The following is a 144,179-nucleotide window of genomic DNA, read 5'->3' as shown; positions in this document are numbered from 1 at the left end:
GGGGTTGCAAGCTTCCAAAAATTACTAGTCTTCAGAAATCTCAGCAAATATTTTTTCACCCAAACTAGATGATACTTTCAGGTAATGATCAGTACACTAAGCCCTCTTGGTTCCCCAAATTTCGTTCTTCTATGTTGAAGCGTTCGTTTACACTAACAGTTTCCACTCTGGCATTTCACTCTGTTTTCTCCTATATTGATAGATGTATTTGGAACTCTAAATCAAACACGGTTTGTGCTAGCTTCTTGAAACTTGACACAGTAAAGCAGTATCACATTCTAACTCTATGTTTTGTTTCCTTTTCATGTAGCTTTAAGCAGTGACTGGCGAGAAACACTTTCATTGAAAGGGGTTGCAAGCTTCCAAAAATTACGAGTCTCCAGAAATCTCAGCAAATATTTTTTCACCCAAACTGGATGATACTTTCAGGTAATGATCAGTACACTAAGCCCACTTGGTTCTCCAAATTTCATTCTTCTATGTTGAAGCGTTCGTTTACACTAACAGTTTCCACTCTGGCATTTCACTCTGTTTTCTCCTATATTGATAGATGTATTTGGAACTCTAAATCAAACACGGTTTGTGCTAGCTTCTTGAAACTTGACACAGTAAAGCAGTTTCACATTCTAACTCTATGTTTTGTTTCCTTTTCTTGTAGCCCTAAGCAGAGACTGGCGAGAAACACTTTCATTGAAAGGGGTTGCAAGCTTCCAAAAATTACGAGTCTCCAGAAATCTCAGCAAATATTTTTTCACCCAAACTGGATGATACTTTCAGGTAATGATCAGTACACTAAGCCCACTTGGTTCCCCAAATTTCGTTCTTCTATGTTGAAGCGTTCGTTTCCAGTAACAGTTTGAATTTTGTCGTTTCACTCTGTTTTCTCCTATATTGATAGATGTATTTGGAACACTAAATCAAACACGGTTTGTGCTAGCTTCTTGAAACTTGACACAGTAAAGCAGTTTCACATTCTAACTCTATGTTTTGTTTCCTTTTCATGTAGCTTTAAGCAGTGACTGGCGAGAAACACCTTCATTGAAAGGGGTTGCAAGCTTCCAAAAATCACGAGTCTCCAGAAATCTCAGCAAATATTTTTTCACCCAAACTGGATGATACTTTCAGGTAATGATCAGTACACTTGGCCCACTTGGTTCTCCATATTTCGTTCTTCTATGTTGAAGCGTTCGTTTACACTAACAGTTTCCACTCTGGCATTTCACTCTGTTTTCTCCTATATTGATAGATGTATTTGGAACTCTAAATCAAACACGGTTTGTGCTAGCTTCTTGAAACTTGACACAGTAAAGCAGTTTCACATTCTAACTCTATGTTTTGTTTCCTTTTCATGTAGCCCTAAGCAGTGACTGGCGAGAAACACTTTCATTGAAAGGGGTTGCAAGCTTCCAAAAATTACGAGTCTTCAGAAATCTCAGCAAATATTTTTTCACCCAAACTAGATGATACTTTCAGGTAATGATCAGTACACTAAGCCCTCTTGGTTCCCCAAATTTCGTTCTTCTATGTTGAAGCGTTCGTTTACACTAACAGTTTCCACTCTGGCATTTCACTCTGTTTTCTCCTATATTGATAGATGTATTTGGAACTCTAAATCAAACACGGTTTGTGCTAGCTTCTTGAAACTTGACACAGTAAAGCAGTTTCACATTCTAACTCTATGTTTTGTTTCCTTTTCATGTAGCCCTAAGCAGTGACTGGCGAGAAACACTTTCATTGAAAGGGGTTGCAAGCTTCCAAAAATTACGAGTCTTCAGAAATCTCAGCAAATATTTTTTCACCCAAACTAGATGATACTTTCAGGTAATGATCAGTACACTAAGCCCTCTTGGTTCCCCAAATTTCGTTCTTCTATGTTGAAGCGTTCGTTTACACTAACAGTTTCCACTCTGGCATTTCACTCTGTTTTCTCCTATATTGATAGATGTATTTGGAACTCTAAATCAAACACGGTTTGTGCTAGCTTCTTGAAACTTGACACAGTAAAGCAGTTTCACATTGTAACTCTATGTTTTGTTTCCTTTTCATGTAGCTTTAAGCAGTGACTGGCGAGAAACACTTTCATTGAAAGGGGTTGCAAGCTTCCAAAAATTACGAGTCTCCAGAAATCTCAGCAAATATTTTTTCACCCAAACTGGATGATACTTTCAGGTAATGATCAGTACACTAAGCCCACTTGGTTCTCCAAATTTCATTCTTCTATGTTGAAGCGTTCGTTTCCAGTAACAGTTTCCATTCTGGCATTTCACTCTGTTTTCTCCTATATTGATAGATGTATTTGGAACTCTAAATCAAACACGGTTTGTGCTAGCTTCTTGAAACTTGACACAGTAAAGCAGTTTCACATTCTAACTCTATGTTTTGTTTCCTTTTCATGTAGCCCTAAGCAGTGACTGGCGAGAAACACTTTCATTGAAAGGGGTTGCAAGCTTCCAAAAATTACTAGTCTTCAGAAATCTCAGCAAATATTTTTTCACCCAAACTAGATGATACTTTCAGGTAATGATCAGTACACTAAGCCCTCTTGGTTCCCCAAATTTCGTTCTTCTATGTTGAAGCGTTCGTTTACACTAACAGTTTCCACTCTGGCATTTCACTCTGTTTTCTCCTATATTGATAGATGTATTTGGAACTCTAAATCAAACACGGTTTGTGCTAGCTTCTTGAAACTTGACACAGTAAAGCAGTATCACATTCTAACTCTATGTTTTGTTTCCTTTTCATGTAGCTTTAAGCAGTGACTGGCGAGAAACACTTTCATTGAAAGGGGTTGCAAGCTTCCAAAAATTACGAGTCTCCAGAAATCTCAGCAAATATTTTTTCACCCAAACTGGATGATACTTTCAGGTAATGATCAGTACACTAAGCCCACTTGGTTCTCCAAATTTCATTCTTCTATGTTGAAGCGTTCGTTTCCAGTAACAGTTTCCACTCTGGCATTTCACTCTGTTTTCTCCTATATTGATAGATGTATTTGGAACTCTAAATCAAACACGGTTTGTGCTAGCTTCTTGAAACTTGACACAGTAAAGCAGTTTCACATTCTAACTCTATGTTTTGTTTCCTTTTCATGTAGCCCTAAGCAGTGACTGGCGAGAAACACTTTCATTGAAAGGGGTTGCAAGCTTCCAAAAATTACTAGTCTTCAGAAATCTCAGCAAATATTTTTTCACCCAAACTAGATGATACTTTCAGGTAATGATCAGTACACTAAGCCCTCTTGGTTCCCCAAATTTCGTTCTTCTATGTTGAAGCGTTCGTTTACACTAACAGTTTCCACTCTGGCATTTCACTCTGTTTTCTCCTATATTGATAGATGTATTTGGAACTCTAAATCAAACACGGTTTGTGCTAGCTTCTTGAAACTTGACACAGTAAAGCAGTTTCACATTCTAACTCTATGTTTTGTTTCCTTTTCATGTAGCCCTAAGCAGTGACTGGCGAGAAACACTTTCATTGAAAGGGGTTGCAAGCTTCCAAAAATTACGAGTCTTCAGAAATCTCAGCAAATATTTTTTCACCCAAACTAGATGATACTTTCAGGTAATGATCAGTACACTAAGCCCTCTTGGTTCCCCAAATTTCGTTCTTCTATGTTGAAGCGTTCGTTTACACTAACAGTTTCCACTCTGGCATTTCACTCTGTTTTCTCCTATATTGATAGATGTATTTGGAACTCTAAATCAAACACGGTTTGTGCTAGCTTCTTGAAACTTGACACAGTAAAGCAGTTTCACATTGTAACTCTATGTTTTGTTTCCTTTTCATGTAGCTTTAAGCAGTGACTGGCGAGAAACACTTTCATTGAAAGGGGTTGCAAGCTTCCAAAAATTACGAGTCTCCAGAAATCTCAGCAAATATTTTTTCACCCAAACTGGATGATACTTTCAGGTAATGATCAGTACACTAAGCCCACTTGGTTATCCAAATTTCATTCTTCTATGTTGAAGCGTTCGTTTCCAGTAACAGTTTCCATTCTGGCATTTCACTCTGTTTTCTCCTATATTGATAGATGTATTTGGAACTCTAAATCAAACACGGTTTGTGCTAGCTTCTTGAAACTTGACACAGTAAAGCAGTTTCACATTCTAACTCTATGTTTTGTTTCCTTTTCATGTAGCCCTAAGCAGTGACTGGCGAGAAACACTTTCATTGAAAGGGGTTGCAAGCTTCCAAAAATTACTAGTCTTCAGAAATCTCAGCAAATATTTTTTCACCCAAACTAGATGATACTTTCAGGTAATGATCAGTACACTAAGCCCTCTTGGTTCCCCAAATTTCGTTCTTCTATGTTGAAGCGTTCGTTTACACTAACAGTTTCCACTCTGGCATTTCACTCTGTTTTCTCCTATATTGATAGATGTATTTGGAACTCTAAATCAAACACGGTTTGTGCTAGCTTCTTGAAACTTGACACAGTAAAGCAGTTTCACATTCTAACTCTATGTTTTGTTTCCTTTTCATGTAGCCCTAAGCAGTGACTGGCGAGAAACACTTTCATTGAAAGGGGTTGCAAGCTTCCAAAAATTACGAGTCTTCAGAAATCTCAGCAAATATTTTTTCACCCAAACTAGATGATACTTTCAGGTAATGATCAGTACACTAAGCCCTCTTGGTTCCCCAAATTTCGTTCTTCTATGTTGAAGCGTTCGTTTACACTAACAGTTTCCACTCTGGCATTTCACTCTGTTTTCTCCTATATTGATAGATGTATTTGGAACTCTAAATCAAACACGGTTTGTGCTAGCTTCTTGAAACTTGACACAGTAAAGCAGTTTCACATTGTAACTCTATGTTTTGTTTCCTTTTCATGTAGCTTTAAGCAGTGACTGGCGAGAAACACTTTCATTGAAAGGGGTTGCAAGCTTCCAAAAATTACGAGTCTCCAGAAATCTCAGCAAATATTTTTTCACCCAAACTGGATGATACTTTCAGGTAATGATCAGTACACTAAGCCCACTTGGTTCTCCAAATTTCATTCTTCTATGTTGAAGCGTTCGTTTCCAGTAACAGTTTCCATTCTGGCATTTCACTCTGTTTTCTCCTATATTGATAGATGTATTTGGAACTCTAAATCAAACACGGTTTGTGCTAGCTTCTTGAAACTTGACACAGTAAAGCAGTTTCACATTCTAACTCTATGTTTTGTTTCCTTTTCATGTAGCCCTAAGCAGTGACTGGCGAGAAACACTTTCATTGAAAGGGGTTGCAAGCTTCCAAAAATTACTAGTCTTCAGAAATCTCAGCAAATATTTTTTCACCCAAACTAGATGATACTTTCAGGTAATGATCAGTACACTAAGCCCTCTTGGTTCCCCAAATTTCGTTCTTCTATGTTGAAGCGTTCGTTTACACTAACAGTTTCCACTCTGGCATTTCACTCTGTTTTCTCCTATATTGATAGATGTATTTGGAACTCTAAATCAAACACGGTTTGTGCTAGCTTCTTGAAACTTGACACAGTAAAGCAGTTTCACATTCTAACTCTATGTTTTGTTTCCTTTTCATGTAGCCCTAAGCAGTGACTGGCGAGAAACACTTTCATTGAAAGGGGTTGCAAGCTTCCAAAAATTACGAGTCTCCAGAAATCTCAGCAAATATTTTTTCACCCAAACTGCATGATACTTTCAGGTAATGATCAGTACACTAAGCCCACTTGGTTCTCCAAATTTCATTCTTCTATGTTGAAGCGTTCGTTTCCAGTAACAGTTTCCATTCTGGCATTTCACTCTGTTTTCTCCTATATTGATAGATGTATTTGGAACTCTAAATCAAACACGGTTTGTGCTAGCTTCTTGAAACTTGACACAGTAAAGCAGTTTCACATTCTAACTCTATGTTTTGTTTCCTTTTCTTGTAGCCCTAAGCAGAGACTGGCGAGAAACACTTTCATTGAAAGGGGTTGCAAGCTTCCAAAAATTACGAGTCTCCAGAAATCTCAGCAAATATTTTTTCACCCAAACTGGATGATACTTTCAGGTAATGATCAGTACACTAAGCCCACTTGGTTCCCCAAATTTCGTTCTTCTATGTTGAAGCGTTCGTTTCCAGTAACAGTTTGAATTTTGTCGTTTCACTCTGTTTTCTCCTATATTGATAGATGTATTTGGAACACTAAATCAAACACGGTTTGTGCTAGCTTCTTGAAACTTGACACAGTAAAGCAGTTTCACATTCTAACTCTATGTTTTGTTTCCTTTTCATGTAGCCCTAAGCAGTGACTGGCGAGAAACACCTTCATTGAAAGGGGTTGCAAGCTTCCAAAAATTACGAGTCTTCAGAAATCTCAGCAAATATTTTTTCACCCAAACTAGATGATACTTTCAGGTAATGATCAGTACACTAAGCCCTCTTGGTTCCCCAAATTTCGTTCTTCTATGTTGAAGCGTTCGTTTACACTAACAGTTTCCACTCTGGCATTTCACTCTGTTTTCTCCTATATTGATAGATGTATTTGGAACTCTAAATCAAACACGGTTTGTGCTAGCTTCTTGAAACTTGACACAGTAAAGCAGTTTCACATTGTAACTCTATGTTTTGTTTCCTTTTCATGTAGCTTTAAGCAGTGACTGGCGAGAAACACTTTCATTGAAAGGGGTTGCAAGCTTCCAAAAATTACGAGTCTCCAGAAATCTCAGCAAATATTTTTTCACCCAAACTGGATGATACTTTCAGGTAATGATCAGTACACTAAGCCCACTTGGTTCTCCAAATTTCATTCTTCTATGTTGAAGCGTTCGTTTCCAGTAACAGTTTCCATTCTGGCATTTCACTCTGTTTTCTCCTATATTGATAGATGTATTTGGAACTCTAAATCAAACACGGTTTGTGCTAGCTTCTTGAAACTTGACACAGTAAAGCAGTTTCACATTCTAACTCTATGTTTTGTTTCCTTTTCATGTAGCCCTAAGCAGTGACTGGCGAGAAACACTTTCATTGAAAGGGGTTGCAAGCTTCCAAAAATTACTAGTCTTCAGAAATCTCAGCAAATATTTTTTCACCCAAACTAGATGATACTTTCAGGTAATGATCAGTACACTAAGCCCTCTTGGTTCCCCAAATTTCGTTCTTCTATGTTGAAGCGTTCGTTTACACTAACAGTTTCCACTCTGGCATTTCACTCTGTTTTCTCCTATATTGATAGATGTATTTGGAACTCTAAATCAAACACGGTTTGTGCTAGCTTCTTGAAACTTGACACAGTAAAGCAGTATCACATTCTAACTCTATGTTTTGTTTCCTTTTCATGTAGCTTTAAGCAGTGACTGGCGAGAAACACTTTCATTGAAAGGGGTTGCAAGCTTCCAAAAATTACGAGTCTCCAGAAATCTCAGCAAATATTTTTTCACCCAAACTGGATGATACTTTCAGGTAATGATCAGTACACTAAGCCCACTTGGTTCTCCAAATTTCATTCTTCTATGTTGAAGCGTTCGTTTCCAGTAACAGTTTCCACTCTGGCATTTCACTCTGTTTTCTCCTATATTGATAGATGTATTTGGAACTCTAAATCAAACACGGTTTGTGCTAGCTTCTTGAAACTTGACACAGTAAAGCAGTTTCACATTCTAACTCTATGTTTTGTTTCCTTTTCATGTAGCCCTAAGCAGTGACTGGCGAGAAACACTTTCATTGAAAGGGGTTGCAAGCTTCCAAAAATTACTAGTCTTCAGAAATCTCAGCAAATATTTTTTCACCCAAACTAGATGATACTTTCAGGTAATGATCAGTACACTAAGCCCTCTTGGTTCCCCAAATTTCGTTCTTCTATGTTGAAGCGTTCGTTTACACTAACAGTTTCCACTCTGGCATTTCACTCTGTTTTCTCCTATATTGATAGATGTATTTGGAACTCTAAATCAAACACGGTTTGTGCTAGCTTCTTGAAACTTGACACAGTAAAGCAGTTTCACATTCTAACTCTATGTTTTGTTTCCTTTTCATGTAGCCCTAAGCAGTGACTGGCGAGAAACACTTTCATTGAAAGGGGTTGCAAGCTTCCAAAAATTACGAGTCTTCAGAAATCTCAGCAAATATTTTTTCACCCAAACTAGATGATACTTTCAGGTAATGATCAGTACACTAAGCCCTCTTGGTTCCCCAAATTTCGTTCTTCTATGTTGAAGCGTTCGTTTACACTAACAGTTTCCACTCTGGCATTTCACTCTGTTTTCTCCTATATTGATAGATGTATTTGGAACTCTAAATCAAACACGGTTTGTGCTAGCTTCTTGAAACTTGACACAGTAAAGCAGTTTCACATTGTAACTCTATGTTTTGTTTCCTTTTCATGTAGCTTTAAGCAGTGACTGGCGAGAAACACTTTCATTGAAAGGGGTTGCAAGCTTCCAAAAATTACGAGTCTCCAGAAATCTCAGCAAATATTTTTTCACCCAAACTGGATGATACTTTCAGGTAATGATCAGTACACTAAGCCCACTTGGTTATCCAAATTTCATTCTTCTATGTTGAAGCGTTCGTTTCCAGTAACAGTTTCCATTCTGGCATTTCACTCTGTTTTCTCCTATATTGATAGATGTATTTGGAACTCTAAATCAAACACGGTTTGTGCTAGCTTCTTGAAACTTGACACAGTAAAGCAGTTTCACATTCTAACTCTATGTTTTGTTTCCTTTTCATGTAGCCCTAAGCAGTGACTGGCGAGAAACACTTTCATTGAAAGGGGTTGCAAGCTTCCAAAAATTACTAGTCTTCAGAAATCTCAGCAAATATTTTTTCACCCAAACTAGATGATACTTTCAGGTAATGATCAGTACACTAAGCCCTCTTGGTTCCCCAAATTTCGTTCTTCTATGTTGAAGCGTTCGTTTACACTAACAGTTTCCACTCTGGCATTTCACTCTGTTTTCTCCTATATTGTAGATGTATTTGGAACTCTAAATCAAACACGGTTTGTGCTAGCTTCTTGAAACTTGACACAGTAAAGCAGTTTCACATTGTAACTCTATGTTTTGTTTCCTTTTCATGTAGCTTAAAGCAGTGACTGGCGAGAAACACTTTCATTGAAAGGGGTTGCGAGCTTCCAAAAATTACGAGTCTCCAGAAATCTCAGCAAATATTTTTTCACCCAAACTGGATGATACTTTCAGGTAATGATCAGTACACTAAGCCCACTTGGTTCTCCAAATTTCATTCTTCTATGTTGAAGCGTTCGTTTCCAGTAACTGTTTCCATTTTGGCATTTCACTCTGTTTTCTCCTATATTGATAGATGTATTTGGAACTCTAAATCAAACACGGTTTGTGCTAGCTTCTTGAAACTTGACACAGTAAAGCAGTTTCACATTCTAACTCTATGTTTTGTTTCCTTTTCATGTAGCTTTAAGCAGTGACTGGCGAGAAACACTTTCATTGAAAGGGGTTGCAAGCTTCCAAAAATTACGAGTCTCCAGAAATCTCAGCAAATATTTTTTCACCCAAACTGCATGATACTTTCAGGTAATGATCAGTACACTAAGCCCACTTGGTTCTCCAAATTTCATTCTTCTATGTTGAAGCGTTCGTTTCCAGTAACAGTTTCCATTCTGGCATTTCACTCTGTTTTCTCCTATATTGATAGATGTATTTGGAACTCTAAATCAAACACGGTTTGTGCTAGCTTCTTGAAACTTGACACAGTAAAGCAGTTTCACATTCTAACTCTATGTTTTGTTTCCTTTTCTTGTAGCCCTAAGCAGAGACTGGCGAGAAACACTTTCATTGAAAGGGGTTGCAAGCTTCCAAAAATAACGAGTCTCCAGAAATCTCAGCAAATATTTTTTCACCCAAACTGGATGATACTTTCAGGTAATGATCAGTACACTAAGCCCACTTGGTTCCCCAAATTTCGTTCTTCTATGTTGAAGCGTTCGTTTCCAGTAACAGTTTGAATTTTGTCGTTTCACTCTGTTTTCTCCTATATTGATAGATGTATTTGGAACACTAAATCAAACACGGTTTGTGCTAGCTTCTTGAAACTTGACACAGTAAAGCAGTTTCACATTCTAACTCTATGTTTTGTTTCCTTTTCATGTAGCCCTAAGCAGTGACTGGCGAGAAACACCTTCATTGAAAGGGGTTGCAAGCTTCCAAAAATTACGAGTCTTCAGAAATCTCAGCAAATATTTTTTCACCCAAACTAGATGATACTTTCAGGTAATGATCAGTACACTAAGCCCTCTTGGTTCCCCAAATTTCGTTCTTCTATGTTGAAGCGTTCGTTTACACTAACAGTTTCCACTCTGGCATTTCACTCTGTTTTCTCCTATATTGATAGATGTATTTGGAACTCTAAATCAAACACGGTTTGTGCTAGCTTCTTGAAACTTGACACAGTAAAGCAGTTTCACATTGTAACTCTATGTTTTGTTTCCTTTTCATGTAGCTTTAAGCAGTGACTGGCGAGAAACACTTTCATTGAAAGGGTTTGCAAGCTTCCAAAAATTACGAGTCTCCAGAAATCTCAGCAAATATTTTTTCACCCAAACTGGATGATACTTTCAGGTAATGATCAGTACACTAAGCCCACTTGGTTCTCCAAATTTCATTCTTCTATGTTGAAGCGTTCGTTTCCAGTAACAGTTTCCATTCTGGCATTTCACTCTGTTTTCTCCTATATTGATAGATGTATTTGGAACTCTAAATCAAACACGGTTTGTGCTAGCTTCTTGAAACTTGACACAGTAAAGCAGTTTCACATTCTAACTCTATGTTTTGTTTCCTTTTCATGTAGCCCTAAGCAGTGACTGGCGAGAAACACTTTCATTGAAAGGGGTTGCAAGCTTCCAAAAATTACTAGTCTTCAGAAATCTCAGCAAATATTTTTTCACCCAAACTAGATGATACTTTCAGGTAATGATCAGTACACTAAGCCCTCTTGGTTCCCCAAATTTCGTTCTTCTATGTTGAAGCGTTCGTTTACACTAACAGTTTCCACTCTGGCATTTCACTCTGTTTTCTCCTATATTGATAGATGTATTTGGAACTCTAAATCAAACACGGTTTGTGCTAGCTTCTTGAAACTTGACACAGTAAAGCAGTTTCACATTCTAACTCTATGTTTTGTTTCCTTTTCATGTAGCCCTAAGCAGTGACTGGCGAGAAACACTTTCATTGAAAGGGGTTGCAAGCTTCCAAAAATTACGAGTCTCCAGAAATCTCAGCAAATATTTTTTCACCCAAACTGCATGATACTTTCAGGTAATGATCAGTACACTAAGCCCACTTGGTTCTCCAAATTTCATTCTTCTATGTTGAAGCGTTCGTTTCCAGTAACAGTTTCCATTCTGGCATTTCACTCTGTTTTCTCCTATATTGATAGATGTATTTGGAACTCTAAATCAAACACGGTTTGTGCTAGCTTCTTGAAACTTGACACAGTAAAGCAGTTTCACATTCTAACTCTATGTTTTGTTTCCTTTTCATGTAGCTTTAAGCAGTGACTGGCGAGAAACACTTTCATTGAAAGGGGTTGCAAGCTTCCAAAAATTACGAGTCTCCAGAAATCTCAGCAAATATTTGTTCACCCAAACTGGATGATACTTTCAGGTAATGATCAGTACACTAAGCCCACTTGGTTCCCCAAATTTCGTTCTTCTATGTTGAAGCGTTCGTTTCCAGTAACAGTTTGAATTTTGTCGTTTCACTCTGTTTTCTCCTATATTGATAGATGTATTTGGAACACTAAATCAAACACGGTTTGTGCTAGCTTCTTGAAACTTGACACAGTAAAGCAGTTTCACATTCTAACTCTATGTTTTGTTTCCTTTTCATGTAGCTTTAAGCAGTGACTGGCGAGAAACACCTTCATTGAAAGGGGTTGCAAGCTTCCAAAAATCACGAGTCTCCAGAAATCTCAGCAAATATTTTTTCACCCAAACTGGATGATACTTTCAGGTAATGATCAGTACACTGGGCCCACTTGGTTCTCCATATTTCGTTCTTCTATGTTGAAGCGTTCGTTTACAGTAACAGTTTCCACTCTGGCATTACACTCTGTTTTCTCCTATATTGATAGATGTATTTGGAACTCTAAATCAAACACGGTTTGTGCTAGCTTCTTGAAACTTGACACAGTAAAGCAGTTTCACATTCTAACTCTATGTTTTGTTTCCTTTTCATGTAGCCCTAAGCAGTGACTGGCGAGAAACACTTTCATTGAAAGGGGTTGCAAGCTTCCAAAAATTACGAGTCTTCAGAAATCTCAGCAAATATTTTTTCACCCAAACTAGATGATACTTTCAGGTAATGATCAGTACACTAAGCCCTCTTGGTTCCCCAAATTTCGTTCTTCTATGTTGAAGCGTTCGTTTCCAGTAACAGTTTCCACTCTGGCATTTCACTCTGTTTTCTCCTATATTGATAGATGTATTTGGAACTCTAAATCAAACACGGTTTGTGCTAGCTTCTTGAAACTTGACACAGTAAAGCAGTTTCACATTGTAACTCTATGTTTTGTTTCCTTTTCATGTAGCTTAAAGCAGTGACTGGCGAGAAACACTTTCATTGAAAGGGGTTGCGAGCTTCCAAAAATTACGAGTCTCCAGAAATCTCAGCAAATATTTTTTCACCCAAACTGGATGATACTTTCAGGTAATGATCAGTACACTAAGCCCACTTGGTTCTCCAAATTTCATTCTTCTATGTTGAAGCGTTCGTTTCCAGTAACAGTTTCCATTTTGGCATTTCACTCTGTTTTCTCCTATATTGATAGATGTATTTGGAACTCTAAATCAAACACGGTTTGTGCTAGCTTCTTGAAACTTGACACAGTAAAGCAGTTTCACATTCTAACTCTATGTTTTGTTTCCTTTTCATGTAGCTTTAAGCAGTGACTGGCGAGAAACACTTTCATTGAAAGGGGTTGCAAGCTTCCAAAAATTACGAGTCTCCAGAAATCTCAGCAAATATTTTTTCACCCAAACTGGATGATACTTTCAGGTAATGATTAGTACACTAAGCCCACTTGGTTCTCCAAATTTCGTTCTTCTATGTTGAAGCGTTCGTTTCTAGTAACAATTTGAATTTTGTCGTTTCACTCTGTTTTCTCCTATATTGATAGATGTATTTGGAACTCTAAATCAAACACGGTTTGTGCTAGCTTCTTGAAACTTGACACAGTAAAGCAGTTTCACATTCTAACTCTATGTTTTGTATCTTTTTCATGTAGCCCTAAGCAGTGACTGGCGAGAAACACTTTCATTGAAAGGGGTTGCAAGCTTCCAAAAATTACGAGTCTCCAGAAATCTCAGCAAATATTTTTTCACCCAAACTGGATGATACTTTCAGGTAATGATCAGAACACTAAGCCCACTTGGTTCTCCAAATTTCGTTCTTCTATGTTGAAGCGTTCGTTTCCAGTAACAGTTTCCATTCTGGCATTTCACTCTGTTTTCTCCTATATTGATAGATGTATTTGGAACTCTAAATCAAACACAGTTTGTGCTAGCTTCTTGAAACTTGACACAGTAAAGCAGTTTCACATTCTAACTCTATGTTTTGTTTCTTTTTCATGTAGCCCTAAGCAGTGACTGGCGAGAAACACTTTCATTGAAAGGGGTTGCAAGCTTCCAAAAATTACGAGTCTCCAGAAATCTCAGCAAATATTTTTTCACCCAAACTGCATGATACTTTCAGGTAATGATCAGTACACTAAGCCCACTTGGTTCCCCAAATTTCGTTCTTCTATGTTGAAGCGTTCGTTTACACTAACAGTTTGAATTTTTGCGTTTCACTCTGTTTTCTCCTATATTGATAGATGTATTTGGAACTCTAAATCAAACACGGTTTGTGCTAGCTTCTTGAAACTTGACACAGTAAAGCAGTTTCACATTCTAACTCTATGTTTTGTTTCCTTTTCATGTAGCTTTAAGCAGTGACTGGCGAGAAACACTTTCATTGAAAGGGGTTGCAAGCTTCCAAAAATTACGAGTCTCCAGAAATCTCAGCAAATATTTTTTCACCCAAACTGGATGATACTTTCAGGTAATGATCAGTACACTAAGCCCACTTGGTTCTCCAAATTTCATTCTTCTATGTTGAAGCGTTCGTTTCCAGTAACAGTTTCCATTCTGGCATTTCACTCTGTTTTCTCCTATATTGATAGATGTATTTGGAACTCTAAATCAAACACGGTTTGTGCTAGCTTCTTGAAACTTGACACAGTAAAGCAGTTTCACATTCTAACTCTATGTTTTGTTTCCTTTTCATGTAGCCCTAAGCAGTGACTGGCGAGAAACACTTTCATTGAAAGGGGTTGCAAGCTTCCAAAAATTACTAGTCTTCAGAAATCTCAGCAAATATTTTTTCACCCAAACTAGATGATACTTTCAGGTAATGATCAGTACACTAAGCCCTCTTGGTTCCCCAAATTTCGTTCTTCTATGTTGAAGCGTTCGTTTACACTAACAGTTTCCACTCTGGCATTTCACTCTGTTTTCTCCTATATTGATAGATGTATTTGGAACTCTAAATCAAACACGGTTTGTGCTAGCTTCTTGAAACTTGACACAGTAAAGCAGTTTCACATTCTAACTCTAGGTTTTGTTTCCTTTTCATGTAGCTTTAAGCAGTGACTGGCGAGAAACACTTACATTGAAAGGGGTTGCAAGCTTCCAAAAATTACGAGTCTCCAGAAATCTCAGCAAATATTTTTTCACCCAAACTGCATGATACTTTCAGGTAATGATCAGTACACTAAGCCCACTTGGTTCTCCAAATTTCATTCTTCTATGTTGAAGCGTTCGTTTCCAGTAACAGTTTCCATTCTGGCATTTCACTCTGTTTTCTCCTATATTGATAGATGTATTTGGAACTCTAAATCAAACACGGTTTGTGCTAGCTTCTTGAAACTTGACACAGTAAAGCAGTTTCACATTCTAACTCTATGTTTTGTTTCCTTTTCATGTAGCTTTAAGCAGTGACTGGCGAGAAACACCTTCATTGAAAGGGGTTGCAAGCTTCCAAAAATCACGAGTCTCCAGAAATCTCAGCAAATATTTTTTCACCCAAACTGGATGATACTTTCAGGTAATGATCAGTACACTTGGCCCACTTGGTTCTCCATATTTCGTTCTTCTATGTTGAAGCGTTCGTTTACACTAACAGTTTCCACTCTGGCATTTCACTCTGTTTTCTCCTATATTGATAGATGTATTTGGAACTCTAAATCAAACACGGTTTGTGCTAGCTTCTTGAAACTTGACACAGTAAAGCAGTTTCACATTCTAACTCTATGTTTTGTTTCCTTTTCATGTAGCCCTAAGCAGTGACTGGCGAGAAACACTTTCATTGAAAGGGGTTGCAAGCTTCCAAAAATTACGAGTCTTCAGAAATCTCAGCAAATATTTTTTCACCCAAACTAGATGATACTTTCAGGTAATGATCAGTACACTAAGCCCTCTTGGTTCCCCAAATTTCGTTCTTCTATGTTGAAGCGTTCGTTTACACTAACAGTTTCCACTCTGGCATTTCACTCTGTTTTCTCCTATATTGATAGATGTATTTGGAACTCTAAATCAAACACGGTTTGTGCTAGCTTCTTGAAACTTGACACAGTAAAGCAGTTTCACATTGTAACTCTATGTTTTGTTTCCTTTTCATGTAGCTTTAAGCAGTGACTGGCGAGAAACACTTTCATTGAAAGGGTTTGCAAGCTTCCAAAAATTACGAGTCTCCAGAAATCTCAGCAAATATTTTTTCACCCAAACTGGATGATACTTTCAGGTAATGATCAGTACACTAAGCCCACTTGGTTCTCCAAATTTCATTCTTCTATGTTGAAGCGTTCGTTTCCAGTAACAGTTTCCATTCTGGCATTTCACTCTGTTTTCTCCTATATTGATAGATGTATTTGGAACTCTAAATCAAACACGGTTTGTGCTAGCTTCTTGAAACTTGACACAGTAAAGCAGTTTCACATTCTAACTCTATGTTTTGTTTCCTTTTCATGTAGCCCTAAGCAGTGACTGGCGAGAAACACTTTCATTGAAAGGGGTTGCAAGCTTCCAAAAATTACTAGTCTTCAGAAATCTCAGCAAATATTTTTTCACCCAAACTAGATGATACTTTCAGGTAATGATCAGTACACTAAGCCCTCTTGGTTCCCCAAATTTCGTTCTTCTATGTTGAAGCGTTCGTTTACACTAACAGTTTCCACTCTGGCATTTCACTCTGTTTTCTCCTATATTGATAGATGTATTTGGAACTCTAAATCAAACACGGTTTGTGCTAGCTTCTTGAAACTTGACACAGTAAAGCAGTTTCACATTCTAACTCTATGTTTTGTTTCCTTTTCATGTAGCCCTAAGCAGTGACTGGCGAGAAACACTTTCATTGAAAGGGGTTGCAAGCTTCCAAAAATTACGAGTCTCCAGAAATCTCAGCAAATATTTTTTCACCCAAACTGCATGATACTTTCAGGTAATGATCAGTACACTAAGCCCACTTGGTTCTCCAAATTTCATTCTTCTATGTTGAAGCGTTCGTTTCCAGTAACAGTTTCCATTCTGGCATTTCACTCTGTTTTCTCCTATATTGATAGATGTATTTGGAACTCTAAATCAAACACGGTTTGTGCTAGCTTCTTGAAACTTGACACAGTAAAGCAGTTTCACATTCTAACTCTATGTTTTGTTTCCTTTTCATGTAGCTTTAAGCAGTGACTGGCGAGAAACACTTTCATTGAAAGGGGTTGCAAGCTTCCAAAAATTACGAGTCTCCAGAAATCTCAGCAAATATTTGTTCACCCAAACTGGATGATACTTTCAGGTAATGATCAGTACACTAAGCCCACTTGGTTCCCCAAATTTCGTTCTTCTATGTTGAAGCGTTCGTTTCCAGTAACAGTTTGAATTTTGTCGTTTCACTCTGTTTTCTCCTATATTGATAGATGTATTTGGAACACTAAATCAAACACGGTTTGTGCTAGCTTCTTGAAACTTGACACAGTAAAGCAGTTTCACATTCTAACTCTATGTTTTGTTTCCTTTTCATGTAGCTTTAAGCAGTGACTGGCGAGAAACACCTTCATTGAAAGGGGTTGCAAGCTTCCAAAAATCACGAGTCTCCAGAAATCTCAGCAAATATTTTTTCACCCAAACTGGATGATACTTTCAGGTAATGATCAGTACACTGGGCCCACTTGGTTCTCCATATTTCGTTCTTCTATGTTGAAGCGTTCGTTTACAGTAACAGTTTCCACTCTGGCATTACACTCTGTTTTCTCCTATATTGATAGATGTATTTGGAACTCTAAATCAAACACGGTTTGTGCTAGCTTCTTGAAACTTGACACAGTAAAGCAGTTTCACATTCTAACTCTATGTTTTGTTTCCTTTTCATGTAGCCCTAAGCAGTGACTGGCGAGAAACACTTTCATTGAAAGGGGTTGCAAGCTTCCAAAAATTACGAGTCTTCAGAAATCTCAGCAAATATTTTTTCACCCAAACTAGATGATACTTTCAGGTAATGATCAGTACACTAAGCCCTCTTGGTTCCCCAAATTTCGTTCTTCTATGTTGAAGCGTTCGTTTCCAGTAACAGTTTCCACTCTGGCATTTCACTCTGTTTTCTCCTATATTGATAGATGTATTTGGAACTCTAAATCAAACACGGTTTGTGCTAGCTTCTTGAAACTTGACACAGTAAAGCAGTTTCACATTGTAACTCTATGTTTTGTTTCCTTTTCATGTAGCTTAAAGCAGTGACTGGCGAGAAACACTTTCATTGAAAGGGGTTGCAAGCTTCCAAAAATTACGAGTCTCCAGAAATCTCAGCAAATATTTTTTCACCCAAACTGGATGATACTTTCAGGTAATGATTAGTACACTAAGCCCACTTGGTTCTCCAAATTTCGTTCTTCTATGTTGAAGCGTTCGTTTCTAGTAACAATTTGAATTTTGTCGTTTCACTCTGTTTTCTCCTATATTGATAGATGTATTTGGAACTCTAAATCAAACACGGTTTGTGCTAGCTTCTTGAAACTTGACACAGTAAAGCAGTTTCACATTCTAACTCTATGTTTTGTTTCTTTTTCATGTAGCCCTAAGCAGTGACTGGCGAGAAACACTTTCATTGAAAGGGGTTGCAAGCTTCCAAAAATTACGAGTCTCCAGAAATCTCAGCAAATATTTTTTCACCCAAACTGGATGATACTTTCAGGTAATGATCAGAACACTAAGCCCACTTGGTTCTCCAAATTTCGTTCTTCTATGTTGAAGCGTTCGTTTCCAGTAACAGTTTCCATTCTGGCATTTCACTCTGTTTTCTCCTATATTGATAGATGTATTTGGAACTCTAAATCAAACACAGTTTGTGCTAGCTTCTTGAAACTTGACACAGTAAAGCAGTTTCACATTCTAACTCTATGTTTTGTTTCTTTTTCATGTAGCCCTAAGCATTGACTGGCGAGAAACACTTTCATTTAAAGGGGTTGCAAGCTTCCAAAAATTACGAGTCTCCAGAAATCTCAGCAAATATTTTTTCACCCAAACTGCATGATACTTTCAGGTAATGATCAGTACACTAAGCCCACTTGGTTCCCCAAATTTCGTTCTTCTATGTTGAAGCGTTCGTTTACACTAACAGTTTGAATTTTTGCGTTTCACTCTGTTTTCTCCTATATTGATAGATGTATTTGGAACTCTAAATCAAACACGGTTTGTGCTAGCTTCTTGAAACTTGACACAGTAAAGCAGTTTCACATTCTAACTCTATGTTTTGTTTCCTTTTCATGTAGCTTTAAGCAGTGACTGGCGAGAAACACTTTCATTGAAAGGGGTTGCAAGCTTCCAAAAATTACGAGTCTCCAGAAATCTCAGCAAATATTTTTTCACCCAAACTGGATGATACTTTCAGGTAATGATCAGTACACTAAGCCCACTTGGTTCTCCAAATTTCATTCTTCTATGTTGAAGCGTTCGTTTCCAGTAACAGTTTCCATTCTGGCATTTCACTCTGTTTTCTCCTATATTGATAGATGTATTTGGAACTCTAAATCAAACACGGTTTGTGCTAGCTTCTTGAAACTTGACACAGTAAAGCAGTTTCACATTCTAACTCTATGTTTTGTTTCCTTTTCATGTAGCCCTAAGCAGTGACTGGCGAGAAACACTTTCATTGAAAGGGGTTGCAAGCTTCCAAAAATTACTAGTCTTCAGAAATCTCAGCAAATATTTTTTCACCCAAACTAGATGATACTTTCAGGTAATGATCAGTACACTAAGCCCTCTTGGTTCCCCAAATTTCGTTCTTCTATGTTGAAGCGTTCGTTTACACTAACAGTTTCCACTCTGGCATTTCACTCTGTTTTCTCCTATATTGATAGATGTATTTGGAACTCTAAATCAAACACGGTTTGTGCTAGCTTCTTGAAACTTGACACAGTAAAGCAGTTTCACATTCTAACTCTAGGTTTTGTTTCCTTTTCATGTAGCTTTAAGCAGTGACTGGCGAGAAACACTTACATTGAAAGGGGTTGCAAGCTTCCAAAAATTACGAGTCTCCAGAAATCTCAGCAAATATTTTTTCACCCAAACTGCATGATACTTTCAGGTAATGATCAGTACACTAAGCCCACTTGGTTCTCCAAATTTCATTCTTCTATGTTGAAGCGTTCGTTTCCAGTAACAGTTTCCATTCTGGCATTTCACTCTGTTTTCTCCTATATTGATAGATGTATTTGGAACTCTAAATCAAACACGGTTTGTGCTAGCTTCTTGAAACTTGACACAGTAAAGCAGTTTCACATTCTAACTCTATGTTTTGTTTCCTTTTCATGTAGCTTTAAGCAGTGACTGGCGAGAAACACCTTCATTGAAAGGGGTTGCAAGCTTCCAAAAATCACGAGTCTCCAGAAATCTCAGCAAATATTTTTTCACCCAAACTGGATGATACTTTCAGGTAATGATCAGTACACTTGGCCCACTTGGTTCTCCATATTTCATTCTTCTATGTTGAAGCGTTCGTTTACACTAACAGTTTCCACTCTGGCATTTCACTCTGTTTTCTCCTATATTGATAGATGTATTTGGAACTCTAAATCAAACACGGTTTGTGCTAGCTTCTTGAAACTTGACACAGTAAAGCAGTTTCACATTCTAACTCTATGTTTTGTTTCCTTTTCATGTAGCCCTAAGCAGTGACTGGCGAGAAACACTTTCATTGAAAGGGGTTGCAAGCTTCCAAAAATTACGAGTCTTCAGAAATCTCAGCAAATATTTTTTCACCCAAACTAGATGATACTTTCAGGTAATGATCAGTACACTAAGCCCTCTTGGTTCCCCAAATTTCGTTCTTCTATGTTGAAGCGTTCGTTTACACTAACAGTTTCCACTCTGGCATTTCACTCTGTTTTCTCCTATATTGATAGATGTATTTGGAACTCTAAATCAAACACGGTTTGTGCTAGCTTCTTGAAACTTGACACAGTAAAGCAGTTTCACATTGTAACTCTATGTTTTGTTTCCTTTTCATGTAGCTTTAAGCAGTGACTGGCGAAAAACACTTTCATTGAAAGGGTTTGCAAGCTTCCAAAAATTACGAGTCTCCAGAAATCTCAGCAAATATTTTTTCACCCAAACTGGATGATACTTTCAGGTAATGATCAGTACACTAAGCCCACTTGGTTCTCCAAATTTCATTCTTCTATGTTGAAGCGTTCGTTTCCAGTAACAGTTTCCATTCTGGCATTTCACTCTGTTTTCTCCTATATTGATAGATGTATTTGGAACTCTAAATCAAACACGGTTTGTGCTAGCTTCTTGAAACTTGACACAGTAAAGCAGTTTCACATTCTAACTCTATGTTTTGTTTCCTTTTCATGTAGCCCTAAGCAGTGACTGGCGAGAAACACTTTCATTGAAAGGGGTTGCAAGCTTCCAAAAATTACTAGTCTTCAGAAATCTCAGCAAATATTTTTTCACCCAAACTAGATGATACTTTCAGGTAATGATCAGTACACTAAGCCCTCTTGGTTCCCCAAATTTCGTTCTTCTATGTTGAAGCGTTCGTTTACACTAACAGTTTCCACTCTGGCATTTCACTCTGTTTTCTCCTATATTGATAGATGTATTTGGAACTCTAAATCAAACACGGTTTGTGCTAGCTTCTTGAAACTTGACACAGTAAAGCAGTTTCACATTCTAACTCTATGTTTTGTTTCCTTTTCATGTAGCCCTAAGCAGTGACTGGCGAGAAACACTTTCATTGAAAGGGGTTGCAAGCTTCCAAAAATTACGAGTCTCCAGAAATCTCAGCAAATATTTTTTCACCCAAACTGCATGATACTTTCAGGTAATGATCAGTACACTAAGCCCACTTGGTTCTCCAAATTTCATTCTTCTATGTTGAAGCGTTCGTTTCCAGTAACAGTTTCCATTCTGGCATTTCACTCTGTTTTCTCCTATATTGATAGATGTATTTGGAACTCTAAATCAAACACGGTTTGTGCTAGCTTCTTGAAACTTGACACAGTAAAGCAGTTTCACATTCTAACTCTATGTTTTGTTTCCTTTTCATGTAGCCCTAAGCAGTGACTGGCGAGAAACACTTTCATTGAAAGGGGTTGCAAGCTTCCAAAAATTACTAGTCTTCAGAAATCTCAGCAAATATTTTTTCACCCAAACTAGATGATACTTTCAGGTAATGATCAGTACACTAAGCCCTCTTGGTTCCCCAAATTTCGTTCTTCTATGTTGAAGCGTTCGTTTACACTAACAGTTTCCACTCTGGCATTTCACTCTGTTTTCTCCTATATTGATAGATGTATTTGGAACTCTAAATCAAACACGGTTTGTGCTAGCTTCTTGAAACTTGACACAGTAAAGCAGTTTCACATTCTAACTCTATGTTTTGTTTCCTTTTCATGTAGCCCTAAGCAGTGACTGGCGAGAAACACTTTCATTGAAAGGGGTTGCAAGCTTCCAAAAATTACGAGTCTCCAGAAATCTCAGCAAATATTTTTTCACCCAAACTGCATGATACTTTCAGGTAATGATCAGTACACTAAGCCCACTTGGTTCTCCAAATTTCATTCTTCTATGTTGAAGCGTTCGTTTCCAGTAACAGTTTCCATTCTGGCATTTCACTCTGTTTTCTCCTATATTGATAGATGTATTTGGAACTCTAAATCAAACACGGTTTGGGCTAGCTTCTTGAAACTTGACACAGTAAAGCAGTTTCACATTCTAACTCTATGTTTTGTTTCCTTTTCATGTAGCTTTAAGCAGTGACTGGCGAGAAACACTTTCATTGAAAGGGGTTGCAAGCTTCCAAAAATTACGAGTCTCCAGAAATCTCAGCAAATATTTGTTCACCCAAACTGGATGATACTTTCAGGTAATGATCAGTACACTAAGCCCACTTGGTTCCCCAAATTTCGTTCTTCTATGTTGAAGCGTTCGTTTCCAGTAACAGTTTGAATTTTGTCGTTTCACTCTGTTTTCTCCTATATTGATAGATGTATTTGGAACACTAAATCAAACACGGTTTGTGCTAGCTTCTTGAAACTTGACACAGTAAAGCAGTTTCACATTCTAACTCTATGTTTTGTTTCCTTTTCATGTAGCTTTAAGCAGTGACTGGCGAGAAACACCTTCATTGAAAGGGGTTGCAAGCTTCCAAAAATCACGAGTCTCCAGAAATCTCAGCAAATATTTTTTCACCCAAACTGGATGATACTTTCAGGTAATGATCAGTACACTGGGCCCACTTGGTTCTCCATATTTCGTTCTTCTATGTTGAAGCGTTCGTTTACAGTAACAGTTTCCACTCTGGCATTACACTCTGTTTTCTCCTATCTTGATAGATGTATTTGGAACTCTAAATCAAACACGGTTTGTGCTAGCTTCTTGAAACTTGACACAGTAAAGCAGTTTCACATTCTAACTCTATGTTTTGTTTCCTTTTCATGTAGCCCTAAGCAGTGACTGGCGAGAAACACTTTCATTGAAAGGGGTTGCGAGCTTCCAAAAATTACGAGTCTTCAGAAATCTCAGCAAATATTTTTTCACCCAAACTAGATGATACTTTCAGGTAATGATCAGTACACTAAGCCCTCTTGGTTCCCCAAATTTCGTTCTTCTATGTTGAAGCGTTCGTTTACACTAACAGTTTCCACTCTGGCATTTCACTCTGTTTTCTCCTATATTGATAGATGTATTTGGAACTCTAAATCAAACACGGTTTGTGCTAGCTTCTTGAAACTTGACACAGTAAAGCAGTTTCACATTCTAACTCGATGTTTTGTTTCCTTTTCATGTAGCTTAAAGCAGTGACTGGCGAGAAACACTTTCATTGAAAGGGGTTGCGAGCTTCCAAAAATTACGAGTCTCCAGAAATCTCAGCAAATATTTTTTCACCCAAACTGGATGATACTTTCAGGTAATGATCAGTACACTAAGCCCACTTGGTTCTCCAAATTTCATTCTTCTATGTTGAAGCGTTCGTTTCCAGTAACAGTTTCCATTTTGGCATTTCACTCTGTTTTCTCCTATATTGATAGATGTATTTGGAACTCTAAATCAAACACGGTTTGTGCTAGCTTCTTGAAACTTGACACAGTAAAGCAGTTTCACATTCTAACTCTATGTTTTGTTTCCTTTTCATGTAGCTTTAAGCAGTGACTGGCGAGAAACACTTTCATTGAAAGGGGTTGCAAGCTTCCAAAAATTACGAGTCTCCAGAAATCTCAGCAAATATTTTTTCACCCAAACTGGATGATACTTTCAGGTAATGATTAGTACACTAAGCCCACTTGGTTCTCCAAATTTCGTTCTTCTATGTTGAAGCGTTCATTTCTAGTAACAATTTGAATTTTGTCGTTTCACTCTGTTTTCTCCTATATTGATAGATGTATTTGGAACTCTAAATCAAACACGGTTTGTGCTAGCTTCTTGAAACTTGACACAGTAAAGCAGTTTCACATTCTAACTCTATGTTTTGTTTCTTTTTCATGTAGCCCTAAGCAGTGACTGGCGAGAAACACTTTCATTGAAAGGGGTTGCAAGCTTCCAAAAATTACGAGTCTCCAGAAATCTCAGCAAATATTTTTTCACCCAAACTGGATGATACTTTCAGGTAATGATCAGAACACTAAGCCCACTTGGTTCTCCAAATTTCGTTCTTCTATGTTGAAGCGTTCGTTTCCAGTAACAGTTTCCATTCTGGCATTTCACTCTGTTTTCTCCTATATTGATAGATGTATTTGGAACTCTAAATCAAACACAGTTTGTGCTAGCTTCTTGAAACTTGACACAGTAAAGCAGTTTCACATTCTAACTCTATGTTTTGTTTCTTTTTCATGTAGCCCTAAGCAGTGACTGGCGAGAAACACTTTCATTGAAAGGGGTTGCAAGCTTCCAAAAATTACGAGTCTCCAGAAATCTCAGCAAATATTTTTTCACCCAAACTGCATGATACTTTCAGGTAATGATCAGTACACTAAGCCCACTTGGTTCCCCAAATTTCGTTCTTCTATGTTGAAGCGTTCGTTTACACTAACAGTTTGAATTTTTGCGTTTCACTCTGTTTTCTCCTATATTGATAGATGTATTTGGAACTCTAAATCAAACACGGTTTGTGCTAGCTTCTTGAAACTTGACACAGTAAAGCAGTTTCACATTCTAACTCTATGTTTTGTTTCCTTTTCATGTAGCTTTAAGCAGTGACTGGCGAGAAACACTTTCATTGAAAGGGGTTGCAAGCTTCCAAAAATTACGAGTCTCCAGAAATCTCAGCAAATATTTTTTCACCCAAACTGGATGATACTTTCAGGTAATGATCAGTACACTAAGCCCACTTGGTTCTCCAAATTTCATTCTTCTATGTTGAAGCGTTCGTTTCCAGTAACAGTTTCCATTCTGGCATTTCACTCTGTTTTCTCCTATATTGATAGATGTATTTGGAACTCTAAATCAAACACGGTTTGTGCTAGCTTCTTGAAACTTGACACAGTAAAGCAGTTTCACATTCTAACTCTATGTTTTGTTTCCTTTTCATGTAGCCCTAAGCAGTGACTGGCGAGAAACACTTTCATTGAAAGGGGTTGCAAGCTTCCAAAAATTACTAGTCTTCAGAAATCTCAGCAAATATTTTTTCACCCAAACTAGATGATACTTTCAGGTAATGATCAGTACACTAAGCCCTCTTGGTTCCCCAAATTTCGTTCTTCTATGTTGAAGCGTTCGTTTACACTAACAGTTTCCACTCTGGCATTTCACTCTGTTTTCTCCTATATTGATAGATGTATTTGGAACTCTAAATCAAACACGGTTTGTGCTAGCTTCTTGAAACTTGACACAGTAAAGCAGTTTCACATTGTAACTCTATGTTTTGTTTCCTTTTCATGTAGCTTAAAGCAGTGACTGGCGAGAAACACTTTCATTGAAAGGGGTTGCGAGCTTCCAAAAATTACGAGTCTCCAGAAATCTCAGCAAATATTTTTTCACCCAAACTGGATGATACTTTCAGGTAATGATCAGTACACTAAGCCCACTTGGTTCTCCAAATTTCATTCTTCTATGTTGAAGCGTTCGTTTCCAGTAACTGTTTCCATTTTGGCATTTCACTCTGTTTTCTCCTATATTGATAGATGTATTTGGAACTCTAAATCAAACACGGTTTGTGCTAGCTTCTTGAAACTTGACACAGTAAAGCAGTTTCACATTCTAACTCTATGTTTTGTTTCCTTTTCATGTAGCTTTAAGCAGTGACTGGCGAGAAACACTTTCATTGAAAGGGGTTGCAAGCTTCCAAAAATTACGAGTCTCCAGAAATCTCAGCAAATATTTTTTCACCCAAACTGGATGATACTTTCAGGTAATGATTAGTACACTAAGCCCACTTGGTTCTCCAAATTTCGTTCTTCTATGTTGAAGCGTTCGTTTCTAGTAACAATTTGAATTTTGTCGTTTCACTCTGTTTTCTCCTATATTGATAGATGTATTTGGAACTCTAAATCAAACACGGTTTGTGCTAGCTTCTTGAAACTTGACACAGTAAAGCAGTTTCACATTCTAACTCTATGTTTTGTTTCTTTTTCATGTAGCCCTAAGCAGTGACTGGCGAGAAACACTTTCATTGAAAGGGGTTGCAAGCTTCCAAAAATTACGAGTCTCCAGAAATCTCAGCAAATATTTTTTCACCCAAACTGCATGATACTTTCAGGTAATGATCAGTACACTAAGCCCACTTGGTTCCCCAAATTTCGTTCTTCTATGTTGAAGCGTTCGTTTACACTAACAGTTTGAATTTTTGCGTTTCACTCTGTTTTCTCCTATATTGATAGATGTATTTGGAACTCTAAATCAAACACGGTTTGTGCTAGCTTCTTGAAACTTGACACAGTAAAGCAGTTTCACATTCTAACTCTATGTTTTGTTTCCTTTTCATGTAGCTTTAAGCAGTGACTGGCGAGAAACACTTTCATTGAAAGGGGTTGCAAGCTTCCAAAAATTACGAGTCTCCAGAAATCTCAGCAAATATTTTTTCACCCAAACTGGATGATACTTTCAGGTAATGATCAGTACACTAAGCCCACTTGGTTCCCCAAATTTCGTTCTTCTATGTTGAAGCGTTCGTTTCCAGTAACAGTTTGAATTTTGTCGTTTCACTCTGTTTTCTCCTATATTGATAGATGTATTTGGAACACTAAATCAAACACGGTTTGTGCTAGCTTCTTGAAACTTGACCCAGTAAAGCAGTTTCACATTCTAACTCTATGTTTTGTTTCCTTTTCATGTAGCTTTAAGCAGTGACTGGCGAGAAACACCTTCATTGAAAGGGGTTGCAAGCTTCCAAAAATCACGAGTCTCCAGAAATCTCAGCAAATATTTTTTCACCCAAACTGGATGATACTTTCAGGTAATGATCAGTACACTTGGCCCACTTGGTTCTCCATATTTCGTTCTTTTATGTTGAAGCGTTCGTTTACAGTAACAGTTTCCACTCTGGCATTACACTCTGTTTTCTCCTATATTGATAGATGTATTTGGAACTCTAAATCAAACACGGTTTGTGCTAGCTTCTTGAAACTTGACACAGTAAAGCAGTTTCACATTCTAACTCTATGTTTTGTTTCTTTTTCATGTAGCCCTAAGCAGTGACTGGCGAGAAACACTTCCATTGAAAGGGGTTGCAAGCTTCCAAAAATTACGAGTCTCCAGAAATCTCAGCAAATATTTTTTCACCCAAACTGCATGATACTTTCAGGTAATGATCAGTACACTAAGCCCACTTGGTTCCCCAAATTTCGTTCTTCTATGTTGAAGCGTTCGTTTACACTAACAGTTTGAATTTTTGCGTTTCACTCTGTTTTCTCCTATATTGATAGATGTATTTGGAACTCTAAATCAAACACGGTTTGTGCTAGCTTCTTGAAACTTGACACAGTAAAGCAGTTTCACATTGTAACTCTATGTTTTGTTTCCTTTTCATGTAGCTTTAAGCAGTGACTGGCGAGAAACACTTTCATTGAAAGGGGTTGCAAGCTTCCAAAAATTACGAGTCTCCAGAAATCTCAGCAAATATTTTTTCACCCAAACTGCATGATACTTTCAGGTAATGATCAGTACACTAAGCCCACTTGGTTCCCCAAATTTCGTTCTTCTATGTTGAAGCGTTCGTTTACACTAACAGTTTGAATTTTTGCGTTTCACTCTGTTTTCTCCTATATTGATAGATGTATTTGGAACTCTAAATCAAACACGGTTTGTGCTAGCTTCTTGAAACTTGACACAGTAAAGCAGTTTCACATTGTAACTCTATGTTTTGTTTCCTTTTCATGTAGCTTTAAGCAGTGACTGGCGAGAAACACTTTCATTGAAAGGGGTTGCAAGCTTCCAAAAATAACGAGTCTCCAGAAATCTCAGCAAATATTTTTTCACCCAAACTGGATGATACTTTCAGGTAATGATCAGTACACTAAGCCCACTTGGTTCCCCAAATTTCGTTCTTCTATGTTGAAGCGTTCGTTTCCAGTAACAGTTTGAATTTTTGCGTTTCACTCTGTTTTCTCCTATATTGATAGATGTATTTGGAACTCTAAATCAAACACGGTTTGTGCTAGCTTCTTGAAACTTGACACAGTAAAGCAGTTTCACATTCTAACTCTATGTTTTGTTTCCTTTTCATGTAGCTTTAAGCAGTGACTGGCGAGAAACACTTTCATTGAAAGGGGTTGCAAGCTTCCAAAAATTACGAGTCTCCAGAAATCTCAGCAAATATTTTTTCACCCAAACTGGATGATACTTTCAGGTAATGATCACTACACTAAGCCCACTTGGTTCTCCAAATTTCATTCTTCTATGTTGAAGCGTTCGTTTCCAGTAACACTTTCCACTCTGGCATTTCACTCTGTTTTCTCCTATATTGATAGATGTATTTGGAACTCTAAATCAAACACGGTTTGTGCTAGCTTCTTGAAACTTGACACAGTAAAGCAGTTTCACATTCTAACTCTATGTTTTGTTTCCTTTTCATGTAGCCCTAAGCAGTGACTGGCGAGAAACACTTTCATTGAAAGGGGTTGCAAGCTTCCAAAAATTACGAGTCTTCAGAAATCTCAGCAAATATTTTTTCACCCAAACTAGATGATACTTTCAGGTAATGATCAGTACACTAAGCCCTCTTGGTTCCCCAAATTTCGTTCTTCTATGTTGAAGCGTTCGTTTACACTAACAGTTTCCACTCTGGCATTTCACTCTGTTTTCTCCTATATTGATAGATGTATTTGGAACTCTAAATCAAACACGGTTTGTGCTAGCTTCTTGAAACTTGACACAGTAAAGCAGTTTCACATTCTAACTCTATGTTTTGTTTCCTTTTCATGTAGCTTTAAGCAGTGACTGGCGAGAAACACTTTCATTGAAAGGGGTTGCAAGCTTCCAAAAATTACGAGTCTCCAGAAATCTCAGCAAATATTTTTTCACCCAAACTGGATGATACTTTCAGGTAATGATCAGTACACTAAGCCCACTTGGTTCTCCAAATTTCATTCTTCTATGTTGAAGCGTTCGTTTCCAGTAACAGTTTCCACTCTGGTATTTCACTCTGTTTTCTCCTATATTGATAGATGTATTTGGAACTCTAAATCAAACACGGTTTGTGCTAGCTTCTTGAAACTTGACACAGTAAAGCAGTTTCACATTCTAACTCTATGTTTTGTTTCCTTTTCATGTAGCCCTAAGCAGTGACTGGCGAGAAACACTTTCATTGAAAGGGGTTGCAAGCTTCCAAAAATTACTAGTCTTCAGAAATCTCAGCAAATATTTTTTCACCCAAACTAGATGATACTTTCAGGTAATGATCAGTACACTAAGCCCTCTTGGTTCCCCAAATTTCGTTCTTCTATGTTGAAGCGTTCGTTTACACTAACAGTTTCCACTCTGGCATTTCACTCTGTTTTCTCCTATATTGATAGATGTATTTGGAACTCTAAATCAAACACGGTTTGTGCTAGCTTCTTGAAACTTGACACAGTAAAGCAGTTTCACATTCTAACTCTATGTTTTGTTTCCTTTTCATGTAGCCCTAAGCAGTGACTGGCGAGAAACACTTTCATTGAAAGGGGTTGCAAGCTTCCAAAAATTACGAGTCTTCAGAAATCTCAGCAAATATTTTTTCACCCAAACTAGATGATACTTTCAGGTAATGATCAGTACACTAAGCCCTCTTGGTTCCCCAAATTTCGTTCTTCTATGTTGAAGCGTTCGTTTACACTAACAGTTTCCACTCTGGCATTTCACTCTGTTTTCTCCTATATTGATAGATGTATTTGGAACTCTAAATCAAACACGGTTTGTGCTAGCTTCTTGAAACTTGACACAGTAAAGCAGTTTCACATTGTAACTCTATGTTTTGTTTCCTTTTCATGTAGCTTTAAGCAGTGACTGGCGAGAAACACTTTCATTGAAAGGGGTTGCAAGCTTCCAAAAATTACGAGTCTCCAGAAATCTCAGCAAATATTTTTTCACCCAAACTGGATGATACTTTCAGGTAATGATCAGTACACTAAGCCCACTTGGTTCTCCAAATTTCATTCTTCTATGTTGAAGCGTTCGTTTCCAGTAACAGTTTCCACTCTGGTATTTCACTCTGTTTTCTCCTATATTGATAGATGTATTTGGAACTCTAAATCAAACACGGTTTGTGCTAGCTTCTTGAAACTTGACACAGTAAAGCAGTTTCACATTCTAACTCTATGTTTTGTTTCCTTTTCATGTAGCCCTAAGCAGTGACTGGCGAGAAACACTTTCATTGAAAGGGGTTGCAAGCTTCCAAAAATTACTAGTCTTCAGAAATCTCAGCAAATATTTTTTCACCCAAACTAGATGATACTTTCAGGTAATGATCAGTACACTAAGCCCTCTTGGTTCCCCAAATTTCGTTCTTCTATGTTGAAGCGTTCGTTTACACTAACAGTTTCCACTCTGGCATTTCACTCTGTTTTCTCCTATATTGATAGATGTATTTGGAACTCTAAATCAAACACGGTTTGTGCTAGCTTCTTGAAACTTGACACAGTAAAGCAGTTTCACATTCTAACTCTATGTTTTGTTTCCTTTTCATGTAGCCCTAAGCAGTGACTGGCGAGAAACACTTTCATTGAAAGGGGTTGCAAGCTTCCAAAAATTACGAGTCTTCAGAAATCTCAGCAAATATTTTTTCACCCAAACTAGATGATACTTTCAGGTAATGATCAGTACACTAAGCCCTCTTGGTTCCCCAAATTTCGTTCTTCTATGTTGAAGCGTTCGTTTACACTAACAGTTTCCACTCTGGCATTTCACTCTGTTTTCTCCTATATTGATAGATGTATTTGGAACTCTAAATCAAACACGGTTTGTGCTAGCTTCTTGAAACTTGACACAGTAAAGCAGTTTCACATTCTAACTCTATGTTTTGTTTCCTTTTCATGTAGCTTTAAGCAGTGACTGGCGAGAAACACTTTCATTGAAAGGGGTTGCAAGCTTCCAAAAATTACGAGTCTCCAGAAATCTCAGCAAATATTTTTTCACCCAAACTGGATGATACTTTCAGGTAATGATCAGTACACTAAGCCCACTTGGTTCCCCAAATTTCGTTCTTCTATGTTGAAGCGTTCGTTTCCAGTAACAGTTTGAATTTTGTCGTTTCACTCTGTTTTCTCCTATATTGATAGATGTATTTGGAACACTAAATCAAACACGGTTTGTGCTAGCTTCTTGAAACTTGACCCAGTAAAGCAGTTTCACATTCTAACTCTATGTTTTGTTTCCTTTTCATGTAGCTTTAAGCAGTGACTGGCGAGAAACACCTTCATTGAAAGGGGGTGCAAGCTTCCAAAAATCACGAGTCTCCAGAAATATCAGCAAATATTTTTTCACCCAAACTGGATGATACTTTCAGGTAATGATCAGTACACTTGGCCCACTTGGTTCTCCATATTTCGTTCTTTTATGTTGAAGCGTTCGTTTACAGTAACAGTTTCCACTCTGGCATTACACTCTGTTTTCTCCTATATTGATAGATGTATTTGGAACTCTAAATCAAACACGGTTTGTGCTAGCTTCTTGAAACTTGACACAGTAAAGCAGTTTCACATTCTAACTCTATGTTTTGTTTCTTTTTCATGTAGCCCTAAGCAGTGACTGGCGAGAAACACTTCCATTGAAAGGGGTTGCAAGCTTCCAAAAATTACGAGTCTCCAGAAATCTCAGCAAATATTTTTTCACCCAAACTGCATGATACTTTCAGGTAATGATCAGTACACTAAGCCCACTTGGTTCCCCAAATTTCGTTCTTCTATGTTGAAGCGTTCGTTTACACTAACAGTTTGAATTTTTGCGTTTCACTCTGTTTTCTCCTATATTGATAGATGTATTTGGAACTCTAAATCAAACACGGTTTGTGCTAGCTTCTTGAAACTTGACACAGTAAAGCAGTTTCACATTGTAACTCTATGTTTTGTTTCCTTTTCATGTAGCTTTAAGCAGTGACTGGTGAGAAACACTTTCATTGAAAGGGGTTGCAAGCTTCCAAAAATTACGAGTCTCCAGAAATCTCAGCAAATATTTTTTCACCCAAACTGCATGATACTTTCAGGTAATGATCAGTACACTAAGCCCACTTGGTTCCCCAAATTTCGTTCTTCTATGTTGAAGCGTTCGTTTACACTAACAGTTTGAATTTTTGCGTTTCACTCTGTTTTCTCCTATATTGATAGATGTATTTGGAACTCTAAATCAAACACGGTTTGTGCTAGCTTCTTGAAACTTGACACAGTAAAGCAGTTTCACATTGTAACTCTATGTTTTGTTTCCTTTTCATGTAGCTTTAAGCAGTGACTGGCGAGAAACACTTTCATTGAAAGGGGTTGCAAGCTTCCAAAAATAACGAGTCTCCAGAAATCTCAGCAAATATTTTTTCACCCAAACTGGATGATACTTTCAGGTAATGATCAGTACACTAAGCCCACTTGGTTCCCCAAATTTCGTTCTTCTATGTTGAAGCGTTCGTTTCCAGTAACAGTTTGAATTTTTGCGTTTCACTCTGTTTTCTCCTATATTGATAGATGTATTTGGAACTCTAAATCAAACACGGTTTGTGCTAGCTTCTTGAAACTTGACACAGTAAAGCAGTTTCACATTCTAACTCTATGTTTTGTTTCCTTTTCATGTAGCTTTAAGCAGTGACTGGCGAGAAACACTTTCATTGAAAGGGGTTGCAAGCTTCCAAAAATTACGAGTCTCCAGAAATCTCAGCAAATATTTTTTCACCCAAACTGGATGATACTTTCAGGTAATGATCACTACACTAAGCCCACTTGGTTCTCCAAATTTCATTCTTCTATGTTGAAGCGTTCGTTTCCAGTAACACTTTCCACTCTGGCATTTCACTCTGTTTTCTCCTATATTGATAGATGTATTTGGAACTCTAAATCAAACACGGTTTGTGCTAGCTTCTTGAAACTTGACACAGTAAAGCAGTTTCACATTCTAACTCTATGTTTTGTTTCCTTTTCATGTAGCCCTAAGCAGTGACTGGCGAGAAACACTTTCATTGAAAGGGGTTGCAAGCTTCCAAAAATTACGAGTCTTCAGAAATCTCAGCAAATATTTTTTCACCCAAACTAGATGATACTTTCAGGTAATGATCAGTACACTAAGCCCTCTTGGTTCCCCAAATTTCGTTCTTCTATGTTGAAGCGTTCGTTTACACTAACAGTTTCCACTCTGGCATTTCACTCTGTTTTCTCCTATATTGATAGATGTATTTGGAACTCTAAATCAAACACGGTTTGTGCTAGCTTCTTGAAACTTGACACAGTAAAGCAGTTTCACATTCTAACTCTATGTTTTGTTTCCTTTTCATGTAGCTTTAAGCAGTGACTGGCGAGAAACACTTTCATTGAAAGGGGTTGCAAGCTTCCAAAAATTACGAGTCTCCAGAAATCTCAGCAAATATTTTTTCACCCAAACTGGATGATACTTTCAGGTAATGATCAGTACACTAAGCCCACTTGGTTCTCCAAATTTCATTCTTCTATGTTGAAGCGTTCGTTTCTAGTAACAGTTTCCACTCTGGCATTTCACTCTGTTTTCTCCTATATTGATAGATGTATTTGGAACTCTAAATCAAACACGGTTTGTGCTAGCTTCTTGAAACTTGACACAGTAAAGCAGTTTCATATTCTAACTCTATGTTTTGTTTCCTTTTCATGTAGCCCTAAGCAGTGACTGGCGAGAAACACTTTCATTGAAAGGGGTTGCAAGCTTCCAAAAATTACTAGTCTTCAGAAATCTCACCAAATATTTTTTCACCCAAACTAGATGATACTTTCAGGTAATGATCAGTACACTAAGCCCTCTTGGTTCCCCAAATTTCGTTCTTCTATGTTGAAGCGTTCGTTTACACTAACAGTTTCCACTCTGGCATTTCACTCTGTTTTCTCCTATATTGATAGATGTATTTGGAACTCTAAATCAAACACGGTTTGTGCTAGCTTCTTGAAACTTGACACAGTAAAGCAGTTTCACATTCTAACTCTATGTTTTGTTTCCTTTTCATGTAGCCCTAAGCAGTGACTGGCGAGAAACACTTTCATTGAAAGGGGTTGCAAGCTTCCAAAAATTACGAGTCTTCAGAAATCTCAGCAAATATTTTTTCACCCAAACTAGATGATACTTTCAGGTAATGATCAGTACACTAAGCCCTCTTGGTTCCCCAAATTTCGTTCTTCTATGTTGAAGCGTTCGTTTACACTAACAGTTTCCACTCTGGCATTTCACTCTGTTTTCTCCTATATTGATAGATGTATTTGGAACTCTAAATCAAACACGGTTTGTGCTAGCTTCTTGAAACTTGACACAGTAAAGCAGTTTCACATTGTAACTCTATGTTTTGTTTCCTTTTCATGTAGCTTTAAGCAGTGACTGGCGAGAAACACTTTCATTGAAAGGGGTTGCAAGCTTCCAAAAATTACGAGTCTCCAGAAATCTCAGCAAATATTTTTTCACCCAAACTGGATGATACTTTCAGGTAATGATCAGTACACTAAGCCCACTTGGTTCTCCAAATTTCATTCTTCTATGTTGAAGCGTTCGTTTCCAGTAACAGTTTCCACTCTGGTATTTCACTCTGTTTTCTCCTATATTGATAGATGTATTTGGAACTCTAAATCAAACACGGTTTGTGCTAGCTTCTTGAAACTTGACACAGTAAAGCAGTTTCACATTCTAACTCTATGTTTTGTTTCCTTTTCATGTAGCCCTAAGCAGTGACTGGCGAGAAACACTTTCATTGAAAGGGGTTGCAAGCTTCCAAAAATTACTAGTCTTCAGAAATCTCAGCAAATATTTTTTCACCCAAACTAGATGATACTTTCAGGTAATGATCAGTACACTAAGCCCTCTTGGTTCCCCAAATTTCGTTCTTCTATGTTGAAGCGTTCGTTTACACTAACAGTTTCCACTCTGGCATTTCACTCTGTTTTCTCCTATATTGATAGATGTATTTGGAACTCTAAATCAAACACGGTTTGTGCTAGCTTCTTGAAACTTGACACAGTAAAGCAGTTTCACATTCTAACTCTATGTTTTGTTTCCTTTTCATGTAGCCCTAAGCAGTGACTGGCGAGAAACACTTTCATTGAAAGGGGTTGCAAGCTTCCAAAAATTACGAGTCTTCAGAAATCTCAGCAAATATTTTTTCACCCAAACTAGATGATACTTTCAGGTAATGATCAGTACACTAAGCCCTCTTGGTTCCCCAAATTTCGTTCTTCTATGTTGAAGCGTTCGTTTACACTAACAGTTTCCACTCTGGCATTTCACTCTGTTTTCTCCTATATTGATAGATGTATTTGGAACTCTAAATCAAACACGGTTTGTGCTAGCTTCTTGAAACTTGACACAGTAAAGCAGTTTCACATTGTAACTCTATGTTTTGTTTCCTTTTCATGTAGCTTTAAGCAGTGACTGGCGAGAAACACTTTCATTGAAAGGGGTTGCAAGCTTCCAAAAATTACGAGTCTCCAGAAATCTCAGCAAATATTTTTTCACCCAAACTGGATGATACTTTCAGGTAATGATCAGTACACTAAGCCCACTTGGTTATCCAAATTTCATTCTTCTATGTTGAAGCGTTCGTTTCCAGTAACAGTTTCCATTCTGGCATTTCACTCTGTTTTCTCCTATATTGATAGATGTATTTGGAACTCTAAATCAAACACGGTTTGTGCTAGCTTCTTGAAACTTGACACAGTAAAGCAGTTTCACATTCTAACTCTATGTTTTGTTTCCTTTTCATGTAGCCCTAAGCAGTGACTGGCGAGAAACACTTTCATTGAAAGGGGTTGCAAGCTTCCAAAAATTACTAGTCTTCAGAAATCTCAGCAAATATTTTTTCACCCAAACTAGATGATACTTTCAGGTAATGATCAGTACACTAAGCCCTCTTGGTTCCCCAAATTTCGTTCTTCTATGTTGAAGCGTTCGTTTACACTAACAGTTTCCACTCTGGCATTTCACTCTGTTTTCTCCTATATTGATAGATGTATTTGGAACTCTAAATCAAACACGGTTTGTGCTAGCTTCTTGAAACTTGACACAGTAAAGCAGTTTCACATTCTAACTCTATGTTTTGTTTCCTTTTCATGTAGCCCTAAGCAGTGACTGGCGAGAAACACTTTCATTGAAAGGGGTTGCAAGCTTCCAAAAATTACGAGTCTTCAGAAATCTCAGCAAATATTTTTTCACCCAAACTAGATGATACTTTCAGGTAATGATCAGTACACTAAGCCCTCTTGGTTCCCCAAATTTCGTTCTTCTATGTTGAAGCGTTCGTTTACACTAACAGTTTCCACTCTGGCATTTCACTCTGTTTTCTCCTATATTGATAGATGTATTTGGAACTCTAAATCAAACACGGTTTGTGCTAGCTTCTTGAAACTTGACACAGTAAAGCAGTTTCACATTGTAACTCTATGTTTTGTTTCCTTTTCATGTAGCTTTAAGCAGTGACTGGCGAGAAACACTTTCATTGAAAGGGGTTGCAAGCTTCCAAAAATTACGAGTCTCCAGAAATCTCAGCAAATATTTTTTCACCCAAACTGGATGATACTTTCAGGTAATGATCAGTACACTAAGCCCACTTGGTTCTCCAAATTTCATTCTTCTATGTTGAAGCGTTCGTTTCCAGTAACAGTTTCCATTCTGGCATTTCACTCTGTTTTCTCCTATATTGATAGATGTATTTGGAACTCTAAATCAAACACGGTTTGTGCTAGCTTCTTGAAACTTGACACAGTAAAGCAGTTTCACATTCTAACTCTATGTTTTGTTTCCTTTTCATGTAGCCCTAAGCAGTGACTGGCGAGAAACACTTTCATTGAAAGGGGTTGCAAGCTTCCAAAAATTACTAGTCTTCAGAAATCTCAGCAAATATTTTTTCACCCAAACTAGATGATACTTTCAGGTAATGATCAGTACACTAAGCCCTCTTGGTTCCCCAAATTTCGTTCTTCTATGTTGAAGCGTTCGTTTACACTAACAGTTTCCACTCTGGCATTTCACTCTGTTTTCTCCTATATTGATAGATGTATTTGAAACTCTAAATCAAACACGGTTTGTGCTAGCTTCTTGAAACTTGACACAGTAAAGCAGTTTCACATTCTAACTCTATGTTTTGTTTCCTTTTCATGTAGCCCTAAGCAGTGACTGGCGAGAAACACTTTCATTGAAAGGGGTTGCAAGCTTGCAAAAATTACGAGTCTCCAGAAATCTCAGCAAATATTTTTTCACCCAAACTGCATGATACTTTCAGGTAATGATCAGTACACTAAGCCCACTTGGTTCTCCAAATTTCATTCTTCTATGTTGAAGCGTTCGTTTCCAGTAACAGTTTCCATTCTGGCATTTCACTCTGTTTTCTCCTATATTGATAGATGTATTTGGAACTCTAAATCAAACACGGTTTGTGCTAGCTTCTTGAAACTTGACACAGTAAAGCAGTTTCACATTCTAACTCTATGTTTTGTTTCCTTTTCATGTAGCTTTAAGCAGTGACTGGCGAGAAACACTTTCATTGAAAGGGGTTGCAAGCTTCCAAAAATTACGAGTCTCCAGAAATCTCAGCAAATATTTTTTCACCCAAACTGGATGATACTTTCAGGTAATGATCAGTACACTAAGCCCACTTGGTTCCCCAAATTTCGTTCTTCTATGTTGAAGCGTTCGTTTCCAGTAACAGTTTGAATTTTGTCGTTTCACTCTGTTTTCTCCTATATTGATAGATGTATTTGGAACACTAAATCAAACACGGTTTGTGCTAGCTTCTTGAAACTTGACACAGTAAAGCAGTTTCACATTCTAACTCTATGTTTTGTTTCCTTTTCATGTAGCTTTAAGCAGTGACTGGCGAGAAACACCTTCATTGAAAGGGGTTGCAAGCTTCCAAAAATCACGAGTCTCCAGAAATCTCAGCAAATATTTTTTCACCCAAACTGGATGATACTTTCAGGTAATGATCAGTACACTTGGCCCACTTGGTTCTCCATATTTCGTTCTTCTATGTTGAAGCGTTCGTTTACACTAACAGTTTCCACTCTGGCATTTCACTCTGTTTTCTCCTATATTGATAGATGTATTTGGAACTCTAAATCAAACACGGTTTGTGCTAGCTTCTTGAAACTTGACACAGTAAAGCAGTTTCACATTCTAACTCTATGTTTTGTTTCCTTTTCATGTAGCCCTAAGCAGTGACTGGCGAGAAACACTTTCATTGAAAGGGGTTGCAAGCTTCCAAAAATTACGAGTCTTCAGAAATCTCAGCAAATATTTTTTCACACAAACTAGATGATACTTTCAGGTAATGATCAGTACACTAAGCCCTCTTGGTTCCCCAAATTTCGTTCTTCTATGTTGAAGTGTTCGTTTACACTAACAGTTTCCAATCTGGCATTTCACTCTGTTTTCTCCTATATTGATAGATGTATTTGGAACTCTAAATCAAACACGGTTTGTGCTAGCTTCTTGAAACTTGACACAGTAAAGCAGTTTCACATTGTAACTCTATGTTTTGTTTCCTTTTCATGTAGCTTTAAGCAGTGACTGGCGAGAAACACTTTCATTGAAAGGGTTTGCAAGCTTCCAAAAATTACGAGTCTCCAGAAATCTCAGCAAATATTTTTTCACCCAAACTGGATGATACTTTCAGGTAATGATCAGTACACTAAGCCCACTTGGTTCTCCAAATTTCATTCTTCTATGTTGAAACGTTCGTTTCCAGTAACAGTTTCCATTCTGGCATTTCACTCTGTTTTCTCCTATATTGATAGATGTATTTGGAACTCTAAATCAAACACGGTTTGTGCTAGCTTCTTGAAACTTGACACAGTAAAGCAGTTTCACATTCTAACTCTATGTTTTGTTTCCTTTTCATGTAGCCCTAAGCAGTGACTGGCGAGAAACACTTTCATTGAAAGGGGTTGCAAGCTTCCAAAAATTACTAGTCTTCAGAAATCTCAGCAAATATTTTTTCACCCAAACTAGATGATACTTTCAGGTAATGATCAGTACACTAAGCCCTCTTGGTTCCCCAAATTTCGTTCTTCTATGTTGAAGTGTTCGTTTACACTAACAGTTTCCACTCTGGCATTTCACTCTGTTTTCTCCTATATTGATAGATGTATTTGGAACTCTAAATCAAACACGGTTTGTGCTAGCTTCTTGAAACTTGACACAGTAAAGCAGTTTCACATTCTAACTCTATGTTTTGTTTCCTTTTCATGTAGCCCTAAGCAGTGACTGGCGAGAAACACTTTCATTGAAAGGGGTTGCAAGCTTCCAAAAATTACGAGTCTCCAGAAATCTCAGCAAATATTTTTTCACCCAAACTGCATGATACTTTCAGGTAATGATCAGTACACTAAGCCCACTTGGTTCTCCAAATTTCATTCTTCTATGTTGAAGCGTTCGTTTCCAGTAACAGTTTCCATTCTGGCATTTCACTCTGTTTTCTCCTATATTGATAGATGTATTTGGAACTCTAAATCAAACACGGTTTGTGCTAGCTTCTTGAAACTTGACACAGTAAAGCAGTTTCACATTCTAACTCTATGTTTTGTTTCCTTTTCATGTAGCTTTAAGCAGTGACTGGCGAGAAACACTTTCATTGAAAGGGGTTGCAAGCTTCCAAAAATTACGAGTCTCCAGAAATCTCAGCAAATATTTGTTCACCCAAACTGGATGATACTTTCAGGTAATGATCAGTACACTAAGCCCACTTGGTTCCCCAAATTTCGTTCTTCTATGTTGAAGCGTTCGTTTCCAGTAACAGTTTGAATTTTGTCGTTTCACTCTGTTTTCTCCTATATTGATAGATGTATTTGGAACACTAAATCAAACACGGTTTGTGCTAGCTTCTTGAAACTTGACACAGTAAAGCAGTTTCACATTCTAACTCTATGTTTTGTTTCCTTTTCATGTAGCTTTAAGCAGTGACTGGCGAGAAACACCTTCATTGAAAGGGGTTGCAAGCTTCCAAAAATCACGAGTCTCCAGAAATCTCAGCAAATATTTTTTCACCCAAACTGGATGATACTTTCAGGTAATGATCAGTACACTGGGCCCACTTGGTTCTCCATATTTCGTTCTTCTATGTTGAAGCGTTCGTTTACAGTAACAGTTTCCACTCTGGCATTACACTCTGTTTTCTCCTATATTGATAGATGTATTTGGAACTCTAAATCAAACACGGTTTGTGCTAGCTTCTTGAAACTTGACACAGTAAAGCAGTTTCACATTCTAACTCTATGTTTTGTTTCCTTTTCATGTAGCCCTAGGCAGTGACTGGCGAGAAACACTTTCATTGAAAGGGGTTGCAAGCTTCCAAAAATTACGAGTCTTCAGAAATCTCAGCAAATATTTTTTCACCCAAACTAGATGATACTTTCAGGTAATGATTAGTACACTAAGCCCTCTTGGTTCCCCAAATTTCGTTCTTCTATGTTGAAGCGTTCGTTTCCAGTAACAGTTTCCACTCTGGCATTTCACTCTGTTTTCTCCTATATTGATAGATGTATTTGGAACTCTAAATCAAACACGGTTTGTGCTAGCTTCTTGAAATTTGACACAGTAAAGCAGTTTCACATTGTAACTCTATGTTTTGTTTCCTTTTCATGTAGCTTAAAGCAGTGACTGGCGAGAAACACTTTCATTGAAAGGGGTTGCGAGCTTCCAAAAATTACGAGTCTCCAGAAATCTCAGCAAATATTTTTTCACCCAAACTGGATGATACTTTCAGGTAATGATCAGTACACTAAGCCCACTTGGTTCTCCAAATTTCATTCTTCTATGTTGAAGCGTTCGTTTCCAGTAACAGTTTCCATTTTGGCATTTCACTCTGTTTTCTCCTATATTGATAGATGTATTTGGAACTCTAAATCAAACACGGTTTGTGCTAGCTTCTTGAAACTTGACACAGTAAAGCAGTTTCACATTCTAACTCTATGTTTTGTTTCCTTTTCATGTAGCTTTAAGCAGTGACTGGCGAGAAACACTTTCATTGAAAGGCGTTGCAAGCTTCCAAAAATTACGAGTCTCCAGAAATCTCAGCAAATATTTTTTCACCCAAACTGGATGATACTTTCAGGTAATGATTAGTACACTAAGCCCACTTGGTTCTCCAAATTTCGTTCTTCTATGTTGAAGCGTTCGTTTCTAGTAACAATTTGAATTTTGTCGTTTCACTCTGTTTTCTCCTATATTGATAGATGTATTTGGAACTCTAAATCAAACACGGTTTGTGCTAGCTTCTTGAAACTTGACACAGTAAAGCAGTTTCACATTCTAACTCTATGTTTTGTTTCTTTTTCATGTAGCCCTAAGCAGTGACTGGCGAGAAACACTTTCATTGAAAGGGGTTGCAAGCTTCCAAAAATTACGAGTCTCCAGAAATCTCAGCAAATATTTTTTCACCAAAACTGGATGATACTTTCAGGTAATGATCAGAACACTAAGCCCACTTGGTTCTCCAAATTTCGTTCTTCTATGTTGAAGCGTTCGTTTCCAGTAACAGTTTCCATTCTGGCATTTCACTCTGTTTTCTCCTATATTGATAGATGTATTTGGAACTCTAAATCAAACACAGTTTGTGCTAGCTTCTTGAAACTTGACACAGTAAAGCAGTTTCACATTCTAACTCTATGTTTTGTTTCTTTTTCATGTAGCCCTAAGCAGTGACTGGCGAGAAACACTTTCATTGAAAGGGGTTGCAAGCTTCCAAAAATTACGAGTCTCCAGAAATCTCAGCAAATATTTTTTCACCCAAACTGCATGATACTTTCAGGTAATGATCAGTACACTAAGCCCACTTGGTTCCCCAAATTTCGTTCTTCTATGTTGAAGCGTTCGTTTCCAGTAACTGTTTCCATTTTGGCATTTCACTCTGTTTTCTCCTATATTGATAGATGTATTTGGAACTCTAAATCAAACACGGTTTGTGCTAGCTTCTTGAAACTTGACACAGTAAAGCAGTTTCACATTCTAACTCTATGTTTTGTTTCCTTTTCATGTAGCTTTAAGCAGTGACTGGCGAGAAACACTTTCATTGAAAGGGGTTGCAAGCTTCCAAAAATTACGAGTCTCCAGAAATCTCAGCAAATATTTTTTCACCCAAACTGGATGATACTTTCAGGTAATGATTAGTACACTAAGCCCACTTGGTTCTCCAAATTTCGTTCTTCTATGTTGAAGCGTTCGTTTCTAGTAACAATTTGAATTTTGTCGTTTCACTCTGTATTCTCCTATATTGATAGATGTATTTGGAACTCTAAATCAAACACGGTTTGTGCTAGCTTCTTGAAACTTGACACAGTAAAGCAGTTTCACATTCTAACTCTATGTTTTGTTTCCTTTTCATGTAGCCCTAAGCAGTGACTGGCGAGAAACACTTTCATTGAAAGGGGTTGCAAGCTTCCAAAAATTACGAGTCTCCAGAAATCTCAGCAAATATTTTTTCACCCAAACTGGATGATAGATTCAGGTAATGATCAGAACACTAAGCCCACTTGGTTCTCCAAATTTCGTTCTTCTATGTTGAAGCGTTCGTTTCCAGTAACAGTTTCCATTCTGGCATTTCACTCTGTTTTCTCCTATATTGATAGATGTATTTGGAACTCTAAATCAAACACGGTTTGTGCTAGCTTCTTGAAACTTGACACAGTAAAGCAGTTTCACATTCTAACTCTATGTTTTGTTTCTTTTTCATGTAGCCCTAAGCAGTGACTGGCGAGAAACACTTTCATTGAAAGGGGATGCAAGCTTCCAAAAATTACGAGTCTCCAGAAATCTCAGCAAATATTTTTTCACCCAAACTGCATGATACTTTCAGGTAATGATCAGTACACTAAGCCCACTTGGTTCCCCAAATTTCGTTCTTCTATGTTGAAGCGTTCGTTTACACTAACAGTTTGAATTTTTGCGTTTCACTCTGTTTTCTCCTATATTGATAGATGTATTTGGAACTCTAAATCAAACACGGTTTGTGCTAGCTTCTTGAAACTTGACACAGTAAAGCAGTTTCACATTCTAACTCTATGTTTTGTTTCCTTTTCATGTAGCTTTAAGCAGTGACTGGCGAGAAACACTTTCATTGAAAGGGGTTGCAAGCTTCCAAAAATTACGAGTCTCCAGAAATCTCAGCAAATATTTTTTCACCCAAACTGGATGATACTTTCAGGTAATGATCAGTACACTAAGCCCACTTGGTTCCCCAAATTTCGTTCTTCTATGTTGAAGCGTTCGTTTCCAGTAACAGTTTGAATTTTGTCGTTTCACTCTGTTTTCTCCTATATTGATAGATGTATTTGGAACACTAAATCAAACACGGTTTGTGCTAGCTTCTTGAAACTTGACCCAGTAAAGCAGTTTCACATTCTAACTCTATGTTTTGTTTCCTTTTCATGTAGCTTTAAGCAGTGACTGGCGAGAAACACCTTCATTGAAAGGGGTTGCAAGCTTCCAAAAATCACGAGTCTCCAGAAATCTCAGCAAATATTTTTTCACCCAAACTGGATGATACTTTCAGGTAATGATCAGTACACTTGGCCCACTTGGTTCTCCATATTTTGTTCTTCTATGTTGAAGCGTTCGTTTACAGTAACAGTTTCCACTCTGGCATTACACTCTGTTTTCTCCTATATTGATAGATGTATTTGGAACTCTAAATCAAACACGGTTTGTGCTAGCTTCTTGAAACTTGACACAGTAAAGCAGTTTCACATTCTAACTCTATGTTTTGTTTCTTTTTCATGTAGCCCTAAGCAGTGACTGGCGAGAAACACTTTCATTGAAAGGGGTTGCAAGCTTCCAAAAATTACGAGTCTCCAGAAATCTCAGCCAATATTTTTTCACCCAAACTGCATGATACTTTCAGGTAATGATCAGTACACTAAGCCCACTTGGTTCCCCAAATTTCGTTCTTCTATGTTGAAGCGTTCGTTTACACTAACAGTTTGAATTTTTGCGTTTCACTCTGTTTTCTCCTATATTGATAGATGTATTTGGAACTCTAAATCAAACACGGTTTGTGCTAGCTTCTTGAAACTTGACACAGTAAAGCAGTTTCACATTGTAACTCTATGTTTTGTTTCCTTTTCATGTAGCTTTAAGCAGTGACTGGCGAGAAACACTTTCATTGAAAGGGGTTGCAAGCTTCCAAAAATTACGAGTCTCCAGAAATCTCAGCAAATATTTTTTCACCCAAACTGGATGTTACTTTCAGGTAATGATCAGTACACTAAGCCCACTTGGTTCTCCAAATTTCGTTCTTCTATGTTGAAGCGTTCGTTTCCAGTAACAGTTTCCATTCTGGCATTTCACTCTGTTTTCTCCTATATTGATAGATGTATTTGGAACTCTAAATCAAACACGGTTTGTGCTAGCTTCTTGAAACTTGACACAGTAAAGCAGTTTCACATTCTAACTCTATGTTTTGTTTCCTTTTCATGTAGCCCTAAGCAGTGACTGGCGAGAAACACTTTCATTGAAAGGGGTTGCAAACTTCCAAAAATTACTAGTCTTCAGAAATCTCAGCAAATATTTTTTCACCCAAACTAGATGATACTTTCAGGTAATGATCAGTACACTAAGCCCTCTTGGTTCCCCAAATTTCGTTCTTCTATGTTGAAGCGTTCGTTTACACTAACAGTTTCCACTCTGGCATTTCACTCTGTTTTCTCCTATATTGATAGATGTATTTGGAACTCTAAATCAAACACGGTTTGTGCTAGCTTCTTGAAACTTGACACAGTAAAGCAGTTTCACATTCTAACTCTATGTTTTGTTTCCTTTTCATGTAGCCCTAAGCAGTGACTGGCGAGAAACACTTTCATTGAAAGGGGTTGCAAGCTTCCAAAAATTACGAGTCTTCAGAAATCTCAGCAAATATTTTTTCACCCAAACTAGATGATACTTTCAGGTAATGATCAGTACACTAAGCCCTCTTGGTTCCCCAAATTTCGTTCTTCTATGTTGAAGCGTTCGTTTACACTAACAGTTTCCACTCTGGCATTTCACTCTGTTTTCTCCTATATTGATAGATGTATTTGGAACTCTAAATCAAACACGGTTTGTGCTAGCTTCTTGAAACTTGACACAGTAAAGCAGTTTCACATTGTAACTCTATGTTTTGTTTCCTTTTCATGTAGCTTTAAGCAGTGACTGGCGAGAAACACTTTCATTGAAAGGGGTTGCAAGCTTCCAAAAATTACGAGTCTCCAGAAATCTCAGCAAATATTTTTTCACCCAAACTGGATGATACTTTCAGGTAATGATCAGTACACTAAGCCCACTTGGTTCTCCAAATTTCATTCTTCTATGTTGAAGCGTTCGTTTCCAGTAACAGTTTCCATTCTGGCATTTCACTCTGTTTTCTCCTATATTGATAGATGTATTTGGAACTCTAAATCAAACACGGTTTGTGCTAGCTTCTTGAAACTTGACACAGTAAAGCAGTTTCACATTCTAACTCTATGTTTTGTTTCCTTTTCATGTAGCCCTAAGCAGTGACTGGCGAGAAACACTTTCATTGAAAGGGGTTGCAAGCTTCCAAAAATTACTAGTCTTCAGAAATCTCAGCAAATATTTTTTCACCCAAACTAGATGATACTTTCAGGTAATGATCAGTACACTAAGCCCTCTTGGTTCCCCAAATTTCGTTCTTCTATGTTGAAGCGTTCGTTTACACTAACAGTTTCCACTCTGGCATTTCACTCTGTTTTCTCCTATATTGATAGATGTATTTGGAACTCTAAATCAAACACGGTTTGTGCTAGCTTCTTGAAACTTGACACAGTAAAGCAGTTTCACATTCTAACTCTATGTTTTGTTTCCTTTTCATGTAGCCCTAAGCAGTGACTGGCGAGAAACACTTTCATTGAAAGGGGTTGCAAGCTTCCAAAAATTACGAGTCTCCAGAAATCTCAGCAAATATTTTTTCACCCAAACTGCATGATACTTTCAGGTAATGATCAGTACACTAAGCCCACTTGGTTCTCCAAATTTCATTCTTCTATGTTGAAGCGTTCGTTTCCAGTAACAGTTTCCATTCTGGCATTTCACTCTGTTTTCTCCTATATTGATAGATGTATTTGGAACTCTAAATCAAACACGGTTTGTGCTAGCTTCTTGAAACTTGACACAGTAAAGCAGTTTCACATTCTAACTCTATGTTTTGTTTCCTTTTCATGTAGCTTTAAGCAGTGACTGGCGAGAAACACTTTCATTGAAAGGGGTTGCAAGCTTCCAAAAATTACGAGTCTCCAGAAATCTCAGCAAATATTTTTTCACCCAAACTGGATGATACTTTCAGGTAATGATCAGTACACTAAGCCCACTTGGTTCCCCAAATTTCGTTCTTCTATGTTGAAGCGTTCGTTTCCAGTAACAGTTTGAATTTTGTCGTTTCACTCTGTTTTCTCCTATATTGATAGATGTATTTGGAACACTAAATCAAACACGGTTTGTGCTAGCTTCTTGAAAATTGACACAGTAAAGCAGTTTCACATTCTAATTCTATGTTTTGTTTCCTTTTCATGTAGCTTTAAGCAGTGACTGGCGAGAAACACCTTCATTGAAAGGGGTTGCAAGCTTCCAAAAATCACGAGTCTCCAGAAATCTCAGCAAATATTTTTTCACCCAAACTGGATGATACTTTCAGGTAATGATCAGTACACTTGGCCCACTTGGTTCTCCATATTTCGTTCTTCTATGTTGAAGCGTTCGTTTACACTAACAGTTTCCACTCTGGCATTTCACTCTGTTTTCTCCTATATTGATAGATGTATTTGGAACTCTAAATCAAACACGGTTTGTGCTAGCTTCTTGAAACTTGACACAGTAAAGCAGTTTCACATTCTAACTCTATGTTTTGTTTCCTTTTCATGTAGCCCTAAGCAGTGACTGGCGAGAAACACTTTCATTGAAAGGGGTTGCAAGCTTCCAAAAATTACGAGTCTTCAGAAATCTCAGCAAATATTTTTTCACCCAAATTAGATGATACTTTCAGGTAATGATCAGTACACTAAGCCCTCTTGGTTCCCCAAATTTCGTTCTTCTATGTTGAAGCGTTCGTTTACACTAACAGTTTCCACTCTGGCATTTCACTCTGTTTTCTCCTATATTGATAGATGTATTTGGAACTCTAAATCAAACACGGTTTGTGCTAGCTTCTTGAAACTTGACACAGTAAAGCAGTTTCACATTGTAACTCTATGTTTTGTTTCCTTTTCATGTAGCTTTAAGCAGTGACTGGCGAGAAACACTTTCATTGAAAGGGTTTGCAAGCTTCCAAAAATTACGAGTCTCCAGAAATCTCAGCAAATATTTTTTCACCCAAACTGGATGATACTTTCAGGTAATGATCAGTACACTAAGCCCACTTGGTTCTCCAAATTTCATTCTTCTATGTTGAAGCGTTCGTTTCCAGTAACAGTTTCCATTCTGGCATTTCACTCTGTTTTCTCCTATATTGATAGATGTATTTGGAACTCTAAATCAAACACGGTTTGTGCTAGCTTCTTGAAACTTGACACAGTAAAGCAGTTTCACATTCTAACTCTATGTTTTGTTTCCTTTTCATGTAGCCCTAAGCAGTGACTGGCGAGAAACACTTTCATTGAAAGGGGTTGCAAGCTTCCAAAAATTACTAGTCTTCAGAAATCTCAGCAAATATTTTTTCACCCAAACTAGATGATACTTTCAGGTAATGATCAGTACACTAAGCCCTCTTGGTTCCCCAAATTTCGTTCTTCTATGTTGAAGCGTTCGTTTACACTAACAGTTTCCACTCTGGCATTTCACTCTGTTTTCTCCTATATTGATAGATGTATTTGGAACTCTAAATCAAACACGGTTTGTGCTAGCTTCTTGAAACTTGACACAGTAAAGCAGTTTCACATTCTAACTCTATGTTTTGTTTCCTTTTCATGTAGCCCTAAGCAGTGACTGGCGAGAAACACTTTCATTGAAAGGGGTTGCAAGCTTCCAAAAATTACGAGTCTCCAGAAATCTCAGCAAATATTTTTTCACCCAAACTGCATGATACTTTCAGGTAATGATCAGTACACTAAGCCCACTTGGTTCTCCAAATTTCATTCTTCTATGTTGAAGCGTTCGTTTCCAGTAACAGTTTCCATTCTGGCATTTCACTCTGTTTTCTCCTATATTGATAGATGTATTTGGAACTCTAAATCAAACACGGTTTGTGCTAGCTTCTTGAAACTTGACACAGTAAAGCAGTTTCACATTCTAACTCTATGTTTTGTTTCCTTTTCATGTAGCTTTAAGCAGTGACTGGCGAGAAACACTTTCATTGAAAGGGGTTGCAAGCTTCCAAAAATTACGAGTCTCCAGAAATCTCAGCAAATATTTGTTCACCCAAACTGGATGATACTTTCAGGTAATGATCAGTACACTAAGCCCACTTGGTTCTTCAAATTTCGTTCTTCTATGTTGAAGCGTTCGTTTCCAGTAACAGTTTGAATTTTGTCGTTTCACTCTGTTTTCTCCTATATTGATAGATGTATTTGGAACACTAAATCAAACACGGTTTGTGCTAGCTTCTTGAAACTTGACACAGTAAAGCAGTTTCACATTCTAACTCTATGTTTTGTTTCCTTTTCATGTAGCTTTAAGCAGTGACTGGCGAGAAACACCTTCATTGAAAGGGGTTGCAAGCTTCCAAAAATCACGAGTCTCCAGAAATCTCAGCAAATATTTTTTCACCCAAACTGGATGATACTTTCAGGTAATGATCAGTACACTGGGCCCACTTGGTTCTCCATATTTCGTTCTTCTATGTTGAAGCGTTCGTTTACAGTAACAGTTTCCACTCTGGCATTACACTCTGTTTTCTCCTATATTGATAGATGTATTTGGAACTCTAAATCAAACACGGTTTGTGCTAGCTTCTTGAAACTTGACACAGTAAAGCAGTTTCACATTCTAACTCTATGTTTTGTTTCCTTTTCATGTAGCCCTAAGCAGTGACTGGCGAGAAACACTTTCATTGAAAGGGGTTGCAAGCTTCCAAAAATTACGAGTCTTCAGAAATCTCAGCAAATATTTTTTCACCCAAACTAGATGATACTTTCAGGTAATGATCAGTACACTAAGCCCTCTTGGTTCCCCAAATTTCGTTCTTCTATGTTGAAGCGTTCGTTTACACTAACAGTTTCCACTCTGGCATTTCACTCTGTTTTCTCCTATATTGATAGATGTATTTGGAACTCTAAATCAAACACGGTTTGTGCTAGCTTCTTGAAACTTGACACAGTAAAGCAGTTTCACATTGTAACTCTATGTTTTGTTTCCTTTTCATGTAGCTTTAAGCAGTGACTGGCGAGAAACACTTTCATTGAAAGGGTTTGCAAGCTTCCAAAAATTACGAGTCTCCAGAAATCTCAGCAAATATTTTTTCACCCAAACTGGATGATACTTTCAGGTAATGATCAGTACACTAAGCCCACTTGGTTCTCCAAATTTCATTCTTCTATGTTGAAGCGTTCGTTTCCAGTAACAGTTTCCATTCTGGCATTTCACTCTGTTTTCTCCTATATTGATAGATGTATTTGGAACTCTAAATCAAACACGGTTTGTGCTAGCTTCTTGAAACTTGACACAGTAAAGCAGTTTCACATTCTAACTCTATGTTTTGTTTCCTTTTCATGTAGCCCTAAGCAGTGACTGGCGAGAAACACTTTCATTGAAAGGGGTTGCAAGCTTCCAAAAATTACTAGTCTTCAGAAATCTCAGCAAATATTTTTTCACCCAAACTAGATGATACTTTCAGGTAATGATCAGTACACTAAGCCCTCTTGGTTCCCCAAATTTCGTTCTTCTATGTTGAAGCGTTCGTTTACACTAACAGTTTCCACTCTGGCATTTCACTCTGTTTTCTCCTATATTGATAGATGTATTTGGAACTCTAAATCAAACACGGTTTGTGCTAGCTTCTTGAAACTTGACACAGTAAAGCAGTTTCACATTCTAACTCTATGTTTTGTTTCCTTTTCATGTAGCCCTAAGCAGTGACTGGCGAGAAACACTTTCATTGAAAGGGGTTGCAAGCTTCCAAAAATTACGAGTCTCCAGAAATCTCAGCAAATATTTTTTCACCCAAACTGCATGATACTTTCAGGTAATGATCAGTACACTAAGCCCACTTGGTTCTCCAAATTTCATTCTTCTATGTTGAAGCGTTCGTTTCCAGTAACAGTTTCCATTCTGGCATTTCACTCTGTTTTCTCCTATATTGATAGATGTATTTGGAACTCTAAATCAAACACGGTTTGTGCTAGCTTCTTGAAACTTGACACAGTAAAGCAGTTTCACATTCTAACTCTATGTTTTGTTTCCTTTTCATGTAGCTTTAAGCAGTGACTGGCGAGAAACACTTTCATTGAAAGGGGTTGCAAGCTTCCAAAAATTACGAGTCTCCAGAAATCTCAGCAAATATTTGTTCACCCAAACTGGATGATACTTTCAGGTAATGATCAGTACACTAAGCCCACTTGGTTCTTCAAATTTCGTTCTTCTATGTTGAAGCGTTCGTTTCCAGTAACAGTTTGAATTTTGTCGTTTCACTCTGTTTTCTCCTATATTGATAGATGTATTTGGAACACTAAATCAAACACGGTTTGTGCTAGCTTCTTGAAACTTGACACAGTAAAGCAGTTTCACATTCTAACTCTATGTTTTGTTTCCTTTTCATGTAGCTTTAAGCAGTGACTGGCGAGAAACACCTTCATTGAAAGGGGTTGCAAGCTTCCAAAAATCACGAGTCTCCAGAAATCTCAGCAAATATTTTTTCACCCAAACTGGATGATACTTTCAGGTAATGATCAGTACACTGGGCCCACTTGGTTCTCCATATTTCGTTCTTCTATGTTGAAGCGTTCGTTTACAGTAACAGTTTCCACTCTGGCATTACACTCTGTTTTCTCCTATATTGATAGATGTATTTGGAACTCTAAATCAAACACGGTTTGTGCTAGCTTCTTGAAACTTGACACAGTAAAGCAGTTTCACATTCTAACTCTATGTTTTGTTTCCTTTTCATGTAGCCCTAAGCAGTGACTGGCGAGAAACACTTTCATTGAAAGGGGTTGCAAGCTTCCAAAAATTACGAGTCTTCAGAAATCTCAGCAAATATTTTTTCACCCAAACTAGATGATACTTTCAGGTAATGATCAGTACACTAAGCCCTCTTGGTTCCCCAAATTTCGTTCTTCTATGTTGAAGCGTTCGTTTACACTAACAGTTTCCACTCTGGCATTTCACTCTGTTTTCTCCTATATTGATAGATGTATTTGGAACTCTAAATCAAACACGGTTTGTGCTAGCTTCTTGAAACTTGACACAGTAAAGCAGTTTCACATTGTAACTCTATGTTTTGTTTCCTTTTCATGTAGCTTAAAGCAGTGACTGGCGAGAAACACTTTCATTGAAAGGGGTTGCGAGCTTCCAAAAATTACGAGTCTCCAGAAATCTCAGCAAATATTTTTTCACCCAAACTGGATGATACTTTCAGGTAATGATTAGTACACTAAGCCCACTTGGTTCTCCAAATTTCGTTCTTCTATGTTGAAGCGTTCGTTTCTAGTAACAATTTGAATTTTGTCGTTTCACTCTGTTTTCTCCTATATTGATAGATGTATTTGGAACTCTAAATCAAACACGGTTTGTGCTAGCTTCTTGAAACTTGACACAGTAAAGCAGTTTCACATTCTAACTCTATGTTTTGTTTCTTTTTCATGTAGCCCTAAGCAGTGACTGGCGAGAAACACTTTCATTGAAAGGGGTTGCAAGCTTCCAAAAATTACGAGTCTCCAGAAATCTCAGCAAATATTTTTTCACCCAAACTGGATGATACTTTCAGGTAATGATCAGAACACTAAGCCCACTTGGTTCTCCAAATTTCGTTCTTCTATGTTGAAGCGTTCGTTTCCAGTAACAGTTTCCATTCTGGCATTTCACTCTGTTTTCTCCTATATTGATAGATGTATTTGGAACTCTAAATCAAACACAGTTTGTGCTAGCTTCTTGAAACTTGACACAGTAAAGCAGTTTCACATTCTAACTCTATGTTTTGTTTCTTTTTCATGTAGCCCTAAGCAGTGACTGGCGAGAAACACTTTCATTGAAAGGGGTTGCAAGCTTCCAAAAATTACGAGTCTCCAGAAATCTCAGCAAATATTTTTTCACCCAAACTGCATGATACTTTCAGGTAATGATCAGTACACTAAGCCCACTTGGTTCCCCAAATTTCGTTCTTCTATGTTGAAGCGTTCGTTTACACTAACAGTTTGAATTTTTGCGTTTCACTCTGTTTTCTCCTATATTGATAGATGTATTTGGAACTCTAAATCAAACACGGTTTGTGCTAGCTTCTTGAAACTTGACACAGTAAAGCAGTTTCACATTCTAACTCTATGTTTTGTTTCCTTTTCATGTAGCTTTAAGCAGTGACTGGCGAGAAACACTTTCATTGAAAGGGGTTGCAAGCTTCCAAAAATTACGAGTCTCCAGAAATCTCAGCAAATATTTTTTCACCCAAACTGGATGATACTTTCAGGTAATGATCAGTACACTAAGCCCACTTGGTTCTCCAAATTTCATTCTTCTATGTTGAAGCGTTCGTTTCCAGTAACAGTTTCCATTCTGGCATTTCACTCTGTTTTCTCCTATATTGATAGATGTATTTGGAACTCTAAATCAAACACGGTTTGTGCTAGCTTCTTGAAACTTGACACAGTAAAGCAGTTTCACATTCTAACTCTATGTTTTGTTTCCTTTTCATGTAGCCCTAAGCAGTGACTGGCGAGAAACACTTTCATTGAAAGGGGTTGCAAGCTTCCAAAAATTACTAGTCTTCAGAAATCTCAGCAAATATTTTTTCACCCAAACTAGATGATACTTTCAGGTAATGATCAGTACACTAAGCCCTCTTGGTTCCCCAAATTTCGTTCTTCTATGTTGAAGCGTTCGTTTACACTAACAGTTTCCACTCTGGCATTTCACTCTGTTTTCTCCTATATTGATAGATGTATTTGGAACTCTAAATCAAACACGGTTTGTGCTAGCTTCTTGAAACTTGACACAGTAAAGCAGTTTCACATTCTAACTGTAGGTTTTGTTTCCTTTTCATGTAGCTTTAAGCAGTGACTGGCGAGAAACACTTACATTGAAAGGGGTTGCAAGCTTCCAAAAATTACGAGACTCCAGAAATCTCAGCAAATATTTTTTCACCCAAACTGCATGATACTTTCAGGTAATGATCAGTACACTAAGCCCACTTGGTTCTCCAAATTTCATTCTTCTATGTTGAAGCGTTCGTTTCCAGTAACAGTTTCCATTCTGGCATTTCACTCTGTTTTCTCCTATATTGATAGATGTATTTGGAACTCTAAATCAAACACGGTTTGTGCTAGCTTCTTGAAACTTGACACAGTAAAGCAGTTTCACATTCTAACTCTATGTTTTGTTTCCTTTTCATGTAGCTTTAAGCAGTGACTGGCGAGAAACACCTTCATTGAAAGGGGTTGCAAGCTTCCAAAAATCACGAGTCTCCAGAAATCTCAGCAAATATTTTTTCACCCAAACTGGATGATACTTTCAGGTAATGATCAGTACACTGGGCCCACTTGGTTCTCCATATTTCGTTCTTCTATGTTGAAGCGTTCGTTTACAGTAACAGTTTCCACTCTGGCATTACACTCTGTTTTCTCCTATATTGATAGATGTATTTGGAACTCTAAATCAAACACGGTTTGTGCTAGCTTCTTGAAACTTGACACAGTAAAGCAGTTTCACATTCTAACTCTATGTTTTGTTTCCTTTTCATGTAGCCCTAAGCAGTGACTGGCGAGAAACACTTTCATTGAAAGGGGTTGCAAGCTTCCAAAAATTACGAGTCTTCAGAAATCTCAGCAAATATTTTTTCACCCAAACTAGATGATACTTTCAGGTAATGATCAGTACACTAAGCCCTCTTGGTTCCCCAAATTTCGTTCTTCTATGTTGAAGCGTTCGTTTCCAGTAACAGTTTCCACTCTGGCATTTCACTCTGTTTTCTCCTATATTGATAGATGTATTTGGAACTCTAAATCAAACACGGTTTGTGCTAGCTTCTTGAAACTTGACACAGTAAAGCAGTTTCACATTGTAACTCTATGTTTTGTTTCCTTTTCATGTAGCTTAAAGCAGTGACTGGCGAGAAACACTTTCATTGAAAGGGGTTGCGAGCTTCCAAAAATTACGAGTCTCCAGAAATCTCAGCAAATATTTTTTCACCCAAACTGGATGATACTTTCAGGTAATGATCAGTACACTAAGCCCACTTGTTTCTCCAAATTTCATTCTTCTATGTTGAAGCGTTCGTTTCCAGTAACAGTTTCCATTTTGGCATTTCACTCTGTTTTCTCCTATATTGATAGATGTATTTGGAACTCTAAATCAAACACGGTTTGTGCTAGCTTCTTGAAACTTGACACAGTAAAGCAGTTTCACATTCTAACTCTATGTTTTGTTTCCTTTTCATGTAGCTTTAAGCAGTGACTGGCGAGAAACACTTTCATTGAAAGGGGTTGCAAGCTTCCAAAAATTACGAGTCTCCAGAAATCTCAGCAAATATTTTTTCACCCAAACTGGATGATACTTTCAGGTAATGATTAGTACACTAAGCCCACTTGGTTCTCCAAATTTCGTTCTTCTATGTTGAAGCGTTCGTTTCTAGTAACAATTTGAATTTTGTCGTTTCACTCTGTTTTCTCCTATATTGATAGATGTATTTGGAACTCTAAATCAAACACGGTTTGTGCTAGCTTCTTGAAACTTGACACAGTAAAGCAGTTTCACATTCTAACTCTATGTTTTGTTTCTTTTTCATGTAGCCCTAAGCAGTGACTGGCGAGAAACACTTTCATTGAAAGGGGTTGCAAGCTTCCAAAAATTACGAGTCTCCAGAAATCTCAGCAAATATTTTTTCACCCAAACTGGATGATACTTTCAGGTAATGATCAGAACACTAAGCCCACTTGGTTCTCCAAATTTCGTTCTTCTATGTTGAAGCGTTCGTTTCCAGTAACAGTTTCCATTCTGGCATTTCACTCTGTTTTCTCCTATATTGATAGATGTATTTGGAACTCTAAATCAAACACAGTTTGTGCTAGCTTCTTGAAACTTGACACAGTAAAGCAGTTTCACATTCTAACTCTATGTTTTGTTTCTTTTTCATGTAGCCCTAAGCAGTGACTGGCGAGAAACACTTTCATTGAAAGGGGTTGCAAGCTTCCAAAAATTACGAGTCTCCAGAAATCTCAGCAAATATTTTTTCACCCAAACTGCATGATACTTTCAGGTAATGATCAGTACACTAAGCCCACTTGGTTCCCCAAATTTCGTTCTTCTATGTTGAAGCGTTCGTTTACACTAACAGTTTGAATTTTTGCGTTTCACTCTGTTTTCTCCTATATTGATAGATGTATTTGGAACTCTAAATCAAACACGGTTTGTGCTAGCTTCTTGAAACTTGACACAGTAAAGCAGTTTCACATTCTAACTCTATGTTTTGTTTCCTTTTCATGTAGCTTTAAGCAGTGACTGGCGAGAAACACTTTCATTGAAAGGGGTTGCAAGCTTCCAAAAATTACGAGTCTCCAGAAATCTCAGCAAATATTTTTTCACCCAAACTGGATGATACTTTCAGGTAATGATCAGTACACTAAGCCCACTTGGTTCTCCAAATTTCATTCTTCTATGTTGAAGCGTTCGTTTCCAGTAACAGTTTCCATTCTGGCATTTCACTCTGTTTTATCCTATATTGATAGATGTATTTGGAACTCTAAATCAAACACGGTTTGTGCTAGCTTCTTGAAACTTGACACAGTAAAGCAGTTTCACATTCTAACTCTATGTTTTGTTTCCTTTTCATGTAGCCCTAAGCAGTGACTGGCGAGAAACACTTTCATTGAAAGGGGTTGCAAGCTTCCAAAAATTACTAGTCTTCAGAAATCTCAGCAAATATTTTTTCACCCAAACTAGATGATACTTTCAGGTAATGATCAGTACACTAAGCCCTCTTGGTTCCCCAAATTTCGTTCTTCTATGTTGAAGCGTTCGTTTACACTAACAGTTTCCACTCTGGCATTTCACTCTGTTTTCTCCTATATTGATAGATGTATTTGGAACTCTAAATCAAACACGGTTTGTGCTAGCTTCTTGAAACTTGACACAGTAAAGCAGTTTCACATTCTAACTGTAGGTTTTGTTTCCTTTTCATGTAGCTTTAAGCAGTGACTGGCGAGAAACACTTACATTGAAAGGGGTTGCAAGCTTCCAAAAATTACGAGTCTCCAGAAATCTCAGCAAATATTTTTTCACCCAAACTGCATGATACTTTCAGGTAATGATCAGTACACTAAGCCCACTTGGTTCTCCAAATTTCATTCTTCTATGTTGAAGCGTTCGTTTCCAGTAACAGTTTCCATTCTGGCATTTCACTCTGTTTTCTCCTATATTGATAGATGTATTTGGAACTCTAAATCAAACACGGTTTGTGCTAGCTTCTTGAAACTTGACACAGTAAAGCAGTTTCACATTCTAACTCTATGTTTTGTTTCCTTTTCATGTAGCTTTAAGCAGTGACTGGCGAGAAACACTTTCATTGAAAGGGGTTGCAAGCTTCCAAAAATTACGAGTCTCCAGAAATCTCAGCAAATATTTTTTCACCCAAACTGGATGATACTTTCAGGTAATGATCAGTACACTAAGCCCACTTGGTTCCCCAAATTTCGTTCTTCTATGTTGAAGCGTTCGTTTCCAGTAACAGTTTGAATTTTGTCGTTTCACTCTGTTTTCTCCTATATTGATAGATGTATTTGGAACACTAAATCAAACACGGTTTGTGCTAGCTTCTTGAAACTTGACACAGTAAAGCAGTTTCACATTCTAACTCTATGTTTTGTTTCCTTTTCATGTAGCTTTAAGCAGTGACTGGCGAGAAACACCTTCATTGAAAGGGGTTGCAAGCTTCCAAAAATCACGAGTCTCCAGAAATCTCAGCAAATATTTTTTCACCCAAACTGGATGATACTTTCAGGTAATGATCAGTACACTTGGCGCACTTGGTTCTCCATATTTCGTTCTTCTATGTTGAAGCGTTCGTTTACAGTAACAGTTTCCACTCTGGCATTACACTGTGTTTTCTCCTATATTGATAGATGTATTTGGAACTCTAAATCAAACACGGTTTGTGCTAGCTTCTTGAAACTTGACACAGTAAAGCAGTTTCACATTCTAACTCTATGTTTTGTTTCCTTTTCATGTAGCCCTAAGCAGTGACTGGCGAGAAACACTTTCATTGAAAGGGGTTGCAAGCTTCCAAAAATTACGAGTCTTCAGAAATCTCAGCAAATATTTTTTCACCCAAACTAGATGATACTTTCAGGTAATGATCAGTACACTAAGCCCTCTTGGTTCCCCAAATTTCGTTCTTCTATGTTGAAGCGTTCGTTTCCAGTAACAGTTTCCACTCTGGCATTTCACTCTGTTTTCTCCTATATTGATAGATGTATTTGGAACTCTAAATCAAACACGGTTTGTGCTAGCTTCTTGAAACTTGACACAGTAAAGCAGTTTCACATTGTAACTCTATGTTTTGTTTCCTTTTCATGTAGCTTAAAGCAGTGACTGGCGAGAAACACTTTCATTGAAAGGGGTTGCGAGCTTCCAAAAATTACGAGTCTCCAGAAATCTCAGCAAATATTTTTTCACCCAAACTGGATGATACTTTCAGGTAATGATCAGTACACTAAGCCCACTTGGTTCTCCAAATTTCATTCTTCTATGTTGAAGCGTTCGTTTCCAGTAACTGTTTCCATTTTGGCATTTCACTCTGTTTTCTCCTATATTGATAGATGTATTTGGAACTCTAAATCAAACACGGTTTGTGCTAGCTTCTTGAAACTTTACACAGTAAAGCAGTTTCACATTCTAACTCTATGTTTTGTTTCCTTTTCATGTAGCTTTAAGCAGTGACTGGCGAGAAACACTTTCATTGAAAGGGGTTGCAAGCTTCCAAAAATTACGAGTCTCCAGAAATCTCAGCAAATATTTTTTCACCCAAACTGGATGATACTTTCAGGTAATGATTAGTACACTAAGCCCACTTGGTTCTCCAAATTTCGTTCTTCTATGTTGAAGCGTTCGTTTCTAGTAACAATTTGAATTTTGTCGTTTCACTCTGTTTTCTCCTATATTGATAGATGTATTTGGAACTCTAAATCAAACACGGTTTGTGCTAGCTTCTTGAAACTTGACACAGTAAAGCAGTTTCACATTCTAACTCTATGTTTTGTTTCCTTTTCATGTAGCCCTAAGCAGTGACTGGCGAGAAACACTTTCATTGAAAGGGGTTGCAAGCTTCCAAAAATTACGAGTCTCCAGAAATCTCAGCAAATATTTTTTCACCCAAACTGGATGATAGATTCAGGTAATGATCAGAACACTAAGCCCACTTGGTTCTCCAAATTTCGTTCTTCTATGTTGAAGCGTTCGTTTCCAGTAACAGTTTCCATTCTGGCATTTCACTCTGTTTTCTCCTATATTGATAGATGTATTTGGAACTCTAAATCAAACACAGTCTGTGCTAGCTTCTTGAAACTTGACACAGTAAAGCAGTTTCACATTCTAACTCTATGTTTTGTTTCTTTTTCATGTAGCCCTAAGCAGTGACTGGCGAGAAACACTTTCATTGAAAGGGGTTGCAAGCTTCCAAAAATTACGAGTCTCCAGAAATCTCAGCAAATATTTTTTCACCCAAACTGCATGATACTTTCAGGTAATGATCAGTACACTAAGCCCACTTGGTTCCCCAAATTTCGTACTTCTATGTTGAAGCGTTCGTTTACACTAACAGTTTGAATTTTTGCGTTTCACTCTGTTTTCTCCTATATTGATAGATGTATTTGGAACTCTAAATCAAACACGGTTTGTGCTAGCTTCTTGAAACTTGACACAGTAAAGCAGTTTCACATTCTAACTCTATGTTTTGTTTCCTTTTCATGTAGCTTTAAGCAGTGACTGGCGAGAAACACCTTCATTGAAAGGGGTTGCAAGCTTCCAAAAATCACGAGTCTCCAGAAATCTCAGCAAATATTTTTTCATCCAAACTGGATGATACTTTCAGGTAATGATCAGTACACTTGGCCCACATGGTTCTCCATATTTCGTTCTTCTATGTTGAAGCGTTCGTTTACAGTAACAGTTTCCACTCTGGCATTACACTCTGTTTTCTCCTATATTGATAGATGTATTTGGAACTCTAAATCAAACACGGTTTGTGCTAGCTTCTTGAAACTTGACACAGTAAAGCAGTTTCACATTCTAACTCTATGTTTTGTTTCTTTTTCATGTAGCCCTAAGCAGTGACTGGCGAGAAACACTTTCATTGAAAGGGGTTGCAAGCTTCCAAAAATTACGAGTCTCCAGAAATCTCAGCAAATATTTTTTCACCCAAACTGCATGATACTTTCAGGTAATGATCAGTACACTAAGCCCACTTGGTTCCCCAAATTTCGTTCTTCTATGTTGAAGCGTTCGTTTACACTAACAGTTTGAATTTTTGCGTTTCACTCTGTTTTCTCCTATATTGATAGATGTATTTGGAACTCTAAATCAAACACGGTTTGTGCTAGCTTCTTGAAACTTGACACAGTAAAGCAGTTTCACATTGTAACTCTATGTTTTGTTTCCTTTTCATGTAGCTTTAAGCAGTGACTGGCGAGAAACACTTTCATTGAAAGGGGTTGCAAGCTTCCAAAAATTACGAGTCTCCAGAAATCTCAGCAAATATTTTTTCACCCAAACTGGATGATACTTTCAGGTAATGATCAGTACACTAAGCCCACTTGGTTCCCCAAATTTCGTTCTTCTATGTTGAAGCGTTCGTTTCCAGTAACAGTTTGAATTTTGTCGTTTCACTCTGTTTTCTCCTATATTGATAGATGTATTTGGAACACTAAATCAAACACGGTTTGTGCTAGCTTCTTGAAACTTGACACAGTAAAGCAGTTTCACATTCTAACTCTATGTTTTGTTTCCTTTTCATGTAGCTTTAAGCAGTGACTGGCGAGAAACACCTTCGTTGAAAGGGGTTGCAAGCTTCCAAAAATCACGAGTCTCCAGAAATCTCAGCAAATATTTTTTCACCCAAACTGGATGATACTTTCAGGTAATGATCAGTACACTTGGCCCACTTGGTTCTCCATATTTCGTTCTTCTATGTTGAAGCGTTCGTTTACAGTAACAGTTTCCACTCTGGCATTACACTCTGTTTTCTCCTATATTGATAGATGTATTTGGAACTCTAAATCAAACACGGTTTGTGCTAGCTTCTTGAAACTTGACACAGTAAAGCAGTTTCACATTCTAACTCTATGTTTTGTTTCCTTTTCATGTAGCCCTAAGCAGTGACTGGCGAGAAACACTTTCATTGAAAGGGGTTGCAAGCTTCCAAAAATTATGAGTCTCCAGAAATCTCAGCAAATATTTTTTCACCCAAACTGGATGATAGTTTCAGGTAATGATCAGTACACTAAGCCCACTTGGTTCCCCAAATTTCGTTCTTCTATGTTGAAGCGTTCGTTTCCAGTAACAGTTTGAATTTTGTCGTTTCACTCTTTTTTCTCCTATATTGATAGATGTATTTGGAACTCTAAATCAAACACGGTTTGTGCTAGCTTCTTGAAACTTGACACAGTAAAGCAGTTTCACATTCTAACTCTATGTTTTGTTTCCTTTTCATGTAGCCCTAAGCAGTGACTGGCGAGAAACACTTTCATTGAAAGGGGTTGCAAGCTTCCAAAAATTACGAGTCTCCAGAAATCTCAGCAAATATTTTTTCACCCAAACTGGATGATACTTTCAGGTAATGATCAGTACACTAAGCCCACTTGGTTCCCCAAATTTCGTTCTTCTATGTTGAAGCGTTCGTTTCCAGTAACAGTTTGAATTTTGTCGTTTCACTCTGTTTTCTCCTATATTGATAGATGTATTTGGAACACTAAATCAAACACGGTTTGTGCTAGCTTCTTGAAACTTGACACAGTAAAGCAGTTTCACATTCTAACTCTATGTTTTGTTTCCTTTTCATGTAGCTTTAAGCAGTGACTGGCGAGAAACACCTTCATTGAAAGGGGTTGCAAGCTTCCAAAAATTACGAGTCTCCAGAAATCTCAGCAAATATTTTTTCACCCAAACTGGATGATACTTTCAGGTAATGATCAGTACACTTGGCCCACTTGGTTCTCCATATTTCGTTCTTCTATGTTGAAGCGTTCGTTTACAGTAACAGTTTCCACTCTGGCATTACACTCTGTTTTCTCCTATATTGATAGATGTATTTGGAACTCTAAATCAAACACGGTTTGTGCTAGCTTCTTGAAACTTGACACAGTAAAGCAGTTTCACATTCTAACTCTATGTTTTGTTTCCTTTTCATGTAGCCCTAAGCAGTGACTGGCGAGAAACACTTTCATTGAAAGGGGTTGCAAGCTTCCAAAAATTACGAGTCTTCAGAAATCTCAGCAAATATTTTTTCACCCAAACTAGATGATACTTTCAGGTAATGATCAGTACACTAAGCCCTCTTGGTTCCCCAAATTTCGTTCTTCTATGTTGAAGCGTTCGTTTCCAGTAACAGTTTCCACTCTGGCATTTCACTCTGTTTTCTCCTATATTGATAGATGTATTTGGAACTCTAAATCAAACACGGTTTGTGCTAGCTTCTTGAAACTTGACACAGTAAAGCAGTTTCACATTGTAACTCTATGTTTTGTTTCCTTTTCATGTAGCTTTAAGCAGTGACTGGCGAGAAACACTTTCATTGAAAGGGGTTGCAAGCTTCCAAAAATTACGAGTCTCCAGAAATCTCAGCAAATATTTTTTCACCCAAACTGGATGATACCTTCAGGTAATGATCAGTACACTAAGCCCACTTGGTTCTCCAAATTTCATTCTTCTATGTTGAAGCGTTCGTTTCCAGTAACAGTTTCCATTCTGGCATTTCACTCTGTTTTCTCCTATATTGATAGATGTATTTGGAACTCTAAATCAAACACGGTTTGTGCTAGCTTCTTGAAACTTGACACAGTAAAGCAGTTTCACATTCTAACTCTATGTTTTGTTTCCTTTTCATGTAGCTTTAAGCAGTGACTGGCGAGAAACACTTTCATTGAAAGGGGTTGCAAGCTTCCAAAAATTACGAGTCTCCAGAAATCTCAGCAAATATTTTTTCACCCAAACTGGATGATACTTTCAGGTAATGATTAGTACACTAAGCCCACTTGGTTCTCCAAATTTCGTTCTTCTATGTTGAAGCGTTCGTTTCTAGTAACAATTTGAATTTTGTCGTTTCACTCTGTTTACTCCTATATTGATAGATGTTTTTGGAACTCTAAATCAAACACGGTTTGTGCTAGCTTCTTGAAACTTGACACAGTAAAGCAGTTTCACATTCTAACTCTATGTTTTGTTTCCTTTTCATGTAGCCCTAAGCAGTGACTGGCGAGAAACACTTTCATTGAAAGGGGATGCAAGCTTCCAAAAATTACGAGTCTCCAGAAATCTCAGCAAATATTTTTTCACCCAAACTGCATGATAGTTTCAGGTAATGATCAGAACACTAAGCCCACTTGGTTCTCCAAATTTCGTTCTTCTATGTTGAAGCGTTCGTTTCCAGTAACAGTTTCCATTCTGGCATTTCACTCTGTTTTCTCCTATATTGATAGATGTATTTGGAACTCTAAATCAAACACAGTTTGTGCTAGCTTCTTGAAACTTGACACAGTAAAGCAGTTTCACATTCTAACTCTATGTTTTGTTTCTTTTTCATGTAGCCCTAAGCAGTGACTGGCGAGAAACACTTTCATTGAAAGGGGTTGCAAGCTTCCAAAAATTACGAGTCTCCAGAAATCTCAGCAAATATTTTTTCACCCAAACTGCATGATACTTTCAGGTAATGATCAGTACACTAAGCCCACTTGGTTCCCCAAATTTCGTTCTTCTATGTTGAAGCGTTCGTTTACACTAACAGTTTGAATTTTTGCGTTTCACTCTGTTTTCTCCTATATTGATAGATGTATTTGGAACACTAAATCAAACACGGTTTGTGCTAGCTTCTTGAAACTTGACACAGTAAAGCAGTTTCACATTCTAACTCTATGTTTTGTTTCCTTTTCATGTAGCTTTAAGCAGTGACTGGCGAGAAACACTTTCATTGAAAGGGGTTGCAAGCTTCCAAAAATTACGAGTCTCCAGAAATCTCAGCAAATATTTTTTCACCCAAACTGGATGATAGTTTCAGGTAATGATCAGTACACTAAGCCCACTTGGTTCCCCAAATTTCGTTCTTCTATGTTGAAGCGTTCGTTTCCAGTAACAGTTTGAATTTTGTCGTTTCACTCTGTTTTCTCCTATATTGATAGATGTATTTGGAACACTAAATCAAACACGGTTTGTGCTAGCTTCTTGAAACTTGACACAGTAAAGCAGTTTCACATTCTAACTCTATGTTTTGTTTCCTTTCATGTAGCTTTAAGCAGTGACTGGCGAGAAACACCTTCATTGAAAGGGGTTGCAAGCTTCCAAAAATCACGAGTCTCCAGAAATCTCAGCAAATATTTTTTCACCCAAACTGGATGATACTTTCAGGTAATGATCAGTACACTTGGCCCACTTGGTTCTCCATATTTCGTTCTTCTATGTTGAAGCGTTCGTTTCCAGTAACAGTTTGAATTTTGTCGTTTCACTCTTTTTTCTCCTATATTGATAGATGTATTTGGAACTCTAAATCAAACACGGTTTGTGCTAGCTTCTTGAAACTTGACACAGTAAAGCAGTTTCAGATTGTAACTCTATGTTTTGTTTCCTTTTCATGTAGCTTTAAGCAGTGACTGGCGAGAAACACTTTCATTGAAAGGGGTTGCAAGCTTCCAAAAATTACGAGTCTCCAGAAATCTCAGCAAATATTTTTTCACCCAAACGGGATGATACTTTCAGGTAATGATTAGTACACTAAGCCCACTTGGTTCTCCAAATTTCTTTCTTCTATGTTGAAGCGTTCGTTTCTAGTAACAATTTGAATTTTGTCGTTTCACTCTGTTTTCTCCTATATTGATAGATGTATTTGGAACTCTAAATCAAACACGGTTTGTGCTAGCTTCTTGAAACTTGACACAGTAAAGCAGTTTCACATTCTAACTCTATGTTTTGTTTCCTTTTCATGTAGCCCTAAGCAGTGACTGGCGAGAAACACTTTCATTGAAAGGGGTTGCAAGCTTCCAAAAATTACGAGTCTCCAGAAATCTCAGCAAATATTTTTTCACCCAAACTGGATGATACTTTCAGGTAATGATCAGTACACTAAGCCCACTTGGTTCCCCAAATTTCGTTCTTCTATGTTGAAGCGTTCGTTTCCAGTAACAGTTTGAATTTTGTCATTTCACTCTGTTTTCTCCTATATTGATAGATGTATTTGGAACACTAAATCAAACACGGTTTGTGCTAGCTTCTTGAAACTTGACACAGTAAAGCAGTTTCACATTCTAACTCTATGTTTTGTTTCCTTTTCATGTAGCTTTAAGCAGTGACTGGCGAGAAACACCTTCATTGAAAGGGGTTGCAAGCTTCCAAAAATTACGAGTCTCCAGAAATCTCAGCAAATATTTTTTCACCCAAACTGGATGATACTTTCAGGTAATGATCAGTACACTTGGCCCACTTGGTTCTCCATATTTCGTTCTTCTATGTTGAAGCGTTCGTTTACAGTAACAGTTTCCATTCTGGCATTACACTCTGTTTTCTCCTATATGGATAGATGTATTTGGAACTCTAAATCAAACACGGTTTGTGCTAGCTTCTTGAAACTTGACACAGTAAAGCAGTTTCACATTGTAACTCTATGTTTTGTTTCCTTTTCATGTAGCTTTAAGCAGTGACTGGCGAGAAACACTTGCATTGAAAGGGGTTGCAAGCTTCCAAAAATTACGAGTCTCCAGAAATCTCAGCAAATATTTTTTCACCCAAACTGGATGATACTTTCAGGTAATGATCAGTACACTAAGCCCACTTGGTTCTCCAAATTTCATTCTTCTATGTTGAAGCGTTCGTTTCCAGTAACAGTTTCCATTCTGGCATTTCACTCTGTTTTCTCCTATATTGATAGATGTATTTGGAACTCTAAATCAAACACGGTTTGTGCTAGCTTCTTGAAACTTGACACAGTAAAGCAGTTTCACATTCTAACTCTATGTTTTGTTTCCTTTTCATGTAGCCCTAAGCAGTGACTGGCGAGAAACACTTTCATTGAAAGGGGTTGCAAGCTTCCAAAAATTACTAGTCTTCAGAAATCTCAGCAAATATTTTTTCACCCAAACTAGATGATACTTTCAGGTAATGATCAGTACACTAAGCCCTCTTGGTTCCCCAAATTTCGTTCTTCTATGTTGAAGCGTTCATTTACACTAACAGTTTCCACTCTGGCATTTCACTCTGTTTTCTCCTATATTGATAGATGTATTTGGAACTCTAAATCAAACACGGTTTGTGCTAGCTTCTTGAAACTTGACACAGTAAAGCAGTTTCAGATTGTAACTCTATGTTTTGTTTCCTTTTCATGTAGCTTTAAGCAGTGACTGGCGAGAAACACTTTCATTGAAAGGGGTTGCAAGCTTCCAAAAATTACGAGTCTCCAGAAATCTCAGCAAATATTTTTTCACCCAAACGGGATGATACTTTCAGATAATGATTAGTACACTAAGCCCACTTGGTTCTCCAAATTTCTTTCTTCTATGTTGAAGCGTTCGTTTCTAGTAACAATTTGAATTTTGTCGTTTCACTCTGTTTTCTCCTATATTGATAGATGTATTTGGAACTCTAAATCAAACACGGTTTGTGCTAGCTTCTTGAAACTTGACACAGTAAAGCAGTTTCACATTCTAACTCTATGTTTTGTTTCCTTTTCATGTAGCCCTAAGCAGTGACTGGCGAGAAACACTTTCATTGAAAGGGGTTGCAAGCTTCCAAAAATTACGAGTCTCCAGAAATCTCAGCAAATATTTTTTCACCCAAACTGGATGATACTTTCAGGTAATGATTAGTACACTAAGCCCACTTGGTTCTCCAAATTTCGTTCTTCTATGTTGAAGCGTTCGTTTCTAGTAACAATTTGAATTTTGTCGTTTCACTCTGTTTACTCCTATATTGATAGATGTTTTTGGAACTCTAAATCAAACACGGTTTGTGCTAGCTTCTTGAAACTTGACACAGTAAAGCAGTTTCACATTCTAACTCTATGTTTTGTTTCCTTTTCATGTAGCCCTAAGCAGTGACTGGCGAGAAACACTTTCATTGAAAGGGGATGCAAGCTTCCAAAAATTACGAGTCTCCAGAAATCTCAGCAAATATTTTTTCACCCAAACTGCATGATAGTTTCAGGTAATCATCAGAACACTAAGCCCACTTGGTTCTCCAAATTTCGTTCTTCTATGTTGAAGCGTTCGTTTCCAGTAACAGTTTCCATTCTGGCATTTCACTCTGTTTTCTCCTATATTGATAGATGTATTTGGAACTCTAAATCAAACACAGTTTGTGCTAGCTTCTTGAAACTTGACACAGTAAAGCAGTTTCACATTCTAACTCTATGTTTTGTTTCTTTTTCATGTAGCCCTAAGCAGTGACTGGCGAGAAACACTTTCATTGAAAGGGGTTGCAAGCTTCCAAAAATTACGAGTCTCCAGAAATCTCAGCAAATATTTTTTCACCCAAACTGCATGATACTTTCAGGTAATGATCAGTACACTAAGCCCACTTGGTTCCCCAAATTTCGTTCTTCTATGTTGAAGCGTTCGTTTACACTAACAGTTTGAATTTTTGCGTTTCACTCTGTTTTCTCCTATATTGATAGATGTATTTGGAACACTAAATCAAACACGGTTTGTGCTAGCTTCTTGAAACTTGACACAGTAAAGCAGTTTCACATTCTAACTCTATGTTTTGTTTCCTTTTCATGTAGCTTTAAGCAGTGACTGGCGAGAAACACTTTCATTGAAAGGGGTTGCAAGCTTCCAAAAATTACGAGTCTCCAGAAATCTCAGCAAATATTTTTTCACCCAAACTGGATGATAGTTTCAGGTAATGATCAGTACACTAAGCCCACTTGGTTCCCCAAATTTCGTTCTTCTATGTTGAAGCGTTCGTTTCCAGTAACAGTTTGAATTTTGTCGTTTCACTCTGTTTTCTCCTATATTGATAGATGTATTTGGAACACTAAATCAAACACGGTTTGTGCTAGCTTCTTGAAACTTGACACAGTAAAGCAGTTTCACATTCTAACTCTATGTTTTGTTTCCTTTCATGTAGCTTTAAGCAGTGACTGGCGAGAAACACCTTCATTGAAAGGGGTTGCAAGCTTCCAAAAATCACGAGTCTCCAGAAATCTCAGCAAATATTTTTTCACCCAAACTGGATGATACTTTCAGGTAATGATCAGTACACTTGGCCCACTTGGTTCTCCATATTTCGTTCTTCTATGTTGAAGCGTTCGTTTCCAGTAACAGTTTGAATTTTGTCGTTTCACTCTTTTTTCTCCTATATTGATAGATGTATTTGGAACTCTAAATCAAACACGGTTTGTGCTAGCTTCTTGAAACTTGACACAGTAAAGCAGTTTCAGATTGTAACTCTATGTTTTGTTTCCTTTTCATGTAGCTTTAAGCAGTGACTGGCGAGAAACACTTTCATTGAAAGGGGTTGCAAGCTTCCAAAAATTACGAGTCTCCAGAAATCTCAGCAAATATTTTTTCACCCAAACGGGATGATACTTTCAGGTAATGATTAGTACACTAAGCCCACTTGGTTCTCCAAATTTCTTTCTTCTATGTTGAAGCGTTCGTTTCTAGTAACAATTTGAATTTTGTCGTTTCACTCTGTTTTCTCCTATATTGATAGATGTATTTGGAACTCTAAATCAAACACGGTTTGTGCTAGCTTCTTGAAACTTGACACAGTAAAGCAGTTTCACATTCTAACTCTATGTTTTGTTTCCTTTTCATGTAGCCCTAAGCAGTGACTGGCGAGAAACACTTTCATTGAAAGGGGTTGCAAGCTTCCAAAAATTACGAGTCTCCAGAAATCTCAGCAAATATTTTTTCACCCAAACTGGATGATACTTTCAGGTAATGATCAGTACACTAAGCCCACTTGGTTCCCCAAATTTCGTTCTTCTATGTTGAAGCGTTCGTTTCCAGTAACAGTTTGAATTTTGTCATTTCACTCTGTTTTCTCCTATATTGATAGATGTATTTGGAACACTAAATCAAACACGGTTTGTGCTAGCTTCTTGAAACTTGACACAGTAAAGCAGTTTCACATTCTAACTCTATGTTTTGTTTCCTTTTCATGTAGCTTTAAGCAGTGACTGGCGAGAAACACCTTCATTGAAAGGGGTTGCAAGCTTCCAAAAATTACGAGTCTCCAGAAATCTCAGCAAATATTTTTTCACCCAAACTGGATGATACTTTCAGGTAATGATCAGTACACTTGGCCCACTTGGTTCTCCATATTTCGTTCTTCTATGTTGAAGCGTTCGTTTACAGTAACAGTTTCCATTCTGGCATTACACTCTGTTTTCTCCTATATGGATAGATGTATTTGGAACTCTAAATCAAACACGGTTTGTGCTAGCTTCTTGAAACTTGACACAGTAAAGCAGTTTCACATTGTAACTCTATGTTTTGTTTCCTTTTCATGTAGCTTTAAGCAGTGACTGGCGAGAAACACTTGCATTGAAAGGGGTTGCAAGCTTCCAAAAATTACGAGTCTCCAGAAATCTCAGCAAATATTTTTTCACCCAAACTGGATGATACTTTCAGGTAATGATCAGTACACTAAGCCCACTTGGTTCTCCAAATTTCATTCTTCTATGTTGAAGCGTTCGTTTCCAGTAACAGTTTCCATTCTGGCATTTCACTCTGTTTTCTCCTATATTGATAGATGTATTTGGAACTCTAAATCAAACACGGTTTGTGCTAGCTTCTTGAAACTTGACACAGTAAAGCAGTTTCACATTCTAACTCTATGTTTTGTTTCCTTTTCATGTAGCCCTAAGCAGTGACTGGCGAGAAACACTTTCATTGAAAGGGGTTGCAAGCTTCCAAAAATTACTAGTCTTCAGAAATCTCAGCAAATATTTTTTCACCCAAACTAGATGATACTTTCAGGTAATGATCAGTACACTAAGCCCTCTTGGTTCCCCAAATTTCGTTCTTCTATGTTGAAGCGTTCATTTACACTAACAGTTTCCACTCTGGCATTTCACTCTGTTTTCTCCTATATTGATAGATGTATTTGGAACTCTAAATCAAACACGGTTTGTGCTAGCTTCTTGAAACTTGACACAGTAAAGCAGTTTCAGATTGTAACTCTATGTTTTGTTTCCTTTTCATGTAGCTTTAAGCAGTGACTGGCGAGAAACACTTTCATTGAAAGGGGTTGCAAGCTTCCAAAAATTACGAGTCTCCAGAAATCTCAGCAAATATTTTTTCACCCAAACGGGATGATACTTTCAGATAATGATTAGTACACTAAGCCCACTTGGTTCTCCAAATTTCTTTCTTCTATGTTGAAGCGTTCGTTTCTAGTAACAATTTGAATTTTGTCGTTTCACTCTGTTTTCTCCTATATTGATAGATGTATTTGGAACTCTAAATCAAACACGGTTTGTGCTAGCTTCTTGAAACTTGACACAGTAAAGCAGTTTCACATTCTAACTCTATGTTTTGTTTCCTTTTCATGTAGCCCTAAGCAGTGACTGGCGAGAAACACTTTCATTGAAAGGGGTTGCAAGCTTCCAAAAATTACGAGTCTCCAGAAATCTCAGCAAATATTTTTCACCCAAACTGGATGATACTTTCAGGTAATGATCAGTACACTAAGCCCACTTGGTTCCCCAAATTTCGTTCTTCTATGTTGAAGCGTTCGTTTCCAGTAACAGTTTGAATTTTGTCATTTCACTCTGTTTTCTCCTATATTGATAGATGTATTTGGAACACTAAATCAAACACGGTTTGTGCTAGCTTCTTGAAACTTGACACAGTAAAGCAGTTTCACATTCTAACTCTATGTTTTGTTTCCTTTTCATGTAGCTTTAAGCAGTGACTGGCGAGAAACACCTTCATTGAAAGGGGTTGCAAGCTTCCAAAAATTACGAGTCTCCAGAAATCTCAGCAAATATTTTTTCACCCAAACTGGATGATACTTTCAGGTAATGATCAGTACACTAAGCCCACTTGGTTCTCCAAATTTCATTCTTCTATGTTGAAGCGTTCGTTTCCAGTAACAGTTTCCATTCTGGCATTTCACTCTGTTTTCTCCTATATTGATAGATGTATTTGGAACTCTAAATCAAACACGGTTTGTGCTAGCTTCTTGAAACTTGACACAGTAAAGCAGTTTCACATTCTAACTCTATGTTTTGTTTCCTTTTCATGTAGCCCTAAGCAGTGACTGGCGAGAAACACTTTCATTGAAAGGGGTTGCAAGCTTCCAAAAATTACTAGTCTTCAGAAATCTCAGCAAATATTTTTTCACCCAAACTAGATGATACTTTCAGGTAATGATCAGTACACTAAGCCCTCTTGGTTCCCCAAATTTCGTTCTTCTATGTTGAAGCGTTCATTTACACTAACAGTTTCCACTCTGGCATTTCACTCTGTTTTCTCCTATATTGATAGATGTATTTGGAACTCTAAATCAAACACGGTTTGTGCTAGCTTCTTGAAACTTGACACAGTAAAGCAGTTTCACATTGTAACTCTATGTTTTGTTTCCTTTTCATGTAGCTTTAAGCAGTGACTGGCGAGAAACACTTTCATTGAAAGGGGTTGCAAGCTTCCAAAAATTACGAGTCTCCAGAAATCTCAGCAAATATTTTTTCACCCAAACTGGATGATACCTTCAGGTAATGATCAGTACACTAAGCCCACTTGGTTCTCCAAATTTCATTCTTCTATGTTGAAGCGTTCGTTTCCAGTAACATTTTCCATTCTGGCATTTCACTCTGTTTTCTCCTATATTGATAGATGTATTTGGAACTCTAAATCAAACACGGTTTGTGCTAGCTTCTTGAAACTTGACACAGTAAAGCAGTTTCACATTCTAACTCTATGTTTTGTTTCCTTTTCATGTAACTTTAAGCAGTGACTGGCGAGAAACACTTTCATTGAAAGGGGTTGCAAGCTTCCAAAAATTACGAGTCTCCAGAAATCTCAGCAAATATTTTTTCACCCAAACTGGATGATACTTTCAGGTAATGATTAGTACACTAAGCCCACTTGGTTCTCCAAATTTCGTTCTTCTATGTTGAAGCGTTCGTTTCTAGTAACAATTTGAATTTTGTCGTTTCACTCTGTTTTCTCCTATATTGATAGATATATTTGGAACTCTAAATCAAACACGGTTTGTGCTAGCTTCTTGAAACTTGACACAGTAAAGCAGTTTCACATTCTAACTCTATGTTTTGTTTCCTTTTCATGTAGCCCTAAGCAGTGACTGGCGAGAAACACTTTCATTGAAAGGGGTTGCAAGCTTCCAAAAATTACGAGTCTTCAGAAATCTCAGCAAATATTTTTTCACCCAAACTGGATGATAGTTTCAGGTAATGATCAGAACACTAAGCCCACTTGGTTCTCCAAATTTCGTTCTTCTATGTTGAAGCGTTCGTTTCCAGTAACAGTTTCCATTCTGGCATTTCACTCTGTTTTCTCCTATATTGATAGATGTATTTGGAACTCTAAATCAAACACAGTTTGTGCTAGCTTCTTGAAACTTGACACAGTAAAGCAGTTTCACATTCTAACTCTATGTTTTGTTTCCTTTTCTTGTAGCCCTAAGCAGTGACGGGCGAGAAACACTTTCATTGAAAGGGGTTGCAAGCTTCCAAAAATTACTAGTCTCCAGAAATCTCAGCAAATATATTTTCACCCAAACTGTATGATACTTTCAGGTAATGATCAGTACACTTGGCCCACTTGGTTCTCCATATTTCGTTCTTCTATGTTGAAGCGTTCGTTTACACTAACAGTTTCCACTCTGGCATTTCACTCTGTTTTCTCCTATATTGATAGATGTATTTGGAACTCTAAATCAAACACGGTTTGTGCTAGCTTCTTGAAACTTGACACAGTAAAGCAGTTTCACATTCTAACTCTATGTTTTGTTTCTTTTTCATGTAGCCCTAAGCAGTAGCTGGCGAGAAACACTTTCATTGAAAGGGGTTGCAAGCTTCCAAAAATTACGAGTCTCCAGAAATCTCAGCAAATATTTTTTCACCCAAACTGCATGATACTTTCAGGTAATGATCAGTACACTAAGCCCACTTGGTTCCCCAAATTTCGTTCTTCTATGTTGAAGCGTTCGTTTCCAGTAACAGTTTGAATTTTTGTGTTTCACTCTGTTTTCTGCTATATTGATAGATGTATTTGGAACTCTAAATCAAACACGGTTTGTGCTAGCTTCTTGAAACTTGACACAGTAAAGCAGTTTCACATTGTAACTCTATGTTTTGTTTCCTTTTCATGTAGCTTTAAGCAGTGACTGGCGAGAAACACTTTCATTGAAAGGGGTTGCAAGCTTCCAAAAATTACGAGTCTCCAGAAATCTCAGCAAATATTTTTTCACCCAAACTGGATGATACCTTCAGGTAATGATCAGTACACTAAGCCCACTTGGTTCTCCAAATTTCATTCTTCTATGTTGAAGCGTTCGTTTCCAGTAACAGTTTCCATTCTGGCATTTCACTCTGTTTTCTCCTATATTGATAGATGTATTTGGAACTCTAAATCAAACACGGTTTGTGCTAGCTTCTTGAAACTTGACACAGTAAAGCAGTTTCACATTCTAACTCTATGTTTTGTTTCCTTTTCATGTAGCTTTAAGCAGTGACTGGCGAGAAACACTTTCATTGAAAGGGGTTGCAAGCTTCCAAAAATTACGAGTCTCCAGAAATCTCAGCAAATATTTTTTCACCCAAACTGGATGATACTTTCAGGTAATGATTAGTACACTAAGCCCACTTGATTCTCCAAATTTCGTTCTTCTATGTTGAAGCGTTCGTTTCTAGTAACAATTTGAATTTTGTCGTTTCACTCTGTTTTCTCCTATATTGATAGATATATTTGGAACTCTAAATCAAACACGGTTTGTGCTAGCTTCTTGAAACTTGACACAGTAAAGCAGTTTCACATTCTAACTCTATGTTTGTTTCCTTTTCATGTAGCCCTAAGCAGTGACTGGCGAGAAACACTTTCATTGAAAGGGGTTGCAAGCTTCCAAAAATTACGAGTCTTCAGAAATCTCAGCAAATATTTTTTCACCCAAACTGGATGATAGTTTCAGGTAATGATCAGAACACTAAGCCCACTTGGTTCTCCAAATTTCGTTCTTCTATGTTAAAGCGTTCGTTTCCAGTAACAGTTTCCATTCTGGCATTTCACTCTGTTTTCTCCTATATTGATAGATGTATTTGGAACTCTAAATCAAACACAGTTTGTGCTAGCTTCTTGAAACTTGACACAGTAAAGCAGTTTCACATTCTAACTCTATGTTTTGTTTCCTTTTCTTGTAGCCCTAAGCAGTGACGGGCGAGAAACACTTTCATTGAAAGGGGTTGCAAGCTTCCAAAAATTACTAGTCTCCAGAAATCTCAGCAAATATATTTTCACCCAAACTGTATGATACTTTCAGGTAATGATCAGTACACTTGGCCCACTTGGTTCTCCATATTTCGTTCTTCTATGTTGAAGCGTTCGTTTACACTAACAGTTTCCACTCTGGCATTTCACTCTGTTTTCTCCTATATTGATAGATGTATTTGGAACTCTAAATCAAACACGGTTTGTGCTAGCTTCTTGAAACTTGACACAGTAAAGCAGTTTCACATTCTAACTCTATGTTTTGTTTCCTTTTCATGTAGCTTTAAGCAGTGACTGGCGAGAAACACTTTCATTGAAAGGGGTTGCAAGCTTCCAAAAATTACGAGTCTCCAGAAATCTCAGCAAATATTTTTTCACCCAAACTGGATGATAGTTTCAGGTAATGATCAGTACACTAAGCCCACTTGGTTCCCCAAATTTCGTTCTTCTATGTTGAAGCGTTCGTTTCCAGTAACAGTTTGAATTTTTGTCGTTTCACTCTGTTTTCTCCTATATTGATAGATGTATTTGGAACACTAAATCAAACACGGTTTGTGCTAGCTTCTTGAAACTTGACACAGTAAAGCAGTTTCACATTCTAACTCTATGTTTTGTTTCCTTTCATGTAGCTTTAAGCAGTGACTGGCGAGAAACACCTTCATTGAAAGGGGTTGCAAGCTTCCAAAAATCACGAGTCTCCAGAAATCTCAGCAAATATTTTTTCACCCAAACTGGATGATACTTTCAGGTAATGATCAGTACACTTGGCCCACTTGGTTCTCCATATTTCGTTCTTCTATGTTGAAGCGTTCGTTTCCAGTAACAGTTTGAATTTTGTCGTTTCACTCTTTTTTCTCCTATATTGATAGATGTATTTGGAACTCTAAATCAAACACGGTTTGTGCTAGCTTCTTGAAACTTGACACAGTAAAGCAGTTTCAGATTGTAACTCTATGTTTTGTTTCCTTTTCATGTAGCTTTAAGCAGTGACTGGCGAGAAACACTTTCATTGAAAGGGGTTGCAAGCTTCCAAAAATTACGAGTCTCCAGAAATCTCAGCAAATATTTTTTCACCCAAACGGGATGATACTTTCAGGTAATGATTAGTACACTAAGCCCACTTGGTTCTCCAAATTTCTTTCTTCTATGTTCAAGCGTTTGTTTCTAGTAACAATTTGAATTTTGTCGTTTCACTCTGTTTTCTCCTATATTGATAGATGTATTTGGAACTCTAAATCAAACACGGTTTGTGCTAGCTTCTTGAAACTTGACACAGTAAAGCAGTTTCACATTCTAACTCTATGTTTTGTTTCCTTTTCATGTAGCCCTAAGCAGTGACTGGCGAGAAACACTTTCATTGAAAGGGGTTGCAAGCTTCCAAAAATTACGAGTCTCCAGAAATCTCAGCAAATATTTTTTCACCCAAACTGGATGATACTTTCAGGTAATGATCAGTACACTAAGCCCACTTGGTTCCCCAAATTTCGTTCTTCTATGTTGAAGCGTTCGTTTCCAGTAACAGTTTGAATTTTGTCATTTCACTCTGTTTTCTCCTATATTGATAGATGTATTTGGAACACTAAATCAAACACGGTTTGTGCTAGCTTCTTGAAACTTGACACAGTAAAGCAGTTTCACATTCTAACTCTATGTTTTGTTTCCTTTTCATGTAGCCCTAAGCAGTGACTGGCGAGAAACACTTTCATTGAAAGGGGTTGCAAGCTTCCAAAAATTACGAGTCTTCAGAAATCTCAGCAAATATTTTTTCACCCAAACTGGATGATAGTTTCAGGTAATGATCAGAACACTAAGCCCACTTGGTTCTCCAAATTTCGTTCTTCTATGTTGAAGCGTTCGTTTCCAGTAACAGTTTCCATTCTGGCATTTCACTCTGTTTTCTCCTATATTGATAGATGTATTTGGAACTCTAAATCAAACACAGTTTGTGCTAGCTTCTTGAAACTTGACACAGTAAAGCAGTTTCACATTCTAACTCTATGTTTTGTTTCCTTTTCTTGTAGCCCTAAGCAGTGACGGGCGAGAAACACTTTCATTGAAAGGGGTTGCAAGCTTCCAAAAATTACTAGTCTCCAGAAATCTCAGCAAATATATTTTCACCCAAACTGTATGATACTTTCAGGTAATGATCAGTACACTTGGCCCACTTGGTTCTCCATATTTCGTTCTTCTATGTTGAAGCGTTCGTTTACACTAACAGTTTCCACTCTGGCATTTCACTCTGTTTTCTCCTATATTGATAGATGTATTTGGAACTCTAAATCAAACACGGTTTGTGCTAGCTTCTTGAAACTTGACACAGTAAAGCAGTTTCACATTCTAACTCTATGTTTTGTTTCTTTTTCATGTAGCCCTAAGCAGTAGCTGGCGAGAAACACTTTCATTGAAAGGGGTTGCAAGCTTCCAAAAATTACGAGTCTCCAGAAATCTCAGCAAATATTTTTTCACCCAAACTGCATGATACTTTCAGGTAATGATCAGTACACTAAGCCCACTTGGTTCCCCAAATTTCGTTCTTCTATGTTGAAGCGTTCGTTTCCAGTAACAGTTTGAATTTTTGCGTTTCACTCTGTTTTCTCCTATATTGATAGATGTATTTGGAACTCTAAATCAAACACGGTTTGTGCTAGCTTCTTGAAACTTGACACAGTAAAGCAGTTTCACATTGTAACTCTATGTTTTGTTTCCTTTTCATGTAGCTTTAAGCAGTGACTGGCGAGAAACACTTTCATTGAAAGGGGTTGCAAGCTTCCAAAAATAACGAGTCTCCAGAAATCTCAGCAAATATTTTTTCACCCAAACTGGATGATACTTTCAGGTAATGATCAGTACACTAAGCCCACTTGGTTCTCCAAATTTCATTCTTCTATGTTGAAGCGTTCGTTTCCAGTAACAGTTTGCATTCTGGCATTTCACTGTGTTTTCTCCTATATTGATAGATGTATTTGGAACTCTAAATCAAACACGGTTTGTGCTAGCTTCTTGAAACTTGACACAGTAAAGCAGTTTCACATTCTAACTCTATGTTTTGTTTCCTTTTCATGTAGCCCTAAGCAGTGACTGGCGAGAAACACTTTCATTGAAAGGGGTTGCAAGCTTCCAAAAATTACGAGTCTCCAGAAATCTCAGCAAATATTTTTTCACCCAAACTGGATGATACTTTCAGGTAATGATCAGTACACTAAGCCCACTTGGTTCCCCAAATTTCGTTCTTCTATGTTGAAGCGTTCGTTTCCAGTAACAGTTTGAATTTTGTCGTTTCACTCTGTTTTCTCCTATATTGATAGATGTATTTGGAACACTAAATCAAACACGGTTTGTGCTAGCTTCTTGAAAATTGACACAGTAAAGCAGTTTCACATTCTAACTCTATGTTTTGTTTCCTTTTCATGTAGCTTTAAGCAGTGACTGGCGAGAAACACCTTCATTGAAAGGGGTTGCAAGCTTCCAAAAATCACGAGTCTCCAGAAATCTCAGCAAATATTTTTTCACCCAAACTGGATGATAGTTTCAGGTAATGATCAGAACACTAAGCCCACTTGGTTCTCCAAATTTCGTTCTTCTATGTTGAAGCGTTCGTTTCCAGTAACAGTCCATTTTGGCATTTCACTCTGTTTTCTCCTATATTGATAGATGTATTTGGATCTCTAAATCAAACACAGTTTGTGCTAGCTTCTTGAAACTTGACACAGTAAAGCAGTTTCACATTCTAACTCTATGTTTTGTTTCCTTTTCTTGTAGCCCTAAGCAGTGACGGGCGAGAATCACTTTCATTGAAAGTGGTTGCAAGCTTCCAAAAATTACTAGTGTCCTGAAATCTCAGCAAATATATTTTCACCCAAACTGGATGATACTTTCAGGTAATGATCAGTACACTTGGCCCACTTGGTTCTCCATATTTCGTTCTTCTATGTTGAAGCGTTCGTTTACACTAAAAGTTTCCACTCTGGCATTTCACTCTGTTTTCTCCTATATTGATAGATGTATTTGGAACTCTAAATCAAACACGGTTTGTGCTAGCTTCTTGAAACTTGACACAGTAAAGCAGTTTCACATTCTAACTCTATGTTTTGTTTCCTTTTCATGTAGCCCTAAGCAGTGACTGGCGAGAAACACTTGCATTGAAAGGGGTTGCAAGCTTCCAAAAATTACGAGTCTTCAGAAATCTCAGCAAATATTTTTTCACCCAAACTAGATGATACTTTCAGGTAATGATCAGTACACTAAGCCCTCTTGGTTCCCCAAATTTCGTTCTTCTATGTTGAAGCGTTCATTTACACTAACAGTTTCCACTCTGGCATTTCACTCTGTTTTCTCCTATATTGATAGATGTATTTGGAACTCTAAATCAAACACGGTTTGTGCTAGCTTCTTGAAACTTGACACAGTAAAGCAGTTTCACATTGTAACTCTATGTTTTGTTTCCTTTTCATGTAGCTTTAAGCAGTGACTGGCGAGAAACACTTGCATTGAAAGGGGTTGCAAGCTTCCAAAAATTACGTGTCTCCAGAAATCTCAGCAAATATTTTTTCACCCAAACTGGATGATACTTTCAGGTAATGATCAGTACACTAAGCCCACTTGGTTCTCCAAATTTCATTCTTCTATGTTGAAGCGTTCGTTTCCAGTAACAGTTTGAATTTTTGCGTTTCACTCTGTTTTCTCCTATATTGATAGATGTATTTGGAACTCTAAATCAAACACGGTTTGTGCTAGCTTCTTGAAACTTGACACAGTAAAGCAGTTTCACATTCTAACTCTATGTTTTGTTTCCTTTTCATGTAGCCCTAAGCAGTGACTGGCGAGGAACACTTTCATTGAAAGGGGTTGCAAGCTTCCAAAAATTACGAGTCTTCAGAAATCTCAGCAAATATTTTTTCACCCAAACTAGATGATGCTTTCAGGTAATGATCAGTACACTAAGCCCTCTTGGTTCCCCAAATTTCGTTCTTCCATGTTGAAGCGTTCGTTTCCACTAACAGTTTCCACTCTGGCATTTCACTCTGTTTTCTCCTATATTGATAGATGTATTTGGAACTCTAAATCAAACACGGTTTGTGCTAGCTTCTTGAAACTTGTCACAGTAAAGCAGTTTCACATTCTAACTCTATGTTTTGTTTCCTTTTCATGTAGCTTTAAGAAGTGACTGGCGAGAAACACTTTCATTGAAAGGGGTTGCAAGCTTCCAAAAATTACGAGTCTCCAGAAATCTCAGCAAATATTTTTTCACCCAAACTGGATGATACTTTCAGGTAATGATTAGTACACTAAGCCCACTTGGTTCTCCAAATTTCGTTCTTCTATGTTGAAGCGTTCGTTTCTAGTAACAATTTGAATTTTGTCGTTTCACTCTGTTTTCTCCTATATTGATAGATATATTTGGAACTCTAAATCAAACACGGTTTGTGCTAGCTTCTTGAAACTTGACACAGTAAAGCAGTTTCACATTCTAACTCTATGTTTTGTTTCCTTTTCATGTAGCCCTAAGCAGTGACTGGCGAGAAACACTTTCATTGAAAGGGGTTGCAAGCTTCCAAAAATTACGAGTCTTCAGAAATCTCAGCAAATATTTTTTCACCCAAACTGGATGATAGTTTCAGGTAATGATCAGAACACTAAGCCCACTTGGTTCTCCAAATTTCGTTCTTCTATGTTGAAGCGTTCGTTTCCAGTAACAGTTTCCATTCTGGCATTTCACTCTGTTTTCTCCTATATTGATAGATGTATTTGGAACTCTAAATCAAACACAGTTTGTGCTAGCTTCTTGAAACTTGACACAGTAAAGCAGTTTCACATTCTAACTCTATGTTTTGTTTCCTTTTCTTGTAGCCCTAAGCAGTGACGGGCGAGAAACACTTTCATTGAAAGGGGTTGCAAGCTTCCAAAAATTACTAGTCTCCAGAAATCTCAGCAAATATATTTTCACCCAAACTGTATGATACTTTCAGGTAATGATCAGTACACTTGGCCCACTTGGTTCTCCATATTTCGTTCTTCTATGTTGAAGCGTTCGTTTACACTAACAGTTTCCACTCTGGCATTTCACTCTGTTTTCTCCTATATTGATAGATGTATTTGGAACTCTAAATCAAACACGGTTTGTGCTAGCTTCTTGAAACTTGACACAGTAAAGCAGTTTCACATTCTAACTCTATGTTTTGTTTCTTTTTCATGTAGCCCTAAGCAGTAGCTGGCGAGAAACACTTTCATTGAAAGGGGTTGCAAGCTTCCAAAAATTACGAGTCTCCAGAAATCTCAGCAAATATTTTTTCACCCAAACTGCATGATACTTTCAGGTAATGATCAGTACACTAAGCCCACTTGGTTCCCCAAATTTCGTTCTTCTATGTTGAAGCGTTCGTTTCCAGTAACAGTTTGAATTTTTGCGTTTCACTCTGTTTTCTGCTATATTGATAGATGTATTTGGAACTCTAAATCAAACACGGTTTGTGCTAGCTTCTTGAAACTTGACACAGTAAAGCAGTTTCACATTGTAACTCTATGTTTTGTTTCCTTTTCATGTAGCTTTAAGCAGTGACTGGCGAGAAACACTTTCATTGAAAGGGGTTGCAAGCTTCCAAAAATTACGAGTCTCCAGAAATCTCAGCAAATATTTTTTCACCCAAACTGGATGATACCTTCAGGTAATGATCAGTACACTAAGCCCACTTGGTTCTCCAAATTTCATTCTTCTATGTTGAAGCGTTCGTTTCCAGTAACAGTTTCCATTCTGGCATTTCACTCTGTTTTCTCCTATATTGATAGATGTATTTGGAACTCTAAATCAAACACGGTTTGTGCTAGCTTCTTGAAACTTGACACAGTAAAGCAGTTTCACATTCTAACTCTATGTTTTGTTTCCTTTTCATGTAGCTTTAAGCAGTGACTGGCGAGAAACACTTTCATTGAAAGGGGTTGCAAGCTTCCAAAAATTACGAGTCTCCAGAAATCTCAGCAAATATTTTTTCACCCAAACTGCATGATACTTTCAGGTAATGATCAGTACACTAAGCCCACTTGGTTCCCCAAATTTCGTTCTTCTATGTTGAAGCGTTCGTTTCCAGTAACAGTTTGAATTTTTGCGTTTCACTCTGTTTTCTCCTATATTGATAGATGTATTTGGAACTCTAAATCAAACACGGTTTGTGCTAGCTTCTTGAAACTTGACACAGTAAAGCAGTTTCACATTGTAACTCTATGTTTTGTTTCCTTTTCATGTAGCTTTAAGCAGTGACTGGCGAGAAACACTTTCATTGAAAGGGGTTGCAAGCTTCCAAAAATAACGAGTCTCCAGAAATCTCAGCAAATATTTTTTCACCCAAACTGGATGATACTTTCAGGTAATGATCAGTACACTAAGCCCACTTGGTTCTCCAAATTTCATTCTTCTATGTTGAAGCGTTCGTTTCCAGTAACAGTTTGCATTCTGGCATTTCACTGTGTTTTCTCCTATATTGATAGATGTATTTGGAACTCTAAATCAAACACGGTTTGTGCTAGCTTCTTGAAACTTGACACAGTAAAGCAGTTTCACATTCTAACTCTATGTTTTGTTTCCTTTTCATGTAGCCCTAAGCAGTGACTGGCGAGAAACACTTTCATTGAAAGGGGTTGCAAGCTTCCAAAAATTACGAGTCTCCAGAAATCTCAGCAAATATTTTTTCACCCAAACTGGATGATACTTTCAGGTAATGATCAGTACACTAAGCCCACTTGGTTCCCCAAATTTCGTTCTTCTATGTTGAAGCGTTCGTTTCCAGTAACAGTTTGAATTTTGTCGTTTCACTCTGTTTTCTCCTATATTGATAGATGTATTTGGAACACTAAATCAAACACGGTTTGTGCTAGCTTCTTGAAAATTGACACAGTAAAGCAGTTTCACATTCTAACTCTATGTTTTGTTTCCTTTTCATGTAGCTTTAAGCAGTGACTGGCGAGAAACACCTTCATTGAAAGGGGTTGCAAGCTTCCAAAAATCACGAGTCTCCAGAAATCTCAGCAAATATTTTTTCACCCAAACTGGATGATAGTTTCAGGTAATGATCAGAACACTAAGCCCACTTGGTTCTCCAAATTTCGTTCTTCTATGTTGAAGCGTTCGTTTCCAGTAACAGTCCATTTTGGCATTTCACTCTGTTTTCTCCTATATTGATAGATGTATTTGGATCTCTAAATCAAACACAGTTTGTGCTAGCTTCTTGAAACTTGACACAGTAAAGCAGTTTCACATTCTAACTCTATGTTTTGTTTCCTTTTCTTGTAGCCCTAAGCAGTGACGGGCGAGAATCACTTTCATTGAAAGTGGTTGCAAGCTTCCAAAAATTACTAGTGTCCTGAAATCTCAGCAAATATATTTTCACCCAAACTGGATGATACTTTCAGGTAATGATCAGTACACTTGGCCCACTTGGTTCTCCATATTTCGTTCTTCTATGTTGAAGCGTTCGTTTACACTAAAAGTTTCCACTCTGGCATTTCACTCTGTTTTCTCCTATATTGATAGATGTATTTGGAACTCTAAATCAAACACGGTTTGTGCTAGCTTCTTGAAACTTGACACAGTAAAGCAGTTTCACATTCTAACTCTATGTTTTGTTTCCTTTTCATGTAGCCCTAAGCAGTGACTGGCGAGAAACACTTGCATTGAAAGGGGTTGCAAGCTTCCAAAAATTACGAGTCTTCAGAAATCTCAGCAAATATTTTTTCACCCAAACTAGATGATACTTTCAGGTAATGATCAGTACACTAAGCCCTCTTGGTTCCCCAAATTTCGTTCTTCTATGTTGAAGCGTTCATTTACACTAACAGTTTCCACTCTGGCATTTCACTCTGTTTTCTCCTATATTGATAGATGTATTTGGAACTCTAAATCAAACACGGTTTGTGCTAGCTTCTTGAAACTTGACACAGTAAAGCAGTTTCACATTGTAACTCTATGTTTTGTTTCCTTTTCATGTAGCTTTAAGCAGTGACTGGCGAGAAACACTTGCATTGAAAGGGGTTGCAAGCTTCCAAAAATTACGTGTCTCCAGAAATCTCAGCAAATATTTTTTCACCCAAACTGGATGATACTTTCAGGTAATGATCAGTACACTAAGCCCACTTGGTTCTCCAAATTTCATTCTTCTATGTTGAAGCGTTCGTTTCCAGTAACAGTTTGAATTTTTGCGTTTCACTCTGTTTTCTCCTATATTGATAGATGTATTTGGAACTCTAAATCAAACACGGTTTGTGCTAGCTTCTTGAAACTTGACACAGTAAAGCAGTTTCACATTCTAACTCTATGTTTTGTTTCCTTTTCATGTAGCCCTAAGCAGTGACTGGCGAGGAACACTTTCATTGAAAGGGGTTGCAAGCTTCCAAAAATTACGAGTCTTCAGAAATCTCAGCAAATATTTTTTCACCCAAACTAGATGATGCTTTCAGGTAATGATCAGTACACTAAGCCCTCTTGGTTCCCCAAATTTCGTTCTTCCATGTTGAAGCGTTCGTTTCCACTAACAGTTTCCACTCTGGCATTTCACTCTGTTTTCTCCTATATTGATAGATGTATTTGGAACTCTAAATCAAACACGGTTTGTGCTAGCTTCTTGAAACTTGTCACAGTAAAGCAGTTTCACATTCTAACTCTATGTTTTGTTTCCTTTTCATGTAGCTTTAAGAAGTGACTGGCGAGAAACACTTTCATTGAAAGGGGTTGCAAGCTTCCAAAAATTACGAGTCTCCAGAAATCTCAGCAAATATTTTTTCACCCAAACTGGATGATACTTTCAGGTAATGATTAGTACACTAAGCCCACTTGGTTCTCCAAATTTCGTTCTTCTATGTTGAAGCGTTCGTTTCTAGTAACAATTTGAATTTTGTCGTTTCACTCTGTTTTCTCCTATATTGATAGATATATTTGGAACTCTAAATCAAACACGGTTTGTGCTAGCTTCTTGAAACTTGACACAGTAAAGCAGTTTCACATTCTAACTCTATGTTTTGTTTCCTTTTCATGTAGCCCTAAGCAGTGACTGGCGAGAAACACTTTCATTGAAAGGGGTTGCAAGCTTCCAAAAATTACGAGTCTTCAGAAATCTCAGCAAATATTTTTTCACCCAAACTGGATGATAGTTTCAGGTAATGATCAGAACACTAAGCCCACTTGGTTCTCCAAATTTCGTTCTTCTATGTTGAAGCGTTCGTTTCCAGTAACAGTTTCCATTCTGGCATTTCACTCTGTTTTCTCCTATATTGATAGATGTATTTGGAACTCTAAATCAAACACAGTTTGTGCTAGCTTCTTGAAACTTGACACAGTAAAGCAGTTTCACATTCTAACTCTATGTTTTGTTTCCTTTTCTTGTAGCCCTAAGCAGTGACGGGCGAGAAACACTTTCATTGAAAGGGGTTGCAAGCTTCCAAAAATTACTAGTCTCCAGAAATCTCAGCAAATATATTTTCACCCAAACTGTATGATACTTTCAGGTAATGATCAGTACACTTGGCCCACTTGGTTCTCCATATTTCGTTCTTCTATGTTGAAGCGTTCGTTTACACTAACAGTTTCCACTCTGGCATTTCACTCTGTTTTCTCCTATATTGATAGATGTATTTGGAACTCTAAATCAAACACGGTTTGTGCTAGCTTCTTGAAACTTGACACAGTAAAGCAGTTTCACATTCTAACTCTATGTTTTGTTTCTTTTTCATGTAGCCCTAAGCAGTAGCTGGCGAGAAACACTTTCATTGAAAGGGGTTGCAAGCTTCCAAAAATTACGAGTCTCCAGAAATCTCAGCAAATATTTTTTCACCCAAACTGCATGATACTTTCAGGTAATGATCAGTACACTAAGCCCACTTGGTTCCCCAAATTTCGTTCTTCTATGTTGAAGCGTTCGTTTCCAGTAACAGTTTGAATTTTTGCGTTTCACTCTGTTTTCTGCTATATTGATAGATGTATTTGGAACTCTAAATCAAACACGGTTTGTGCTAGCTTCTTGAAACTTGACACAGTAAAGCAGTTTCACATTGTAACTCTATGTTTTGTTTCCTTTTCATGTAGCTTTAAGCAGTGACTGGCGAGAAACACTTTCATTGAAAGGGGTTGCAAGCTTCCAAAAATTACGAGTCTCCAGAAATCTCAGCAAATATTTTTTCACCCAAACTGGATGATACCTTCAGGTAATGATCAGTACACTAAGCCCACTTGGTTCTCCAAATTTCATTCTTCTATGTTGAAGCGTTCGTTTCCAGTAACAGTTTCCATTCTGGCATTTCACTCTGTTTTCTCCTATATTGATAGATGTATTTGGAACTCTAAATCAAACACGGTTTGTGCTAGCTTCTTGAAACTTGACACAGTAAAGCAGTTTCACATTCTAACTCTATGTTTTGTTTCCTTTTCATGTAGCTTTAAGCAGTGACTGGCGAGAAACACTTTCATTGAAAGGGGTTGCAAGCTTCCAAAAATTACGAGTCTCCAGAAATCTCAGCAAATATTTTTTCACCCAAACTGGATGATACTTTCAGGTAATGATTAGTACACTAAGCCCACTTGATTCTCCAAATTTCGTTCTTCTATGTTGAAGCGTTCGTTTCTAGTAACAATTTGAATTTTGTCGTTTCACTCTGTTTTCTCCTATATTGATAGATATATTTGGAACTCTAAATCAAACACGGTTTGTGCTAGCTTCTTGAAACTTGACACAGTAAAGCAGTTTCACATTCTAACTCTATGTTTGTTTCCTTTTCATGTAGCCCTAAGCAGTGACTGGCGAGAAACACTTTCATTGAAAGGGGTTGCAAGCTTCCAAAAATTACGAGTCTTCAGAAATCTCAGCAAATATTTTTTCACCCAAACTGGATGATAGTTTCAGGTAATGATCAGAACACTAAGCCCACTTGGTTCTCCAAATTTCGTTCTTCTATGTTAAAGCGTTCGTTTCCAGTAACAGTTTCCATTCTGGCATTTCACTCTGTTTTCTCCTATATTGATAGATGTATTTGGAACTCTAAATCAAACACAGTTTGTGCTAGCTTCTTGAAACTTGACACAGTAAAGCAGTTTCACATTCTAACTCTATGTTTTGTTTCCTTTTCTTGTAGCCCTAAGCAGTGACGGGCGAGAAACACTTTCATTGAAAGGGGTTGCAAGCTTCCAAAAATTACTAGTCTCCAGAAATCTCAGCAAATATATTTTCACCCAAACTGTATGATACTTTCAGGTAATGATCAGTACACTTGGCCCACTTGGTTCTCCATATTTCGTTCTTCTATGTTGAAGCGTTCGTTTACACTAACAGTTTCCACTCTGGCATTTCACTCTGTTTTCTCCTATATTGATAGATGTATTTGGAACTCTAAATCAAACACGGTTTGTGCTAGCTTCTTGAAACTTGACACAGTAAAGCAGTTTCACATTCTAACTCTATGTTTTGTTTCCTTTTCATGTAGCTTTAAGCAGTGACTGGCGAGAAACACTTTCATTGAAAGGGGTTGCAAGCTTCCAAAAATTACGAGTCTCCAGAAATCTCAGCAAATATTTTTTCACCCAAACTGGATGATAGTTTCAGGTAATGATCAGTACACTAAGCCCACTTGGTTCCCCAAATTTCGTTCTTCTATGTTGAAGCGTTCGTTTTCAGTAACAGTTTGAATTTTGTCGTTTCACTCTGTTTTCTCCTATATTGATAGATGTATTTGGAACACTAAATCAAACACGGTTTGTGCTAGCTTCTTGAAACTTGACACAGTAAAGCAGTTTCACATTCTAACTCTATGTTTTGTTTCCTTTCATGTAGCTTTAAGCAGTGACTGGCGAGAAACACCTTCATTGAAAGGGGTTGCAAGCTTCCAAAAATCACGAGTCTTCAGAAATCTCAGCAAATATTTTTTCACCCAAACTGGATGATACTTTCAGGTAATGATCAGTACACTTGGCCCACTTGGTTCTCCATATTTCGTTCTTCTATGTTGAAGCGTTCGTTTCCAGTAACAGTTTGAATTTTGTCGTTTCACTCTTTTTTCTCCTATATTGATAGATGTATTTGGAACTCTAAATCAAACACGGTTTGTGCTAGCTTCTTGAAACTTGACACAGTAAAGCAGTTTCAGATTGTAACTCTATGTTTTGTTTCCTTTTCATGTAGCTTTAAGCAGTGACTGGCGAGAAACACTTTCATTGAAAGGGGTTGCAAGCTTCCAAAAATTACGAGTCTCCAGAAATCTCAGCAAATATTTTTTCACCCAAACGGGATGATACTTTCAGGTAATGATTAGTACACTAAGCCCACTTGGTTCTCCAAATTTCTTTCTTCTATGTTCAAGCGTTTGTTTCTAGTAACAATTTGAATTTTGTCGTTTCACTCTGTTTTCTCCTATATTGATAGATGTATTTGGAACTCTAAATCAAACACGGTTTGTGCTAGCTTCTTGAAACTTGACACAGTAAAGCAGTTTCACATTCTAACTCTATGTTTTGTTTCCTTTTCATGTAGCCCTAAGCAGTGACTGGCGAGAAACACTTTCATTGAAAGGGGTTGCAAGCTTCCAAAAATTACGAGTCTCCAGAAATCTCAGCAAATATTTTTTCACCCAAACTGGATGATACTTTCAGGTAATGATCAGTACACTAAGCCCACTTGGTTCCCCAAATTTCGTTCTTCTATGTTGAAGCGTTCGTTTCCAGTAACAGTTTGAATTTTGTCATTTCACTCTGTTTTCTCCTATATTGATAGATGTATTTGGAACACTAAATCAAACACGGTTTGTGCTAGCTTCTTGAAACTTGACACAGTAAAGCAGTTTCACATTCTAACTCTATGTTTTGTTTCCTTTTCATGTAGCCCTAAGCAGTGACTGGCGAGAAACACTTTCATTGAAAGGGGTTGCAAGCTTCCAAAAATTACGAGTCTTCAGAAATCTCAGCAAATATTTTTTCACCCAAACTGGATGATAGTTTCAGGTAATGATCAGAACACTAAGCCCACTTGGTTCTCCAAATTTCGTTCTTCTATGTTGAAGCGTTCGTTTCCAGTAACAGTTTCCATTCTGGCATTTCACTCTGTTTTCTCCTATATTGATAGATGTATTTGGAACTCTAAATCAAACACAGTTTGTGCTAGCTTCTTGAAACTTGACACAGTAAAGCAGTTTCACATTCTAACTCTATGTTTTGTTTCCTTTTCTTGTAGCCCTAAGCAGTGACGGGCGAGAAACACTTTCATTGAAAGGGGTTGCAAGCTTCCAAAAATTACTAGTCTCCAGAAATCTCAGCAAATATATTTTCACCCAAACTGTATGATACTTTCAGGTAATGATCAGTACACTTGGCCCACTTGGTTCTCCATATTTCGTTCTTCTATGTTGAAGCGTTCGTTTACACTAACAGTTTCCACTCTGGCATTTCACTCTGTTTTCTCCTATATTGATAGATGTATTTGGAACTCTAAATCAAACACGGTTTGTGCTAGCTTCTTGAAACTTGACACAGTAAAGCAGTTTCACATTCTAACTCTATGTTTTGTTTCTTTTTCATGTAGCCCTAAGCAGTAGCTGGCGAGAAACACTTTCATTGAAAGGGGTTGCAAGCTTCCAAAAATTACGAGTCTCCAGAAATCTCAGCAAATATTTTTTCACCCAAACTGCATGATACTTTCAGGTAATGATCAGTACACTAAGCCCACTTGGTTCCCCAAATTTCGTTCTTCTATGTTGAAGCGTTCGTTTCCAGTAACAGTTTGAATTTTTGCGTTTCACTCTGTTTTCTCCTATATTGATAGATGTATTTGGAACTCTAAATCAAACACGGTTTGTGCTAGCTTCTTGAAACTTGACACAGTAAAGCAGTTTCACATTGTAACTCTATGTTTTGTTTCCTTTTCATGTAGCTTTAAGCAGTGACTGGCGAGAAACACTTTCATTGAAAGGGGTTGCAAGCTTCCAAAAATAACGAGTCTCCAGAAATCTCAGCAAATATTTTTTCACCCAAACTGGATGATACTTTCAGGTAATGATCAGTACACTAAGCCCACTTGGTTCCCCAAATTTCGTTCTTCTATGTTGAAGCGTTCGTTTCCAGTAACAGTTTGAATTTTGTCGTTTCACTCTGTTTTCTCCTATATTGATAGATGTATTTGGAACACTAAATCAAACACGGTTTGTGCTAGCTTCTTGAAACTTGACACAGTAAAGCAGTTTCACATTCTAACTCTATGTTTTGTTTCCTTTTCATGTAGCTTTAAGCAGTGACTGGCGAGAAACACCTTCATTGAAAGGGGTTGCAAGCTTCCAAAAATCACGAGTCTCCAGAAATCTCAGCAAATATTTTTTCACCCAAACTGGATGATAGTTTCAGGTAATGATCAGAACACTAAGCCCACTTGGTTCTCCAAATTTCGTTCTTCTATGTTGAAGCGTTCGTTTCCAGTAACAGTTTCCATTCTGGCATTTCACTCTGTTTTCTCCTATATTGATAGATGTATTTGGATCTCTAAATCAAACACAGTTTGTGCTAGCTTCTTGAAACTTGACACAGTAAAGCAGTTTCACATTCTAACTCCATGTTTTGTTTCCTTTTCTTGTAGCCCTAAGCAGTGACGGGCGAGAAACACTTTCATTGAAAGGGGTTGCAAGCTTCCAAAAATTACTAGTCTCCAGAAATCTCAGCAAATATATTTTCACCCAAACTGGATGATACTTTCAGGTAATGATCAGTACACTTGGCCCACTTGGTTCTCCATATTTCGTTCTTCTATTTTGAAGCGTTCGTTTACACTAACAGTTTCCACTCTGGCATTTCACTCTGTTTTCTCCTATATTGATAGATGTATTTGGAACTCTAAATCAAACACGGTTTGTGCTAGCTTCTTGAAACTTGACACAGTAAAGCAGTTTCACATTCTAACTCTATGTTTTGTTTCCTTTTCATGTAGCCCTAAGCAGTGACTGGCGAGAAACACTTTCATTGAAAGGGGTTGCAAGCTTCCAAAAATTACGAGTCTTCAGAAATCTCAGCAAATATTTTTTCACCCAAACTAGATGATACTTTCAGGTAATGATCAGTACACTAAGCCCTCTTGGTTCCCCAAATTTCGTTCTTCTATGTTGAAGCGTTCATTTACACTAACAGTTTCCACTCTGGCATTTCACTCTGTTTTCTCCTATATTGATAGATGTATTTGGAACTCTAAATCAAACACGGTTTGTGCTAGCTTCTTGAAACTTGACACAGTAAAGCAGTTTCACATTGTAACTCTATGTTTTGTTTCCTTTTCATGTAGCTTTAAGCAGTGACTGGCGAGAAACACTTGCATTGAAAGGGGTTGCAAGCTTCCAAAAATTACGTGTCTCCAGAAATCTCAGCAAATATTTTTTCACCCAAACTGGATGATACTTTCAGGTAATGATCAGTACACTAAGCCCACTTGGTTCTCCAAATTTCATTCTTCTATGTTGAAGCGTTCGTTTCCAGTAACAGTTTGAATTTTTGCGTTTCACTCTGTTTTCTCCTATATTGATAGATGTATTTGGAACTCTAAATCAAACACGGTTTGTGCTAGCTTCTTGAAACTTGACACAGTAAAGCAGTTTCACATTCTAACTCTATGTTTTGTTTCCTTTTCATGTACCCCTAAGCAGTGACTGGCGAGGAACACTTTCATTGAAAGGGGTTGCAAGCTTCCAAAAATTACGAGTCTTCAGAAATCTCAGCAAATGTTTTTTCACCCAAACTAGATGATACTTTCAGGTAATGATCAGTACACTAAGCCCTCTTGGTTCCCCAAATTTCGTTCTTCCATGTTGAAGCGTTCGTTTCCACTAACAGTTTCCACTCTGGCATTTCACTCTGTTTTCTCCTATATTGATAGATGTATTTGGAACTCTAAATCAAACACGGTTTGTGCTAGCTTCTTGAAACTTGACACAGTAAAGCAGTTTCACATTGTAACTCTATGTTTTGTTTCCTTTTCATGTAGCTTTAAGCAGTGACTGGCGAGAAACACTTTCATTGAAAGGGGTTGCAAGCTTCCAAAAATTACGTGTCTCCAGAAATCTCAGCAAATATTTTTTCACCCAAACTGGATGATACTTTCAGGTAATGATCAGTACACTAAGCCCACTTGGTTCTCCAAATTTCATTCCTCTATGTTGAAGCGTTCGTTTCCAGTAACAGTTTGAATTTTTGCGTTTCACTCTGTTTTCTCCTATATTGATAGATGTATTTGGAACTCTAAATCAAACACGGTTTGTGCTAGCTTCTTGAAACTTGACACAGTAAAGCAGTTTCACATTGTAACTCTATGTTTTGTTTCCTTTTCATGTAGCTTTAAGCAGTGACTGGCGAGAAACACTTTCATTGAAAGGGGTTGCAAGCTTCCAAAAATTACGAGTCTCCAGAAATCTCAGCAAATATTTTTTCACCCAAACTGGATGATACTTTCAGGTAATGATCAGTACACTAAGCCCACTTGGTTCTCCAAATTTCATTCTTCTATGTTGAAGCGTTCGTTTCCAGTAACAGTTTCCATTCTGGCATTTCACTCTGTTTTCTCCTATATTGATAGATGTATTTGGAACTCTAAATCAAACACGGTTTGTGCTAGCTTCTTGAAACTTGACACAGTAAAGCAGTTTCACATTCTAACTCTATGTTTTGTTTCCTTTTCATGTAGCCCTAAGCAGTGACTGGCGAGAAACACTTTCATTGAAAGGGGTTGCAAGCTTCCAAAAATTACTAGTCTTCAGAAATCTCAGCAAATATTTTTTCACCCAAACTAGATGATACTTTCAGGTAATGATCAGTACACTAAGCCCTCTTGGTTCCCCAAATTTCGTTCTTCTATGTTGAAGCGTTCATTTACACTAACAGTTTCCACTCTGGCATTTCACTCTGTTTTCTCCTATATTGATAGATGTATTTGGAACTCTAAATCAAACACGGTTTGTGCTAGCTTCTTGAAACTTGACACAGTAAAGCAGTTTCACATTGTAACTCTATGTTTTGTTTCCTTTTCATGTAGCTTTAAGCAGTGACTGGCGAGAAACACTTTCATTGAAAGGGGTTGCAAGCTTCCAAAAATTACGAGTCTCCAGAAATCTCAGCAAATATTTTTTCACCCAAACTGGATGATACCTTCAGGTAATGATCAGTACACTAAGCCCACTTGGTTCTCCAAATTTCATTCTTCTATGTTGAAGCGTTCGTTTCCAGTAACAGTTTCCATTCTGGCATTTCACTCTGTTTTCTCCTATATTGATAGATGTATTTGGAACTCTAAATCAAACACGGTTTGTGCTAGCTTCTTGAAACTTGACACAGTAAAGCAGTTTCACATTCTAACTCTATGTTTTGTTTCCTTTTCATGTAGCTTTAAGCAGTGACTGGCGAGAAACACTTTCATTGAAAGGGGTTGCAAGCTTCCAAAAATTACGAGTCTCCAGAAATCTCAGCAAATATTTTTTCACCCAAACTGGATGATACTTTCAGGTAATGATTAGTACACTAAGCCCACTTGGTTCTCCAAATTTCGTTCTTCTATGTTGAAGCGTTCGTTTCTAGTAACAATTTGAATTTTGTCGTTTCACTCTGTTTTCTCCTATATTGATAGATGTATTTGGAACTCTAAATCAAACACGGTTTGTGCTAGCTTCTTGAAACTTGACACAGTAAAGCAGTTTCACATTGTAACTCTATGTTTTGTTTCCTTTTCATGTAGCTTTAAGCAGTGACTGGCGAGAAACACTTTCATTGAAAGGGGTTGCAAGCTTCCAAAAATTACGAGTCTTCAGAAATCTCAGCAAATATTTTTTCACCCAAACTGGATGATAGTTTCAGGTAATGATCAGAACACTAAGCCCACTTGGTTCTCCAAATTTCGTTCTTCTATGTTGAAGCGTTCGTTTCCAGTAACAGTTTCCATTCTGGCATTTCACTCTGTTTTCTCCTATATTGATAGATGTATTTGGAACTCTAAATCAAACACAGTTTGTGCTAGCTTCTTGAAACTTGACACAGTAAAGCAGTTTCACATTCTAACTCTATGTTTTGTTTCCTTTTCTTGTAGCCCTAAGCAGTGACGGGCGAGAAACACTTTCATTGAAAGGGGTTGCAAGCTTCCAAAAATTACTAGTCTCCAGAAATCTCAGCAAATATATTTTCACCCAAACTGTATGATACTTTCAGGTAATGATCAGTACACTTGGCCCACTTGGTTCTCCATATTTCGTTCTTCTATGTTGAAGCGTTCGTTTACACTAACAGTTTCCACTCTGGCATTTCACTCTGTTTTCTCCTATATTGATAGATGTATTTGGAACTCTAAATCAAACACGGTTTGTGCTAGCTTCTTGAAACTTGACACAGTAAAGCAGTTTCACATTCTAACTCTATGTTTTGTTTCTTTTTCATGTAGCCCTAAGCAGTAGCTGGCGAGAAACACTTTCATTGAAAGGGGTTGCAAGCTTCCAAAAATTACGAGTCTCCAGAAATCTCAGCAAATATTTTTTCACCCAAACTGCATGATACTTTCAGGTAATGATCAGTACACTAAGCCCACTTGGTTCCCCAAATTTCGTTCTTCTATGTTGAAGCGTTCGTTTCCAGTAACAGTTTGAATTTTTGCGTTTCACTCTGTTTTCTCCTATATTGATAGATGTATTTGGAACTCTAAATCAAACACGGTTTGTGCTAGCTTCTTGAAACTTGACACAGTAAAGAAGTTTCACATTGTAACTCTATGTTTTGTTTCCTTTTCATGTAGCTTTAAGCAGTGACTGGCGAGAAACACTTTCATTGAAAGGGGTTGCAAGCTTCCAAAAATAACGAGTCTCCAGAAATCTCAGCAAATATTTTTTCACCCAAACTGGATGATACTTTCAGGTAATGATCAGTACACTAAGCCCACTTGGTTCTCCAAATTTCATTCTTCTATGTTGAAGCGTTCGTTTCCAGTAACAGTTTCCATTCTGGCATTTCACTCTGTTTTCTCCTATATTGATAGATGTATTTGGAACTCTAAATCAAACACGGTTTGTGCTAGCTTCTTGAAACTTGACACAGTAAAGCAGTTTCACATTCTAACTCTATGTTTTGTTTCCTTTTCATGTAGCCCTAAGCAGTGACTGGCGAGAAACACTTTCATTGAAAGGGGTTGCAAGCTTCCAAAAATTACGAGTCTCCAGAAATCTCAGCAAATATTTTTTCACCCAAACTGGATGATACTTTCAGGTAATGATCAGTACACTAAGCCCACTTGGTTCCCCAAATTTCGTTCTTCTATGTTGAAGCGTTCGTTTCCAGTAACAGTTTGAATTTTGTCGTTTCACTCTGTTTTCTCCTATATTGATAGATGTATTTGGAACACTAAATCAAACACGGTTTGTGCTAGCTTCTTGAAAATTGACACAGTAAAGCAGTTTCACATTCTAACTCTATGTTTTGTTTCCTTTTCATGTAGCTTTAAGCAGTGACTGGCGAGAAACACCTTCATTGAAAGGGGTTGCAAGCTTCCAAAAATCACGAGTCTCCAGAAATCTCAGCAAATATTTTTTCACCCAAACTGGATGATAGTTTCAGGTAATGATCAGAACACTAAGCCCACTTGGTTCTCCAAATTTCGTTCTTCTATGTTGAAGCGTTCGTTTCCAGTAACAGTTTCCATTTTGGCATTTCACTCTGTTTTCTCCTATATTGATAGATGTATTTGGATCTCTAAATCAAACACATTTTGTGCTAGCTTCTTGAAACTTGACACAGTAAAGCAGTTTCACATTCTAACTCTATGTTTTGTTTCCTTTTCTTGTAGCCCTAAGCAGTGACGGGCGAGAATCACTTTCATTGAAAGGGGTTGCAAGCTTCCAAAAATTACTAGTGTCCTGAAATCTCAGCAAATATATTTTCACCCAAACTGGATGATACTTTCAGGTAATGATCAGTACACTTGGCCCACTTGGTTCTCCATATTTCGTTCTTCTATGTTGAAGCGTTCGTTTACACTAACAGTTTCCACTCTGGCATTTCACTCTGTTTTCTCCTATATTGATAGATGTATTTGGAACTCTAAATCAAACACGGTTTGTGCTAGCTTCTTGAAACTTGACACAGTAAAGCAGTTTCACATTCTAACTCTATGTTTTGTTTCCTTTTCATGTAGCCCTAAGCAGTGACTGGCGAGAAACACTTTCATTGAAAGGGGTTGCAAGCTTCCAAAAATTACGAGTCTTCAGAAATCTCAGCAAATATTTTTTCACCCAAACTAGATGATACTTTCAGGTAATGATCAGTACACTAAGCCCTCTTGGTTCCCCAAATTTCGTTCTTCTATGTTGAAGCGTTCATTTACACTAACAGTTTCCACTCTGGCATTTCACTCTGTTTTCTCCTATATTGATAGATGTATTTGGAACTCTAAATCAAACACGGTTTGTGCTAGCTTCTTGAAACTTGACACAGTAAAGCAGTTTCACATTGTAACTCTATGTTTTGTTTCCTTTTCATGTAGCTTTAAGCAGTGACTGGCGAGAAACACTTTCATTGAAAGGGGTTGCAAGCTTCCAAAAATTACGTGTCTCCAGAAATCTCAGCAAATATATTTTCACCCAAACTGGATGATACTTTCAGGTAATGATCAGTACACTAAGCCCACTTGGTTCTCCAAATTTCATTCTTCTATGTTGAAGCGTTCGTTTCCAGTAACAGTTTGAATTTTTGCGTTTCACTCTGTTTTCTCCTATATTGATAGATGTATTTGGAACTCTAAATCAAACACGGTTTGTGCTAGCTTCTTGAAACTTGACACAGTAAAGCAGTTTCACATTCTAACTCTATGTTTTGTTTCCTTTTCATGTAGCCCTAAGCAGTGACTGGCGAGGAACACTTTCATTGAAAGGGGTTGCAAGCTTCCAAAAATTACGAGTCTTCAGAAATCTCAGCAAATATTTTTTCACCCAAACTAGATGATGATTTCAGGTAATGATCAGTACAGTAAGCCCTCTTGGTTCCCCAAATTTCGTTCTTCCATGTTGAAGCGTTCGTTTCCACTAACTGTTTCCACTCTGGCATTTCACTCTGTTTTCTCCTATATTGATAGATGTATTTGGAACTCTAAATCAAACACGGTTTGTGCTAGCTTCTTGAAACTTGTCACAGTAAAGCAGTTTCACATTCTAACTCTATGTTTTGTTTCCTTTTCATGTAGCTTTAAGAAGTGACTGGCGAGAAACACTTTCATTGAAAGGGGTTGCAAGCTTCCAAAAATTACGAGTCTCCAGAAATCTCAGCAAATATTTTTTCACCCAAACTGGATGATACTTTCAGGTAATGATTAGTACACTAAGCCCACTTGGTTCTCCAAATTTCGTTCTTCTATGTTGAAGCGTTCGTTTCTAGTAACAATTTGAATTTTGTCGTTTCACTCTGTTTTCTCCTATATTGATAGATATATTTGAAACTCTAAATCAAACACGGTTTGTGCTAGCTTCTTGAAACTTGACACAGTAAAGCAGTTTCACATTCTAACTGTATGTTTTGTTTAATTTTCATGTAGCCCTAAGCAGTGACTGGCGAGAAACACTTTCATTGAAAGGGGTTGCAAGCTTCCAAAAATTACGAGTCTTCAGAAATCTCAGCAAATATTTTTTCACCCAAACTGGATGATAGATTCAGGTAATGATCAGAACACTAAGCCCACTTGGTTCTCCAAATTTCGTTCTTCTATGTTGAAGCGTTCGTTTCCAGTAACAGTTTCCATTCTGGCATTTCACTCTGTTTTCTCCTATATTGATAGATGTGTTTGGAATTCTAAATCAAACACAGTTTGTTCTAGCTTCTTGAAACTTGACACAGTAAAGCAGTTTCACATTCTAACTCTATGTTTTGTTTCCTTTTCTTGTAGCCCTAAGCAGTGACGGGCGAGAAACACTTTCATTGAAAGGGGTTGCAAGCTTCCAAAAATTACTAGTCTCCAGAAATCTCAGCAAATATATTTTCACCCAAACTGTATGATACTTTCAGGTAATGATCAGTACACTTGGCCCACTTGGTTCTCCATATTTCGTTCTTCTATGTTGAAGCGTTCGTTTACACTAACAGTTTCCACTCTGGCATTTCACTCTGTTTTCTCCTATATTGATAGATGTATTTGGAACTCTAAATCAAACACGGTTTGTGCTAGCTTCTTGAAACTTGACACAGTAAAGCAGTTTCACATTCTAACTCTATGTTTTGTTTCTTTTTCATGTAGCCCTAAGCAGTAGCTGGCGAGAAACACTTTCATTGAAAGGGGTTGCAAGCTTCCAAAAATTACGAGTCTCCAGAAATCTCAGCAAATATTTTTTCACACAAACTGGATGATAGTTTCAGGTAATGATCAGTACACTAAGCCCACTTGGTTCCCCAAATTTCGTTCTTCTATGTTGAAGCGTTCGTTTCCAGTAACAGTTTGAATTTTGTCGTTTCACTCTGTTTTCTCCTATATTGATAGATGTATTTGGAACACTAAATCAAACACGGTTTGTGCTAGCTTCTTGAAACTTGACACAGTAAAGCAGTTTCACATTCTAACTCTATGTTTTGTTTCCTTTTCATGTAGCCCTAAGCAGTGACTGGCGAGAAACACCTTCATTGAAAGGGGTTGCAAGCTTCCAAAAATCACGAGTCTCCAGAAATCTCAGCAAATATTTTTTCACCCAAACTGGATGATAGTTTCAGGTAATGATCAGAACACTAAGCCCACTTGGTTCTCCAAATTTCGTTCTTCTATGTTGAAGCGTTCGTTTCCAGTAACAGTTTGAATTTTGTCGTTTCACTCTGTTTTCTCCTATATTGATAGATGTATTTGGATCTCTAAATCAAACACAGTTTGTGCTAGCTTCTTGAAACTTGACACAGTAAAGCAGTTTCACATTCTAACTCCATGTTTTGTTTCCTTTTCTTGTAGCCCTAAGCAGTGACGGGCGAGAAACACTTTCATTGAAAGGGGTTGCAAGCTTCCAAAAATTACTAGTCTCCAGAAATCTCAGCAAATATATTTTCACCCAAACTGGATGATACTTTCAGGTAATGATCAGTACACTTGGCCCACTTGGTTCTCCATATTTCGTTCTTCTATTTTGAAGCGTTCGTTTACACTAACAGTTTCCACTCTGGCATTTCACTCTGTTTTCTCCTATATTGATAGATGTATTTGGAACTCTAAATCAAACACGGTTTGTGCTAGCTTCTTGAAACTTGACACAGTAAAGCAGTTTCACATTCTAACTCTATGTTTTGTTTCCTTTTCATGTAGCCCTAAGCAGTGACTGGCGAGAAACACTTTCATTGAAAGGGGTTGCAAGCTTCCAAAAATTACGAGTCTTCAGAAATCTCAGCAAATATTTTTTCACCCAAACTAGATGATACTTTCAGGTAATGATCAGTACACTAAGCCCTCTTGGTTCCCCAAATTTCGTTCTTCTATGTTGAAGCGTTCATTTACACTAACAGTTTCCACTCTGGCATTTCACTCTGTTTTCTCCTATATTGATAGATGTATTTGGAACTCTAAATCAAACACGGTTTGTGCTAGCTTCTTGAAACTTGACACAGTAAAGCAGTTTCACATTGTAACTCTATGTTTTGTTTCCTTTTCATGTAGCTTTAAGCAGTGACTGGCGAGAAACACTTGCATTGAAAGGGGTTGCAAGCTTCCAAAAATTACGTGTCTCCAGAAATCTCAGCAAATATTTTTTCACCCAAACTGGATGATACTTTCAGGTAATGATCAGTACACTTAGCCCACTTGGTTCTCCAAATTTCATTCTTCTATGTTGAAGCGTTCGTTTCCAGTAACAGTTTGAATTTTTGCGTTTCACTCTGTTTTCTCCTATATTGATAGATGTATTTGGAACTCTAAATCAAACACGGTTTGTGCTAGCTTCTTGAAACTTGACACAGTAAAGCAGTTTCACATTGTAACTCTAAGTTTTGTTTCCTTTTCATGTAGCTTTAAGCAGTGACTGGCGAGGAACACTTTCATTGAAAGGGGTTGCAAGCTTCCAAAAATTACGAGTCTCCAGAAATCTCAGCATATATTTTTTCACCCAAACTGGATGATACTTTCAGGTAATGATCAGTACACTAAGCCCACTTGGTTCTCCAAATTTCATTCTTCTATGTTGAAGCGTTCGTTTCCAGTAACAGTTTCCATTCTGGCATTTCACTCTGTTTTCTCCTATATTGATAGATGTATTTGGAACTCTAAATCAAACACGGTTTGTGCTAGCTTCTTGAAACTTGACACAGTAAAGCAGTTTCACATTCTAACTCTATGTTTTGTTTCCTTTTCATGTAGCCCTAAGCAGTGACTGGCGAGAAACACTTTCATTGAAAGGGGTTGCAAGCTTCCAAAAATTACTAGTCTTCAGAAATCTCAGCAAATTTTTTTTCACCCAAACTAGATGATACTTTCATGTAATGATCAGTACACTAAGCCCTCTTGGTTCCCCAAATTTCGTTCTTCTATGTTGAAGCGTTCGTTTACACTAATAGTTTCCACTCTGGCATTTCACTCTGTTTTCTCCTATATTGATAGATGTATTTGGAACTCTAAATCAAACACGGTTTGTGCTAGCTTCTTGAAACTTGACACAGTAAAGCAGTTTCACATTGTAACTCTATGTTTTGTTTCCTTTTCATGTAGCTTTAAGCAGTGACTGGCGAGAAACACTTTCATTGAAAGGGGTTGCAAGCTTCCAAAAATTACTAGTCTCCAGAAATCTCAGCAAATATTTTTTCACCCAAACTGGATGATACCTTCAGGTAATGATCAGTACTCTAAGCCCACTTGGTTCTCCAAATTTCATTCTTCTATGTTGAAGCGTTCGTTTCCAGTAACAGTTTCCATTCTGGCATTTCACTCTGTTTTCTCCTATATTGATAGATGTATTTGGAACTCTAAATCAAACACGGTTTGTACTAGCTTCTGGAAACTTGACACAGTAAAGCAGTTTCACATTCTAACTCTATGTTTTGTTTCCTTTTCATGTAGCCCTAAGCAGTGACTGGCGAGAAACACTTTCATTGAAAGGGGTTGCAAGCTTCCAAAAATTACGAGTCTTCAGAAATCTCAGCAAATATTTTTTCACCCAAACTGGATGATAGTTTCAGGTAATGATCAGAACACTAAGCCCACTTGGTTCTCCAAATTTCGTTCTTCTATGTTGAAGCGTTCGTTTCCAGTAACAGTTTCCATTCTGGCATTTCACTCTGTTTTCTCCTATAATGATAGATGTATTTGGAACTCTAAATCAAACACAGTTTGTGCTAGCTTCTTGAAACTTGACACAGTAAAGCAGTTTCACATTCTAACTCTATGTTTTGTTTCCTTTTCTTGTAGCCCTAAGCAGTGACGGGCGAGAAACACTTTCATTGAAAGGGGTTGCAAGCTTCCAAAAATTACTAGTCTCCAGAAATCTCAGCAAATATATTTTCACCCAAACTGGATGATACTTTCAGGTAATGATCAGTACACTTGGCCCACTTGGTTCTCCATATTTCGTTCTTCTATTTTGAAGCGTTCGTTTACACTAACAGTTTCCACTCTGGCATTTCACTCTGTTTTCTCCTATATTGATAGATGTATTTGGAACTCTAAATCAAACACGGTTTGTGCTAGCTTCTTGAAACTTGACACAGTAAAGCAGTTTCACATTCTAACTCTATGTTTTGTTTCCTTTTCATGTAGCCCTAAGCAGTGACTGGCGAGAAACACTTTCATTGAAAGGGGTTGCAAGCTTCCAAAAATTACGAGTCTTCAGAAATCTCAGCAAATATTTTTTCACCCAAACTAGATGATACTTTCAGGTAATGATCAGTACACTAAGCCCACTTGGTTATCCAAATTTCATTCTTCTATGTTGAAGCGTTCGTTTCCAGTAACAGTTTCCATTCTGGCATTTCACTCTGTTTTCTCCTATATTGATAGATGTATTTGGAACTCTAAATCAAACACGGTTTGTGCTAGCTTCTTGAAACTTGACACAGTAAAGCAGTTTCACATTCTAACTCTATGTTTTGTTTCCTTTTCATGTAGCCCTAAGCAGTGACTGGCGAGAAACACTTTCATTGAAAGGGGTTGCAAGCTTCCAAAAATTACTAGTCTTCAGAAATCTCAGCAAATATTTTTTCACCCAAACTAGATGATACTTTCAGGTAATGATCAGTACACTAAGCCCTCTTGGTTCCCCAAATTTCGTTCTTCTATGTTGAAGCGTTCGTTTACACTAACAGTTTCCACTCTGGCATTTCACTCTGTTTTCTCCTATATTGATAGATGTATTTGGAACTCTAAATCAAACACGGTTTGTGCTAGCTTCTTGAAACTTGACACAGTAAAGCAGTTTCACATTGTAACTCTATGTTTTGTTTCCTTTTCATGTAGCTTTAAGCAGTGACTGGCGAGAAACACTTTCATTGAAAGGGGTTGCAAGCTTCCAAAAATTACGTGTCTCCAGAAATCTCAGCAAATATTTTTTCACCCAAACTGGATGATACTTTCAGGTAATGATCAGTACACTAAGCCCACTTGGTTCTCCAAATTTCATTCTTCTATGTTGAAGCGTTCGTTTCCAGTAACAGTTTGAATTTTTGCGTTTCACTCTGTTTTCTCCTATATTGATAGATGTATTTGGAACTCTAAATCAAACACGGTTTGTGCTAGCTTCTTGAAACTTGACACAGTAAAGCAGTTTCACATTCTAACTCTATGTTTTGTTTCCTTTTCATGTACCCCTAAGCAGTGACTGGCGAGGAACACTTTCATTGAAAGGGGTTGCAAGCTTCCAAAAATTACGAGTGTTCAGAAATCTCAGCAAATGTTTTTTCACCCAAACTAGATGATACTTTCAGGTAATGATCAGTACACTAAGCCCTCTTGGTTCCCCAAATTTCGTTCTTCCATGTTGAAGCGTTCGTTTCCACTAACAGTTTCCACTCTGGCATTTCACTCTGTTTTCTCCTATATTGATAGATGTATTTGGAACTCTAAATCAAACACGGTTTGTGCTAGCTTCTTGAAACTTGACACAGTAAAGCAGTTTCACATTGTAACTCTATGTTTTGTTTCCTTTTCATGTAGCTTTAAGCAGTGACTGGCGAGAAACACTTTCATTGAAAGGGGTTGCAAGCTTCCAAAAATTACGTGTCTCCAGAAATCTCAGCAAATATTTTTTCACCCAAACTGGATGATACTTTCAGGTAATGATCAGTACACTAAGCCCACTTGGTTCTCCAAATTTCATTCCTCTATGTTGAAGCGTTCGTTTCCAGTAACAGTTTGAATTTTTGCGTTTCACTCTGTTTTCTCCTATATTGATAGATGTATTTGGAACTCTAAATCAAACACGGTTTGTGCTAGCTTCTTGAAACTTGACACAGTAAAGCAGTTTCACATTGTAACTCTAAGTTTTGTTTCCTTTTCATGTAGCTTTAAGCAGTGACTGGCGAGAAACACTTTCATTGAAAGGGGTTGCAAGCTTCCAAAAATTACGAGTCTCCAGAAATCTCAGCATATATTTTTTCACCCAAACTGGATGATACTTTCAGGTAATGATCAGTACACTAAGCCCACTTGGTTCTCCAAATTTCATTCTTCTATGTTGAAGCGTTCGTTTCCAGTAACAGTTTCCATTCTGGCATTTCACTCTGTTTTCTCCTATATTGATAGATGTATTTGGAACTCTAAATCAAACACGGTTTGTGCTAGCTTCTTGAAACTTGACACAGTAAAGCAGTTTCACATTCTAACTCTATGTTTTGTTTCCTTTTCATGTAGCCCTAAGCAGTGACTGGCGAGAAACACTTACATTGAAAGGGGTTGCAAGCTTCCAAAAATTACTAGTCTTCAGAAATCTCAGCAAATTTTTTTTCACCCAAACTAGATGATACTTTCATGTAATGATCAGTACACTAAGCCCTCTTGGTTCCCCAAATTTCGTTCTTCTATGTTGAAGCGTTCGTTTACACTAACAGTTTCCACTCTGGCATTTCACTCTGTTTTCTCCTATATTGATAGATGTATTTGGAACTCTAAATCAAACACGGTTTGTGCTAGCTTCTTGAAACTTGACACAGTAAAGCAGTTTCACATTGTAACTCTATGTTTTGTTTCCTTTTCATGTAGCTTTAAGCAGTGACTGGCGAGAAACACTTTCATTGAAAGGGGTTGCAAGCTTCCAAAAATTACTAGTCTCCAGAAATCTCAGCAAATATTTTTTCACCCAAACTGGATGATACCTTCAGGTAATGATCAGTACTCTAAGCCCACTTGGTTCTCCAAATTTCATTCTTCTATGTTGAAGCGTTCGTTTCCAGTAACAGTTTCCATTCTGGCATTTCACTCTGTTTTCTCCTATATTGATAGATGTATTTGGAACTCTAAATCAAACACGGTTTGTACTAGCTTCTGGAAACTTGACACAGTAAAGCAGTTTCACATTCTAACTCTATGTTTTGTTTCCTTTTCATGTAGCCCTAAGCAGTGACTGGCGAGAAACACTTTCATTGAAAGGGGTTGCAAGCTTCCAAAAATTACGAGTCTTCAGAAATCTCAGCAAATATTTTTTCACCCAAACTGGATGATAGTTTCAGGTAATGATCAGAACACTAAGCCCACTTGGTTCTCCAAATTTCGTTCTTCTATGTTGAAGCGTTCGTTTCCAGTAACAGTTTCCATTCTGGCATTTCACTCTGTTTTCTCCTATAATGATAGATGTATTTGGAACTCTAAATCAAACACAGTTTGTGCTAGCTTCTTGAAACTTGACACAGTAAAGCAGTTTCACATTCTAACTCTATGTTTTGTTTCCTTTTCTTGTAGCCCTAAGCAGTGACGGGCGAGAAACACTTTCATTGAAAGGGGTTGCAAGCTTCCAAAAATTACTAGTCTCCAGAAATCTCAGCAAATATATTTTCACCCAAACTGTATGATACTTTCAGGTAAGGATCAGTACACTTGGCCCACTTGGTTCTCCATATTTCGTTCTTCTATGTTGAAGCGTTCGTTTACACTAACAGTTTCCACTCTGGCATTTCACTCTGTTTTCTCCTATATTGATAGATGTATTTGGAACTCTAAATCAAACACGGTTTGTGCTAGCTTCTTGAAACTTGACACAGTAAAGCAGTTTCACATTCTAACTCTATGTTTTGTTTCCTTTTCATGTAGCCCTAAGCAGTGACTGGCGAGAAACACTTTCATTGAAAGGGGTTGCAAGCTTCCAAAAATTACGAGTCTCCAGAAATCTCAGCAAATATTTTTTCACCCAAACTGGATGATAGTTTCAGGTAATGATCAGAACACTAAGCCCACTTGGTTCTCCAAATTTCGTTCTTCTATGTTGAAGCGTTCGTTTCCAGTAACAGTTTCCATTCTGGCATTTCACTCTGTTTTCTCCTATAATGATAGATGTATTTGGAACTCTAAATCAAACACAGTTTGTGCTAGCTTCTTGAAACTTGACACAGTAAAGCAGTTTCACATTCTAACTCTATGTTTTGTTTCCTTTTCTTGTAGCCCTAAGCAGTGACGGGCGAGAAACACTTTCATTGAAAGGGGTTGCAAGCTTCCAAAAATTACTAGTCTCCAGAAATCTCAGCAAATATATTTTCACCCAAACTGGATGATACTTTCAGGTAAGGATCAGTACACTTGGCCCACTTGGTTCTCCATATTTCGTTCTTCTATGTTGAAGCGTTCGTTTACACTAACAGTTTCCACTCTGGCATTTCACTCTGTTTTCTCCTATATTGATAGATGTATTTGGAACTCTAAATCAATCACGGTTTGTGCTAGCTTCTTGAAACTTGACACAGTAAAGCAGTTTCACATTCTAACTCTATGTTTTGTTTCTTTTTCATGTAGCCCTAAGCAGTAGCTGGCGAGAAACACTTTCATTGAAAGGGGTTGCAAGCTTCCAAAAATTACGAGTCTCCAGAAATCTCAGCAAATATTTTTTCACCCAAACTGCATGATACTTTCAGGTAATGATCAGTACACTAAGCCCACTTGGTTCCCCAAATTTCGTTCTTCTATGTTGAAGCGTTCGTTTCCAGTAACAGTTTGAATTTTTGCGTTTCACTCTGTTTTCTCCTATATTGATAGATGTATTTGGAACTCTAAATCAAACACGGTTTGTGCTAGCTTCTTGAAACTTGACACAGTAAAGCAGTTTCACATTGTAACTCTATGTTTTGTTTCCTTTTCATGTAGCTTTAAGCAGTGACTGGCGAGAAACACTTTCATTGAAAGGGGTTGCAAGCTTCCAAAAATTACGAGTCTCTAGAAATCTCAGCAAATATTTTTTCACCCAAACTGGATGATACTTTCAGGTAATGATCAGTACACTAAGCCCACTTGGTTCTCCAAATTTCATTCTTCTATGTTGAAGCGTTCTTTTCCAGTAACAGTTTCCATTCTGGCATTTCACTCTGTTTTCTCCTATATTGATAGATGTATTTGGAACTCTAAATCAAACACGGTTTGTGCTAGCTTCTTGAAACTTGACACAGTAAAGCAGTTTCACATTCTAACTCTATGTTTTGTTTCCTTTTCATGTAGCCCTAAGCAGTGACTGGCGAGGAACACTTTCATTGAAAGGGGTTGCAAGCTTCCAAAAATTACGAGTCTTCAGAAATCTCAGCAAATGTTTTTTCACCCAAACTAGATGATACTTTCAGGTAATGATCAGTACACTAAGCCCTCTTGGTTCCCCAAATTTCGTTCTTCCATGTTGAAGCGTTCGTTTCCACTAACAGTTTCCACTCTGGCATTTCACTCTGTTTTCTCCTATATTGATAGATGTATTTGGAACTCTAAATCAAACACGGTTTGTGCTAGCTTCTTGAAACTTGACACAGTAAAGCAGTTTCACATTGTAACTCTATGTTTTGTTTCCTTTTCATGTAGCTTTAAGCAGTGAGGGCGAGAAACACTTTCATTGAAAGGGGTTGCAAGCTTCCAAAAATTACGTATCTCCAGAAATCTCAGCAAATATTTTTTCACCCAAACTGGATGATACTTTCAGGTAATGATCAGTACACTAAGCCCACTTGGTTCTCCAAATTTCATTCCTCTATGTTGAAGCGTTCGTTTCCAGTAACAGTTTGAATTTTTGCGTTTCACTCTGTTTTCTCCTATATTGATAGATGTATTTGGAACTCTAAATCAAACACGGTTTGTGCTAGCTTCTTGAAACTTGACACAGTAAAGCAGTTTCACATTGTAACTCTAAGTTTTGTTTCCTTTTCATGTAGCTTTAAGCAGTGACTGGCGAGAAACACTTTCATTGAAAGGGGTTGCAAGCTTCCAAAAATTACGAGTCTCCAGAAATCTCAGCATATATTTTTTCACCCAAACTGGATGATACTTTCAGGTAATGATCAGTACACTAAGCCCACTTGGTTCTCCAAATTTCATTCTTCTATGTTGAAGCGTTCGTTTCCAGTAACAGTTTCCATTCTGGCATTTCACTCTGTTTTCTCCTATATTGATAGATGTATTTGGAACTCTAAATCAAACACGGTTTGTGCTAGCTTCTTGAAACTTGACACAGTAAAGCAGTTTCACATTCTAACTCTATGTTTTGTTTCCTTTTCATGTAGCCCTAAGCAGTGACTGGCGAGAAACACTTTCATTGAAAGGGGTTGCAAGCTTCCAAAAATTACTAGTCTTCAGAAATCTCAGCAAATTTTTTTTCACCCAAACTAGATGATACTTTCATGTAATGATAAGTACACTAAGCCCTCTTGGTTCCCCAAATTTCGTTCTTCTATGTTGAAGCGTTCGTTTACACTAACAGTTTCCACTCTGGCATTTCACTCTGTTTTCTCCTATATTGATAGATGTATTTGGAACTCTAAATCAAACACGGTTTGTGCTAGCTTCTTGAAACTTGACACAGTAAAGCAGTTTCACATTGTAACTCTATGTTTTGTTTCCTTTTCATGTAGCTTTAAGCAGTGACTGGCGAGAAACACTTTCATTGAAAGGGGTTGCAAGCTTCCAAAAATTACGAGTCTCCAGAAATCTCAGCAAATATTTTTTCACCCAAACTGGATGATACCTTCAGGTAATGATCAGTACACTAAGCCCACTTGGTTCTCCAAATTTCATTCTTCTATGTTGAAGCGTTCGTTTCCAGTAACAGTTTCCATTCTGGCATTTCACTCTGTTTTCTCCTATATTGATAGATGTATTTGGAACTCTAAATCAAACACGGTTTGTGCTAGCTTCTTGAAACTTGACACAGTAAAGCAGTTTCACATTCTAACTCTATGTTTTGTTTCCTTTTCATGTAGCTTTAAGCAGTGACTGGCGAGAAACACTTTCATTGAAAGGGTTTGCAAGCTTCCAAAAATTACGAGTCTCCAGAAATCTCAGCAAATATTTTTTCACCCAAACTGGATGATACTTTCAGGTAATGATTAGTACACTAAGCCCACTTGGTTCTCCAAATTTCGTTCTTCTATGTTGAAGCGTTCGTTTCTAGTAACAATTTGAATTTTGTCGTTTCACTCTGTTTTCTCCTATATTGATAGATATATTTGGAACTCTAAATCAAACACGGTTTGTGCTAGCTTCTGGAAACTTGACACAGTAAAGCAGTTTCACATTCTAACTCTATGTTTTGTTTCCTTTTCATGTAGCCCTAAGCAGTGACTGGCGAGAAACACTTTCATTGAAAGGGGTTGCAAGCTTCCAAAAATTACGAGTCTTCAGAAATCTCAGCAAATATTTTTTCACCCAAACTGGATGATAGTTTCAGGTAATGATCAGAACACTAAGCCCACTTGGTTCTCCAAATTTCGTTCTTCTATGTTGAAGCGTTCGTTTCCAGTAACAGTTTCCATTCTGGCATTTCACTCTGTTTTCTCCTATAATGATAGATGTATTTGGAACTCTAAATCAAACACAGTTTGTGCTAGCTTCTTGAAACTTGACACAGTAAAGCAGTTTCACATTCTAACTCTATGTTTTGTTTCCTTTTCTTGTAGCCCTAAGCAGTGACGGGCGAGAAACACTTTCATTGAAAGGGGTTGCAAGCTTCCAAAAATTACTAGTCTCCAGAAATCTCAGCAAATATATTTTCACCCAAACTGTATGATACTTTCAGGTAAGGATCAGTACACTTGGCCCACTTGGTTCTCCATATTTCGTTCTTCTATGTTGAAGCGTTCGTTTACACTAACAGTTTCCACTCTGGCATTTCACTCTGTTTTCTCCTATATTGATAGATTTGGAACTCTAAATCAAACACGGTTTGTGCTAGCTTCTTGAAACTTGACACAGTAAAGCAGTTTCACATTCTAACTCTATGTTTTGTTTCCTTTTCATGTAGCCCTAAGCAGTGACTGGCGAGAAACACTTTCATTGAAAGGGGTTGCAAGCTTCCAAAAATTACGAGTCTCCAGAAATCTCAGCAAATATTTTTTCACCCAAACTGCATGATACTTTCAGGTAATGATCAGTACACTAAGCCCACTTGGTTCTCCAAATTTCATTCCTCTATGTTGAAGCGTTCGTTTCCAGTAACAGTTTGAATTTTTGCGTTTCACTCTGTTTTCTCCTATATTGATAGATGTATTTGGAACTCTAAATCAAACACGGTTTGTGCTAGCTTCTTGAAACTTGACACAGTAAAGCAGTTTCACATTGTAACTCTAAGTTTTGTTTCCTTTTCATGTAGCTTTAAGCAGTGACTGGCGAGAAACACTTTCATTGAAAGGGGTTGCAAGCTTCCAAAAATTACGAGTCTCCAGAAATCTCAGCATATATTTTTTCACCCAAACTGGATGATACTTTCAGGTAATGATCAGTACACTAAGCCCACTTGGTTCTCCAAATTTCATTCTTCTATGTTGAAGCGTTCGTTTCCAGTAACAGTTTCCATTCTGGCATTTCACTCTGTTTTCTCCTATATTGATAGATGTATTTGGAACTCTAAATCAAACACGGTTTGTGCTAGCTTCTTGAAACTTGACACAGTAAAGCAGTTTCACATTCTAACTCTATGTTTTGTTTCCTTTTCATGTAGCCCTAAGCAGTGACTGGCGAGAAACACTTTCATTGAAAGGGGTTGCAAGCTTCCAAAAATTACTAGTCTTCAGAAATCTCAGCAAATTTTTTTTCACCCAAACTAGATGATACTTTCATGTAATGATAAGTACACTAAGCCCTCTTGGTTCCCCAAATTTCGTTCTTCTATGTTGAAGCGTTCGTTTACACTAACAGTTTCCACTCTGGCATTTCACTCTGTTTTCTCCTATATTGATAGATGTATTTGGAACTCTAAATCAAACACGGTTTGTGCTAGCTTCTTGAAACTTGACACAGTAAAGCAGTTTCACATTGTAACTCTATGTTTTGTTTCCTTTTCATGTAGCTTTAAGCAGTGACTGGCGAGAAACACTTTCATTGAAAGGGGTTGCAAGCTTCCAAAAATTACGAGTCTCCAGAAATCTCAGCAAATATTTTTTCACCCAAACTGGATGATACCTTCAGGTAATGATCAGTACACTAAGCCCACTTGGTTCTCCAAATTTCATTCTTCTATGTTGAAGCGTTCGTTTCCAGTAACAGTTTCCATTCTGGCATTTCACTCTGTTTTCTCCTATATTGATAGATGTATTTGGAACTCTAAAACAAACACGGTTTGTGCTAGCTTCTTGAAACTTGACACAGTAAAGCAGTTTCACATTCTAACTCTATGTTTTGTTTCCTTTTCATGTAGCTTTAAGCAGTGACTGGCGAGAAACACTTTCATTGAAAGGGTTTGCAAGCTTCCAAAAATTACGAGTCTCCAGAAATCTCAGCAAATATTTTTTCACCCAAACTGGATGATACTTTCAGGTAATGATTAGTACACTAAGCCCACTTGGTTCTCCAAATTTCGTTCTTCTATGTTGAAGCGTTCGTTTCTAGTAACAATTTGAATTTTGTCGTTTCACTCTGTTTTCTCCTATATTGATAGATATATTTGGAACTCTAAATCAAACACGGTTTGTGCTAGCTTCTGGAAACTTGACACAGTAAAGCAGTTTCACATTCTAACTCTATGTTTTGTTTCCTTTTCATGTAGCCCTAAGCAGTGACTGGCGAGAAACACTTTCATTGAAAAGGGTTGCAAGCTTCCAAAAATTACGAGTCTTCAGAAATCTCAGCAAATATTTTTTCACCCAAACTGGATGATAGTTTCAGGTAATGATCAGAACACTAAGCCCACTTGGTTCTCCAAATTTCGTTCTTCTATGTTGAAGCGTTCGTTTCCAGTAACAGTTTCCATTCTGGCATTTCACTCTGTTTTCTCCTATATTGATAGATGTATTTGGAACTCTAAATCAAACACAGTTTGTGCTAGCTTCTTGAAACTTGACACAGTAAAGCAGTTTCACATTCTAACTCTATGTTTTGTTTCCTTTTCTTGTAGCCCTAAGCAGTGACGTGCGAGAAACACTTTCATTGAAAGGGGTTGCAAGCTTCCAAAAATTACTAGTCTCCAGAAATCTCAGCAAATATATTTTCACCCAAACTGTATGATACTTTCAGGTAATGATCAGTACACTTGGCCCACTTGGTTCTCCATATTTCGTTCTTCTATGTTGAAGCGTTCGTTTACACTAACAGTTTCCACTCTGGCATTTCACTCTGTTTTCTCCTATATTGATAGATGTATTTGGAACTCTAAATCAAACACGGTTTGTGCTAGCTTCTTGAAACTTGACACAGTAAAGCAGTTTCACATTCTAACTCTATGTTTTGTTTCTTTTTCATGTAGCCCTAAGCAGTAGCTGGCGAGAAACACTTTCATTGAAAGGGGTTGCAAGCTTCCAAAAATTACGAGTCTCCAGAAATCTCAGCAAATATTTTTTCACCCAAACTGCATGATACTTTCAGGTAATGATCAGTACACTAAGCCCACTTGGTTCCCCAAATTTCGTTCTTCTATGTTGAAGCGTTCGTTTCCAGTAACAGTTTGAATTTTTGCGTTTCACTCTGTTTTCTCCTATATTGATAGATGTATTTGGAACTCTAAATCAAACACGGTTTGTGCTAGCTTCTTGAAACTTGACACAGTAAAGCAGTTTCACATTGTAACTCTATGTTTTGTTTCCTTTTCATGTAGCTTTAAGCAGTGACTGGCGAGAAACACTTTCATTGAAAGGGGTTGCAAGCTTCCAAAAATAACGAGTCTCCAGAAATCTCAGCAAATATTTTTTCACCCAAACTGGATGATACTTTCAGGTAATGATCAGTACACTAAGCACACTTGGTTCTCCAAATTTCATTCTTCTATGTTGAAGCGTTCGTTTCCAGTAACAGTTTCCATTCTGGCATTTCACTCTGTTTTCTCCTATATTGATAGATGTATTTGGAACTCTAAATCAAACACGGTTTGTGCTAGCTTCTTGAAACTTGACACAGTAAAGCAGTTTCACATTCTAACTCTATGTTTTGTTTCCTTTTCATGTAGCCCTAAGCAGTGACTGGCGAGAAACACTTTCATTGAAAGGGGTTGCAAGCTTCCAAAAATTACGAGTCTCCAGAAATCTCAGCAAATATTTTTTCACCCAAACTGGATGATACTTTCAGGTAATGATCAGTACACTAAGCCCACTTGGTTCCCCAAATTTCGTTCTTCTATGTTGAAGCGTTCGTTTCCAGTAACAGTTTGAATTTTGTCGTTTCACTCTGTTTTCTCCTATATTGATAGATGTATTTGGAACACTAAATCAAACACGGTTTGTGCTAGCTTCTTGAAACTTGACACAGTAAAGCAGTTTCACATTGTAACTCTAAGTTTTGTTTCCTTTTCATGTAGCTTTAAGCAGTGACTGGCGAGAAACACCTTCATTGAAAGGGGTTGCAAGCTTCCAAAAATCACGAGTCTCCAGAAATCTCAGCAAATATTTTTTCACCCAAACTGGATGATAGTTTCAGGTAATGATCAGAACACTAAGCCCACTTGGTTCTCCAAATTTCGTTCTTCTATGTTGAAGCGTTCGTTTCCAGTAACAGTTTCCATTTTGGCATTTCACTCTGTTTTCTCCTATATTGATAGATGTATTTGGATCTCTAAATCAAACACAGTTTGTGCTAGCTTCTTGAAACTTGACACAGTAAAGCAGTTTCACATTCTAACTCTATGTTTTGTTTCCTTTTCTTGTAGCCCTAAGCAGTGACGGGCGAGAAACTCTTTCATTGAAAGGGATTGCAAGCTTCCAAAAATTACTAGTGTCCTGAAATCTCAGCAAATATATTTTCACCCAAACTGGATGATACTTTCAGGTAATGATCAGTACACTTGGCCCACTTGGTTCTCCATATTTCGTTCTTCTATGTTGAAGCGTTCGTTTACACTAACAGTTTCCACTCTGGCATTTCACTCTGTTTTCTCCTATATTGATAGATGTATTTGGAACTCTAAATCAAACACGGTTTGTGCTAGCTTCTTGAAACTTGACACAGTAAAGCAGTTTCACATTCTAACTCTATGTTTTGTTTCCTTTTCATGTAGCCCTAAGCAGTGACTGGCGAGAAACACTTTCATTGAAAGGGGTTGCAAGCTTCCAAAAATTACGAGTCTTCAGAAATCTCAGCAAATATTTTTTCACCCAAACTAGATGATACTTTCAGGTAATGATCAGTACACTAAGCCCTCTTGGTTCCCCAAATTTCGTTCTTCTATGTTGAAGCGTTCATTTACACTAACAGTTTCCACTCTGGCATTTCACTCTGTTTTCTCCTATATTGATAGATGTATTTGGAACTCTAAATCAAACACGGTTTGTGCTAGCTTCTTGAAACTTGACACAGTAAAGCAGTTTCACATTGTAACTCTATGTTTTGTTTCCTTTTCATGTAGCTTTAAGCAGTGACTGGCGAGAAACACTTTCATTGAAAGGGGTTGCAAGCTTCCAAAAATTACGTGTCTCCAGAAATCTCAGCAAATATTTTTTCACCCAAACTGGATGATACTTTCAGGTAATGATCAGTACACTAAGCCCACTTGGTTCTCCAAATTTCATTCTTCTATGTTGAAGCGTTCGTTTCCAGTAACAGTTTGAATTTTTGCGTTTCACTCTGTTTTCTCCTATATTGATAGATGTATTTGGAACTCTAAATCAAACACGGTTTGTGCTAGCTTCTTGAAACTTGACACAGTAAAGCAGTTTCACATTCTAACTCTATGTTTTGTTTCCTTTTCATGTAGCCCTAAGCAGTGACTGGCGAGGAACACTTTCATTGAAAGGGGTTGCAAGCTTCCAAAAATTACGAGTCTTCAGAAATCTCAGCAAATATTTTTTCACCCAAACTAGATGATGCTTTCAGGTAATGATCAGTACACTAAGCCCTCTTGGTTCCCCAAATTTCGTTCTTCCATGTTGAAGCGTTCGTTTCCACTAACAGTTTCCACTCTGGCATTTCACTCTGTTTTCTCCTATATTGATAGATGTATTTGGAACTCTAAATCAAACACGGTTTGTGCTAGCTTCTTGAAACTTGTCACAGTAAAGCAGTTTCACATTCTAACTCTATGTTTTGTTTCCTTTTCATGTAGCTTTAAGAAGTGACTGGCGAGAAACACTTTCATTGAAAGGGTTTGCAAGCTTCCAAAAATTACGAGTCTCCAGAAATCTCAGCAAATATTTTTTCACCCAAACTGGATGATACTTTCAGGTAATGATTAGTACACTAAGCCCACTTGGTTCTCCAAATTTCGTTCTTCTATGTTGAAGCGTTCGTTTCTAGTAACAATTTGAATTTTGTCGTTTCACTCTGTTTTCTCCTATATTGATAGATATATTTGAAACTCTAAATCAAACACGGTTTGTGCTAGCTTCTTGAAACTTGACACAGTAAAGCAGTTTCACATTCTAACTCTATGTTTTGTTTAATTTTCATGTAGCTTTAAGCAGTGACTGGCGAGAAACACTTTCATTGAAAGGGGTTGCAAGCTTCCAAAAATTACGAGTCTTCAGAAATCTCAGCAAATATTTTTTCACCCAAACTGGATGATAGATTCAGGTAATGATCAGAACACTAAGCCCACGTGGTTCTCCAAATTTCGTTCTTCTATGTTGAAGCGTTCGTTTCCAGTAACAGTTTCCATTCTGGCATTTCACTCTGTTTTCTCCTATATTGATAGATGTGTTTGGAATTCTAAATCAAACACAGTTTGTTCTAGCTTCTTGAAACTTGACACAGTAAAGCAGTTTCACATTCTAACTCTATGTTTTGTTTCCTTTTCTTGTAGCCCTAAGCAGTGACGGGCGAGAAACACTTTCATTGAAAGGGGTTGCAAGCTTCCAAAAATTACTAGTCTCCAGAAATCTCAGCAAATATATTTTCACCCAAACTGTATGATACTTTCAGGTAATGATCAGTACACTTGGCCCACTTGGTTCTCCATATTTCGTTCTTCTATGTTGAAGCGTTCGTTTACACTAACAGTTTCCACTCTGGCATTTCACTCTGTTTTCTCCTATATTGATAGATGTATTTGGAACTCTAAATCAAACACGGTTTGTGCTAGCTTCTTGAAACTTGACACAGTAAAGCAGTTTCACATTCTAACTCTATGTTTTGTTTCTTTTTCATGTAGCCCTAAGCAGTAGCTGGCGAGAAACACTTTCATTGAAAGGGGTTGCAAGCTTCCAAAAATTACGAGTCTCCAGAAATCTCAGCAAATATTTTTTCACCCAAACTGGATGATACTTTCAGGTAATGATCAGTACACTAAGCCCACTTGGTTCCCCAAATTTCGTTCTTCTATGTTGAAGCGTTCGTTTCCAGTAACAGTTTGAATTTTGTCGTTTCACTCTGTTTTCTCCTATATTGATAGATGTATTTGGAACACTAAATCAAACACGGTTTGTGCTAGCTTCTTGAAACTTGACACAGTAAAGCAGTTTCACATTCTAACTCTATGTTTTGTTTCCTTTTCATGTAGCTTTAAGCAGTGACTGGCGAGAAACACCTTCATTGAAAGGGGTTGCAAGCTTCCAAAAATCACGAGTCTCCAGAAATCTCAGCAAATATTTTTTCACCCAAACTGGATGATAGTTTCAGGTAATGATCAGAACACTAAGCCCACTTGGTCCTCCAAATTTCGTTCTTCTATGTTGAAGCGTTCGTTTCCAGTAACAGTTTCCATTCTGGCATTTCACTCTGTTTTGTCCTATATTGATAGATGTATTTGGATCTCTAAATCAAACACAGTTTGTGCTAGCTTCTTGAAACTTGACACAGTAAAGCAGTTTCACATTCTAACTCCATGTTTTGTTTCCTTTTCTTGTAGCCCTAAGCAGTGACGGGCGAGAAACACTTTCATTGAAAGGGGTTGCAAGCTTCCAAAAATTACTAGTCTCCAGAAATCTCAGCAAATATATTTTCTCCCAAACTGGATGATACTTTCAGGTAATGATCAGTACACTTGGCCCACTTGGTTCTCCATATTTCGTTCTTCTATTTTGAAGCGTTCGTTTACACTAACAGTTTCCACTCTGGCATTTCACTCTGTTTTCTCCTATATTGATAGATGTATTTGGAACTCTAAATCAAACACGGTTTGTGCTAGCTTCTTGAAACTTGACACAGTAAAGCAGTTTCACATTCTAACTCTATGTTTTGTTTCCTTTTCATGTAGCCCTAAGCAGTGACTGGCGAGAAACACTTTCATTGAAAGGGGTTGCAAGCTTCCAAAAATTACGAGTCTTCAGAAATCTCAGCAAATATTTTTTCACCCAAACTAGATGATACTTTCAGGTAATGATCAGTACACTAAGCCCTCTTGGTTCCCCAAATTTCGTTCTTCTATGTTGAAGCGTTCATTTACACTAACAGTTTCCACTCTGGCATTTCACTCTGTTTTCTCCTATATTGATAGATGTATTTGGAACTCTAAATCAAACACGGTTTGTGCTAGCTTCTTGAAACTTGACACAGTAAAGCAGTTTCACATTGTAACTCTATGTTTTGTTTCCTTTTCATGTAGCTTTAATCAGTGACTGGCGAGAAACACTTTCATTGAAAGGGGTTGCAAGCTTCCAAAAATTACGTGTCTCCAGAAATCTCAGCAAATATTTTTTCACCCAAACTGGATGATACTTTCAGGTAATGATCAGTACACTAAGCCCACTTGGTTCTCCAAATTTCATTCTTCTATGTTGAAGCGTTCGTTTCCAGTAACAGTTTGAATTTTTGCGTTTCACTCTGTTTTCTCCTATATTGATAGATGTATTTGGAACTCTAAATCAAACACGGTTTGTGCTAGCTTCTTGAAACTTGACACAGTAAAGCAGTTTCACATTCTAACTCTATGTTTTGTTTCCTTTTCATGTACCCCTAAGCAGTGACTGGCGAGGAACACTTTCATTGAAAGGGGTTGCAAGCTTCCAAAAATTACGAGTCTTCAGAAATCTCAGCAAATGTTTTTTCACCCAAACTAGATGATACTTTCAGGTAATGATCAGTACACTAAGCCCTCTTGGTTCCCCAAATTTCGTTCTTCCATGTTGAAGCGTTCGTTTCCACTAACAGTTTCCACTCTGGCATTTCACTCTGTTTTCTCCTATATTGATAGATGTATTTGGAACTCTAAATCAAACACGGTTTGTGCTAGCTTCTTGAAACTTGACACAGTAAAGCAGTTTCACATTCTAACTCTATGTTTTGTTTCCTTTTCATGTAGCCCTAAGCAGTGACTGGCGAGAAACACTTTCATTGAAAGGGGTTGCAAGCTTCCAAAAATTACGTGTCTCCAGAAATCTCAGCAAATATTTTTTCACCCAAACTAGATGATACTTTCAGGTAATGATCAGTACACTAAGCCCTCTTGGTTCCCCAAATTTCGTTCTTCTATGTTGAAGCGTTCATTTACACTAACAGTTTCCACTCTGGCATTTCACTCTGTTTTCTCCTATATTGATAGATGTATTTGGAACTCTAAATCAAACACGGTTTGTGCTAGCTTCTTGAAACTTGACACAGTAAAGCAGTTTCACATTGTAACTCTATGTTTTGTTTCCTTTTCATGTAGCTTTAAGCAGTGACTGGCGAGAAACACTTTCATTGAAAGGGGTTGCAAGCTTCCAAAAATTACTAGTCTCCAGAAATCTCAGCAAATATTTTTTCACCCAAACTGGATGATACCTTCAGGTAATGATCAGTACTCTAAGCCCACTTGGTTCTCCAAATTTCATTCTTCTATGTTGAAGCGTTCGTTTCCAGTAACAGTTTCCATTCTGGCATTTCACTCTGTTTTCTCCTATATTGATAGATGTATTTGGAACTCTAAATCAAACACGGTTTGTGCTAGCTTCTTGAAACTTGACACAGTAAAGCAGTTTCACATTCTAACTCTATGTTTTGTTTCCTTTTCATGTAGCTTTAAGCAGTGACTGGCGAGAAACACTTTCATTGAAAGGGGTTGCAAGCTTCCAAAAATTACGAGTCTCCAGAAATCTCAGCAAATATTTTTTCACCCAAACTGGATGATACTTTCAGGTAATGATTAGTACACTAAGCCCACTTGGTTCTCCAAATTTCGTTCTTCTATGTTGAAGCGTTCGTTTCTAGTAACAATTTGAATTTTGTCGTTTCACTCTGTTTTCTCCTATATTGATAGATATATTTGGAACTCTAAATCAAACACGGTTTGTGCTAGCTTCTGGAAACTTGACACAGTAAAGCAGTTTCACATTCTAACTCTATGTTTTGTTTCCTTTTCATGTAGCCCTAAGCAGTGACTGGCGAGAAACACTTTCATTGAAAGGGGTTGCAAGCTTCCAAAAATTACGAGTCTTCAGAAATCTCAGCAAATATTTTTTCACCCAAACTGGATGATAGTTTCAGGTAATGATCAGAACACTAAGCCCACTTGGTTCTCCAAATTTCGTTCTTCTATGTTGAAGCGTTCGTTTCCAGTAACAGTTTCCATTCTGGCATTTCACTCTGTTTTCTCCTATAATGATAGATGTATTTGGAACTCTAAATCAAACACAGTTTGTGCTAGCTTCTTGAAACTTGACACAGTAAAGCAGTTTCACATTCTAACTCTATGTTTTGTTTCCTTTTCTTGTAGCCCTAAGCAGTGACGGGCGAGAAACACTTTCATTGAAAGGGGTTGCAAGCTTCCAAAAATTACTAGTCTCCAGAAATCTCAGCAAATATATTTTCACCCAAACTGTATGATACTTTCAGGTAAGGATCAGTACACTTGGCCCACTTGGTTCTAAATATTTCGTTCTTCTATGTTGAAGCGTTCGTTTACACTAACAGTTTCCACTCTGGCATTTCACTCTGTTTTCTCCTATATTGATAGATGTATTTGGAACTCTAAATCAAACACGGTTTGTGCTAGCTTCTTGAAACTTGACACAGTAAAGCAGTTTCACATTCTAACTCTATGTTTTGTTTCCTTTTCATGTAGCCCTAAGCAGTGACTGGCGAGAAACACTTTCATTGAAAGGGGTTGCAAGCTTCCAAAAATTACGAGTCTCCAGAAATCTCAGCAAATATTTTTTCACCCAAACTGGATGATAGTTTCAGGTAATGATCAGAACACTAAGCCCACTTGGTTCTCCAAATTTCGTTCTTCTATGTTGAAGCGTTCGTTTCCAGTAACAGTTTCCATTCTGGCATTTCACTCTGTTTTCTCCTATAATGATAGATGTATTTGGAACTCTAAATCAAACACAGTTTGTGCTAGCTTCTTGAAACTTGACACATTAAAGCAGTTTCACATTCTAACTCTATGTTTTGTTTCCTTTTCTTGTAGCCCTAAGCAGTGACGGGCGAGAAACACTTTCACTGAAAGGGGTTGCAAGCTTCCAAAAATTACTAGTCTCCAGAAATCTCAGCAAATATATTTTCACCCAAACTGTATGATACTTTCAGGTAAGGATCAGTACACTTGGCCCACTTGGTTCTCCATATTTCGTTCTTCTATGTTGAAGCGTTCGTTTCCAGTAACAGTTTCCATTCTGGCATTTCACTCTGTTTTCTCCTATATTGATAGATGTATTTGGAACTCTAAATCAAACACGGTTTGTGCTAGCTTCTTGAAACTTGACACAGTAAAGCAGTTTCACATTCTAACTCTATGTTTTGTTTCTTTTTCATGTAGCCCTAAGCAGTAGCTGGCGAGAAACACTTTCATTGAAAGGGGTTGCAAGCTTCCAAAAATTACGAGTCTCCAGAAATCTCAGCAAATATTTTTTCACCCAAACTGCATTATACTTTCAGGTAATGATCAGTACACTAAGCCCACTTGGTTCCCCAAATTTCGTTCTTCTATGTTGAAGCGTTCGTTTCCAGTAACAGTTTGAATTTTTGCGTTTCACTCTGTTTTCTCCTATATTGATAGATGTATTTGGAACTCTAAATCAAACACGGTTTGTGCTAGCTTCTTGAAACTTGACACAGTAAAGCAGTTTCACATTGTAACTCTATGTATTGTTTCCTTTTCATGTAGCTTTAAGCAGTGACTGGCGAGAAACACTTTCATTGAAAGGGGTTGCAAGCTTCCAAAAATTACGAGTCTCCAGAAATCTCAGCAAATATTTTTTCACCCAAACTGGATGATACTTTCAGGTAATGATCAGTACACTAAGCCCACTTGGTTCTCCAAATTTCATTCTTCTATGTTGAAGCGTTCTTTTCCAGTAACAGTTTCCATTCTGGCATTTCACTCTGTTTTCTCCTATATTGATAGATGTATTTGGAACTCTAAATCAAACACGGTTTGTGCTAGCTTCTTGAAACTTGACACAGTAAAGCAGTTTCACATTCTAACTCTATGTTTTGTTTCCTTTTCATGTAGCCCTAAGCAGTGACTGGCGAGAAACACTTTCATTGAAAGGGGTTGCAAGCTTCCAAAAATTACGAGTCTTCAGAAATCTCAGCAAATATTTTTTCACCCAAACTAGATGATACTTTCAGGTAATGATCAGTACACTAAGCCCTCTTGGTTCCCCAAATTTCGTTCTTCTATGTTGAAGCGTTCATTTACACTAACAGTTTCCACTCTGGCATTTCACTCTGTTTTCTCCTATATTGATAGATGTATTTGGAACTCTAAATCAAACACGGTTTGTGCTAGCTTCTTGAAACTTGACACAGTAAAGCAGTTTCACATTGTAACTCTATGTTTTGTTTCCTTTTCATGTAGCTTTAAGCAGTGACTGGCGAGAAACACTTTCATTGAAAGGGGTTGCAAGCTTCCAAAAATTACGTGTCTCCAGAAATCTCAGCAAATATTTTTTCACCCAAACTGGATGATACTTTCAGGTAATGATCAGTACACTAAGCCCACTTGGTTCTCCAAATTTCATTCTTCTATGTTGAAGCGTTCGTTTCCAGTAACAGTTTGAATTTTTGCGTTTCACTCTGTTTTCTCCTATATTGATAGATGTATTTGGAACTCTAAATCAAACACGGTTTGTGCTAGCTTCTTCAAACTTGACACAGTAAAGCAGTTTCACATTCTAACTCTATGTTTTGTTTCCTTTTCATGTAGCCCTAAGCAGTGACTGGCGAGGAACACTTTCATTGAAAGGGGTTGCAAGCTTCCAAAAATTACGAGTCTTCAGAAATCTCAGCAAATGTTTTTTCACCCAAACTAGATGATACTTTCAGGTAATGATCAGTACACTAAGCCCTCTTGGTTCCCCAAATTTCGTTCTTCCATGTTGAAGCGTTCGTTTCCACTAACAGTTTCCACTCTGGCATTTCACTCTGTTTTCTCCTATATTGATAGATGTATTTGGAACTCTAAATCAAACACGGTTTGTGCTAGCTTCTTGAAACTTGACACAGTAAAGCAGTTTCACATTGTAACTCTATGTTTTGTTTCCTTTTCATGTAGCTTTAAGCAGTGACTGGCGAGAAACACTTTCATTGAAAGGGGTTGCAAGCTTCCAAAAATTACGTGTCTCCAGAAATCTCAGCAAATATTTTTTCACCCAAACTGGATGATACTTTCAGGTAATGATCAGTACACTAAGCCCACTTGGTTCTCCAAATTTCATTCCTCTATGTTGAAGCATTCGTTTCCAGTAACAGTTTGAATTTTTGCGTTTCACTCTGTTTTCTCCTATATTGATAGATGTATTTGGAACTCTAAATCAAACACGGTTTGTGCTAGCTTCTTGAAACTTGACACAGTAAAGCAGTTTCACATTGTAACTCTAAGTTTTGTTTCCTTTTCATGTAGCTTTAAGCAGTGACTGGCGAGAAACACTTTCATTGAAAGGGGTTGCAAGCTTCCAAAAATTACGAGTCTCCAGAAATCTCAGCAAATATTTTTTCACCCAAACTGGATGATACTTTCAGGTAATGATCAGTACACTAAGCCCACTTGGTTCTCCAAATTTCATTCTTCTATGTTGAAGCGTTCGTTTCCAGTAACAGTTTCCATTCTGGCATTTCACTCTGTTTTCTCCTATATTGATAGATGTATTTGGAACTCTAAATCAAACACGGTTTGTGCTAGCTTCTTGAAACTTGACACAGTAAAGCAGTTTCACATTCTGACTCTATGTTTTGTTTCCTTTTCATGTAGCCCTAAGCAGTGACTGGCGAGAAACACTTTCATTGAAAGGGGTTGCAAGCTTCCAAAAATTACTAGTCTTCAGAAATCTCAGCAAATTTTTTTTCACCCAAACTAGATGATACTTTCATGTAATGATCAGTACACTAAGCCCTCTTGGTTCCCCAAATTTCGTTCTTCTATGTTGAAGCGTTCGATTACACTAACAGTTTCCACTCTGGCATTTCACTCTGTTTTCTCCTATATTGATAGATGTATTTGGAACTCTAAATCAAACACGGTTTGTGCTAGCTTCTTGAAACTTGACACAGTAAAGCAGTTTCACATTGTAACTCTATGTTTTGTTTCCTTTTCATGTAGCTTTAAGCAGTGACTGGCGAGAAACACTTTCATTGAAAGGGGTTGCAAGCTTCCAAAAATTACGAGTCTCCAGAAATCTCAGCAAATATTTTTTCACCCAAACTGGATGATACCTTCAGGTAATGATCAGTACACTAAGCCCACTTGGTTCTCCAAATTTCATTCTTCTATGTTGAAGCGTTCGTTTCCAGTAACAGTTTCCATTCTGGCATTTCACTCTGTTTTCTCCTATATTGATAGATGTATTTGGAACTCTAAATCAAACACGGTTTGTGCTAGCTTCTTGAAACTTGACACAGTAAAGCAGTTTCACATTCTAACTCTATGTTTTGTTTCCTTTTCATGTAGCTTTAAGCAGTGACTGGCGAGAAACACTTTCATTGAAAGGGGTTGCAAGCTTCCAAAAATTACGAGTCTCCAGAAATCTCAGCAAATATTTTTTCACTCAAACTGGATGATACTTTCAGGTAATGATTAGTACACTAAGCCCACTTGGTTCTCCAAATTTCGTTCTTCTATGTTGAAGCGTTCGTTTCTAGTAACAATTTGAATTTTGTCGTTTCACTCTGTTTTCTCCTATATTGATAGATATATTTGGAACTCTAAATCAAACACGGTTTGTGCTAGCTTCTGGAAACTTGACACAGTAAAGCAGTTTCACATTCTAACTCTATGTTTTGTTTCCTTTTCATGTAGCCCTAAGCAGTGACTGGCGAGAAACACTTTCATTGAAAGGGGTTGCAAGCTTCCAAAAATTACGAGTCTTCAGAAATCTCAGCAAATATTTTTTCACCCAAACTGGATGATAGTTTCAGGTAATGATCAGAACACTAAGCCCACTTGGTTCTCCAAATTTCGTTCTTTTATGTTGAAGCGTTCGTTTCCAGTAACAGTTTCCATTCTGGCATTTCACTCTGTTTTCTCCTATAATGATAGATGTATTTGGAACTCTAAATCAAACACAGTTTGTGCTAGCTTCTTGAAACTTGACACAGTAAAGCAGTTTCACATTCTAACTCTATGTTTTGTTTCCTTTTCTTGTAGCCCTAAGCAGTGACGGGCGAGAAACACTTTCATTGAAAGGGGTTGCAAGCTTCCAAAAATTACTAGTCTCCAGAAATCTCAGCAAATATATTTTCACCCAAACTGTATGATACTTTCAGGTAAGGATCAGTACACTTGGCCCACTTGGTTCTCCATATTTCGTTCTTCTATGTTGAAGCGTTCGTTTACACTAACAGTTTCCACTCTGGCATTTCACTCTGTTTTCTCCTATATTGATAGATTTGGAACTCTAAATCAAACACGGTTTGTGCTAGCTTCTTGAAACTTGACACAGTAAAGCAGTTTCACATTCTAACTCTATGTTTTGTTTCCTTTTCATGTAGCCCTAAGCAGTGACTGGCGAGAAACACTTTCATTGAAAGGGGTTGCAAGCTTCCAAAAATTACGAGTCTCCAGAAATCTCAGCAAATATTTTTTCACCCAAACTGGATGATAGTTTCAGGTAATGATCAGAACACTAAGCCCACTTGGTTCTCCAAATTTCGTTCTTCTATGTTGAAGCGTTCGTTTCCAGTAACAGTTTCCATTCTGGCATTTCACTCTGTTTTCTCCTATAATGATAGATGTATTTGGAACTCTAAATCAAACACAGTTTGTGCTAGCTTCTTGAAACTTGACACAGTAAAGCAGTTTCACATTCTAACTCTATGTTTTGTTTCCTTTTCTTGTAGCCCTAAGCAGTGACGGGCGAGAAACACTTTCATTGAAAGGGGTTGCAAGCTTCCAAAAATTACGAGTCTCCAGAAATCTCAGCAAATATATTTTCACCCAAACTGTATGATACTTTCAGGTAAGGATCAGTACACTTGGCCCACTTGGTTCTCCATATTTCGTTCTTCTATGTTGAAGCGTTCGTTTACACTAACAGTTTCCACTCTGGCATTTCACTCTGTTTTCTCCTATATTGATAGATGTATTTGGAACTCTAAATCAAACACGGTTTGTGCTAGCTTCTTGAAACTTGACACAGTAAAGCAGTTTCACATTCTAACTCTATGTTTTGTTTCTTTTTCATGTAGCCCTAAGCAGTAGCTGGCGAGAAACACTTTCATTGAAAGGGGTTGCAAGCTTCCAAAAATTACGAGTCTCCAGAAATCTCAGCAAATATTTTTTCACCCAAACTGCATGATACTTTCAGGTAATGATCAGTACACTAAGCCCACTTGGTTCCCCAAATTTCGTTCTTCTATGTTGAAGCGTTCGTTTCCAGTTACAGTTTGAATTTTTGCGTTTCACTCTGTTTTCTCCTATATTGATAGATGTATTTGGAACTCTAAATCAAACACGGTTTGTGCTAGCTTCTTGAAACTTGACACAGTAAAGCAGTTTCACATTGTAACTCTATGTTTTGTTTACTTTTCATGTAGCTTTAAGCAGTGACTGGCGAGAAACACTTTCATTGAAAGGGGTTGCAAGCTTCCAAAAATTACGAGTCTCCAGAAATCTCAGCAAATATTTTTTCACCCAAACTGGATGATACTTTCAGGTAATGATCAGTACACTAAGCCCACTTGGTTCTCCAAATTTCATTCTTCTATGTTGAAGCGTTCTTTTCCAGTAACAGTTTCCATTCTGGCATTTCACTCTGTTTTCTCCTATATTGATAGATGTATTTGGAACTCTAAATCAAACACGGTTTGTGCTAGCTTCTTGAAACTTGACACAGTAAAGCAGTTTCACATTCTAACTCTATGTTTTGTTTCCTTTTCATGTAGCCCTAAGCAGTGACTGGCGAGAAACACTTTCATTGAAAGGGGTTGCAAGCTTCCAAAAATTACGAGTCTCCAGAAATCTCAGCAAATATTTTTTCACCCAAACTGGATGATACTTTCAGGTAATGATCAGTACACTAAGCCCACTTGGTTCCCCAAATTTCGTTCTTCTATGTTGAAGCGTTCGTTTCCAGTAACAGTTTGAATTTTGTCGTTTCACTCTGTTTTCTCCTATATTGATAGATGTATTTGGAACACTAAATCAAACACGGTTTGTGCTAGCTTCTTGAAACTTGACACAGTAAAGCAGTTTCACATTCTAACTCTATGTTTTGTTTCCTTTTCATGTAGCTTTAAGCAGTGACTGGCGAGAAACACCTTCATTGAAAGGGGTTGCAAGCTTACAAAAATCACGAATCTCCAGAAATCTCAGCAAATATTTTTTCACCCAAACTGGATGATAGTTTCAGGTAATGATCAGAACACTAAGCCCACTTGGTTCTCCAAATTTCGTTCTTCTATGTTGAAGCGTTCGTTTCCAGTAACAGTTTCCATTCTGGCATTTCACTCTGTTTTCTCCTATATTGATAGATGTATTTGGATCTCTAAATCAAACACAGTTTGTGCTAGCTTCTTGAAACTTGACACAGTAAAGCAGTTTCACATTCTAACTCTATGTTTTGTTTCCTTTTCTTGTAGCCCTAAGCAGTGACGGGCGAGAAACACTTTCATTGAAAGGGGTTGCAAGCTTCCAAAAATTACTAGTGTCCTGAAATCTCAGCAAATATATTTTCACCCAAACTAGATGATACTTTCAGGTAATGATCAGTACACTTGGCCCACTTGGTTCTCCATATTTCGTTCTTCTATGTTGAAGCGTTCGTTTACACTAACAGTTTCCACTCTGGCATTTCACTCTGTTTTCTCCTATATTGATAGATGTATTTGGAACTCTAAATCAAACACGGTTTGTGCTAGCTTCTTGAAACTTGACACAGTAAAGCAGTTTCACATTCTAACTCTATGTTTTGTTTCCTTTTCATGTAGCCCTAAGCAGTAGCTGGCGAGAAACACTTTCATTGAAAGGGGTTGCAAGCTTCCAAAAATTACGAGTCTTCAGAAATCTCAGCAAATATTTTTTCACCCAAACTGCATGATACTTTCAGGTAATGATCAGTACACTAAGCCCTCTTGGTTCCCCAAATTTCGTTCTTCTATGTTGAAGCGTTCATTTACACTAACAGTTTCCACTCTGGCATTTCACTCTGTTTTCTCCTATATTGATAGATGTATTTGGAACTCTAAATCAAACACGGTTTGTGCTAGCTTCTTGAAACTTGACACAGTAAAGCAGTTTCACATTGTAACTCTATGTTTTGTTTCCTTTTCATGTAGCTTTAAGCAGTGACTGGCGAGAAACACTTTCATTGAAAGGGGTTGCAAGCTTCCAAAAATTACGTGTCTCCAGAAATCTCAGCAAATATTTTTTCACCCAAACTGGATGATACTTTCAGGTAATGATCAGTACACTAAGCCCACTTGGTTCTCCAAATTTCATTCTTCTATGTTGAAGCGTTCGTTTCCAGTAACAGTTTCCATTCTGGCATTTCACTCTGTTTTCTCCTATATTGATAGATGTATTTGGAACTCTAAATCAAACATGGTTTGTGCTAGCTTCTTGAAACTTGACACAGTAAAGCAGTTTCACATTCTAACTCTATGTTTTGTTTCCTTTTCTTGTAGCCCTAAGCAGTGACGGGCGAGAAACACTTTCATTGAAAGGGGTTGCAAGCTTCCAAAAATTACTAGTCTCCAGAAATCTCAGCAAATATATTTTCACCCAAACTGTATGATACTTTCAGGTAAGGATCAGTACACTTGGCCCACTTGGTTCTCCATATTTCGTTCTTCTATGTTGAAGCGTTCGTTTACACTAACAGTTTCCACTCTGGCATTTCACTCTGTTTTCTCCTATATTGATAGATTTGGAACTCTAAATCAAACACGGTTTGTGCTAGCTTCTTGAAACTTGACACAGTAAAGCAGTTTCACATTCTAACTCTATGTTTTGTTTCCTTTTCATGTAGCCCTAAGCAGTGACTGGCGAGAAACACTTTCATTGAAAGGGGTTGCAAGCTTCCAAAAATTACGAGTCTCCAGAAATTTCAGCAAATATTTTTTCACCCAAACTGGATGATAGTTTCAGGTAATGATCAGAACACTAAGCCCACTTGGTTCTCCAAATTTCGTTCTTCTATGTTGAAGCGTTCGTTTCCAGTAACAGTTTCCATTCTGGCATTTCACTCTGTTTTCTCCTATAATGATAGATGTATTTGGAACTCTAAATCAAACACAGTTTGTGCTAGCTTCTTGAAACTTGACACAGTAAAGCAGTTTCACATTCTAACTCTATGTTTTGTTTCCTTTTCTTGTAGCCCTAAGCAGTGACGGGCGAGAAACACTTTCATTGAAAGGGGTTGCAAGCTTCCAAAAATTACTAGTGTCCTGAAATCTCAGCAAATATATTTTCACCCAAACTGTATGATACTTTCAGGTAAGGATCAGTACACTTGGCCCACTTGGTTCTCCATATTTCGTTCTTCTATGTTGAAGCGTTCGTTTACACTAACAGTTTCCACTCTGGCATTACACTCTCTTTTCTCCTATATTGATAGATGTATTTGGAACTCTAAATCAAACACGGTTTGTGCTAGCTTCTTGAAACTTGACACAGTAAAGCAGTTTCTCATTCTAACTCTATGTTTTGTTTCTTTTTCATGTAGCCCTAAGCAGTAGCTGGCGAGAAACACTTTCATTGAAAGGGGTTGCAAGCTTCCAAAAATTACGAGTCTCCAGAAATCTCAGCAAATATTTTTTCACCCAAACTGCATGATACTTTCAGGTAATGATCAGTACACTAAGCCCACTTGGTTCCCCAAATTTCGTTCTTCTATGTTGAAGCGTTCGTTTCCAGTAACAGTTTGAATTTTTGCGTTTCACTCTGTTTTCTCCTATATTGATAGATGTATTTGGAACACTAAATCAAACACGGTTTGTGCTAGCTTCTTGAAACTTGACACAGTAAAGCAGTTTCACATTCTAACTCTATGTTTTGTTTCCTTTTCATGTAGCTTTAAGCAGTGACTGGCGAGAAACACCTTCATTGAAAGGGGTTGCAAGCTTCCAAAAATCACGAGTATCCAGAAATCTCAGCAAATATTTTTTCACCCAAACTGGATGATAGTTTCAGGTAATGATCAGAACACTAAGCCCACTTGGTTCTCCAAATTTCGTTCTTCTATGTTGAAGCGTTCTTTTCCAGTAACAGTTTCCATTCTGGCATTTCACTCTGTTTTCTCCTATATTGATAGATGTATTTGGATCTCTAAATCAAACACAGTTTGTGCTAGCTTCTTGAAACTTGACACAGTAAAGCAGTTTCACATTCTAACTCTATGTTTTGTTTCCTTTTCTTGTAGCCCTAAGCAGTGACGGGCGAGAAACACTTTCATTGAAAGGGGTTGCAAGCTTCCAAAAATTACTAGTGTCCTGAAATCTCAGCAAATATATTTTCACCCAAACTGGATGATACTTTCAGGTAATGATCAGTACACTTGGCCCACTTGGTTCTCCATATTTCGTTCTTCTATGTTGAAGCGTTCGTTTACACTAACAGTTTCCACTCTGGCATTTCACTCTGTTTTCTCCTATATTGATAGATGTATTTGGAACTCTAAATCAAACACGGTTTGTGCTAGCTTCTTGAAACTTGACACAGTAAAGCAGTTTCACATTCTAACTCTATGTTTTGTTTCTTTTTCATGTAGCCCTAAGCAGTAGCTGGCGAGAAACACTTTCATTGAAAGGGGTTGCAAGCTTCCAAAAATTACGAGTCTCCAGAAATCTCAGCAAATATTTTTTCACCCAAACTGGATGATACTTTCAGGTAATGATCAGTACACTAAGCCCACTTGGTTCCCCAAATTTCGTTCTTCTATGTTGAAGCGTTCGTTTCCAGTAACAGTTTGAATTTTGTCGTTTCACTCTGTTTTCTCCTATATTGATAGATGTATTTGGAACACTAAATCAAACACGGTTTGTGCTAGCTTCTTGAAACTTGACACAGTAAAGCAGTTTCACATTCTAACTCTATGTTTTGTTTCCTTTTCATGTAGCTTTAAGCAGTGACTGGCGAGAAACACCTTCATTGAAAGGGGTTGCAAGCTTCCAAAAATCACGAGTCTCCAGAAATCTCAGCAAATATTTTTTCACCCAAACTGGATGATAGTTTCAGGTAATGATCAGAACACTAAGCCCACTTGGTTCTCCAAATTTTGTTCTTCTATGTTGAAGCGTTCGTTTCCAGTAACAGTTTGAATTTTTGCGTTTCACTCTGTTTTCTCCTATATTGATAGATGTATTTGGAACTCTAAATCAAACACGGTTTGTGCTAGCTTCTTGAAACTTGACACAGTAAAGCAGTTTCACATTCTAACTCTATGTTTTGTTTCCTTTTCATGTAGCCCTAAGCAGTGACTGGCGAGGAACACTTTCATTGAAAGGGGTTGCAAGCTTCCAAAAATTACGAGTCTTCAGAAATCTCAGCAAATGTTTTTTCACCCAAACTAGATGATACTTTCAGGTAATGATCAGTACACTAAGCCCTCTTGGTTCCCCAAATTTCGTTCTTCCATGTTGAAGCGTTCGTTTCCACTAACAGTTTCCACTCTGGCATTTCACTCTGTTTTCTCCTATATTGATAGATGTATTTGGAACTCTAAATCAAACACGGTTTGTGCTAGCTTCTTGAAACTTGACACAGTAAAGCAGTTTCACATTGTAACTCTATGTTTTGTTTCCTTTTCATGTAGCTTTAAGCAGTGACTGGCGAGAAACACTTTCATTGAAAGGGGTTGCAAGCTTCCAAAAATTACGTGTCTCCAGAAATCTCAGCAAATATTTTTTCACCCAAACTGGATGATACTTTCAGGTAATGATCAGTACAGTAAGCCCACTTGGTTCTCCAAATTTCATTCTTCTATGTTGAAGCGTTCGTTTCCAGTAACAGTTTGAATTTTTGCGTTTCACTCTGTTTTCTCCTATATTGATAGATGTATTTGGAACTCTAAATCAAACACGGTTTGTGCTAGCTTCTTGAAACTTGACACAGTAAAGCAGTTTCACATTCTAACTCTATGTTTTGTTTCCTTTTCATGTAGCCCTAAGCAGTGACTGGCGAGGAACACTTTCATTGAAAGGGGTTGCAAGCTTCCAAAAATTACGAGTCTTCAAAAATCTCAGCAAATGTTTTTTCACCCAAACTAGATGATACTTTCAGGTAATGATCAGTACACTAAGCCCTCTTGGTTCCCCAAATTTCGTTCTTCCATGTTGAAGCGTTCGTTTCCACTAACAGTTTCCACTCTGGCATTTCACTCTGTTTTCTCCTATATTGATAGATGTATTTGGAACTCTAAATCAAACACGGTTTGTGCTAGCTTCTTGAAACTTGACACAGTAAAGCAGTTTCACATTGTAACTCTACGTTTTGTTTCCTTTTCATGTAGCTTTAAGCAGTGACTGGCGAGAAACACTTTCATTGAAAGGGGTTGCAAGCTTCCAAAAATTACGTGTCTCCAGAAATCTCAGCAAATATTTTTTCACCCAAACTGGATGATACTTTCAGGTAATGATCAGTACACTACGCCCACTTGGTTCTCCAAATTTCATTCCTCTATGTTGAAGCGTTCGTTTCCAGTAACAGTTTGAATTTTTGCGTTTCACTCTGTTTTCTCCTATATTGATAGATGTATTTGGAACTCTAAATCAAACACGGTTTGTGCTAGCTTCTTGAAACTTGACACAGTAAAGCAGTTTCACATTGTAACTCTAAGTTTTGTTTCCTTTTCATGTAGCTTTAAGCAGTGACTGGCGAGAAACACTTTCATTGAAAGGGGTTGCAAGCTTCCAAAAATTACGAGTCTCCAGAAATCTCAGCATATATTTTTTCACCCAAACTGGATGATACTTTCAGGTAATGATCAGTACACTAAGCCCACTTGGTTCTCCAAATTTCATTCTTCTATGTTGAAGCGTTCGTTTCCAGTAACAGTTTCCATTCTGGCATTTCACTCTGTTTTCTCCTATATTGATAGATGTATTTGGAACTCTAAATCAAACACGGTTTGTGCTAGCTTCTTGAAACTTGACACAGTAAAGCAGTTTCACATTCTAACTCTATGTTTTGTTTCCTTTTCATGTAGCCCTAAGCAGTGACTGGCGAGAAACACTTTCATTGAAAGGGGTTGCAAGCTTCCAAAAATTACTAGTCTTCAGAAATCTCAGCAAATTTTTTTTCACCCAAACTAGATGATACTTTCATGTAATGATCAGTACACTAAGCCCTCTTGGTTCCCCAAATTTCGTTCTTCTATGTTGAAGCGTTCGTTTACACTAACAGTTTCCACTCTGGCATTTCACTCTGTTTTCTCCTATATTGATAGATGTATTTGGAACTCTAAATCAAACACGGTTTGTGCTAGCTTCTTGAAACTTGACACAGTAAAGCAGTTTCACATTGTAACTCTATGTTTTGTTTCCTTTTCATGTAGCTTTAAGCAGTGACTGGCGAGAAACACTTTCATTGAAAGGGGTTGCAAGCTTCCAAAAATTACGAGTCTCCAGAAATCTCAGCAAATATTTTTTCACCCAAACTGGATGATACCTTCAGGTAATGATCAGTACACTAAGCCCACTTGGTTCTCCAAATTTCATTCTTCTATGTTGAAGCGTTCGTTTCCAGTAACAGTTTCCATTCTGGCATTTCACTCTGTTTTCTCCTATATTGATAGATGTATTTGGAACTCTAAATCAAACACGGTTTGTGCTAGCTTCTTGAAACTTGACACAGTAAAGCAGTTTCACATTCTAACTCTATGTTTTGTTTCCTTTTCATGTAGCTTTAAGCAGTGACTGGCGAGAAACACTTTCATTGAAAGGGGTTGCAAGCTTCCAAAAATTACGAGTCTCCAGAAATCTCAGCAAATATTTTTTCACCCAAACTGGATGATACTTTCAGGTAATGATTAGTACACTAAGCCCACTTGGTTCTCCAAATTTCGTTCTTCTATGTTGAAGCGTTCGTTTCTAGTAACAATTTGAATTTTGTCGTTTCACTCTGTTTTCTCCTATATTGATAGATATATTTGAAACTCTAAATCAAACACGGTTTGTGCTAGCTTCTGGAAACTTGACACAGTAAAGCAGTTTCACATTCTAACTCTATGTTTTGTTTCCTTTTCATGTAGCCCTAAGCAGTGACTGGCGAGAAACACTTTCATTGAAAGGGGTTGCAAGCTTCCAAAAATTACGAGTCTTCAGAAATCTCAGCAAATATTTTTTCACCCAAACTGGATGATAGTTTCAGGTAATGATCAGAACACTAAGCCCACTTGGTTCTCCAAATTTCGTTCTTCTATGTTGAAGCGTTCGTTTCCAGTAACAGTTTCCATTCTGGCATTTCACTCTGTTTTCTCCTATAATGATAGATGTATTTGGAACTCTAAATCAAACACAGTTTGTGCTAGCTTCTTGAAACTTGACACAGTAAAGCAGTTTCACATTCTAACTCTATGTTTTGTTTCCTTTTCTTGTAGCCCTAAGCAGTGACGGGCGAGAAACACTTTCATTGAAAGGGGTTGCAAGCTTCCAAAAATTACTAGTCTCCAGAAATCTCAGCAAATATATTTTCACCCAAACTGTATGATACTTTCAGGTAATGATCAGTACACTTGGCCCACTTGGTTCTCCATATTTCGTTCTTCTATGTTGAAGCGTTCGTTTACACTAACAGTTTCCACTCTGGCATTTCACTCTGTTTTCTCCTATATTGATAGATGTATTTGGAACTCTAAATCAAACACGGTTTGTGCTAGCTTCTTGAAACTTGACACAGTAAAGCAGTTTCACATTCTAACTCTATGTTTTGTTTCCTTTTCATGTAGCCCTAAGCAGTGACTGGCGAGAAACACTTTCATTGAAAGGGGTTGCAAGCTTCCAAAAATTACGAGTCTCCAGAAATCTCAGCAAATATTTTTTCACCCAAACTGGATGATAGTTTCAGGTAATGATCAGAACACTAAGCCCACTTGGTTCTCCAAATTTCGTTCTTCTATGTTGAAGCGTTCGTTTCCAGTAACAGTTTCCATTCTGGCATTTCACTCTGTTTTCTCCTATAATGATAGATATATTTGGAACTCTAAATCAAACACAGTTTGTGCTAGCTTCTTGAAACTTGACACAGTAAAGCAGTTTCACATTCTAACTCTATGTTTTGTTTCCTTTTCTTGTAGCCCTAAGCAGTGACGGGCGAGAAACACTTTCATTGAAAGGGGTTGCAAGCTTCCAAAAATTACTAGTCTCCAGAAATCTCAGCAAATATATTTTCACCCAAACTGTATGATACTTTCAGGTAAGGATCAGTACACTTGGCCCACTTGGTTCTCCATATTTCGTTCTTCTATGTTGAAGCGTTCGTTTACACTAACAGTTTCCACTCTGGCATTTCACTCTGTTTTCTCCTATATTGATAGATGTATTTGGAACTCTAAATCAAACACGGTTTGTGCTAGCTTCTTGAAACTTGACACAGTAAAGCAGTTTCACATTCTAACTCTATGTTTTGTTTCCTTTTCATGTAGCCCTAAGCAGTGACTGGCGAGAAACACTTTCATTGAAAGGGGTTGCAAGCTTCCAAAAATTACGAGTCTCCAGAAATCTCAGCAAATATTTTTTCACCCAAACTGCATGATACTTTCAGGTAATGATCAGTACACTAAGCCCACTTGGTTCCCCAAATTTCGTTCTTCTATGTTGAAGCGTTCGTTTCCAGTAACAGTTTGAATTTTTGCGTTTCACTCTGTTTTCTCCTATATTGATAGATGTATTTGGAACTCTAAATCAAACACGGTTTGTGCTAGCTTCTTGAAACTTGACACAGTAAAGCAGTTTCACATTGTAACTCTATGTTTTGTTTCCTTTTCATGTAGCTTTAAGCAGTGACTGGCGAGAAACACTTTCATTGAAAGGGGTTGCAAGCTTCCAAAAATTACGAGTCTCCAGAAATCTCAGCAAATATTTTTTCACCCAAACTGGATGATACTTTCAGGTAATGATCAGTACACTAAGCCCACTTGGTTCTCCAAATTTCATTCTTCTATGTTGAAGCGTTCTTTTCCAGTAACAGTTTCCATTCTGGCATTTCACTCTGTTTTCTCCTATATTGATAGATGTATTTGGAACTCTAAATCAAACACGGTTTGGGCTAGCTTCTTGAAACTTGACACAGTAAAGCAGTTTCACATTCTAACTCTATGTTTTGTTTCCTTTTCATGTAGCCCTAAGCAGTGACTGGCGAGAAACACTTTCATTGAAAGGGGTTGCAAGCTTCCAAAAATTACGAGTCTCCAGAAATCTCAGCAAATATTTTTTTCACCCAAACTGGATGATAGTTTCAGGTAATGATCAGAACACTAAGCCCACTTGGTTCTCCAAATTTCGTTCTTCTATGTTGAAGCGTTCGTTTCCAGTAACAGTTTCCATTCTGGCATTTCACTCTGTTTTCTCCTATATTGATAGATGTATTTGGATCTCTAAATCAAACACAGTTTGTGCTAGCTTCTTGAAACTTGACACAGTAAAGCAGTTTCACATTCTAACTCTATGTTTTGTTTCCTTTTCTTGTAGCCCTAAGCAGTGACGGGCGAGAAACACTTTCATTGAAAGGGGTTGCAAGCTTCCAAAAATTACGAGTCTTCAGAAATCTCAGCAAATATTTTTTCACCCAAACTAGATGATACTTTCAGGTAATGATCAGTACACTAAGCCCTCTTGGTTCCCCAAATTTCGTTCTTCAATGTTGAAGCGTTCATTTACACTAACAGTTTCCACTCTGGCATTTCACTCTGTTTTCTCCTATATTGATAGATGTATTTGGAACTCTAAATCAAACACGGTTTGTGCTAGCTTCTTGAAACTTGACACAGTAAAGCAGTTTCACATTGTAACTCTATGTTTTGTTTCCTTTTCATGTAGCCCTAAGCAGTGACTGGCGAGAAACAGTTTCATTGAAAGGGGTTGCAAGCTTCCAAAAATTACGTGTCTCCAGAAATCTCAGCAAATATTTTTTCACCCAAACTGGATGATACTTTCAGGTAATGATCAGTACACTAAGCCCTCTTGGTTCTCCAAATTTCATTCCTCTATGTTGAAGCGTTCGTTTCCAGTAACAGTTTGAATTTTTGCCTTTCACTCTGTTTTCTCCTATATTGATAGATGTATTTGGAACTCTAAATCAAACACGGTTTGTGCTAGCTTCTTGAAACTTGACACAGTAAAGCAGTTTCACATTGTAACTCTAAGTTTTGTTTCCTTTTCATGTAGCTTTAAGCAGTGACTGGCGAGAAACACTTTCATTGAAAGGGGTTGCAAGCTTCCAAAAATTACGAGTCTCCAGAAATCTCAGCATATATTTTTTCACCCAAACTGGATGATACTTTCAGGTAATGATCAGTACACTAAGCCCACTTGGTTCTCCAAATTTCATTCTTCTATGTTGAAGCGTTCGTTTCCAGTAACAGTTTCCATTCTGGCATTTCACTCTGTTTTCTCCTATATTGATAGATGTATTTGGAACTCTAAATCAAACACGGTTTGTGCTAGCTTCTTGAAACTTGACACAGTAAAGCAGTTTCACATTCTAACTCTATGTTTTGTTTCCTTTTCATGTAGCCCTAAGCAGTGACTGGCGAGAAACACTTTCATTGAAAGGGGTTGCAAGCTTCCAAAAATTACTAGTCTTCAGAAATCTCAGCAAATTTTTTTTCACCCAAACTAGATGATACTTTCATGTAATGATCAGTACACTAAGCCCTCTTGGTTCCCCAAATTTCGTTCTTCTATGTTGAAGCGTTCGTTTACACTAACAGTTTCCACTCTGGCATTTCACTCTGTTTTCTCCTATATTGATAGATGTATTTGGAACTCTAAATCAAACACGGTTTGTGCTAGCTTCTTGAAACTTGACACAGTAAAGCAGTTTCACATTGTAACTCTATGTTTTGTTTCCTTTTCATGTAGCTTTAAGCAGTGACTGGCGAGAAACACTTTCATTGAAAGGGGTTGCAAGCTTCCAAAAATTACGAGTCTCCAGAAATCTCAGCAAATATTTTTTCACCCAAACTGGATGATACTTTCAGGTAATGATCAGTACACTAAGCCCACTTGGTTCTCCAAATTTCATTCTTCTATGTTGAAGCGTTCGTTTCCAGTAACAGTTTCCATTCTGGCATTTCACTCTGTTTTCTCCTATATTGATAGATGTATTTGGAACTCTAAATCAAACACGGTTTGTGCTAGCTTCTTGAAACTTGACACAGTAAAGCAGTTTCACATTCTAACTCTATGTTTTGTTTCCTTTTCATGTAGCTTTAAGCAGTGACTGGCGAGAAACACTTTCATTGAAAGGGGTTGCAAGCTTCCAAAAATTACGAGTCTCCAGAAATCTCAGCAAATATTTTTTCACCCAAACTGGATGATACTTTCAGGTAATGATTAGTACACTAAGCCCACTTGGTTCTCCAAATTTCGTTCTTCTATGTTGAAGCGTTCGTTTCTAGTAACAATTTGAATTTTGTCGTTTCACTCTGTTTTCTCCTATATTGATAGATATATTTGGAACTCTAAATCAAACACGGTTTGTGCTAGCTTCTGGAAACTTGACACAGTAAAGCAGTTTCACATTCTAACTCTATGTTTTGTTTCCTTTTCATGTAGCCCTAAGCAGTGACTGGCGAGAAACACTTTCATTGAAAGGGGTTGCAAGCTTCCAAAAATTACGAGTCTTCAGAAATCTCAGCAAATATTTTTTCACCCAAACTGGATGATAGTTTCAGGTAATGATCAGAACACTAAGCCCACTTGGTTCTCCAAATTTCGTTCTTCTATGTTGAAGCGTTCGTTTCCAGTAACAGTTTCCATTCTGGCATTTCACTCTGTTTTCTCCTATAATGATAGATGTATTTGGAACTCTAAATCAAACACAGTTTGTGCTAGCTTCTTGAAACTTGACACAGTAAAGCAGTTTCACATTCTAACTCTATGTTTTGTTTCCTTTTCTTGTAGCCCTAAGCAGTGACGGGCGAGAAACACTTTCATTGAAAGGGGTTGCAAGCTTCCAAAAATTACTAGTCTCCAGAAATCTCAGCAAATATATTTTCACCCAAACTGTATGATACTTTCAGGTAAGGATCAGTACACTTGGCCCACTTGGTTCTCCATATTTCGTTCTTCTATGTTGAAGCGTTCGTTTACACTAACAGTTTCCACTCTGGCATTTCACTCTGTTTTCTCCTATATTGATAGATGTATTTGGAACTCTAAATCAAACACGGTTTGTGCTAGCTTCTTGAAACTTGACACAGTAAAGCAGTTTCACATTCTAACTCTATGTTTTGTTTCCTTTTCATGTAGCCCTAAGCAGTGACTGGCGAGAAACACTTTCATTGAAAGGGGTTGCAAGCTTCCAAAAATTACGAGTCTCCAGAAATCTCAGCAAATATTTTTTCACCCAAACTGGATGATAGTTTCAGGTAATGATCAGAACACTAAGCCCACTTGGTTCTCCAAATTTCGTTCTTCTATGTTGAAGCGTTCGTTTCCAGTAACAGTTTCCATTCTGGCATTTCACTCTGTTTTCTCCTATAATGATAGATGTATTTGGAACTCTAAATCAAACACAGTTTGTGCTAGCTTCTTGAAACTTGACACAGTAAAGCAGTTTCACATTCTAACTCTATGTTTTGTTTCCTTTTCTTGTAGCCCTAAGCAGTGACGGGCGAGAAACACTTTCATTGAAAGGGGTTGCAAGCTTCCAAAAATTACTAGTCTCCAGAAATCTCAGCAAATATATTTTCACCCAAACTGTATGATACTTTCAGGTAAGGATCAGTACACTTGGCCCACTTGGTTCTCCATATTTCGTTCTTCTATGTTGAAGCGTTCGTTTACACTAACAGTTTCCACTCTGGCATTTCACTCTGTTTTCTCCTATATTGATAGATGTATTTGGAACTCTAAATCAAACACGGTTTGTGCTAGCTTCTTGAAACTTGACACAGTAAAGCAGTTTCACATTCTAACTCTATGTTTTGTTTCCTTTTCATGTAGCCCTAAGCAGTGACTGGCGAGAAACACTTTCATTGAAAGGGGTTGCAAGCTTCCAAAAATTACGAGTCTCCAGAAATCTCAGCAAATATTTTTTCACCCAAACTGCATGATACTTTCAGGTAATGATCAGTACACTAAGCCCACTTGGTTCCCCAAATTTCGTTCTTCTATGTTGAAGCGTTCGTTTCCAGTAACAGTTTGAATTTTTGCGTTTCACTCTGTTTTCTCCTATATTGATAGATGTATTTGGAACTCTAAATCAAACACGGTTTGTGCTAGCTTCTTGAAACTTGACACAGTAAAGCAGTTTCACATTCTAACTCTATGTTTTGTTTCCTTTTCATGTAGCTTTAAGCAGTGACTGGCGAGAAACACTTTCATTGAAAGGGGTTGCAAGCTTCCAAAAATTACGAGTCTCCAGAAATCTCAGCAAATATTTTTTCACCCAAACTGGATGATAGTTTCAGGTAATGATCAGAACACTAAGCCCACTTGGTTCTCCAAATTTCGTTCTTCTATGTTGAAGCGTTCGTTTCCAGTAACAGTTTCCATTCTGGCATTTCACTCTGTTTTCTCCTATATTGATAGATGTATTTGGATCTCTAAATCAAACACAGTTTGTGCTAGCTTCTTGAAACTTGACACAGTAAAGCAGTTTCACATTCTAACTCTATGTTTTGTTTCCTTTTCTTGTAGCCCTAAGCAGTGACGGGCGAGAAACACTTTCATTGAAAGGGGTTGCAAGCTTCCAAAAATTACTAGTCTCGAGAAATCTCAGCAAATATATTTTCACCCAAACTGGATGATACTTTCAGGTAATGATCAGTACACTTGGCCCACTTGGTTCTCCATATTTCGTTCTTCTATGTTGAAGCGTTCGTTTACACTAACAGTTTCCACTCTGGCATTTCACTCTGTTTTCTCCTATATTGATAGATGTATTTGGAACTCTAAATCAAACACGGTTTGTGCTAGCTTCTTGAAACTTGACACAGTAAAGCAGTTTCACATTCTAACTCTATGTTTTGTTTCCTTTTCATGTAGCCCTAAGCAGTGACTGGCGAGAAGCACTTTCATTGAAAGGGGTTGCAAGCTTCCAAATATTACGAGTCTTCAGAAATCTCAGCAAATATTTTTTCACCCAAACTAGATGATACTTTCAGGTAATGATCAGTACACTAAGCCCTCTTGGTTCCCCAAATTTCGTTCTTCAATGTTGAAGCGTTCATTTACACTAACAGTTTCCACTCTGGCATTTCACTCTGTTTTCTCCTATATTGATAGATGTATTTGGAACTCTAAATCAAACACGGTTTGTGCTAGCTTCTTGAAACTTGACACAGTAAAGCAGTTTCACATTGTAACTCTATGTTTTGTTTCCTTTTCATGTAGCCCTAAGCAGTGACTGGCGAGAAACAGTTTCATTGAAAGGGGTTGCAAGCTTCCAAAAATTACGTGTCTCCAGAAATCTCAGCAAATATTTTTTCACCCAAACTTGTAGATACTTTCAGGTAATGATCAGTACACTAAGCCCTCTTGGTTCTCCAAATTTCATTCCTCTATGTTGAAGCGTTCGTTTCCAGTAACAGTTTGAATTTTTGCCTTTCACTCTGTTTTCTCCTATATTGATAGATGTATTTGGAACTCTAAATCAAACACGGTTTGTGCTAGCTTCTTGAAACTTGACACAGTAAAGCAGTTTCACATTGTAACTCTAAGTTTTGTTTCCTTTTCATGTAGCTTTAAGCAGTGACTGGCGAGAAACACTTTCATTGAAAGGGGTTGCAAGCTTCCAAAAATTACGAGTCTCCAGAAATCTCAGCATATATTTTTTCACCCAAACTGGATGATACTTTCAGGTAATGATCAGTACACTAAGCCCACTTGGTTCTCCAAATTTCATTCTTCTATGTTGAAGCGTTCGTTTCCAGTAACAGTTTCCATTCTGGCATTTCACTCTGTTTTCTCCTATATTGATAGATGTATTTGGAACTCTAAATCAAACACGGTTTGTGCTAGCTTCTTGAAACTTGACACAGTAAAGCAGTTTCACATTCTAACTCTATGTTTTGTTTCCTTTTCATGTAGCCCTAAGCAGTGACTGGCGAGAAACACTTTCATTGAAAGGGGTTGCAAGCTTCCAAAAATTACTAGTCTTCAGAAATCTCAGCAAATTTTTTTTCACCCAAACTAGATGATACTTTCATGTAATGATCAGTACACTAAGCCCTCTTGGTTCCCCAAATTTCGTTCTTCTATGTTGAAGCGTTCGTTTACACTAACAGTTTCCACTCTGGCATTTCACTCTGTTTTCTCCTATATTGATAGATGTATTTGGAACTCTAAATCAAACACGGTTTGTGCTAGCTTCTTGAAACTTGACACAGTAAAGCAGTTTCACATTGTAACTCTATGTTTTGTTTCCTTTTCATGTAGCTTTAAGCAGTGACTGGCGAGAAACACTTTCATTGAAAGGGGTTGCAAGCTTCCAAAAATTACGAGTCTCCAGAAATCTCAGCAAATATTTTTTCACCCAAACTGGATGATACCTTCAGGTAATGATCAGAACACTAAGCCCACTTGGTTCTCCAAATTTCATTCTTCTATGTTGAAGCGTTCGTTTCCAGTAACAGTTTCCATTCTGGCATTTCACTCTGTTTTCTCCTATATTGATAGATGTATTTGGAACTCTAAATCAAACACGGTTTGTGCTAGCTTCTTGAAACTTGACACAGTAAAGCAGTTTCACATTCTAACTCTATGTTTTGTTTCCTTTTCATGTAGCTTTAAGCAGTGACTGGCGAGAAACACTTTCATTGAAAGGGGTTGCAAGCTTCCAAAAATTACGAGTCTCCAGAAATCTCAGCAAATATTTTTTCACCCAAACTGGATGATACTTTCAGGTAATGATTAGTACACTAAGCCCACTTGGTTCTCCAAATTTCGTTCTTCTATGTTGAAGCGTTCGTTTCTAGTAACAATTTGAATTTTGTCGTTTCACTCTGTTTTCTCCTATATTGATAGATATATTTGGAACTCTAAATCAAACACGGTTTGTGCTAGCTTCTGGAAACTTGACACAGTAAAGCAGTTTCACATTCTAACTCTATGTTTTGTTTCCTTTTCATGTAGCCCTAAGCAGTGACTGGCGAGAAACACTTTCATTGAAAGGGGTTGCAAGCTTCCAAAAATTACGAGTCTTCAGAAATCTCAGCAAATATTTTTTCACCCAAACTGGATGATAGTTTCAGGTAATGATCAGAACACTAAGCCCACTTGGTTCTCCAAATTTCGTTCTTCTATGTTGAAGCGTTCGTTTCCAGTAACAGTTTCCATTCTGGCATTTCACTCTGTTTTCTCCTATAATGATAGATGTATTTGGAACTCTAAATCAAACACAGTTTGTGCTAGCTTCTTGAAACTTGACACAGTAAAGCAGTTTCACATTCTAACTCTATGTTTTGTTTCCTTTTCTTGTAGCCCTAAGCAGTGACGGGCGAGAAACACTTTCATTGAAAGGGGTTGCAAGCTTCCAAAAATTACTAGTCTCCAGAAATCTCAGCAAATATATTTTCACCCAAACTGTATGATACTTTCAGGTAAGGATCAGTACACTTGGCCCACTTGGTTCTCCATATTTCGTTCTTCTATGTTGAAGCGTTCGTTTACACTAACAGTTTCCACTCTGGCATTTCACTCTGTTTTCTCCTATATTGATAGATGTATTTGGAACTCTAAATCAAACACGGTTTGTGCTAGCTTCTTGAAACTTGACACAGTAAAGCAGTTTCACATTCTAACTCTATGTTTTGTTTCCTTTTCATGTAGCCCTAAGCAGTGACTGGCGAGAAACACTTTCATTGAAAGGGGTTGCAAGCTTCCAAAAATTACGAGTCTCCAGAAATCTCAGCAAATATTTTTTCACCCAAACTGGATGATAGTTTCAGGTAATGATCAGAACACTAAGCCCACTTGGTTCTCCAAATTTCGTTCTTCTATGTTGAAGCGTTCGTTTCCAGTAACAGTTTCCATTCTGGCATTTCACTCTGTTTTCTCCTATAATGATAGATGTATTTGGAACTCTAAATCAAACACAGTTTGTGCTAGCTTCTTGAAACTTGACACAGTAAAGCAGTTTCACATTCTAACTCTATGTTTTGTTTCCTTTTCTTGTAACCCTAAGCAGTGACGGGCGAGAAACACTTTCATTGAAAGGGGTTGCAAGCTTCCAAAAATTACTAGTCTCCAGAAATCTCAGCAAATATATTTTCACCCAAACTGTATGATACTTTCAGGTAAGGATCAGTACACTTGGCCCACTTGGTTCTCCATATTTCGTTCTTCTATGTTGAAGCGTTCGTTTACACTAACAGTTTCCACTCTGGCATTTCACTCTGTTTTCTCCTATATTGATAGATGTATTTGGAACTCTAAATCAAACACGGTTTGTGCTAGCTTCTTGAAACTTGACACAGTAAAGCAGTTTCACATTCTAACTCTATGTTTTGTTTCCTTTTCATGTAGCCCTAAGCAGTGACTGGCGAGAAACACTTTCATTGAAAGGGGTTGCAAGCTTCCAAAAATTACGAGTCTCCAGAAATCTCAGCAAATATTTTTTCACCCAAACTGCATGATACTTTCAGGTAATGATCAGTACACTAAGCCCACTTGGTTCCCCAAATTTCGTTCTTCTATGTTGAAGCGTTCGTTTCCAGTAACAGTTTGAATTTTTGCGTTTCACTCTGTTTTCTCCTATATTGATAGATGTATTTGGAACTCTAAATCAAACACGGTTTGTGCTAGCTTCTTGAAACTTGACACAGTAAAGCAGTTTCACATTCTAACTCTATGTTTTGTTTCCTTTTCATGTAGCTTTAAGCAGTGACTGGCGAGAAACACTTTCATTGAAAGGGGTTGCAAGCTTCCAAAAATTACGAGTCTCCAGAAATCTCAGCAAATATTTTTTCACCCAAACTGGATGATACTTTCAGGTAATGATCAGTACACTAAGCCCACTTGGTTCTCCAAATTTCATTCTTCTATGTTGAAGCGTTCTTTTCCAGTAACAGTTTCCATTCTGGCATTTCACTCTGTTTTCTCCTATATTGATAGATGTATTTGGAACTCTAAATCAAACACGGTTTGTGCTAGCTTCTTGAAACTTGACACAGTAAAGCAGTTTCACATTCTAACTCTATGTTTTGTTTCCTTTTCATGTAGCTTTAAGCAGTGACTGGCGAGAAACACTTTCATTGAAAGGGGTTGCAAGCTTCCAAAAATTACGAGTCTTCAGAAATCTCAGCAAATATTTTTTCACCCAAACTAGATGATACTTTCAGGTAATGATCAGTACACTAAGCCCTCTTGGTTAACCAAATTTCGTTCTTCCATGTTGAAGCGTTCGTTTCCACTAACAGTTTCCACTCTGGCATTTCACTCTGTTTTCTCCTATATTGATAGATGTATTTGGAACTCTAAATCAAACACGGTTTGTGCTAGCTTCTTGAAACTTGACACAGTAAAGCAGTTTCACATTCTAACTCTATGTTTTGTTTCCTTTTCATGTAGCTTTAAGCAGTGACTGGCGAGAAACACTTTCATTGAAAGGGGTTGCAAGCTTCCAAAAATTACTAGTCTCCAGAAATCTCAGCAAATATATTTTCACCCAAACTGGATGATACTTTCAGGTAATGATCAGTACACTTGGCCCACTTGGTTCTCCATATTTAGTTCTTCTATGTTGAAGCGTTCGTTTACACTAACAGTTTCCACTCTGGCATTTCACTCTGTTTTCTCCTATATTGATAGATGTATTTGGAACTCTAAATCAAACACGGTTTGTGCTAGCTTCTTGAAACTTGACACAGTAAAGCAGTTTCACATTCTAACTCTATGTTTTGTTTCCTTTTCATGTAGCCCTAAGCAGTGACTGGCGAGAAACACTTTCATTGAAAGGGGTTGCAAGCTTCCAAAAATTACGAGTCTTCAGAAATCTCAGCAAATGTTTTTTCACCCAAACTAGATGATACTTTCAGGTAATGATCAGTACACTAAGCCCTCTTGGTTCCCCAAATTTCGTTCTTCTATGTTGAAGCGTTCGTTTACACTAACAGTTTCCACTCTGGCATTTCACTCTGTTTTCTCCTATATTGATAGATGTATTTGGAACTCTAAATCAAACACGGTTTGTGCTAGCTTCTTGAAACTTGACACAGTAAAGCAGTTTCACATTGTAACTCTATGTTTTGTTTCCTTTTCATGTAGCTTTAAGCAGTGACTGGCGAGAAACACTTTCATTGAAAGGGGTTGCAAGCTTCCAAAAATTACGAGTCTCCAGAAATCTCAGCAAATATTTTTTCACCCAAACTGCATGATACTTTCAGGTAATGATCAGTACACTAAGCCCACTTGGTTCCCCAAATTTCGTTCTTC

Source organism: Spermophilus citellus (assembly GCF_964194105.1).
Source record: "Spermophilus citellus genome assembly, chromosome: 4".
Taxonomy (NCBI): Eukaryota; Metazoa; Chordata; class Mammalia; order Rodentia; family Sciuridae; genus Spermophilus; species Spermophilus citellus.
Note: the sequence above shows the minus strand (reverse complement) of the source record.